At 42.4% G+C, this 121,218-nt stretch overlaps 1 protein-coding gene across 5 annotated transcripts; it reads right to left on the bottom strand.

Moving 5' to 3' along the window:
• Positions 1-44,358: 44,358 nt before the first annotated feature.
• tbc1d4 (TBC1 domain family, member 4) lies at positions 44,359-99,897 on the bottom strand. Of its 5 annotated transcripts, none has more exons than XM_049593576.1 (23): positions 98,821-99,897; positions 81,890-82,018; positions 81,563-81,800; positions 78,987-79,231; positions 78,062-78,151; positions 76,163-76,267; positions 75,921-76,053; positions 75,709-75,800; positions 75,434-75,544; positions 74,273-74,395; positions 73,701-73,760; positions 68,529-68,746; positions 67,948-68,100; positions 63,027-63,184; positions 62,373-62,585; positions 58,573-58,734; positions 58,139-58,297; positions 56,040-56,140; positions 55,796-55,939; positions 50,736-50,895; positions 50,464-50,633; positions 47,776-47,952; positions 44,359-47,111 (listed from the first exon to the last, which is right to left on the bottom strand). In XM_049593576.1, exons 1-23 carry the CDS (start codon positions 99,217-99,219, stop codon positions 46,881-46,883), a joined length of 3,771 nt encoding a protein of 1,256 aa, XP_049449533.1. In that variant the 5' UTR covers positions 99,220-99,897; the 3' UTR covers positions 44,359-46,880. The 5 variants fall into 5 exon arrangements, with proteins under 5 accessions (XP_049449533.1, XP_049449534.1, XP_049449535.1 ...); XM_049593577.1 differs by having other exon boundaries at positions 68,529-68,743; XM_049593578.1 differs by lacking the exon at positions 67,948-68,100 and having other exon boundaries at positions 98,821-99,896.
• Positions 99,898-121,218: the final 21,321 nt, after the last annotated feature.

The following is a 121,218-nucleotide window of genomic DNA, read 5'->3' as shown; positions in this document are numbered from 1 at the left end:
ATGACTCTCCTTGCACAGGTTTGCCAAAGCAGGGTACTACGGCAGTGCATAACACAATAATTTCTGACGTACGGCTCCATTCTGGCATTTTGTACAATTGCACTGACATTTGTGTGCTCGCTTGATTTTGCCAAAATTCTGCAGAACTCTTGTGTTTCAGTGCTGATTTAATTTTGAGAAACACTGAACCAAAGCTGCATCTCAGAGCTGCTATTTACAATTCACCTATGATTACATTTTACAAAATTTCTTGCAGCATATGTCCCCCAGAGTAGAACAAAAAAGTACGGTGATGCTGCATTCTGTATCATTGGCCCTCGTCTCTTGAACAGCCTTCCAGAGGACGTCAGACTGTCTGATTCAGTAGACAGCTTCAAACAAAATCTTAAAATCTGCCTTTTTAGCACTTTGCGTTGCACTTACTGTATGAACTGTACTATACAAATTAAGTTATTATTACTATCGTTATAACATTTAAAGGGACAATTCACCCTAAAATCAAAAAATCAGATTTTTCGTCTTACCTTTAGCACTATCAGTCTAGATTGTTCTGATAAGAGTTGCTGAATTTGGAGACATCAGCCATAGAGACGTCTGCCTTCTCTCGGATATAATGGAACTAGGTGGCACTCAGCTTGTGGTGCTGAAAGCACCAAAAGTTAATGTAGGAGCTATTTTCTTTCTACTGAACTACACCCACCAACCGTATCACAGTACAGAAAGAAGTGTGCATCTACTGCTACCTCACCAAGCACCACTGAGCTAGCTAACGTTACAGTTCAGCCGAGGAGGATACTACTGATGTTTACATCCCACACTGTCACAAACATGAGTAGATACACACTTCCTTCTGTGTGGTGATACAGTTGGTGGGTGTAGTTTGGTAGAAAGAAAATGGCTCCTACAGGAAACTGTTTACAACAAAGTCTGTGTATTGTTCTGGAAAGAAACATTGCTGTTGAGTTTTTCAAAAGTGCTCAAAGCACCAAATGAATATTTAGTTCCATTATATTTGAGAGTAGGCAGACAGCTCTACGGCAGCTTACACCAAAACAGTCTAGAACAATGAACTGCACTACAGGTAAGAGGAAAATATGCATTTTTCATTTTGGGATGAACTGTCCCTTTAAAAGTGTCACTCAAGGAAACCACATCAGGAGTTCAACAGCCTATGTTATTGTACGGACTTTGGCAACTAAATCAGCACAAGACCCAGCATCAGGGATCTGATTCCGGACGGCTCCGACTCCCTGCTAGCTCAGCAAACATTCTGTTGCTGCCATTACACAGGTTTGATTCAGTGCTGCTGCTGCTGCTGCTGCTGGCCACCAGCCCATTGTGACCCCTGGTGAGGCCTGGGAGGGACCACAGGGTGCATCAACAAGCTAATTCATGTGTCGCAGTAAATTCATCAAATTCAGTGCCCCATACTATAGCTGTCTTGTTTGAGTGTAGCCACAGACTTACAACAAAGAAGGCCCATCCCTCCTGGTTCCATGATTTGATAGTAAACATAATACATATAAAAGGAATCAGGCTGTTCTCATGCACTGTTCATGTATATACCTGCGAAAAGTAATGAATCACAATTCATATATAACACATGAAATCATGAGCCAGTAATTCGTGTAAAACCTACATAATCGGAAAGGCTGTAATCATGTGACCAATGCACTGACGGGAGAGGAAGTAGTATAAAGAGTGAGCAAGTCAGTGTAAGGAGGGAGGTTGGGGTGATGGATGGGTCAAACAAACACAGGACTTTTCCCAGGAGGCCAATGTTCACCATGTTTTTTTCCTCAATGTAACCTATGCAACTTTATGTTAAGTACATAATGTGACGCACCACTCATGGCCTGCTCATTTGTTTAACCCCATACAAACAGTTGTTTGAGGATAGATTGCAAGAATCATTTGTATATCAGTTACTCACCCTGTGTAACATGGACTTGGTTAGGAACACTTTGTTTTACTCGCATGCCTCCACGGTGAACAAAGAATCCAACTAGGTGAACATTCTTGATGAAATGAAGTCATAGACGTTAGGTTTTAGCAACAGCAAAACTATAAAAACATCCATTCACAAACTCTCACACAACTCATGCAGTATAATCCAAGTCTCATATAGCTAGCTGTGTTCTCATTACTTCCCAAACACATGAATCTTCTCTTAAACCTTAGCATTTACAACACATCTGCACATGAGTCGTGCACCTTGGCAGGCACATGCGTTGAACTCTGCTCATGCATTCCACTGAGTAGAATTTAAAGGCTTGTGCTTGCCCATGCAGGCGTGCAACTTGTTCATGCGTGAGATTCTTTATGCAGAAATGTTTTAAACAGTAGAGTTTAAGCATAAAATGGTAAATGGGCTGCACTAATATGCACTTTTTAGTCTTCCGACTTGTGCTTTTACACTGCATGTCACATTCACCCATTCACACACATTCACACACTGGTGGCCGAGGCTACCATACATGGTGCCACCTGCTGCTCAGTAACCATTCACATGTACTCACACATCGATGGAACAGCCATTGGGAGAAATTGGGGTTCAGTATCTTGCCCAAAGATACTTCAACATGTGGGCTGTTGGAGCCAGGGATTGAACCACAGATCTTCCGATTAGTGGATGACACGTTCTCAATGAGCCAAGGCTGCCCCAAAATGCATGTGATTGGGAAGCACTGGACACACAACTAGATAAATGAGACTTTCACTAAACTGCAAGAGTTGTATTAGAGTTTGTAAATGGATGTTTTGATATGTTGTTAAAGGTGGACCCCATTTACTGTAATTCATAAAAATTTTTCCAGAATGTTTTGGGATTCTTTGTTCACCATGGAGGCATGCAGGAAAAAGTTTTCTTCACAAATTCAACCTTGCACTTCGTATGTGGACGTGGAAAGTCCCTGACCATGTGTCAATATATGACGAGGTTGGAGTGAGACTGTGTTGGCTTCTCAGGAGGAAGCGTCAATCAGTACTTGTAAGCTTGTTTTGTACTCCTTGGATTGACACATAAAGTTGAGTTCAGTGTGAACTTTTCACCACAAACACATAGATGTGTGACTGCAGATCTTTTTTTATAACTTCAAACCTTTGTGCAAATTTCTTTTATTTGCAATTTTTTGTCATTTGTTCACAGGATGTCATGCCCAGCTGCAGACTCCCTCACCAATTCAAATATTCCATTTATTTGTTGAAATATTTTTGACACATTCAAACATCTGAATTCATTTGACCAAAAATAGATTTTTTTTTTTTTTTACACATTCACACATTTTAATGTATCCATACAAAATGGTTAAAAGCATTCAGACATGGTCATACACAGCTACAGTACTTCTGACCCTTTTTTTTATTCCCACACAAACCAGTGACAAAATCCACAAAAACGTCTACAACTCAGATTTAAAGTGAGGACAGGAACTTTTCCCCTTCAGTGAATGGATGTGAAAATTTTAGGGTCAAACTGTGCACACAGAAATCACTCTGCACAGTGAAGGTCAGACATTCAAGTGAAGTAACAATAAGCAAAATAGTTTTTTGAGCAGAGGGGGACCTGGACAAACTTTTTGGCGCAAGCCGGAGACTTCATCAACTTCATCAGGGAGTATAAGAATAAATAAAAACAGCTGGTGGATGTCTGTCTTTTGCTTCATATAATGTCTTAATCTTTTAATTTATTAATTAATTAATCATGCAATTATTGTTACCTGTGATACTTTCTTCTATACCTCCATTGTATTTTTGTTTCGTACAGATTTCCCATGACCTTACTTATTACTAATTCATACCTTGATGTCTTAACATACTTATACATACATTATACTTAATATTATTGAGAATGATTACTTATCGTTTTATTTGCTGATGAAGTCGTAAATTTAAAAAAATTGTCTGTGTTTTATTAGGTTGAACATAAGGAGTGATTATTCTTTTATTCCTTTAATATACATGTTGCAGCTGATTCAGAGGAGCCACTTATCATATGATGTAATGCCTCTGTGATTTTGAAGTAATTTGATGTAAATTTGATGATTATTTTCTAAACAATTTTCACAGTAAATTATGCCAGCTGAGGGTTCATATGAATATGAGAGTGGATGCAGTGCATACAGTATAACTTATCTGATCTTGTGTTTATACCTCCACTGGGACCTCCACCCTCCCAGTTGCATTGGCCTCTCTTAAAAAGTCATACAATATTCTGATACATGGATATTATAAAAATGAACACTGGTGGAGTAGAGCTATAGGGAGTAAATTATTGATTCATACATACATTTATACATCTATTTATTCATGTGCATCTGTCGTCAACTAATAGATTCCAAGCATGCGGCGCTGTACGGTCTGTGACATTGGCTGATTCATTAAACTGAAAAGACAGACAGAAAATAACTGGAATGATGTTGTACATACAAAACACAGTATTGGTTTGTAACACTGTACAAGTGTGATTAAGCCATCTTTCTACTGCCTTTGATTTTCCACTCAGCACCACTGCAGTGTGTATGAGGCAGCAAGTACAGTCAATAATACAGTAAGATAGTGACAAATGAAAAGGAAGCAGAAGAAGAGGAAGAAATTCAATGGCAGAAAAGTTTACAAAAGCATACACATCCAGACAATAAATACTAGGTGCTGGACAGGAGAACATGTGAGAAATGGAAAAGTAGAGTCTGCACACTGGGTAATGCAGCAAGGCTGTGGCCACGTGTGGCTAATTAACGGCAGGTAACTTGGCTATGGTAGCTAACATTTGATTGATTAGGCCGAGTGATTGCAAAATGGCCCATTTTCACCAAAAACATTTCTTTCCACTGCTGCAATTACTGACATTTTTTAGCAAAATATTATTTTTTTCCAGGTGTTAAAAGATTCAGCATGTGTCCCGGCCCTTATAGTCAGAGTTGAAAATGAGGTATTGACATTAATATTACCTTTTCATGCATGGCCTTTCCCATTAGCCACTGATGGGAACATTAGCGGATCCTAAAAGTGTATAATCTGTTCACTACTGCATGGAATGCATGCTAGCTAGCTAACGTTCTGACAGAAACACTGGGAGAAGATAACAATTCATAAGACTACAAAATTAGCACAATCAACAGTGATATACAGTAGTCTATATAATACTTATAATTTATTCCAGGTTTCCACTTTTAACTACATGAAATATACAGTACAGTGTGACAATGACTGTACGTACCCACAGCAGTCGAGCAACAGAGTCTACTAGGGTATGGCCAATCTAGTCTCACTCCGAAGTTGTCAAAAACCAGGTGGTTGGTCAGTGACTTCCGGCGCCAGACACCGATTAAATAGCCTTCCTTTCATGTCAGCATGATACACGGCTGATTGCCGTTATTGTTTAAGAGCATCCAACAGCATCAAGAGGAAACGCGGTGGCTCAGAGGTAGAGTGGGTTGTCCACCAATCGGAAGATCAGTGGTACAATCCCCGGCACCTCCTGCATGTCGAAGTATCCTTGAGCAAGATACTGAACCCCACATTGCTCCAGATGAAGCACTTTGAATGGTCAGATGAGTAGAAAGGTGCTTTACAAATGCAGGTCCATTTACCATTTACAGCAATGAGAGTTAAGGCGGTGAAAGTCCAAGTAGGGCAGATGGGATGAGTGGCAGATGGGCGCAACAACTATTGACTTTCACCTGGAGGCCAGTGTTTTGACCTAGCGTCGATAAGTGACGAGGTCAGAGTGAGAATGTGTTGATATGGCAACATCACTTGGACAGACCAGACACAGAACCCCAGTACATCCAGGCCCCCAGGATTTTTGTAGTGGCCAAACAGTGGAATTACAACTCCAGAGTCTGGCACATGATGCCATTGGACCCAAAAAGGCTTTTTCCCATAGACTTACATTGAGAAAGATTCATCTGTAAATCAATGGATGGATTTTTTTGAATGTCACAGCCCCTGTGAAATGACTTTCCTGATCAGGATTTAATCCATTTAACAAAATCATTTTATCGCCATTCAAGATAATGGAGCGCTAAACCAAAGCAGATGGTTTGACTGGCTTAAGTCTTTAGTGCGCTTGGTCTGTAGGCCCAGTGATGCGAAAGCAGTGCCGATCGTTGAGGTGATTTCATACTACATAAATAGAGCTTTTTTGACTTCATGCACTAATGAACAACTTTCTGGTTGGAATGATAATGGCAATTTGTCACATTGTCGTCATTTATCAATCATTATTTTGGACGGCATTACGTGGTTTTCTGATGTCATCAATATATTGGGGGGGGGACATTTTGAGCATATTTCAATATATAAATTATAATTACTGCCTTGTAATGCACCCATAAACATACATTTAGATACCACCAAGTCTCCTGAAGAAGAGCTTAATACTTGAAACGTCACCTCGGAGGTAATTAAATACGTTGATGGAAGCATTATCTAGTGTTTGGACTCTATTCTTCCGTCAAAAAAATTAAATTGACAATAAAATAGAGAGAAAAACGAGTGATCATAAGAAATCCAGAAGAAAGGTAACACAGAGAAATGGAGCGTTAGGACATCTGCTTGCTCAGGGGGCCTCCCCTGGTCTAGTGGCTGTGCATGCATGTGTGTATGTGTATGTGTGTGTGCATGTGTTTGTCCAGGCGTCAGTACACCTGCACAGACTGAGTGGGTTGGCTCAGTGGGTTGGCTCAGTGGGCTGGCGTGGAGCGCCGTGGATCCCCCTCCAGGCCAGCTCTCTGTCAGGCCCTGCCAAGGTCAGCCTCCTGCCAGGGGGGTAGCGGGGGTGGGGGCGGGGAGGGGGACGCTTCAGCATGACCACCGGGGCCTCAGCACGCTGTGTCTAATAGCAACCGCAGAGCTCTTGTGCACACACACATACACACACAAACACACACACACTCACACTCCTAGAATGAACTTTAACACCATTACAGAGACACACAAGAAAGTCGCAAAACAAGCAAGCGCTGATAGATGTAGGGACACATTCTAGGAAGGGGGTGCCTGTAGTCAGCCTCACATTTTTTACCTCTGCAAATAAGATAAGACAAACAAAAAAGAGACGGAAATAGTTTGGATTAGCTGACAAAGTAACTATAGCTCCTGAGCTTAAGAGGATGAAAGGGTAGCTTGGAAAGTAACAAGGAAGCCTGTGTTTTTTAAAACTGCTAGCTCCGTATTATGTCCATTCCATACCTATCCATTACCTGGATCGGCTTACTAGGTGGCTAGACCCAGGGTGGAGTCCGTGACACTGAAGCCACCCTGAAATACCTGAGTCACTCATGTACACATAAGAAGCGCTGCAAGTAATACCATGAAAAGCTTATAAATGAAATATCAGGCAAACTGCCGAGTCACCTATGTGGGGACAATTCAAGCACCGGAAAAATTGTTTCTGGAAATGACGAATATGTTACATTTACGCATTATTATGTAACATATATATTAAAACTTTACTTTTCAACAACACTGGGGTTTACATGTTGGTTTAAACACAAAAAAACACTTAGTTATGGCTTAAAATACCCAGTTTGGGGACACTATCCCTGAAAGAAAAGAGGCGATGTCTTGGTCAAGATCAACCCCATTTTCAGGTCACTATCCCAGGAGGAAAAGACAACCACTCTGCAAAAACAGTCGCTTTTCAGGCCACTATTCTGGCAGGAAAACAAGTGGCGTCTCTCTAAAAAAATACCTGTTTTTGGGCTACTATCCCTGCACAAAAAGCAGCAATGTCTCAGTAAAAAACAACCTCTTTTTGGGCTACTATCCTGTGAGGAAAAGAAGCAATGTCTCTGGAAAAAACAGCTTTTCAGACCTAAAATGCCGCTTGAAACACAGCAATGACTCGCTAAATCACAACCGGTTTTGTTGTTTTTTGGTCTCAAACAGTGGTTTGCATTGTCACGACATCCACCATTGCCAAGTCAGCTCATATATTAAGCCCCGTTTCCACCAAACACTTTTGGTACGGTACATCTGAAACCAAAAGTAACCCTTCAGACATGGTACCTAGACCCTAGTGTTTCCACCACAAACAGTCAACCACAAACAATGTGGGTGGGGCTGTTGTCACTCACTGTATTTCCTCATCAGCAGTGACACAGATGGAAGTCTGCACCTCGTTTATTGTCCACAGAATGGGGTCGCGAGGATTAGAAAACATGCAGTTCACATAATCCGGTGCTTTAAGATGCACTCATTACTAAAAAAGTATGTCATATACAGACAAATGAAATGGTCAAAGTTGTCCTATTGACATCTAAGGTGCGCTGATGTAACATTACAAGTTAACGATCCACCTTAAAAGTCGCCGGCAGTCGGCCCGGTAAAATTAAGTTTACAAGTGTTGCAAGAGGCAGCAAAACAACATTTCAATGTATAGTTAAAGTTTACTAATGTAAAACTCCACGGTATGAACAGTGGTTACATGAGCCTCAAAACCAGGCACAACTCAGCCCTGAGCAGAGTGACCGTCCTCTACTGACCAATCAGACTGCGGTGTTCACAGCTCCACCTTTTAGTACCAGATCTGTGTGCTAGGTACCCCAACAGAGGGGGGACCAAACATGGGGACGGTATGGAATGGTTCCATTGGTACCATCTACCATCTACCATAACTTTTCACAGTGGTAACGGAAAGAGAGCATACCGAACTGAGCTATACTGTACTGCTCAGTGGAAACAGGGCTTTACATCACCTTAGAAATGCTGATATGATACGTATGAGAAGTACAAAGGTAACCTATTCATGGTTTGGAGAAATATACAATGCCAATAGTTCTCTTGGTGACTGGACTGATGGGAAATGTTAACCATCGTCATCAGCGGCAGCAACTTGAATCAAACCTGTAATGTGTGATAATGAGAATATCAATCTCCTGCTTTACTCTGAGTTGTAACCAGAAGATACGGTGAGCAGTGGCTGAGAGATAAGCCGTCTCACATGGCAGTGGAGACACCTGAATTGTATGGCAGCATTGAAGCAATTATCCACTGCCACTCCTCCACATCCCCCCCTCTGCTGTCAAGCCTGTCATCAACACTGGTGTGTGTGTGTGCATGTGCGGACCAGAGGCTGATCAGCCACCAGAGCCCTCAGTGTTGCTCTTTTGTTGCTCCTTTCCCAGCCAGCAGCCCTTTGGTTTTGTTGCGGCGAGACCTCGTGTTGTTCCCCTTTGGCAGCTCGACCCCTCCCAGACTCCTTCCCCCTCCCTCCCTCCCTCCCTCCCTCCCTCACCTCCCTCTCCCTCTCCCTCACCTCCCTCCACTCCCTCCCAGGCGTTGGGTAGAGAGGGAACAGCCAGTGCTCTCCAAACACAAGGACAGAAGCTGCCAGCAGGTAGCCATGGCAACAGCTTCTCTCTCACCCGCCACTTCCCCGCTCAGTAAAAGGGAGTGTGGAAAATCGCAGGGCCCCTCTCTCCTCTCTACGCTCTCACACAGTCCAAATTAGACGGGTCACAGTGTTTTTCTGGCACCCGTTTAAATAATCATAGAGATGGATGTGCGTAGAGGGAGAAGGAGGAAGAAAGAGAGGTGAGGCGGGGGCACGCCAAGGAAGTAGAATGGGGGTGTTAATCAAAAAGACGCAGATTGCCGCACAACAAATGGTTTTTTCTTTCCAGACATAAGACTGTGGTGGGTGGAGACAAGGATGCTTGAGATATTTGTGAGCCGTGGTGCAGAACTTATCTCTCTAATGCAAGTGCAGGAGGGAAGGCTCAAGTCGTAATAATTTCAATTGCTTCGTCTCAGCGAGGGGATGTGAATGTCTGGGAGACAAATCAATTCCTTGTTCCAAGCTGAAGGTTCATTTCCAGATCCATCTCTGTGACTGTAGAAGAGTGTCTGAAACATCAGCACAAAGTACATGAACAGTAGTGCTTACCCAGACCTCTTCAACTCTCATTTGCTCATACATAGCCTCTGGCGGATATATTGTACAGCAGAGGTCTTGTGCACTTTTTACGGCGCACGTGTCTCTGTACTCTCCCACAACACGGCTGATGTAAAGCTCTTCTGAAAGTTTATGTATCTATGCAGAGGTGCTGATATTAAGAACAAGAAATTGTATGATGGAAAACCCAGAAATGTTTTCTTTTCATGAGCTGCTGCCACGGGCCTGCTCCGGCTTAATAGCACACTGGCTTTTGAAAATAATTCAACCCTGCTTATTTTCTACTTGATTTACTCTGTGCGAGCCTTCCCTCATCAGGCCGGGGTTTTGATATTAAGCCAAAATAAATCAGTTTCCCTTTTCAGCAATATGTCGAGCCTGCACCAGCAGCAGAAAGAAAACTTTAGAATACAGCCACGGGATTACATCACAGCCAAACAATGTCTATTTTTACCCCGGCTAAAGTTTTTCTTACTTCCAGGAATTTCCAAAACAGGAGAAATCTGAAAGATTGAGCCCAGCGCTGCAGAAATTAAATTAAACTGCAGTCATGAAAGCAGGGTCAAAACAGGGATTAAACATCGCACAGGGGTGTTTGGACTTGTAACCTATGGGGGTTAGAAATCTGTGTAAAGGTAATTAGTTCCAGGTTTCTGTCTCAGAGCCGAAATACACTGATATATACACTTTAACATTCTAACAATAGTCTAACCTGAAATACAGTATTGCATTAACAATGAACAGCCTTTTGTTCGGTCCTTTGTAATATGTAAAAGTACAAGAAAGCTTTCAATGACTGCTCCCCCTTCAACTTTTTTTTAAGTTTGACTGTTTTATGGTTTTAATAAGAAGACGATTCATGAATAGTTAAAGTACTTCACTGCTGGAGAGACAGTCTTCTCTTTTTTAAAACCGGGCTGTCTGTGCAGTAGAAGGAGGCAAAGACTTATAATTGTAAGCAGAATTGGTGCCACAGAAAACAGAAAAAAAGGGCTGTGGCATTTGCTTTTGCTAAAGAGGGTAGAAAAAAAGGTGCAAAAACATTAGAGGTGAGAATGAGGCAACACAGTAACAAAAGCTGTGTTCCTAATTTATCAACACTGCTTAGTTTACAGTTTGATCTCAGCTTTTCAGTAGTCTTTACAGTGCAGGAATCACTGTGGCGCTTCATGTCACAAATTCTCATATTACAGCCAAACGGTGCACTAAAATATGTTTTAGACCAGTGGTTCCCAATTTGTGGGTCGTGGTTCCAAAAGGGGGTCCGCAGATCCATTCTGAAAGGACCGCAAGTGACTCACATACATGTCAAGTTTGTTTAACACACTTTATTTTTAAGTAAAGTGAATTTCCGGCACAGAGTTTTTATTTTGAAGTGCTGTTCCCTGCTGTAGCACTCCGACCTCGTCACATATTGACGTGCTTGGTCATGGACTTTCCATGTCCAGATACGACGTACAAGGTACCCTGGGTGTGTTGGTTGTCATGTTCTGGGACACCATGTCAAGTTCTGCCTGTCACATGCCTTGTCTTCTTTCAAAATACACTTCCATTTTCACAGGAAATTTACCATTTACATACAGTCTCTTTCAAAATAAAGGCACTACGTTTTTCTTCCTTCATCAACAAACACACATGGATAGGTTTAGGAAAGAAGAACAGGGTGTGGTTTTAGAATCTTACGGGACGTGAATACCGCTCTCTTGGGTCAATGTTTGTTGGACCCGTCCACAATCCCTCCCGCCCGCCCACTTGGACCTTCGCTGCCTTAATTTTTGTCCTTGTCCCACCACATTTCCCCCTGACACGGCAGGGCACTGTTAAACTATAACGGCAATTGGCTGCAAATCATGCTTACATCAGAGGATGCCTTTTTCGTTGGTTTCTGACGCCACAAGTCACTGCCCAGGTGCCAGATTTCGATGATTTCGGAGTGAGATCAGGCTCGCTTTAGAGTAAGTAAATAATGGACAGCTACTTGAGAGACTAGCTCAACGACATGGCCAAACTTAAGTATGACACTGAATGTGTTAAACTGTGTGGACCTTGAACTAATGACAAAGAGGAAACCTTGATTCCGTGGCTGGACCAGTTGGGAACCTCTGGTTTAGACATTTATGGTAAGAAATAGTGACAGAATCTTGGTTTATATTTGATCAGCGCTGGCCAGTTTACAGTGTGATCTGAGTTGAGAGGAAGACAAGGGGATGGTAAGTCTCTTTCTTTTGATCTGCTACTACACTCGTGTCCACGGTGGCAAGGAAACTACAGAAGAAGAAGAAGAAAGGGTCATTACATCAGTGACAGCATTCAAATTTTGCATTGGAGCCAGACTGTGGTGCCAGTTCTATTGAAGTTAATGGGGCGGACATGCAAGTCCCACTGTTACCCATCATATCTGTGTTGTTTCACCTTTAACTGAATATGCTAGACAGGAAGCTGCGGTGTTGGTGAGTGATAGCAAATGTTACAGCCTCTCTAGGTTATGTGTTGTCATGATGCATTTTCTAGCTGATATAAGCTAAATGACTAATGTAAATCACCAAGGCAAACTGTAAGGCATTGTAGCAGTATGGTCAGTGATAATAGGTTTGATCTTTTTCTGTTTCAGTTTGTAGAAACCTTTTACAGTCAAAGGTGAAACAGTTACAGATATTCTGATGAAAGTGGGACTTGCCACGCCTGCCCTATTTACTTCAACCAAAGTGGCACCAAAGTCTGGCACCAACGAAAAATGTGAAGGCTGTCACCGATGTAATGACCCCTCCTTCTTTTAGAGGTTCCTTGGGTAGCTGACATACAAACATGCAGAAGTAAAATCTGTAGTTTGAGCAGCAGCCCGAGAGTCAGCAAATATCTGCTGGATGAGATGAGCAGGAAGATCTGAGCGCTGGTGAGATGGAGGGAAGTTTGCTACAGTTTATTTACACATACTTCCCACATTGTTATGATACAAAGCTGGTTGAAAATCGGCAAAGTATCCCTCTAACAAAGACGAGCAAATATGCAGAAGTAAATCCATTACAAGGAGCTTTTCATCCAGCAGCAGACAGCTGCATGCTCAGTGTATCTAAGTTAAAAGGTGTAAAAGGTGACAGAGTGTTTCACTGTTGGGAAGCAATTGAGGACTCTTAGTGTGAGGTCCATGACATGATGTTCAGGTGCTGTCCCGCATTTCTTAGAGACACAGAATCATGTCCGCTGTGTGTGGGTGTGAATGTGTGTGCTCTCACAAGCTTGCTTGACTTCCCCACATTGATACCAGATGGCCCTTCCCATCATGGCCAATGGAGGAATTCAGCTGGCAGGACCCCTTCTTGTTCATGGTCAGTGTGTCCGTGTGTGTGTCCGTGTGTGTGTGTGTGTGTGTGTGTGTGTGTGTGTGTCCCTCCCCGTGCTCCTCCTCTCCCACCACACACTGACCTATTTGTATTCTGGGCAGAGCAGATGAGGCTCCAGGCCCGCTGCCCTGCTCCCCTCTAGCCTGTCCCCCCGGGAGGGCATCTGTGGGTCTGCACTGGGCAGATAGGGCAGACCCATCATGGCAGCACTTTAAAGATCACCTCCCTGGTCCGCAGAGAGGGAATGTGTTTGGATTTGGGGTGTGTGGGCCTCTGTGTTGGCCTGCTGAGGTGTCCCTCCTTCCATTTCTTTGTCTCAAATGGTGTTGTTCCTTGTCCTGACCAGAATTGTGGAGACAAAAGAAATCACCTGACTCTGATGTCAAGCTGAAAAAAAATCTGAGTCAAGTGGTAACGACTGCTTGCTATCATCAGAAAATCAAGAATTAATTTAGTGGTAACCAAGCAGCAACCTCCAGGGCTGAAAAAATGAAGCTGAATCGAATGGCCACTTGAAGCTGGCTCCAAAAATGAGTCAATCACCACAGACTCCCATGTTGAAATACCAAACTTTACAGCAAAAATAAATGTTTACAGTCTGGTACAAAAATGGTTTTGGTCTCTGTAACTAATTTCCTCATTCAATACGACTTTAAACTGGCAGCGGAGGTAGTAACAGTGCTCAATAGACGTCTTCGTAAAAGGGACAGCCAACAGGACGGGACACTGGGTGGGACAGGTGTGACGTTTTGAAGACATGTTATGCGTGTGCCATAATGCCAGGAGTTTTTAAAAGCAGCTGGCAGCAGTTAGCAGCTAACTCAAAAAAAGAATGGCAGCTGAAACTGGGGAGACAATGAGGCCTGGGAGCTCCTTACCCTCCGATCAGGACAAGGACAAGATCAGCAGCCATATAACAGGGACGGCAAATGATTGCTTTTGCCATCTTATGACATTCAGTACTTTTACATGACATCATAGGAAATCGATTTATTGTTTAAAACCAGACTTTTAATGTACATGTTATCATAGAGAGCACGTGTATTGTGCTAATCGAATATCTCAAAGCCAGACTAACACACCCAGATAATGTGATTGAGATCTGAACAGCGACCTGTTCAAAACAGTGGTGGAACAGCAAGATGAGGCTCAATTGTTTGGTCTGTGACGTAATAGGTCCAATACTAACAAGCTGAAAGGAGGCATATCACCACCTATTGTAGAGGAGTCAGACATACTTCGGTCAATAAATTGATTCCCCTCCCATGCTTGTATCTTGGGACCGGGACAGTAGTCCAACTAAATGGCCTATTTGAGCTGTAACAGTAGCTCGACTTAACTGTGTATGTAAATGTAGTTATTGTTGTTGTTTAGAACAGTGGTTCCCAACTGGTGGGTCGCAGTCCAAAAGTGGGTCGTGGGTCCATTCTGAATGGACCATAAGTGACTCAAGTTTGTAAAAAACACACTTTATTTTTAAGTAAAGTGAATTTCCGGCACAGAGTTTTTATTTTTAGGTGCCATTTCCTGCTGTAGAGTGAGTGACTAACGGACAGCTACTTAACAGAGACAGCAAACTAACTTGTCAACATGGCCAAACACAAGTATGATGCTGAATGTATTAAACTGTGTGGACCTTGAACTAATGACTAAGGAGAAATCTGGACCCTGTGCATGGAGGAGTTGGGAACCACTGGTTTAGAAAGCGCTGCTGAAGAGTGTGTTAACCGTCACACCCAGGGGTGAAAATACTGATAGTATTACTGTATGCACATGAAAAGACCTATCTCTATCAAGGTTTTCCTTTTTTTTTTTTTGTAAAATGGTTAGTGGCAATCTATAACAAATTATATTCTTAATTTACACAAACTATAAAAACTATAATCATAGTTTGTAATCGTTGGTATTTTTGTCATTGACGTACAGATGATGATTGCTGGGTAATATCTATGTTGATTTTGTCTAAGTCTCTATTTGATCATGAGACAAGATGCCACCCTGTACGGTACATAGTTTAGGAGCAAAATTCATTATTACATCTGCAAGCTGAGCAAGCACTCATGCCATTCAAACATATAAGCCCGACATAACCAGTAACTAGCACTATGGCCTGTCTTAACTACCTTACGCCACACGCCACGACTGTCACACCTCTTTTGCATCTGGGACACTAGCATGCTATCGAAAATCCCACTCCAGCATTATGCTGCCGTTGTTTGGTTCAGTGTGAAAAAGCAAAGGTGGCGTGAAGATGGGACTTCGTAGCGGCCCTATCACACAATCTCTGTGTAAAATGGCTTATGAGTCTGATTCAACCTCGCTCCTCCACAGCTCCACCCTCCTGCCAAATGTGCTCACCTCGGGTCACTTCAGGCTCTGAATATCCAAGATGGCAGCAGCCAAAATGCCAAACTCAAGTCTTACCAATGGGTTACATCAGGTAACACATCTACTATAACTTTATTTTTTTTTTTAATAAAGGAGGATTTTAAAATGAACTGATAATTGAAAGCCAGTGGGAGTTGTTGAGACTTTCCATCTCGCACCGATTAGTCACTCAGAAGGGGCACGTCTCCATCCTCTCCGAGACGATGCGTGGTCAGCCCATATGTGTTGTGCGAGTGTGTATTTCAATTCAAACTTCGACGGCCTCATTTGAAATCACCCAAGCATCTCTGATAGACCCCCTATTTTTCAACCCCCCCACCTCCTCTCCACATCCATTCACCCCACAAACATTATTTGTTGATTTGCGGTAACACACACCCAGAAAACACACACGCTTGCACCGCAAAAGTGTGTAGAAGTCTTAACACACACACAGGCACGCGCACACGCAGACAGAGGGTGCCGAGCCATAAAGGAATGCAGAGCGGTATAATCACAGCATCATCAGCTCTGTCCTCTGAGAGAGCGGGCCAATAATGCCCCTCTAATTGAATAACTTATCCACAGCTATTTCCCAGGGGGCCGAGCTGCAAGGCACAGTCGCGGAGAGAGGGGGGCAGATGGCGCTGAGCAGAGCAGATCAGCATCCTCCGAGCACCACAATGAAAGGTGGAGTTAGACAAACACACATAATCACTCAGTATAGAGCATTCTCATTCACAGGCGGCAACTTTTTTTGTCCTTTTTAATGTTTTTTCTCAAACCACTGACAAATAAACCGCCATAAATCGCATACACGCGAGTCAGAACTACTGTATCTGATGAATAACCGAGCGCTGAAACTTCTCCTTCTATTAAAGCACATAGCTTAGTCTTTGTTTCCTTTTTCCTTTGCTGAATCTCGCTGTGTATGTGGATGGGAGCAGGGCTCCTCTCTTATGTGAGGCTGAAAAGCCTGCTATATCCCCGAGCCTGAGGGTGAGGATAATTCCCCTTAAGACCTCCCAAATTCTGGCTCCTTGTTCAGCCACCCTTGGGCTCACTACAGGGGGTAACTATACATTCTGTTTCCTTTTCTCCCATCAGACAGCATACCGCCCTGGGAGCTAGGAACACACACATGCTGTACATAATACTTTGCTGCATTTCGATCATTACATCTGTGGGAAGGAAATGTATCCTACAGACTGGAGGGAAATGTACTGGCCCCTCGTACAGTGCTACAACCTTGCAGTATGTACAGTAAAGCTGAGCTCAGTAGGAACTGTGCCACATGCCGACTCCTCGTGGTGCCAGTTTGATTGAGCAGAGATCTCCAGTCCTGATGATTCAGTATGTTTTTTGCCGGCTAACTAGCTATACTCCTCTCTGGTGAGCTGTACCTCATCAGCACGCATGATATCTACCCAGGTCGATACCTTTTATGCCCACAAGCATAGTTGAAGTCAATGGAATTTTTATTAGGAAACAATAATGGGAGGAGGGGGGTACGAGGTGGAGAAGGAGAGAAAGCGAGGTGTAGGGAGAGGTAGTACATTGATTTACCCTTCATAGTTCGTTGCACTACATTTACCCAGCAGAGTGCTCAAATTAGTGCCCTCCAGCTCTCTCCCAATTAGTTTCCACAGAGACGAGGTGTAAAGCCAGTCACTGGCCTCATTACCTCTCCTCTCTCCTCCTTGCGTCCCCGTCCCCCCCCCCCCCCCCACCGCACCCCCCTCGCGCTGAGTAAACCACCCTCCAATTCTCTCTGTTTTTTAGTTTTACCCTCTCTCCCTCCACTTCAGCCTCTCTCATCTCCTCCACTTTTTTCCATTTCACTCCTCCTCTCGCTAGCCTTTATTTGCGCTCTCTCCGTCTCTCTCTCTCTCCCTGTGTCTGTCTCTCCAGTTCAACATTTGTGTAATTCCCCGTGTTTAAAGTGCGGAGCAGACTGAGGCGAGTACATTCATCTCCAGGCACATGAAGTGGGGTGGGCTGCCGGAGAACTCAACTACCTGATGAAGAATAGATGATGTTTCTCTTTTGTCGCCGTGACTCTGTGGAGCTCTTTGGTTCAGCACAGTCAAGGATACTGTATGAAATTTCCTGCTAATACAACAGAGAAATCCTTTCAGCATTTTCTTTTAATAGCATTCAGACACTAACTGAAAGATGCACTTCACCGTACAAAAACTATTTGTGATCTGTGGTCAGTAATGAAGCATGTAAATGAATTCACAAAGTTTATAGATTTGTTTTTTGTTTGGCAGCCTCTTTTATCCCCGTGGCTTTTAGAGAGTTTTTTCCTGTTATCCAACTACTGAATACTTTTTATATTCCGGCAGTGTGTCAGTGAAGTCTTTAATCTCGATTTTCTCTCGGAGTTTGGATGTCTATGTGAGGCATTCTTCCTCTTGTCTGGGTTACAAGGCAGGTAGGCCTCTGCCCTGGGGCTCAGACCCTAAGGCACCCGACTTACGCAGATACACTGTCTGCCAATTATGTTCCAGTAATTTGACACATTTCAAATTTGTTTGGGAATATACACCGCTAAGGCACAAAACCAGCTGACATTATGGGTGATTTAGGACAGCTACTGTATTTTTACCTAATCAGGAGGCCTTGTTGTGTCATAATCTAGTTTTAAAGCTGTAGTTTGTAACTTTAAATAAAAACTTTTTGTCATATTTGCTGAAACTGTCACTACATCCACACACAAATTGTGAAAAATTATGTTCCCCTGCCTCCTCGTAGTGCTTCTAACATTTGCAAAAATCAACGACAACAGACAGAGCCGAGGAGTGTCTAACTCAGCTGTCAATCATGTCAATCACCGTGTATGGACTGCGGTCAAACTGTCAAACTAGACAGCGCTGATCAAATGTGAATCAAGATTCTGTTACTGCATTGCCTGTTTCTCACCTCAAATGTCTTCAGAGACATATTTTAGTGCACTGTTTAGCTGTAAAATAAGAACGTTTGCGCCAGTAGGTGGGCGGTGCTTGGTTTTGGCTCAGGAGTAAAGTATTGTAGCGTCCCTTAACAATGAGGCTGTCATGTGTCAGATCAGAGGAGGACCCAAATGCAGACCAACAGACAGTCTGAGTTTCTAACAAAAAGCAAGCTTTAATGTTACTGATTGAAAACATCCAGCACAGGGAGGCAACTCGAACGAAAGGAGAACAAAAACCAAACAGGAAAAACACAATGACAAGGGATGAGCACAGAATGCACCCAGGAGGAACACAGACACACTGACCAAAGAACAAAGGGAAACACACAGGTATATATATACACAGAAAACGAATCTAACTATTTCCCTCCTTTTGCCCATGTCTTCCTGCTCCAGCTGTGTCTCGTCCTTAGAGATTGGCTAACAACAAGGGTGGAGCAAACAATACCGAACAGCTGTGAAGGGAAGACTCAGGGAACAGGGAAGGACTAGAGACAGGTGTAACAGAAAACAAGCGGGAAAACACAGACAAGAAGTAAAACCAGACACGACACATGAGGAGAGAATCTACAAAATAAAACAGGAAGTAGTTTAAACATGAATGAATGAGTTGGAGCATCCTCAGCTCAGCGATAAGTTGATTGTCAATAAGTTGAGCAGTCGTCTTTTTCTAGGGATGCTTTGGTCCCCAGATTTTGCTGCAGAGTAGGCGCTCCTTGTTTTCTCGCTGCTCTTTGATGCAGCCGCCTTGAGGAGGAGAGGCTTTGCAGCGTAAGGCTCCAGAGTGATGTTATCATCTGCCTTCTGCCTAAAAGTGGTCAATCTACAGTACAGTGTCTGATTCTCATTTTAATGTCTGGTGTCGGCAAAAAATGTTTTTGCACATTTCCGACATTAGCTCAGTTAGCTTGTTCGATACATTACGTGAACATCGCTGTCATGCTGAACATTCGTTGAACCCCGTTCAGACAAACTCTGTGGGAAAAGGAACAAATGTACAGATATTCTTATTCAACAGCCAAGCCTGATTTGACTGATATAATTCAGAGTCAGTTACAGCCCTACTTTTTTGTTGTTTGTTTTTTAATTTAAAAAAAGTGCCAAGAGAGGATCCCGAGGTTCCCCTGCAACCTCCGACAGAGGTCCGGGCTCTAGGCTAAGCTCAACATGTCCTCAAATCCTAGAAACCCACCTGCATACACCCGACCTGTGCAGGACTGCTGCAACTTGATTTGCCTCTTGGCCAAGATGAGAGAGAGCAAAGCAAACGTCAAAAGGTTAAAACAGGCAATTCATTTATAATATATACTGATTAATTCATTTGGCTGAAACGTGTTGGTTCTTTTAATGATTTAGCCACTACAATAAAGGCTCCCTTCCTCGTTTTTCTGTATTTTTTCGGAGTGCCTGGATTACCTTCCTGTCGATGTATTGACTAATGTTTGTTTATTAAGTGGCCCCTGGGCTCTAGTTAAGGTGGCCCCTGGGCAAAGCAAGTTAAGTAATCCCTGACATATGTAATATACACTCAACTGTTAAGTGAGCAGTAAATTAAGAGTGTGGACACTCATGACAGGTGTCTGGTCACACAACAGTATTTTTTAAATTGATTCATTTCGCATTGTTAGCAGAAAATAGTGCACATGCCACGGACATTTTTTTCCTCATAACCTTACTTTGTTGTTGGTTGCATTCCCCTTCTGGTTTTGGAGTTAATAAGCAATCAACAATTTCTCTTTTGTTATCTTCTTTAATTCTCACCAATATACAGCAACCTGTGTGTGTTACACCATCACCAGTCCCCTGCAAAACAATGACAGGTAGGAACTAAAGCTACTCTTTCTCTAATTGAATAATTACTGAATGTACAAACAACTGAATTCTATAAGTCTAAAATAACAACAGGGAGCTATTCCTGCTAAAATATGCATCTTTCCACAGCATTCTGTGACAACATAAATTAGCACGGTGACTAAAGTAATTAAAATAACCCAAAAATATAGTGTGTGCAGAAACTGAGGTTACAGTTCTGCTGTGGGGATTTCTCAGAGCAAGATATAGTGTGTACAGTTCATGGTTGGTTTCTGGGCATGTGGGCAAAATAATCCTGAAGCTGCCGTGTCTGGTCTGCAGAGTGCACCGTACCTGATGGCTGCTTAAAGGCAACAAGATACATATAAAATACACAGAGTGGAGAGCTGGGAGCCAATAGGGGGCTGCAGCTCAATTTTGCCCTGGAGCCCCCTTGAAGGTTAATCCACCCCTGGTCTGTTCCACTATAAGGGCTATCGTTGTACCACTCCACTGACTCAACTTTTAAATTATGTGATTTTTTTTTTTTTTTTTAGCTTAGAAAGTTTGTCTTATTAAAGGGCTTGGTAATATTTTATTAAAATCTATAAATATCTTATAAATTAGTTTTTTAGCCACACAGAAGCAAAGATCAGGGATGGTGATGTCGGTCTGCTGGTCCATCACTTCAGACAGAAATACCTCGACTTCTGGACAAGTTTCTATTAAATCTTGTGCAGACTTTCACAGTCCACAGAGGACGAATCCAGATGACTTTGGTGATCCTCTAACATTTCCTCTAGTGTCATCAGGAGGATCACATTTTTGGATATAAGTGAAGTTTCTCAACAATGAGGATTGAAATGAAACTGGGTATATACTAATGCTAACACTCTACCTGACATTTTCTATCAGCCTCAGCTGCAATTTATTATTAGCGCTAATCAGTAAATGCTAGCATGCTAACAATGTAACCTAATGTCACCAAATCCAGCTTTCGTACTGTATTTGTTCATATTTTGTTGTTTCTTTTTTTATGTGTTCGTACTAGTTTCTGTATTTGTCTGGAGGAGCTTTTATTTTGGTAAATTCCATTTTTGTTGTGTGACCTCTGACATTTTGGTGTAGCTATCCTCCTCGCTCATATCTGGACCCCTTTAGGAGAGGTGTGTTCGTGGGAGACTGGTCATGAGAAGCTGTTGTACTGATTTCAATGTGTTTTGCATAGACAATAAATCCCCTGGTCAGCATGGAAGAAGCTGTCCTCGTCTTCTTTCTCATCATCCACGAACGCAACGCAGAGCTTGTAGCAAACCGAAGTGTCAGGCCAGACCGGTTACACAAGTAAAGTTACTTTGGTTAGGTTTAGGAATGGTTATGATGTAGCTTAAAATAAAGTCACTTGGTTTCACACAGTTACAAACACCAGCCTACTGGCGGAAAGGCATGACCCAAACTACTCTGTCTTACTCTGCCTCTGATTGGCTTACCCTGACATTCTTACTCAAACCATAACCAATCCCACTCCTCCTGACTAAACCCAACCAATCCAACCAACAAAGGCAACGAATACAAGCCAGTCAGAGGAGGAGTAGGTAGGGTCATGCCTTTCCTATCGTGGGATTGGCAAATTTGCCACCAAAGCCTCCCTCCTGATAATGACTGCTTCCTTGTTTACTCCCATCAGCGCACTGGTCACATGATCGTAGCCTTGCCAAATACGTGGGTTCTACATAAATATCTAGCTCATGATGTGGGATATGTATGAAATTTGGTGCATTATTTTTTGTAGGTATAGAGTGCCCTAGGAATGAGTCCTAAAATCCGGAAATGAGTTAGCATTTTAGCACTCCTGGTTCCCTCCTCTAAAAGTCAATGGGTTTTTCAAATTTTTCAAATAAGGTCTGAGGTTAACACAATCTTAAAAGATTTAAGACTTTCACATCTTGTTCTACGACATACAACAGTGGTTCCCAACTGGCACAGCCAAGTCGTCCAGATGTCTCCTTAGTCACTGATTCAAGGTCCACACAGTTAAATACTTTCAGCATCGTACTTGTGTTTGGCCATGTCGTCAAGGTACTTTGCTGTTTCTGTCAAGTATCTGTCTGTTAGTCACTCACTCTACAGCAGGAAACAGCACTTCAAAATGAAACCTCTGTGCTGGAAATTCACTGTATTTAAAATAAAGTGTGTTATTTACAAACTTGACAAACTTAGGGTCAATTCAGGATGGACCTGAGATTCACTTTTGGACTGTGACCCACCAGTTGGGAACCACTGACATAGAATACATCCGTAAATATCTCGCTTGCAGACTTGAAAGCTTTTATGTGTCTTCAACAAGGTGGTTGCTAAGACATGGGTTCATGAGATTACAGAGCATCATCACGCCGACATCGGCTTTACAGCCTTAATGTGATGGCGACGTACTGTAAGTCATGCAACTGTTGTAGTTTGTTGGTATGTTGGCTTTTGACTCTCAATTGCATGTACACTCCAAAAATCATACAAGAGGTGGTCATCTGTGAAGATTATCTTGCCGAACAAAACATATAAGTATCATAAACATTTGTTTGCCAAAGAGTTTGTTTCCTACAGTGATCAAAAATCAAATGGAAAAATCGCATGATGTTTTGAGAAGGTAACCGGGGTGACACTTCCTGGAGCACTCTATACATACAAACACAGCATTACAACAGCATGAACTAAGGTTGTGAACACGGTAAACAGTAAATCTGCTAAACACCGTGTTGGCATTGTCACTGCGAGCATGTTAGAATGCTGATTTTAGCATTTAGCTCAAAGCACTGCTGTGTCTAAACACAGTCTCGCTGCTAGCATGGCTGCAGACTCAAAAATAAAAGTATTCCCGTCTAAAAATAGATTAAATTTTCTTGCAAATACTATCATATGAGCACTGTTGGTAATATATCCTCAGCCTTGGAACAGGCAAATTTTGCCTGCAGAAAAGCAAACACCTTTCTCTGCCCGATTACACCCCTCAGCAATTTCTCCTCCCCTCCCCTCCCCTCCCTCGCTCTCCTCCCTCCCTTCCCTCCCCCCTGCGTACAAACCCGGAGAGAATCTGGGTGAGGTGTCAGGCCAATGTACTGCCTGCACAAAAAAACGCCGCCCTGACCACTCCAGACCCAGATGTTCCTTATTGATCCCCCTGTGGATTTGGCTGAATGTAACCGCTTTCTCTCTCTAACATGCTCACACTGCTGCTCACACTGTTTGCATATGTGTTACTCTCTGCTTATATGGATGGTCATGCGTGTCCAGACAAAGCTGGAAGTGCTGTCTCCCCACTGAAGTTTATAATGCAACAACCAGCAGTTTAGGACCACCACCCCCCTGTTTCTCTCTCCCTCTCACCCTCCCTCATGTCCACAATACCGTCCTTGACGGCCCCTCTTGGCTGTTTCTGGTTAATAATGTAGCATGCCTCGCCGTCTGATGTTGCATTGGGTTGCTGTGGCACCACAGAGAGGCTGTCTACCTTTCTGGGAGACGCTGCAACTGGTTGCCAAGGAGTTGGTTTCAGGGAGGAGGCGAGGGAGGAGGGGGAGTGTAAAGTAGAGGTCTGGCAGAGACAGCAAGAGAAAACGGCAAAGACAAAGAGAGTGAAAGGAAACAGACTGAGAGTGAGAGGGGGGAGAAAAAGAGTAAAAGAGAGAAAGCATATGAGTTTGTAAAAAAAAAAAGGCAGCCCAGCCCTTGCTGATACGAACCCGTTGTTCATCACGCTCGGCACAAATCTTGCTCATAATGATAAAAAACAGGCAAAGCAGGTGGGATACTTGTGAAGGCAGGTTTAGCGTAAGAGATACAACACAGGAATGCTGGTGGTGTTTGTCAAATGTCCTTTGGTGTAATGTGGGTGGTACTGTGGAGTTGATAGGTTCATTGTGTGGATAACACAGTCGCTAGGAAAAAAGAAAAAACGTGACTGAGCTCACCAGGTAGGATAAAATGCCCCTTGAATTCCCGAAAAAGAGATGTTCAGCTTTACGTTTTAGCTCTCTTTGTACATTCCCATATTTTCACATGAGAAAAGAAACACCATAAAGTATTGAGATGTGTAGTTTGCAGACTGCATTGTGGGTGGAACATGTCATTCACTGGCTCCACAGTGCATATTTATGGCATTACAAGCATAGACATGGTTCCTGAAGGAATTGATGGATTGAGCTGCTTGTCAATGTTTCACTTAAAGGTCTTTCCTCGCAACCACCAGGTTTATTGCCATGTACGCACACATATTCGCATACACAGATCCACCATAACTGCTTGATATGTATGTAAAAGCTGACTCTACGCCTTCAAGCCTTAGCACAATATTTTTGCGGTGGTTAATCTGATTCTGTAGCAAGGGTAACGCAAGCAGGGTTGTGTCAGAGATGTCTCTTTTTTAACAGTGAGCTGCTCCTACATCAATGAGATTGTCTTTATCTGCCTGCTTGCAGCTTGGGCTCAGATTCTGCCCTCTATATACGGGCGCTGGGTCGTGGGAGGCATGTGGGCGAAGGTGCGTGGCATCCGGCCTAATGCACAGCCTGGAGAGAAATACTAACACTTCATATTCACTGTGACTTCAACACTGCCACAGTTGAGGCTCTCACATTTGGATAGAGATTTTCAGTGAATGAGTCACAGGTTTGAAAGATATTCCATGGGACATGGTCTTCTAATTTAGTTGTGGTGTGAAATGAAAAGAGTCAAATGAAAACCGATTGCAGGCATCCATGTAGCGTTGTCAGCCGCACAAGAGAATGGTGTGCATGGTGTCACATCTATCTTAATTTAAAAATGCTGTTTATGAAAGTCTTGCCACAAAGTGCTCCTCCTCAGACCCCAGGACTGCCTTGTGTTTGACTCAGGATATTCCCCGCTGTACCACATTCCACTGTTGTTCCGTTATTCTGGACCGAGTCCCTGCCTCTTCCTGCCAAAACGCTCCCATAAACACACATCCAACCCCGAAGTCCTCGCTCTGTGGGGGGCATTCCAGAAGTGTTAGTTTTCTGAGCCTTTCTCCACATTCAAAGACACACACGTACACATACTGTACATGCACACACACTGTGCTCTCACCCTTGCCCTAAAAATACAAGCGTGTTTTTAAGACTGCAGCAGACCATGCACTGGGAAACATACACCATTACAACTCAGATATGGTTCATTTTATACACTTTTGGGTGTGTTATATCAGCCAGTAATTACACATTATTCTTTTGCTCTGGGACCACAGACTGTGGAAAAGAAGTGGTGGTAGACTGCGGGTCTGAGAAGTGGTGCCTTAAACCTGCATTCTCTCTAATGGCCAGTAGGGGGCGACTACACTGGTTACAAGTAGATGTCCGATTGTACCGAATTTTATGAGGAAATTACTACACTTGTCAATTGATTTATTACCTCAGTAAACATTTTTGTAAGGTGTTTATGATCTTAATCGCTAGGTTCAAGTCTTCTTCAATACAGCATGATGTTCCTTTTATAAATTACGGTCTCATTTTAGCGTAAAATAGACGATGTAGCACGCAATCCCTCCAAGATTTCTGGTTTTGGGATTGTTGCAGCCTGAAATGCTTGATTTCATGGCAGTGTTTCTAAAACTTGTGATCCATATTTCCATGTTTATGGGTGTTTTTTGCTGCTTTGACTGACCGACGGCTCTAAAGTAGCCCTGACAGATCATCTCCATTAGCCGCCCTCCTCTTGCTCCCTCTGGCTGGTTAGCACAAGCAGCTGCGGCTAACATCCAACACTGAGCCATTTAACAGTCTCAACATCTTACACCGACACCAAAAAAACTCGATTGACTCTGTCGTAAAAACCTAATGACAGTTAGCCCTGTCACTCCCAGTGTGATGGCTGTGCCCACAGCTACACAAAAGGTTGAATGATTCCCATACTCACCCACACCATTACCACATGTACAGTTAGCTCTGACTTGAAGTCACCTAAAATACACTCAGCAGTTTGTTTAGTTAAAATTTATCAGCACTTTGACAACAATTGTTTAGTTTACATTGTTTTTTTCATTTTGCTGTTTGTTTCTGTAAGTTATTAATTCATTTCTCTTTATCTTTTGGTGCGTTTGTTTTGTTCTCGGAGGTCGGAAGTCGGAAGTGGGAATGACGTCACCCCTGAGTTGACAACAGTTTTTGCATTTTAGTTGACAACGGTGGACAAGTCAGAAAAAAACATGGACGTTACTGTTCTATTGTTGGGCTAGCCGTAGCCACTGTTAGCAATATCAGTTGATAACAACGCTCTGTGTGGTATTTTGCACATACAGACAGCGTAGCAACATGCCCACGGATAAAAATTGAACAGTACTATGGGTATGGCTGAAAATTGCTATAAACAGTACTTTAGCAGAGTGTTTACTCACTATGTATGTGACCGGCAGCCATCTTGAATTCATAAGTCGGGGTTGATGCGGTTGCTCTGAGTTTCCGAGTTGGAAATCCGATCTCAGGGTGCATTCGAGTTTAAACTTCCGACTGAAAACTGTGAATTTCCGACCTCCGAGTACAAAACGAGCGCACCATTTGACTTACCTGAAGTCACTTCCTGGTTGGAGTTGGGCAAAAGATGTGCTGAGGGTGGAGCCTACTTTTATCCAGAAGGCCATCCCATGGGCCCCCAAGAGCTGTGACATCATGGGGGGCATTAGGAGTTTCTTTGTGTTGGTCTTCGTTATTGTCTATGTTAGTTCTCCCATTTGTGTTTAATTTGGTCAGATCAGCCAGTATATACATGTTGCCCCATTGTTTCATCCTGTTACGTCTGTTTGTTGAGTTAACATCTAGTTTTGTTTGCCTTGTTTTTTCAGTAGAGTTATGTTTTGTTGACCTCTGTTAAAGGCCCTATAACTCAAATTCTGTTGTCTTTAGTCATTTAATTTGTAGAACTTATTTTGGGGGGTAATAAATCCACCTTTTTTTTTTTTAAGTTTAAACCTGTGTTTTTTGTGTTTGGATTGCTTAGTCCACAACACCCAGGAACAGAGGTTACACTTCCGTGACAGTTGTCTCATGATAAACAGAAAGAGGAAGTAAGAGAGACATGCAAGGGGCAGCAGAGCAAATCAACACGCTGTGTGCATCTCTACAATGAAATGAGATTTTACCCATTTTAAGAATTCAAATTTGCAACACGGGGAAAGAAAAAAGAAAGAGGTAGTTCTGGCTTTTGCCTTTGACTTTCTATTTCTGAAATGCTCTCCACATACACTCCAGTCTAAGTCTTGGACACCTGTATCATTTTGTCAAATGGAGATCTACTATCAGTGTGTCCATGGTCCTTTTTAGCGCACAACATATTAAAAAAAAGTACCCATTCACATATTCATATCACATCACGCTTCCCAACAGCTGTTGCTTCACCTCTCACCTGACTCCATAACCGACCCATGTTTCCTCGACTCAGTTCAGCTACAGTTTACAGAACTTTTATTGAGAACATTTGTGAGATGGCTTTTGACCTTTTATAATCATAAAAGGGAGATATCGTGTTGAGACATTTCTTCACTTCATGTTACGGCCTCATGTTTCTTGGCTGTTTTACGCTGTCAACTCCCATTACCCATGAGGTAATGGGAGGTGCCCCAGCACTTGTTGCTTGGCCCTGTTAGTATTACACATTTGAGACGCTTGGGGTCTCTTATCAGTCTAGGCAGTGGGATGATTTCACCCCTTATCATGCTGTTTACATTAATTTACTGTTTACTAATCTCACGCCGGGGGCAATTGATATTTCGTAAGCAGTGACATTTTGTAATGAGCAAATCTCCACTTCATATATAAGGTGAGTAATTCTGGTAAATTCCTGCTACGCAAAAGTTTCGTACACCATCTTTCTCCTTCAAATCCGCACAGGAGCAAGAGCACATATGGTGGTCAGTGTGTTCAGACAAACTCTTGAGGTGTTCCCGAGTGAACTCTGCACATCAATTATTCAGTTCGATCACCTAGCCTCCTTGCTGTCTCTGTCTTCGTCTTCCTTCTTGCTGTAGAGGGACCTGCTCTGCTGTACAGGCAGGCGCAGACAGGGAGGATGGGGGGCAGCCCTGTAGATAGCCTGACTGGAGCCGGAAGAGGGCTGGAACAGGAGTATTCATTAAAGTCGCCCCCAGAGCATAGGCATAGGAGAGGATAACAAGACCCTAGGGTGGCTGGTGTGGGCCCTCACTCCTCAAAAACCATAAATGTATTCCCCTTCATCCAGACAAATCCACAGTCTACTGTGTCAGCAAAAATATACACATACACACACGTATCCACCTTTGTTGGAACATAGACTCCTCACTTTTTCTGTTCCCTTATACTTTGTTCATAACTTGAAATATAGGATGAGGAAATATTTTACAAGCTGGGTCTTATTTTTTTTAGTTTTGGCTCCTAGTCCGATACAGCAACATGTTTCTCTGGAAGTATTTTACAACTCCAAACTTTTGCAACCAAATAAGAAATGAGACACACTTTTAAGTCCATACTACCCCCAAAAAACATGTGTTTTTCCTGACCTCCAGTGGTTTAGCTTCTCACCTTACTGCAGTGATATAGAGGTGTACCCCAGGGTGTGTCAGTACTCTGCAACATTAGCCTACTATAACTGGTGTTTGGCGAGGTGGTTTAAAGGGACAGTTCTCCCCAAAATCAAAAATACATATTCTTTTCATGTACTCATGGACGAGAGGCTCATGCTTGTGACAGCAGAGATGTAAACATTAATTGCATCTTCCTCTGCTGACCTGGAACATCAGCTAGCACAGTGGTGCTAGGTGAGCTAGCAGTAGATGCACACTTCCTTCTGCACAGTGACACGGTTGGCGGATGTAGTTTGGTAGAAAGAAAATAGTTTCTACATCGCACTGCTCTCAGCAAGGTCTGTGGATTACCTTGAGTAACTGGGTCATGTTTCCTGGAAAGAGACATTGATGTTGAGTTTGTCAAATGTATTTTTTGGTTCTTTGAGCACCACAAGCTCATCTAGTGTCATCTAGTTCCATTATATTTGACAGAAGGCAAACATCTCTACAGCTGATATCTCCAACATTCCTCGACTCACACCACAAGAATCCTGGTAAAAGCACTACAGGTAAGAGGAAAATATGTTATTTTGATGTGGGTGAACTGTTCCTTTAAGGCGCCACAGAGCCAGCTTCTGACCTCACCCAACCACGCCCGTCATTAGAGGTGCAACAGATTTTCAACTTTTTGAGGGGAATGACGTACTGTCTTTCAGACTGGAATTAGTCGCTAAGCGTCCAGCAGAAGTTGCTGCTGTTGGCCAAGAAACCAAGGTACACAACCATGGGTGTATTTCATTTATTTTTTTAATATTTTTTTTAAGCTTTGGATAGAGGTGGGCTTGCTGTTTCCCCCCATTTCCAGTCTTTCTGCTAAGCTAAGCTAAGCAGCTGCTGATTTATTGCACAGACGTGGTACCAGTTTTCTTACCTAACTAGATAAGCATATTTCTCAAAATAATAAACTACTAGTGCACACCCATTGAGTGCACAGTTGCCCATGTACAATTTCACATGGTGTGTTTTTGGGATACAGGTCGTAGGAAATTGCAGATTAAATAGTCAACTGAACCCATTAAGAAGAGCAATGTATTCAGACAGAGATTTGGTGAATTTGATAGTACGATTGCAGCCACAGCAATCTGTTGCATTTTAGCCATTTTTCTGTTGTTATAGCGCCACCCAGTTGCCAATTAGAGTTAAATTTCTCCAGTCACCTTGAAGCGTTCTGTTCTACATATCTACCAAGTTTAGTAAAAATCCATATGGCGGTTAAGCCTAGATAAGAAATGAGCTCTCTAGCACCCCCATCTTGTTTGATGGGGTCAATAATGGAGGGGTCCCCTCAGATTATGTGTGGTCATATGCCTACAAAGTTGCGTGGTGATGGGTGAAACCCTTGAGATGTTATACACCTTTATGTGATGAGCCACGCCCTCCGCAATATTCATTGCCTTATAGAAGCTCAGTTTTAGTAAGTTTTCCAACTTTTGCCAAGAGGGAACTTTAGATATTGCTCCCTAGATTATGTTCACCCAGTTTCATGCAGATTGGTCAAACTTTCTAGGAAAAGATTGATTTTAAGTGTTTTTCAAAAAATTCAAATTGGCGGAAAATCTATATAACCGGAAGCTATGAGTTCTTGAGGCAAATTTATTCCTCATGAGGAGAGGCATCTCTGTGCAAAGTTTCATGTCTCTACGACATACAGGGCATGAGATATGCCCATTCAAAGTTTGCACTTTCAATCGGTTGCTATAGCGCCCCCCTTTGGCCAACTGATGTAATATTGCTTCATTCGCATCCTCCTATGACCCTCTACCACTGTGCCAAATATCACATGGATTGACCAAGTCAGTGAGGAGGAAAACGTGGAACAGACACACAGACACACCCACAGACAGACAGAGTTCTCGTCATTATATAGTAAGATTCCTTTATGTTACTCTTTAATTTTTAAGTGAAAACAACAATGAATGTCACTTTTTACTTACTTTACTTTTACTTTTAAGAAATAAAACTACAAATTTTAACAATGCAGTTTAGGATTACGATTGTGCAGTCACATTAGGTTTCAATTATTCTGTTAAAACCGGAGATTTGTTGCAAACCTATTTTTTAGAAAACTTGTGTGTTGCCTGAGTAATGCCAGATCAGGGTGGTCACCACATCCCCATGTCCATGCACTAAAATGTGGTGAGTAAAATGTTATCATAGAACGGGAATTATGGCCATCGCTAAGACAGAAGAAAACAGATCCAGGTCTTGTTTTCTTTCTTGTAAGAATTTTTTTTAACTGCAATACCACAGAACAGGGCAGCCAAAACTTGTCATGGGAAAAGAAAAATACAGCAGGCAATAGACTCAAAAGATGCTGCCTCTTAAAAGGTCCAGCGTAGGATTTAGTGGCATGTAGGGGTGAGGATGCAGAATTAAACTTCACCCATACAACAAACTATGGTGGCTGATTTGTCCGTTCTGGGCTACTGTAGAAAAACATGGTGGACTCTGTGTATGTAGTATGTACATATAACAGTTTATTCTTAAGTGGCTGAAACACAACCATTCTTATTTTCAGGTGATTACAGACTAATAAAAACATAATTATGAATGTCATATTCCATTTCTGACAATAGATGCCCCTAAATTCTACGCACTGGACCTTTAATATGTTTTTTTATGCAGCTGTTGACTGTTGGCTATCCAAAATCTCTCACCTCCACGTGCTGAGCAGAGGTGCAGAGAAGCATTTAAAAGAGCCATAACTAACTGAACGACTCCTGAGGGAGGCAGCTCTGACTGACGTATGTGTCTCTGGGGTCTCTGAGATCTGACTGCACAGGGCTGTTGTTCTCCCCCAGTCTGCCTGCCTGGCCTGTTGGGCCCCATACCACAGCTTTCCAGAAAGACCCCCAAGCGATGTTGCATTCAGCCAGACTGAGCAGTAAGCTGAAATTAAAGCTGTTTCACTGCGGTTAGTTAAATAGTTGGACAGTGAGAGCATGGGGTGGCCCCGAGTCAAGGCTAAGGCTGTCTGGGTTAGTGAGTGGAAATCTCAAAAAAAGGGCTAAGGGTTGGGGAGGAGAGAGGGGAACATGCAAAATAACGGATTAGCGGAAACTCTCATGGTGACCTGGTTAGAAGGTTTTGGGGGGATTTTGGTGAGGAGGCAAAGCTAGGAAATGGATGTGGGTATATTCTGTAGTACCGCAAATCTATTAAGTGTACTGTCACTGCTCCTGCTGCCTGTTTGTATAGCAGCACACTGTGAAGGAATGCATTACATAAGATGATAAGATATTCACTCAACAGGACGGACACAGAGTTAGTATAGCATGTTCAGTGGTCAGCTAAATGGAAACAGGGAGGCTGAAAGATATTTGATAACGTTTTAAAGGTCCAGTGTGAAGGATTTAGGGATATATATTGGCCTAAATGGAATATAATATAAGAAGTATGTTTACTTCAGTGAATAATCCAACACATTCTCACTCAGACCTTGTCACATATTGACATGCTTGATCATGGACTTCCCACGCCCACATACGATGTGCAAGGTACCCAGGGTGTGTTGGTTGTTGATGTTCTGGGATGCCGTGTCAAGTTCTGCCTGTTACATGCATTGTCTTCTTTCAAAATACACTTCTGTTTTCACAGGAAATTTAACGTTGACATACAGTCTCTTTCAAAATAAACGCACTACGTTGGTGCATAACCGTGAATTGACATTTTTCTCCTTCAACAACAAACACACACGGTTGGGTTTAGGCAACAAAAGGAAGTGGTCAGGTTTAGGAAAAAAGACCAGGGTTTAGCTTTGCAATCTTACGGGACAGGAACACCGCTCACCGCTCACCCCGTATAGACAAAAGCCGTAAATGGCGTGCCAAAAAATATTTGGCAATATCCACAATTGGGCTTTTCGCCTCACCATCTGCGTCATCAATTTCCCATCTCCAAAACATTCGTAAGCATGGGTCAAAGTTTCTCCCATCAAGTCTGGAAAGTGGCATACACCTCTTTTAGGCCGTGTTTTGTGTGTACACAGTGTTCATAAATGAGACCCCTGGTCTTTTTTTTTTTTTTTGGAGAGGAAGAGATCTCTGCGGATAACTCGTCTCTCGCTAAAATTCTCCTAAACGCTGGGATCTTAAGTTATCAGAGAAAATAGGTGAGCACACATTAGCAGTTGCTGGGCTAGCAGCCTGTCTCTGACATGCCAACCAGCAAAAGAGAAACATTGATTTGTAACATGAAAGTGCTTTATTTACCAGTTTTAATTGTCTGGTCCCTTTGTTTTAGAGAGGAAGAGACCTCTGCAGATGATTCAGCTCCTAGTAAAAACCTCCTGAACAACGAACACTGAAGGAATTCTAACCAGGAGAAGTTTCAGCTGGTCGCAATCTGCAATCCTCCTAGATGCCAGTAAATCCCCTTAAATCTAACACACTGCTCCTTTAATTTCTGTTATCCAGCTGCCAAATAAAAATAAACCAGCATCCATCATCCCAAATATGTAACGATTGCTTAATTTTTTCCAATAGTTCTATAATTAGTTGGTAGTAACACAAGTGAAAATGCTGATCATGTGGTTGTGTGAGGGTTAGGAGGCCTGTGGCTGGACCTTAGCCACAGAGTTGGAAGTGTTTATTGAATTATATAACTGCTTGGCATAAATCTGGGCTAAGGAGCAAGGGGTGGATCTACACGGTCCTTCTACCCCCCATGACTCTCTGGGTTTGACCACAAGTCCGGCCCCACATTCTTCAGGCTGTGCTCGCTGCAGTTTGAGGGGATCTGTGCGCTTTTTATGGGACATGCTCTAAAAAAGGGGCATAATAGAAAAAAAAATCAATCAAATCACTTCAAACTTGTCAGCAGCCAGTTTCCTTATAGATGATTTCATCGCTGGGCCTCTGGTCCCTCAACCAGAGCACACACTGAAAGCATCACGCGTGATTGTAATCACAACATCGCATTTGCTTTTATTTTCTATTTTTATGCATGTTGGATGCCGTACAAGAGAAACATTTTCCTAATGCTTCCAGACCACAGTGAATTGGCCATACATAATGACTGGAATGGAGGAGAGTAAATTCCTAAGCCAAGTTCCTTTAAATCCACAGGGGTTCACGCAACATATGGATCAGTCTTCCAAGAGGAACAGGAGCCAAGACATCTGTGTGACTAGCAGGGACTGATCCCCTCTACCAGAACACTGGGGGAAGGAAAACCAGGATTATCTGGTCACATTGCATATCACGGGCGTATATTCTCTGCACAATGGTACATGCCCTGCCTCGCTGCTATCTGTAAAGTGCTCCGTGTCAAATTTATAATGCAATTTGAATAATACATCCCAATTAGCATGTACTGTTAGATGCTCACACATATTTGTGAGGTGGAACTCTTCTGTGGACAAGCATTCCTAATCATATCTGAAATTGTGTGGCGAGGGAAACACTCAGCGAGAATGTATCTTCCCCTACACTAATCTACTCTGTGTGGAGGTTTTCATTATCCACTATCCACTGTTCTTGTTCAGTGGGGTCTCTGTGCCCAGTTAAGAGTCCCACTAGCCTCGGGGTAAAAGGATGGTAATGGGGATGACGGGAGAGCAGGGCTTAACTATTTCGTTGCATTATGTTTTACACTTGCAATAATGCAGTAAAAGTAGACGGTTATTTCATCACTGCGTGATTGTGATATCCAGGATGCTTGTAATTTGACTTTGTCGGGTGAGATTTTTGCAACGGTGGTGGCTACTGGGAGACACAGTGAATCCAGCCTGAAACTATGACATCAAGCAATGCGATGCTGTTCATTTAGAGCTTCCGTGAGGTTTGTCAGCAGACGTGGAGGTTTTAATTTGATGTTTTTTTGCATGCAAAGTATCCACAACATTGTGAAGTACATGCACACATGACAAGAGTCTGTGTTTATACGTGCAGGAGCGTACAGGAATGGAAGCTTGTGTTCTCACATATGTGACCTCCTGTGTCCTAGAATGTTGCCTCCACCCAACCACACCCCCCCGGTACACACACACACACACACACACACACACACACATGCTGCACACACAAACACACACGTATTCCACCCTAGACAGGCCAGGTTGCCAGAGCTACACAAACTCCCACCCATTAGCGGCAGGATTCCAGGATAACCATGGCAACCAGTCTCTCACCCCCGGGGAGACGAGCAGTAGAACTGAAAGGCTCCATTCAATTTCCACATCCCAGTACAGCACACACAAAAGGACACACATGCACACTTTTTTCACACACCAACACACACTCACTGGCAAGCACACACTCGCACGGATTCACACACACACACAGACATGGACACGTCCAACCCACTTGCTCTAACAGCCTCGCAGTCACTCCAGCCTTCCCTGCCTGCCTCCACCGGGGTGAGTGGGAGCTTGTTAGAGAGACCGCACACTACATCCTCTCACCCACGGTCCTGGACTGCACATACACAGCGCACCAGTGAAGCATTAATTACACCTCACTCATTGTGATTAGACACACTTTTAGAGGAAGTCGACAGACTCTTTTATTTCATGCACAAAGATTACCTTTCCCTCTCCCTGCAGGCATGAAGCATCTTATCACCAGCACAGCCCTGTACTGGGTCATATCATCTCACTGCATCCATGGTGACAATATGGCATGTGCATTCTTGTCTACCACGGGTGTTATGTCACATGGCAGACACAGGGAGGTGAGACTGCTATCATGTAGAGTAATTTTCTTTGACACCTCTACAGTATCTCTTCAGCGCACGGACGTAAAAACAAAGATTTGAGAGAAATTATGTAACATAGAGCAAGGCGGAAGGAAATATTGGTATATGATAATAAAGAAGAGGAGTGCCGTTACAGTATCAACTCAGAGGCTAATAAGGATGTAGTTATGATCGCTGGTGAAACCCCCATCCCACTTGAGTGAGCGCAGCATGCTCCCCAAGTCTCCTGCGCCTCAGACAGCTGAATGTACTCGCAGGGTTTAACCAAGAGGAGAGAGAAAAGGTTAATGACGCACAGTGGGAAATCAGCGGCTAAGTATCACAGATAGTATCACAAGAAATGGGATAGAGAGGTATAGGGGTGGAAGAGAATGGGTTATATGAGAAGGAGCAGATGATGAGATCCTGGGAGGAAAATAAAAGAGGTGCGGGCAGAAAGAGACAGTCATAGAACTATAAATGATTGACAAACAGAGCTCTGAAACGCAGGGTGTTGATTATCTCCTGTTCACATTAGAGCCCACACAGACCATTAGATGTGAGCCCAGCTTGAATCAATTTGGAAATTATCTATTCAAGAAAATCTTGAGTGGCAAGCACACAGCACTCAGCCTCTCACCAGCACAATGCTGCTTGTTTTTTTTTTGTTATCTTGGTGGCGGATAGAGGGGAGGTGAAGATGTGCGAGGGCGCAGCGTCTCGTTAGGATGGATGGACAGGTGGGGAAGGCTGGCATAAATTAGGTCAGCAAATGTTCTAAAAGGGCGTGGTGGTGTTTTGGAAACAATGTAGAGCGAGGGAGGGTAGGAGATGTGGGAACAAGGGAGGGATGGAGGAAGAGTGGAGAGAGGCTGGCACTAATGACGGGTGCGCCCAGGGCCACACAAGTACAGCTGTCTCCCCTCCCAACTTCAGCAATGTCAGATCAGCATAATAAAACCCAGTGTGTTAGTCTGTGCTTACAGGAACAGCTGGGTGGCTTGGCGAAAAAGGAAAAGAAAAAAAAGTGAACAAGGGAGAGGAGAATTGTGAATCACCAAATCCTATCGTGTCTGCCTCGAGCGCGTCGAGTTTCTCGAACAAAACCCAGCGATGCTCACGGAGAGGAGCTAGCGATGCTGGACACTTAAACCTCTGGCAGGCTCTGCTCGGACAAATCACTTTGCTTTCATCTGAGTTTCCAGAGGCTGACGTCAGACTGTGTCCACTGAGTCACACACTTGCAGGCTCTGCCCACCACCTCGTCTTTGTGTTTGTGCCCTTAGTGGCCTCGTGAAAAGGATGTGCGTACACGCATTGCATGATGTCAGGAGTGCTTCTCCAACCTCACCTCACCCCCAGGGGCCCCTATCGCTGATATCATACACCCAGGTCTTGTAGGGCTTAACCCTGAACACACAAACAGATAAAGTCAGCTCAAACACTGTCTGTACTTGACTTGATCTTTACATATTATTTGCACTTTTATTGGACGGACCTCCATGTAGGAGGATATCTGCCTGTCTGACTCACTCCTTGTCTGTCTGACCACCCCCTCCTTCCAGGCTGCCAGCACTCTCTTTGTGTCTCTCGCTGTCTCTTTCTCCTCCTCTCTCGCCTGTGTTTGTCTTAATCATTACTGAGGTGATGTGGGCCAGGCAGAGCCAGTGGATAATGTGATTAGAAGGGTCTCAGGCGCAAAGTCTCCACTCTGATTCTCCTGGGACTTCTGTCACAGTTGTCGGGGATCTCCAGGTGGAAAATGGCCCCAATAAGATCTCCTCGTTACTCACGGGGTTTGAGCCATACCTCTCAGTGTTAGTATGTGTGCACCAGCCCTGCCCGAGATGTCTGTGAGCACGGTCATGGAGCACAGAGGCCAGAGGGAATAGAAGGGTTTGGGCAGCACGTTTGTGGTGGGTTTAAAGTGCATGTGTGTGTTTGTAATCCCCATGTGTGTATGTGTGTGTGCGTCTAAGGATACCGAGTGTGTTTTTCAGGCCTCCAGAGGAAACACAGATGAATGAAGCATTGGATCAGGTAAGCCGGGCGATACTCCCCAGCATGTGCTGCAGCTGGCCCCGGGGGATTTTCAGCAGTGTGTCTGCCAGACCGCTGGGGGGGTTGTTGGGGCAAGGAGAGGCAGAGTGGCTTTCGTCAGGAGAAAGATGAAGAAGGTTTAGACATGACAGGCGTGTCATTAATCACAAGATTCTCCAGGCAGTGTTTCGTGGATCTACCTGTTCTCGATTGAGGGAACCAAAGGAACGGATGGGTCTAGTCATGGGAATAGGAGGAGAAGAGTGTGTGCGTGTGTGTCTTGTTCTGTGTTTCTTCTGTGGCTTCATTATTGCCAAATTCCCTATTCCTTCTGCCTTTCCTGGCTCTGGCCATTTACCATGAGCCCCTCTGGCAGCTACATCCATGACAGGTACAGAGAGAGAAAAGCACTCCGTAGGAAACAAATCTGTCACTGTGCTAACTAAAACATGTCAGTGTGGTGGTGCTGTGTGTTTCGGGCGCGCGCCTGTGCGTGCCTGTGCAGTGTGGATAGCTGATTGGAATCCAAGGCTGCTGCAGTGAAGAGTTTATTTCCTAGCTTTAGAGGAAGAAGAGAGACAAGGAGCTTTGAAAGAGCCGGAGCAGCCGGTGTATCTGCAAAGTCGGGGGGGAAAGATGGGGAGAGAAATCAAGGCAGAGCTAAACTGTGAGACGCAGGGAAATGTGTCTGTGAATGTGTGTGTGTGTGTGTGTGTTCCCGGCCTCTGGGGAGCCAACTCCTCTCTCTGGACTAGACTGAGCCCACCTGAGTCTCTCTCCCACCCCTCCAGCTGTTTCCCTCTCCACCTCCCAAACCTTCCCCCCCCAGCATCCTTATCTCCATCCTCCAAAATTCAGCCTGGTGCTGCTCAGATGAGCCCATTCACTGTACAGCGCTGATGTATTTCTGCAGTTGTGTAATGTTTGTGTTTTTTTCTGCCGTCTTCGAACCACATTATTGATTTGAATTGCGGATAAACCGTGCTGCAAAGTAAAAGTTGAGCTGTTGCATAGATATGCCGTGACCTGCAATACTTTGTACTGACGGCTGTAGCCCAGTGTTTTCTACTGAAACAACTCCAGCCTTTAGACTGCGCCACAAGCGGAGCAGTATGAATTCCCATATAAGGCAGGAGGACCCTTTCTAACCTTCTCCCTCCTCCTCCTCCTCCTCCTCCACTCTCCCTCTTCTACCCCTTCACTCCAGCAACCAGCTCACACTGTCAGCTCACTCTTCCCTCTCTGCTAAGACCGTGGTCTAATGCCCTTAAGACACACACATACACACAGATAGCCTAGACACACACACACATATAGACAAATATCCTATAGAGGGCTGCCTGAGAACAACAGTTCGATGTCAAACACTGGTGGTTCTTTGAGTCTGCGCGCTAATTCCTGTCATTTTGTGTTTTCACTCTGCCAATCATCCACTGAAATACCTGTCTGGACATCTGCATTGCTGCCTTTCTCTCCGTAAGCTCCACAATACAGTAAATATTATACCAAAGCTTCAGATGAAGCCTCGCAATTCCAATGGGAGGGATGAGGAGAGCGGGAAGCAGAGTGGGAGGCAGAGATGGACTGAAAGATGAAGACAGTGAAGACGCAGAGAGAGAGAGAAGAGAAAAAAAACACAAACAGAGCTGATAAGACCTTCGGCAGAGGAAGTGTCGTTCTCAGCCAATCCCCAGTGGACTCCCAGTATCCCACTCTTCCCCTGCTGCAGGATGTCTCCTCGTGTGGGAATACGCAAAGAATGTGGCCCCTTTTGTTTAGCGTGCGATAGGCTCCTGGTTGGCGGTCATTTGTGTGTCTTACTGTATGTGTGACAAGCTCCAGGCTTGGCAGAGGCTGATCAGAGCAACACTCAACAGACCTTTCTGGGTAAGACCCTCCTAGGAAAACAATGACTGGTCTTATGGCTGCTATCTTTCAAAGCCCCTCCTTGGCTGATGGAGCGCTCACTTGGCTCTCACTGTGGTTCATATTCACAGACCATAGATTAAACAAAGGGCCGAGAAGGCATCAGTGGCTCCCAGCCTTTCTAGTCCGATGTAGCCTAGCCTTAAAGCTAAATCTGTCAGATAAGGCTAGCTATTTTAACCATTTGCGCTTTGCTCTTTAGCTTGGAAAGACCATCATCATGGTGTACGGTCAACATCCTGTTTCGCTCTATCAGTCGGGCCTCAAACGCTTTGATTGGGTGGGAGTACACCCAAACTCACCCAGACTTAACAGACAAACTCCTTCAGCCAATCAGTATAACAAAACACCAAGGAACATCTTCATCACCAATAGAGCTAGCTGATAAATCAAGCTTTTGCCAAATCCAGCTGGAAGAACAGCGAAAAATGCATCTTGTTCTTTTTTGACTCTATTCTTCTAGGGACTGGGATTTGCCATTACTCTTCTGCAAACTGTGGCCTGCATGTTATGTCATCAACTACAACACAGTCTTTGATTGGCCGTTTATGTTGTCAAGTTCGTTGCAGATCCCCAGTTGGCCCCAATTGGATTTTTATTCCTAAAAAGTGTTTGGAGCAGCAGCATGGCCAGACTGATACAGAGAGTGAGACAGAATGTTAAGCTCAAGTCATTATCAGGCTAATTACTTTTGTCCTCTTCACCTTCAACCAATACTTTTAATGTTAGCTAACTATTTCAACTGTTTATCCATTACTTTTTGTTACACATGTAACAATCCATACATCACCTTTAGCTTTTTAACCGTTTATCCAACTGAATAAATGGTGAAAAAGCTAAAAGTAGGCTAATGAATAAAAGGCTAGATAGCAAAAACAGTTTTTAGCTAATGTAATTTAACATTTTATGAAACTTTATTCATCACTTTTTTCTTTTTAGCCATTTATCCAGCCTTGGCTAAATATATTAGATGTTTATCATTGGTTTTTTCTATATATCATAACAATTTTTCATCACTTTTAGCTTTTTCAACATTTATGTTAAGTGTTTGTCCACAGAAATGTATCCACTATGTCTAACTTTTCCACCATTTATCCAGTACGTCTAACATTTCTACTGTTTTCCCAACATTTTTTGCTACTTTTTAATAAATCATCTATTACTTTTAGCTAGTTCACCATTTATCCAGGCTTAGCTAACTATTTCAGCTGTTTATTTATTGCTGTTTGCTATATATTTTAACAATTTACTCATCACTTTTAGCTTTTTTACTCTTTATCCAAAACTTTTTAATATAAACTATGTTAAGTGTTTGTCCATAGACATGTATCCATTGCTTTTTAGCATTTTCACCATTTATCCGCTACTTTTAATCCTTGTACTGTTTAACCATTACTTTGATACTTTCTGATGGCCAATATTTTAACAATGTATTGATCACTTTTAGTGTTTTCACTATTTATGCTGTACTTTTAACATTAGCCAACTATTTCTGTTTATCCATTGCAGCACCATTTTAAAAAAACGACTGTAATCCATTGCTTTTTACAACTTAACAATTTATCCATTGCTTTTGGCTCTTCTATCATTTATCCTGCTTAGCTATTCCAGTTGTTTATCAATTGCTTTTGCTATATATTTAAACAATTTACTCATTTTCCACTATTTATTAAATATTTTTAACATTAACTAACTATAAAAAATGTTTTTCAATAGACAATACATTACTTTTACTGCTTTTTCCATTTATCAGTACATTTAATTTTTCAACTGTATATCATCACTTTTTCTGCTATATTTTAACAATTTATTCAAATTAAGCTTTTTCGTTGTTTATCTCGTACTATTTACACAAGCTACCTATGTTAACTGTTTATCAATTGAAGAGCAAATGAGCAAATGATACATTGCTTTTTTATCCAATATTTTTAAACATTTGCTAGCTATGTTAAATATTTGTCCATACACATTTATCCATTACACCATTTATCCAACCTGCTAACTATTTAAGCTGTTTAACCATTACTTACAACATATACAGTACAGGCCAAAAGTTTGGACACACCTTCTCATTCAATGCGTTTTCTTTATTTTCATGACTATTTACATTGTAGATTCTCACTGAAGGCATCAAAACTATGAATGAACACATGTGGAGTTATGTACTTAACAAAAAAGGTGAAATAACTGAAAACATGTTTTATATTCTAGTTTCTTCAAAATAGCCACCCTTTGCTCTGATTACTGCTTTGCACACTCTTGGCATTCTCTCCATGAGCTTCAAGAGGTAGTCACCTGAAATGGTTTTCCAACAGTCTTGAAGGAGTTCCCAGAGGTGTTTAGCACTTGTTGGCCCCTTTGCCTTCACTCTGCGGTCCAGCTCACCCCAAACCATCTCGATTGGGTTCAGGTCCGGTGACTGTGGAGGCCAGGTCATCTGCCGCAGCACTCCATCACTCTCCTTCTTGGTCAAATAGCCCTTACACAGCCTGGAGGTGTGTTTGGGGTCACTGTCCTGTTGAAAAATAAATGATCGTCCAACTAAACGCAAACCAGATGGGATGGCATGTCGCTGCAGGATGCTGTGGTAGCCATGCTGGTTCAGTGTGCCTTCAATTTTGAATAAATCCCCAACAGTGTCACCAGCAAAACACCCCCACACCATCACACCTCCTCCTCCATGCTTCACAGTGGGAACCAGGCATGTGGAATCCATCCGTTCACCTTTTCTGCGTCTCACAAAGACACAGCGTTTGGAACCAAAGATCTCAAATTTGGACTCATCAGACCAAAGCACAGATTTCCACTGGTCTAATGTCCATTCCTTGTGTTTCTTGGCCCAAACAAATCTCTTCTGCTTGTTGCCTCTCCTTAGCAGTGGTTTCCTAGCAGCTATTTGACCATGAAGGCCTGATTCACGCAGTCTCCTCTTAACAGTTGTTCTAGAGATGGGTCTGCTGCTAGAACTCTGTGTGGCATTCATCTGGTCTCTGATCTGAGCTGCTGTTAACTTGCGATTTCTGAGGCTGGTGACTCGGATGAACTTATCCTCAGAAGCAGAGGTGACTCTTGGTCTTCCTTTCCTGGGTCGGTCCTCATGTGTGCCAGTTTCGTTGTAGCGCTTGATGGTTTTTGCGACTCCACTTGGGGACACATTTAAAGTTTTTGCAATTTTCCGGACTGACTGACCTTCATTTCTTAAAGTAATGATGGCCACTCGTTTTTCTTTAGTTAGCTGATTGGTTCTTGCCATAATATGAATTTTAACAGTTGTCCAATAGGGCTGTCGGCTGTGTATTAACCTGACTTCTGCACAACACAACTGATGGTCCCAACCCCATTGATAAAGCAAGAAATTCCACTAATTAACCCTGATAAGGCACACCTGTGAAGTGGAAACCATTTCAGGTGACTACCTCTTGAAGCTCATGGAGAGAATGCCAAGAGTGTGCAAAGCAGTAATCAGAGCAAAGGGTGGCTATTTTGAAGAAACTAGAATATAAAACATGTTTTCAGTTATTTCACCTTTTTTTGTTAAGTACATAACTCCACATGTGTTCATTCATAGTTCTGATGCCTTCAGTGAGAATCTACAATGTAAATAGTCATGAAAATAAAGAAAACGCATTGAATGAGAAGGTGTGTCCAAACTTTTGGCCTGTACTGTATTTCAATAATAATATAATTATAATAATTATATAATTCAATAACTCATTGCTATTAACTTTTTTTTTTTTACTATATATCCAATACTTTTAAGAATTAGCTAATCGTATTTGTCCATAGACATTTATCAATTACTTTTAGCTTCATCATTCATCCAATACTTTTCATATTTCAACTGTTTATCAATTGGACCTACTTTTCTGCTATATTTCTACATTTATTCAATTGAAGCTATTTTACTATTTTTCACTATCCAGTACTTTTATTAGCTACCCATTTAAACTGTTTATCCATTGCAGCACCATTGAAAGAATAAATGATCCACTGCTTTTTGTTGTTTAACAGTTTATCCATGACAATTTGTTTACCCTTAACTGACAATTCCAACTTTTTACATTACTTTTAGCCATAGATTTTAAGAATTAATCCATTATTATAAGCTAACTATTTCATCAGTTTATCAAAAATACTTTGTGAATGAATTGTATTTCAATTTATTCATATAATTTTATCTATTTTCATTCATCCATTGTTTTTAGCTAAGTGTTATGACGTGCTAAATCCCTCGCTGACTTATTTCATGCACTCTTTAGAGCAATACAATACACAGTAGCTAAGTAGGGAACCCCTTGTTGAGAATACCTTGTCTATATCAAAGTGATCTCATCAAACAAGTGTCTTTATTTTATTCAACTAACACTGCACTTTTCATCAGAAGCCAAGCATGCAAGCAATATTTATTTAATTCACTACATTATGGCTAATTCAGAAATATAGCCTACAGTTGGTTGAATGTTTCAGATACTTTGTAAAGGTACAATTTCACAGAGGATTTTTTCCCCCACTGGAGACCTGTAGTTCTCTTTGCCCAAGGCGTTAACAAAAGTACAACTATTTGAAGGTCTTTAAATAGACTCTCTAAAACTGTCGAAGCCTTCCTTGGCCTTTTACGCAATAATACGTCTACACACAGAGACCATTTCAGCTGGAGGCTACGTCCTACACTTGAAGTGCTACCTTGTAGAGCAGGGAAAGGAACATGATTTCTTTATGAGAGGCTTACTGAGCAGGAAAGACATTCAGACATGAGTAGACAGAAAACAAGGCAAGGTGAAGTTTATTGAAGAATTCAAGACAGTGTCTTTGTTTATGTGTAGCCCTCATGTTGACAGAAAAACAATCCATCTATTGTTGAGCGTCTTTCCTTTCAACACAGTGTTACAAGCACTATTTAGTAGTCAGGAGTCGGAGCACCTGATGTAAAATTACGACCTTTTGCTGACCACTCGGATGTGCTTGATATTAGATATTGACAAAACGGTCTTGTATCTCCGATTAATGGAGAATAAAGGCCATTATTTATTTTGGCACAAAGGAATACGATGTGAACGACAAGTAAACAAGTCAACCAATGGTCTTTTCTTTTAAGTGTCAAGTTTTTTCTGCCAATATTTGGTGTTTTTTTTTTTCAAGCTTTTGTCTGAGTACAAACCTACAGAAAGCAGAAAAAGTGGAGTGACAAAAAAGTTAAAACATTTAACATATCATACACCACAGCCGTGTGGATGGATTCATTCACTTTGCATTCATTCGTTTTCGAAAAGCAACCACATCTTTGGTTCAAAGGTCAATTTATATGATGCACAAATACTGTATTAGAGCAAAAAAATACAGGCATAAAGAGGCAGGAAGCGGTGTAGGACTGTATCCTACGTGTCCTTCAACAGATTTCGATTTTGGTATGTTTAATTATCTGAACTGTTAAGAGTCCCTGTTGTTCAGAGGTGATGATTTAGGTATTACTAATGAGAAATTTGGAGCAAACCTTTGCAACTACCAAAAGAACATTTTACCATGATAGCAAACGTTAGGACGGATTTATCGAACTCGATGTGCATAACTGTAGCTCCTGTATCAAGTGCTCTGGGTATATGCAACCACACAGAATTGCTTCAACATAAAAACATTGTACGCCAAAAGATACGTCTGCCTGGACTTAAGTTTGAGAATAAAAACTTTACACTGAAACAGACAAATGTGTCTCCACATGTAACCAAGGACAGACAGGCTGATAGACACTGTTAGCAAGTGCTTTTCTCATGATAGACATCACCTTGATTTTAATGTAACAGTGTTTTATGAAAGCGGAGTCAAGCCCAAGACTGTTTTGCTTTCAATCAGTACTGGCGATGTTGAGTCAGACACGGAGGTGGGATAAAACAAAACTGAGGAGACAGCCAGGGACACGCTTTGAACTCATCCGAACCGTCTGCCCTTACAATCAGACGGTTCACTGTTTGCATGCGAATGTGTGTGTGTACATATACTGTATATATTAGCTTCAGGAGAGACTCTTTCCCCACTCAAAAGGAAACTGAATTAAGTCTTTTTTATTTCCTTTGCGGTCTCCCTACTCACCTAAACACTTGAGTTTCACTGCAAACATAAAATCGGATGTGTGACCAGCAGTATTGCAACTGCAGATATGCTGTGTTGAAAATCTTGAGCCAAACAACTCGAGGTGTTTGTAGACCCACCTTCGACAACTACAGGAAGAGAGGGTGTTGCTAGTTTTGTCAAACCTCCAGCAGACAAAAACAAAAAATGCCACACAGACTTTTTAAAACAGGATCATGTGATGTACATTCAGATCACTCCTCCGCATGTGTCTGTTTTTTTCAGTGCCTCCTGGGGTGCGTGAACTCTGCCTTAGTCGTCTGAACGTGGTGCGAAAACGAGGCGACACCGCGGTCAGTCACACAGGAAACTGAGAAGGCAGACAACCTCACATCCTGCCTGAGCTTTGGAAGAAACACTTCCTCCTTAGAAGCAGCAAGTGCACGTACTAAAGATGTCTCACGTGAAGGCAGTGGTGCGGCGCTGAGGGCTGAGCAACGAGCTGCCATATGTGTCTGCAGAAATTTAAAGCCTAATATGGCAGACGTGCGCTCGGATGTTATCATCGTGATCTTTGGAGGGAAATTACATTCACAAAATTCAAGTGAACACAAGGAAATGACAAAGCAATGTGATCACAGAACAACAAATAACACAGAGGCATCAAAGCTGAGATCATACACACTGGTAATGGCTATAAGTTGAACCTGAGGTCCAAAAGATTGTTTGTCGACTTCTGTTTACTGCCTCTGTGGTGCTACTGAGACTGGTAGTAAAATGCATCAAGGGAGTGCTCGAAGGGATTTGCAGAGGCAGACACATTTCTCACTTGTGTCAATCTAAAAAAAATCCCCCTGTGATTACCAAAAAAGATCTGAGCAGGCAAGGACGGATCTCACCTTCAAACTGGCAGTGAAACAGACCAGACAGAACAGCAGCTTTGATGCACTGACGGAGCAGCCTGTTTGCTAATATAACTGAAACCATCCTCCCACTGCTCTATTATATGCGGACAAACACCACGTACATATTTCCCATACAGTCTGCACGTCTCAAGTCCAGACATCACACATTTACAAAAACCTTGCTGCTCTTGTGCAGCAGTTCAACAATAGCCGTGGAGCTCAGCAGCCTTCCACTAAAAGCAAGTCTCCATTTGTTCACTTCAGTCTCTGCCTGTGCGTCTGCCCACAGCAGCCAGCCCCCTGGTTGCCATCAGGGCTTCTTGGCTGCAGTTTTGGCTTTCCCGTTGGGTCCTGTTTTGATCTGGGTCATCTCCACATCTGTCAGGGCGTCAGGGGGAAGGCATGAGCGCATGCGTTCAATGGTCTTCTGGTAAGCTGCCCTCTCCTGCTCCAGAGAGCGAATCATGTGCTTCATTTTGCTCTCCCGAGAAAGGAAGTTCTCCACGCTCGTCTCCAGTGTCTGGATCTTCTGCCGCGCAGCCTGGAGGACACAGAATGTACCTCAGTAAAGACAAGGCACAAAACAAAGACAGAGGGGGGAACAAAAAGCACAGATGCTTCACACCCTGAGAACTCCACTAGAATTTATGACTTTTACCAGAAATAAAGCACAAAATCTCAACAACAGTGCGAACAAATACGACTGTCATTCATACAGAAATCAGGCAATTCACTTGTTAAATGTACAAACAGTAACCTAACAGTCTGAGAGTCCACTAATCTTTCTTTGTCACATCAGACATGAGAGCAGCTCAATACCTCTTTGACCCTCATTAACATGAGGACTATCATGTGTGACTTTACCAGTCCTGCCTGACAGATTCACAAACTACTTATCAAAATGTTAAGAGCATTTGGAGAACATTCAGTGTCCAGTCCCTTTGTCTTGCTATCATTTTCACTGGGGTTTTAACTTGTGTTTTAGTGCCATCTGTGGGTAAAAAGAGGCACTGGCAGTGGCATCAGTGTGGAGCTTTAAAGCAGATATGAACAAGCTGCTCACGTCTGTCAAAGGTAGGAATAATAAATTAAATATCTCCCATAATAACACATCAATTCCCTAAATGATGCTGCTGCTGTTCCCTCAAATACTCCCCACAGACATGGATGAAGGGATACAGGGGTTTGATTCTTCTCCCTTTTACCTGAAGTTTTTCCAGCAGGTCCATGTTCTGTTTCTTCAACTGCACATTTGTCTTTTCTAGTTTGTCGAGCCGCTCCGAGTCATCAGACAACGGTCCAGACTCTAACAGCTCGTCCTGCAGGACGTGGTACTCCACCTCGTACGCATGCAGCTGCTTGGAGATGTCCATCTCCATCACCTGGCAAACAACAGGTTACACAGTGAGACAGATGCTGATAACTGACAAGGCATTATAGTATACTTACACTGGTACGAAAACCAACAGTAAGGCTGCGTTCACACCAAATCAGGCGATGCAGCAAGTTAGGTCGATGTCCAGTTTTGCCAGTCTGGTCTGGAGTACGAGCTTTAACAAGTTTGTCATTACGACACATCCTGGCATATTTAAAAGTAGCCCCCATCAGCAACCTGTGCTGCCGCTGCTAAATCCAACTTGTATTTAATTACTGCCTATTTGTTGGGAGTGGAGGGTGGACACGAGTTATGAAAACCTAATCTCCCCATCTCAGCAACTGAGTACTTGTTGACAGTGAGTTTGTTTATGTTGGCTACTGTAGTATCTTTACTGCCAAAAAGAGAGTGCTCTCTAGGATGGTACACACGAGCTGTTAAAACATACTTTGTTTCTTTTACTCACTGTGATATTTAACGAAAGAAGGAGACTGTGGGCGTATTACTCGTTCCTGCGGACTGCAAGGGTCCCGGTGGTGTTTCAACTTTTTGCTACAGGCCCCACCACCGCAGTGTAGACGCATGGCCGTATTCAAATAAATGGAATGACTGGTGTTTTCATATAGTACCTGACTGGTGTGAATGCAACCTAATGTCCAGCAAAGTCACTACATATAGAGAGTTTAAAGGATAAGTCAGTGATCTGAGATAATTACATCTTCAGTAGGAGCAAATAGAATTTGGTTTGAGTGCCACATACTGACTGGGAAAGTTGGAAAGTCCTGAAAGATGGGATAACACACTGTTGGTTCTGGTGTTTTCATTGGATTTGTTAACAAAACAAAAACATGCAATATCCCCAACATAATATTAGCACAGTTTACTCACAGTCACATCAAGAAAAGTGACAACCACAACTCTACTATTTTCAAAGAGAGAAAGTTTGGCTAAACACACAGCAACAGTACTTCTGCAGGGAGAGACTGTAACAGAGAACATGCAAGTGCAAGGTATTATCTTAAAGGTGCTGTATGCAAAATTCAGAGCATATCTAGGATTGGGAGTTGGTACTACCTGCACACGGCTTTTAACATGGAGGTTACAGAGCCGGCGGCTAGCGGCAAACAGTGCTAACGGCACAAATGTAACATAACTAATAGTCTAGGTTAAATACAGCTAAATTTAATAATAGTGCCGTTATGTGTGCACTTTTTCTATTCATTTTGTGTGTTTATCTATGCTGTTGAGATGCTTAAAGTTCAGAATATATTCAGTTTGAGGAAGCGACAGTGCCCCCTGCTGTCAAAACTCAATACCTGCGTGAGGTGGTAAATAGCGGAGGATTGCGGGTCATTTTCAGAGCAACAGAGGCTACATAACTGGCTTGTCGATGTCCGTGGACAACTTACTGGCTTTATCTGTTTGCATATTCATTGTTTGTTGTAAAGTCGCCATGTTTTTATAAAGATAAATATTCGTTTTATTATTTTTGCCGCCAGTAAACATCATTTGTGTGCTGTTAGCTAACACTAGCATGATGCCATCTCTCCAGGTAGAAAATGAGCAGGTTGTCCACACGAGGTCACTCAACACTGCTGTCCTTTGCCATTTATCCCAGACTTATGAAGGGTTTTCCATGAGGTGAATAACCCTGGCTGTTACCACCATCTACCAGCTCTAAGTGGTTCATTAAAGCAGAAGAGGTCACACACAGGTCACACTAACAGTGCTAGCAATGCAACAGGGATGACAGAGCTAATAGTGTTAACGTGGGGGGCGTTATGCTTCTGCAAAGACACTGTTTCGCCACTGCGGGTCAAGACGATGTAATTCAGCAGCTTTATGAGTGCAGATCGGCGGCAATTAGCCAGCAAGCAGGACACATGCACAGGGACTCACATGCACTTATATGCGTGTGCAGCCAGACCCTCAACCACAGCAACAAACAGAGAAGCTCAGATTACATCACACAGAGAAGTAGAGTGACTTCACTCTCCACTCAGGACGTCATTACTCTACTACATCTTTACATATCAAACAGTTGTTTGCTGCTAAATTAATGCTCTGAATGTTGCATACAGCTCTCTGAAAGACTGCAACAAAAACAATTCTTCCTCTATATAATGTAAATACACATTAAATAAAAAATTTACTGCTGCTTAGCAGTAAATCTGAAAATAAAAACTTCACTTTTTATATGCAATTTTGATTTGTTCTCCTCTCCAGATTTATCTAACACTGTATTTAAGCACGAGGTCTCACTGAGATTATGTCCTGCTTTCTGGTTAGTGTGATTACTGGCTCTCCAAGCCTACCGCCTCTCTAGCACAGAGTGGTCTGTTGCTATTCAGAAATAACAGACTGCTGTAATTAACCAATCAGAAACTAGCATTCAACAAAGCCCTGTAATAAAGCCGGGGTTAAGTGGCCACTAAGTTAAGTTTACATGCGTCACTGAGCTTAATTGTGTGGAAGCCGGGGACTGTATTTCATGCAGTGTCAACTTCCCACTGTTTACCTTTGCAATGGTCTGCTCCATCTGTGTCTGAGTGAGGGCGGGAAGTGTAGTTTTCAGGTAGTCCACGATGCTCTCAAAGCTGTCGCACTCCACTATCTCCCCCTCATGGCTGCTCAGCAGACAGAGGGCCACTTTGAAGATCACCCCGGTCCCTTGGACGAATACAAAATCTGAAGAGAAACAAACACAGCGAATAAAAGACAAACATTTAACTTAATTATTTTAAGGTGGTTTAAATGTCATTTGAAAAAAAGCATTCTGCTGGAATATACCAAAGATGCGAGACACAAAGTTGAGGGGGAACTGTGAGGCGAAGAGAGTGAGGAACCACGGCGCTGCGTAGAGACTGGGGCAGATCTCGTGCTCCTCCAGGTGATTGTACAACTCGCGGTGGTAGTCGTGTAAGAGCCTGGAGAGCTGGTACATCTGAACCTGAGACAGACACACACACACACACACACACACACGCATAGACAGAGTGCATAGGCATTAGCACACACATTCAAACAAATAATAAACACGCAGGACAAAACATGCTGTGCCCGAACAAACTGGTCTGTCTGGATCTGCAGGGGGCAGAGTACCACAGAGAAATCTGAGAATTATTAGCTGGCAAATGAACATTTACCCACACAGGGAGCTCCTTAAGTATCACCAGTGTTCTTGTCGAGACTCGCTCAGACACGCATCAAGGCCAAGCATTTGATGAGCTGTACTAACTCTTCGACAATGTAATGCAGTGATCCTGACAAGTGCTACGGTGAAAAGCACAGCAGACAGAAAAGAGAAGCAGAAGTTAGCTCAGGCTAAAATTAGACTGTTATCAGTCTTGCAGCTTCCTGACCGTTACAAAGAAGACAAGTGACACCTTTACCTCCTCGTTCTGAACTGCCGCACACAGAAAACGGCACAGATTCCTCCTCGCTTTGAAACCTTTGGGTTAGTCTTTAAAGCGCAGAGCTGCCATGTAGAGAGAGGCAAGAGGGAACTGCTCTGCTGAATGGTTACCTGATGTAGATTAAACATTACCACGTCTGCTGATGCTGTCACCCCCGTGAGGTCAGCTGATGTTTAACAGAGACTAACAGAGCAGGCATGCAGGTGTGGTTTAAATAAGAGGTGGAGACACTTGGCTACTGTTTGCTGTTGCTAACTAATTACCCACACGAGAGCTTTCACAGCAGGCGGATGACGATGGCTGAAACATGAATCTTAAAGTCCAACATGCTTGTTGTTGACATAATGTTTTATAATTTACATTTAAGGGAACTTTGTGTAGAGTTTTTTTGACACTGTTTCTCATTATATCTAATTATGAGTGTTACATGTTATCTTGGTGTTACATGTCATTCTGTCCTATTTCTGTGTGTGTGTGTGTGTGTGTGTGTGTGTGTGTGTGTGTGTGTCTCTGCTCTGTGTGCTCCAGGTGCAGCTCACTGATGACTGATTGAGGACACCTGTGTGAAGGTGTGGGCTGGGTCTTCATCAGTGGCTCCTAAAGGCTCATTTATTCTCAACAGTAAGGCGTCTGTTACACTATTCTTTGTGGTGTATCCCACACTGTCAGCCCTTGTTGGGTTTTTTTCAGTTCAGCTCAGTGCAGAAGAGAAAGAGAAGTGAAAAAAGTAGATAAATGGCGAGAGACAGCAGGGAGTGAGAGCAAAACAATTTGACAGATGAGGTAAGAGTTTTCTTTAGACATTAAGCTCACTAGCAGAAACATTGCGTGATGGTTTGTGTCATTGTTCACTGGCGCTCGGTAAATATACTCTGTTCTTTCAACACTGGATTGTGTTGTCAGTGTGCTAACTGGCTAACTAGCATCATGGCGGTCTTCTGGTTTCCCTCTTTGAATGACAGTTTCAGACCACTGCTGCCTGCTAGTACGTGGAGTTCTATCTTCTCACGCAGGCGCAGGGCGCACATGCTAGATGGCCGTCAGCTTTAGTCTTTGTGGTGTGTTTTCTTTTAGCCGAGACACACGTGACGTGAGGCGACACAACAGTCGGCTCTCTTTGTTTGATGTCGGTTTGGTGTGTCGGGCTTTTTTAGATGTGTAAATACAGATAGACAGAGCCTTCTGTTCATGGTCTGAGCTCATTTCATCCGTATTTGTGCACATTTTCCGGAAGCTTACTGATACAGACACAAACATAGGAGATGAAGAAGACATTTAAAAAATGGTTGAACGGAACAAATCAGTAATATAGCGAAGAGTTTTCCGTTCATGTCATGATGTATTTAATGTCCTCAGACAACCAGCATCTACAGTCGCCTCTTAAAAGGTACAATATTACGACCTCCTCACCGTCACCTCATTTGTTGTTGTCAGAAAGTTTTTACTCTGCCCTCTGGTGCCATCTGTTGGCTGTATCTGTGCCAACATAAGACGCATGGAAGTATGAGGGCAGTGGAGTTCACAGTGTTTGAAACGGATATCCAGTACAGGCCAGAAGTTTGGACACACCTTCTCATTCAATGCGTTTTCTTTATTTTCATGACTATTTACATTGTAGATTCTCACTGAAGGCATCAAAACTATGAATGAACACATGTGGAGTTATGTACTTAACAAAAAAAGGTGAAATAACTGAAAACATGTTTTATATTCTAGTTTCTTCAAAATAGCCACCCTTTGCTCTGATTACTGCTTTGCACACTCTTGGCATTCTCTCCATGAGCTTCAAGAGGTAGTCACCTGAAATGGTTTTCCAACAGTCTTGAAGGAGTTCCCAGAGGTGTTTAGCACTTGTTGGCCCCTTTGCCTTCACTCTGCGGTCCAGCTCACCCCAAACCATCTTGATTGGGTTCAGGTCCGGTGACTGTGGAGGCCAGGTCATCTGCCGCAGCACTCCATCACTCTCCTTCTTGGTCAAATAGCCCTTACACAGCCTGGAGGTGTGTTTGGGGTCATTGTCCTGTTGAAAAATAAATGATCGTCCAACTAAACCGGATGGGATGGCATGTCACTGCAGGATGCTGTGGTAGCCATGCTGGTTCAGTGTGCCTTCAGTTTTGAATAAATCCCCAACAGTGTCACCAGCAAAACACCCCCACACCATCACACCTCCTCCTCCATGCTTCACAGTGGGAACCAGGCATGTGGAATCCATCCGTTCACCTTTTCTGCGTCTCACAAAGACACGGCGGTTGGAACCAAAGATCTCAAATTTGGACTCATCAGACCAAAGCACAGATTTCCACTGGTCTAATGTCCATTCCTTGTGTTTCTTGGCCCAAACAAATCTCTTCTGCTTGTTGCCTCTCCTTAGCAGTGGTTTCCTAGCAGCTATTTGACCATGAAGGCCTGATTCGCGCAGTCTCCTCTTAACAGTTGTTCTAGAGATGGGTCTGCTGCTAGAACTCTGTGTGCCATTCATCTGGTCTCTGATCTGAGCTGCTGTTAACTTGCGATTTCTGAGGCTGGTGACTTGGATGAACTTATCCTCAGCAGCAGAGGTGACTCTTGGTCTTCCTTTCCTGGGTCGGTCCTCATGTGTGACAGTTTCGTTGTAGTGCTTGATGGTTTTTGCGACTCCACTTGGGGACACATTTAAAGTTTTTGCAATTTTCCAGACTGACTGACCTTCATTTCTTAAAGTAATGATGGCCACTCGTTTTTCTTTAGTTAGCTGATTGGTTCTTGCCATAATATGAATTTTAACAGTTGTCCAATAGGGCTGTCGGCTGTGTATTAACCTGACTTCTGCACAACACAACTGATGGTCCCAACCCCATTGATAACGCAAGAAATTCCACTAATTAACCCTGATAAGGCACACCTGTGAAGTGGAAACCATTTCAGGTGACTACCTCCTGAAGCTCATGGAGAGAATGCCAAGAGTGTGCAAAGCAGTAATCAGAGCAAAGGGTGGCTATTTTGAAGAAACTAGAATATAAAACATGTTTTCAGTTATTTCACCTTTTTTTGTTAAGTACATAACTCCACATGTGTTCATTCATAGTTTTGATGCCTTCAGTGAGAATCTACAATGTAAATAGTCATGAAAATAAAGAAAACGCATTGAATGAGAAGGTGTGTCCAAACTTTTGGCCTGTACTGTATCTATGTTTGTACGTAAAAGGAAGTATAAATGTGCCCTTACTAAATAAACACTGGTGATAACTGCAGCAGTCTGTGTGTTGGTGTACTATCTCAGTGTCCCTTGGTCAGATGTGTTAGGGGAGCTGCAGTGAGGTAGCCTGGGAAACTGATGAATCTGCGGACTTACCCTTTACATGTTCTGAAAGAAAAATCACATTTGCAATTTGGTCTGGCGACGTCAGGCTAGTAGGGAGATACTAGCTTGTATTACCATCTACCACAGCATCTTTTTTGATACGACTAGGCGGAAGCACCCGAATTTAAATATTCATAGCGGGACCTGTAATGCTCATTTTCAGGTTCATACTTGTATTGTGAGTTTCTACCAGAACATATTTACATGTTTTAATGTTCAAGAAACACTTTCTTTTCCTCAGACTGTCTGTGCTGGGACACCTGAATTCACCGTCTGTCTGAGACGCTCTGTTTTAGTACCTGTGTCTTTAAGTCCCCCTCTCAGAAAAGCCCAGTCTGCTCTGATTGGTCGTTGTTTCTGGGTGTTATGTATCTCGGCATTTGCACGGCCATTGTAAATAACGGGAAACAGTGGCACTTTCTAATGTAAGAAACTACAAGGAAAAGCTTCTAAACACAACTTGACATGGAGGAGAAACTAACAAGATAAACATCCAAGATAACAGGTTTGCCTGATGTTAGCATGTGGCTACATGTAGCAGTGTACTTGCAGCTGGGGGAATGACTGTTAAGGAGAATAGCGGCACTTTCTCCTGATAAAATCACCAATCAAAAGTGCTAAACACAACTGGTGCTGAAATCAGGGGAGAAATTAACATGAGCAACCAAGATGACGCGTTTCTTTGACGTTAGCGTGTAGCTTCATGTAGCACCATAGGCTACGTAATGCAAAGACCTGCAGTAGTGTGCCTGGAGCAGATGACCACAAAGAAATCTGTCTTAAGCTGACGGCAGCTCGTGTTGAAAGTAGAAAGAAACATTGAAAACTGAGTATGTATTCCAGAAAATAAGAAATGGCATGATAGGTCCCCTTTAACATCCAGAGGATTTTTTTCCCACAGTACTAAATCCAAAGCCGTAATATGGCTCTAATTGACCTTTATGAAACTGAATGTTGGTGCAACACGTAATCATGTCTGATGCTGAACCCTCAATGACCTTGCAGGAATTAAATGTACTGGATTCTGTAGCTAAATTGCTCATATACTTATACCATGTTCTAGTGGTTCATGCAGCCATCCGTGCACTGACCTGTAGAGAGACCATGTCAGGTCTGTACTGCTGCCTGATGCCGAGGTCATACATGAGGAACTTCAGCATGTCAAAGGCCTGTTCTTCACTCATGTGCAGCAGCAGCACTCCGGCCACGAAGCTGATACCCTGACAATAGCCGACCTGAGTGGCACAAAAAGAGAGCACACATTATACTGTACGTACCACCAGTGGCAGGACAGCGATGCACTGTGGGGAAAAGAACCAAGATAAGAGCACGTACCTCTGTATCCAGCAGAGAGTAGGCTTTCAGGAGGTTGTAGAGGGAAAGCTGCCCTGCGCCCAGCTGGGCTGAGAAGTACTGGTGGGTGGGGAAGGTCCGGCCTGAGCAGGGAGGGAGAAATGAAGTTACATCCAAATATTTACAGTTTCTGTTTTCCTGCTAAAGACAGCTACTACCACTTCCCATGCCTGAAATATAAAGCAGTCAAATTCAGTTACTTTTCTTTCTTCTCTGTAGAAATGGGAAACGAGAACTGAGGCCAACCACTGGAATCACATGCATCCCAGCTTATCAATTCCCTTTATCGATGCCCGCATGTTTTGACAGTTGCCTATTGCAAAACAATCGCATCAAACTCCTACGTCTACGCAGCTGGAAATTTATAGTGAGGGTCATGGCAGAGAGGAAGACACAGGGTGTTTCTCAAAGTCAAAGAAGGATCCTTAAATGGCTGAATCTCAAGGATGCTATGTCAACAAATCCAGACTGTTCCAATGTCAAGGATCCTTCAGGACAGAAGCCTTCATTCAGAGAATTTACAAGGGTGTTTGTGTGTATCCTCGGTGGGTATAAAGTACCCACAATTCTTTGTGCATGATTTACTGGAAGTGATGGCGAGGCCTCTTCAATGAAACCTGCGCCAGCAGAGCTCGGCAGGATTTGGATACATATGTCATTTATTAGTGTCCAGGCAGCTAAGCTGCCAGGACACTATTGTAATCCTAGGTATTCTTCTTCTTTCTTCTTCCAAGGAAATCATACTTCCCATGGGTGAAAACTCACCAAACTTTGCACAAAGGTCCAGTCTCATGCCAGATATCCTCAGCTGTAAACTCAAGCCAATAGTTCTGATGGTGGCGCTACAGCAAGCGTCTAAAGTTCAAAACTTTGAAAATTCATAACAAATCAACCATACGTGCTACAACTTCACAACTTTCATCAAACTGTAGCCCCAATACTGAAGAAACTGTTGTACCTATTAAAAATTATGAAGTTCATCACTGTTTTTTTCAAAAACTGTAAAACTTCTTAAACCTATCTCCTCCCACAATTTTTGCTCAATTGACACCAAACTTGCTACAGAGCATCTTCAGACTGTCCTACAGTGCATCAAAATGTTTGACTGTAAACGGTACTGTAAACATATACATGCAAATTCTTGCTAAATAAATCTTCAATGTTCATGAAAAAAAAAGACAAAATGCTAGAGTCATGGTAGATGATGTGTGGCAAATATCAGAATTTTATCTCAAAAACTGAATTTTTGACAGCATTTTGAATTTTGCTCTAATGTGAACAATTGGAGTCAATGTAAAAATGGCAATTTTAAACATCAGTTTTTCACTTATGGAGCAAATCTATCATTGTTAAAAATAAATTTCCAACATCTCTATGCTGTCTAGATGCAATATGTGTATTTTCAGATTTTTGTCTTAATAACTTTTTTACAGTGGTTTCAAATCTGCCTTTCCACGCATGGATGGCTGCTTTCCTACACACAACACTGAATGGCTTACTCAATTTGTGAAGCCACTGTTGAGTTGCTACTTGCCAATTAGCTCAGAGCGGTAGATGACCGTCTTGGGTTCCAGAGGTTGCTCAGAGTTGCCTAAAAATGCCCGGACCTGACCCATTGCTGCGCAGCAGCTATAATTTGGATTAATATCTCCAGGAGTTTTTATTTTACAAGCATATAAAATACTCATAATTTACACTTTCCAACGTGTCCACTGCCAAATAATGAGATTTTTTTTAAATATTGTGATTTAGATAAAACATTAAAGTGTTTAAATTAATCATTTACAGCAGTGATAGAGTGCTAAGTGCCACAAAAGTTTCATTTAGCCTACCTGCCTTTTTTTTTTTTTTTTTACAGTACAAGTACAATCCAGAAATATATTCTCCCTAAAAGTCATAGAGAGTGCCAAAATTACCACTGTACCCTGAAACCCCCTCAGTCTGCGGAGGGTTAATGACGTACTCGTTAGCCTGTTCCAATGTGTGTTCACTGAATGCTAGGAGAATCCGAGTCCACTTCGAGGGCTCAAAAGGACCAAGTGAACACACCCTCTCTGTGACTGTTACAACAGCGTGCTCACCTAGATCCACCAGGATAGAATGCTGCTGTGCGGTGAGCTGCTTGAGCAGGTCGTGGTAGTGGGTGTCCGGGGCTTGCTGACGCTGGGGCAGCCTGTGACGCAGCCGGTGCTGATGGGAGAGGAGCAACCAGACCTCCCCGCGCCTGCTCTTGGGAACACCTGCACACAGAAGATGGAGACTGCATGTGATCATGGTCACACTGTATGTTTACAGATACACAAATAGCCTTTGTGAGGATGTCTTCACAACCAGTTTCTCTGACTTTCTAACACACAAAAACACACACACACCTAGTAGACACCTGGAGCCCTTGCCCTCCCGACCTGCAGCCCTTCTGCTGCATGTCGTCCCCTTTCCTGTCACTTTCTAGCTACCTTATAATAAAGGCAATGAAAGCCTAACCTTAAAAATACCACACACACACATCTCTCACCTTGGCAGAGTGCACGATACATCTCCTCCTTGTCTTGTGGGACTGTCGTTCTGCCCGGGGCTGTCAGTTTTCTCTCCCACAATGCCTGCGCCTCTTTGGAGCACTGGCCCACTTCCTGGTAGTTCAGCTTCATCTTACGGATGTGCAGCTCGTCCCTGCTCGCTGTAATACAATCACCAGGATGAAAAGAGAACATGCTCGCCATCAGTTTGCCAGTTACGCTTCTCTTGTTGCATCAGAAAATCAAGAGCAAAGGCCAACAAAAGAGGGAATTTGAAAAAAGAAAAACCGTTCTGTCTTTTTGCCTTTGTGAAACAGGACGTAGCCGATTAAAAGACACCAGATGGGAGAGCAAGTGTGGCTACAGCGCCTCGCCTTTTGTCACCAGTTACCATTGAAAGCCTAAACACAAGCCACAATACCCACATTAACACTACAGATCCATCCTCATTGTGTCGGAGGCATAGAGAAGCTCCATCAAGATAGTGAGGAGAGGCACGACGGACAAAAGAAACAACACCACCATAAAAGTACGATCGTCCCTGAGCATGCAAACAAAGGGAGCTGAAGTGAATGAACATGATGATCAACACCCGCAGTCATGCAAAACATCCATCTGCCTTGATCCCAAGGGCTGCTTTTATATCTCTTACCTTCTATGGAAAAGGGTTATTCACAGTTAGGTCCTCAGACCAGCATTGGTGTCATAGCAAACAAAAGGAAAGAGATGTGTTGGTATAATGTAATGTGAAAGCTACAGTTTGCAGCATCCCAAAGCTGAAAAAAAAAATCTCTTCTCTTTTTCTCTGAGAGCAAATATTTGAGCTAGACGTGCATAAAACTGACACATATTACGATCTTCTTTAATGCCAATAGGAGGTTGAGTTTACTTCACTTTAAAGATGCATGTTTGATAATAAAGCTGCTAATTAAGTGTCTCAAATGGCCTCCACTTCCTCTCCACTCCATCCTCCTCCTGCCTGTTAACTTCCTGTTTGGAGACAAGTGGCTGTGAGGGGAGGAGAGGAGAAAAGGAGTGCTAAAATAAACTTTGCACACTTTATAACCTCGGCCATTAGAGGGCGACATTTCCAAACGCTACATCCTGTTATTTTAACTATTTACTGTTGTTGTTTGTCCCCTGATAACATGCACTTTAACCTACTGAGTGTTTGTTCAAGCGTGTTTGCAAATCTGCATGCGCTCACATGTGCATGTGTGCGCATGTGTGTGTGTGTGTGTGTGTGTGTGTGTGTATGCAACACCAAAACATTTTGCTCTAAATATAGCCGTGCTCTAGAATCTCAAGCCGAGATGGCAGCGCTTGACATCTCAAAATAAACAGCGTTCTCTGCCTGTCTCATAAAGCTTTGGTTAGGAACGACAAAATGTTAATTGTGAGAGTGTGCGGTGAGGACTCCTCAGTGTAGAGCTTTTAATGGTAGGTGAGTAAAAAGGGAGAGGAGTGGAAGTCACCACTGTGATAAATGGCTTCACAACCTTAAAGGGGAACTACACCCATTTTCAAAATTCATACACATTATTCCTGTGTTCTAAAGACAATCCAAATGTATTAGTTAACATGAACGACTCTCTCCCAAATCCAAAAACCAGAGTGTTGACACTCAGATTTGTGATGTCAAAGTATAAAGTCTGGAGCTGCTCCGTGGACAATGAATCAGAAAAGATGTTCTAGATCAGTGGTTCTCGACCTTTTTTCATGTTAAGGGCCCCTAAATTGATACACACTAGGTCATGGAAAATTAATTGGCAACTATTTTGATAACTGAATTGACACTTCGCTAAGTCCCGCCCCCTGACGCAGACTGGCCAATTATAGCGGTTAGCATCAGGCCAGCTCAGACCAGGGTCCGACAACAGCACAGCTGTGCTCCATTGACTCTAAAGCAGTCGTTTCAGATTTCCTTCATTTTCAGGCTGGTTTTGTGGATTTGGAGCTAAATGTTGTGCCTGGGGCACGTAGTGTATTAATGATACTTCTTACCTGGAGAGGTTGGAAAAAGATATACGTTTCTTCCCTGTTCCAAAACCAAAATCAGACCCTGAAAAGTGTAGGGTTAGCTAGCTAGCTACTGAAGATATAGCCTACTGAATGTATACACATGCTGCTTTTGCTTTTTAATGATTATAACAGTGAAACAAAGACCGACCCTGCTGTACAGGAACCAGTGAAGGGAAGCAGGGAAACTTTGCTCATATTCAACCAACAGTGTGTCATCGCAGTGTGGGCAGATGAGCGTTGTTTCAGTGGAGGTCCAGGTGCTGGCAGAGGCACGGGGGTGAAGCCAAACACTGTTCATCTGCACACACTGTGATGCCACACAGCTGGTTCAATATCAGCAAAGTTTCCCTTTATATTCATTGTGTTCTGTGGCGATCAGCAGTGATGTGGTGGTTCACTTTTACACTGTGATCTGTAGCCTATAGTTCAGCTTTAGCTTATAACTATCTTTGTCTTTTTAACTTGTTGTTGCTGCTGAGTCAGTTTGACATCCTGGATATATCCTTCAAACACAGACTGTAGACCCCTCTGTCTGCTTCTCTCTGGAATCACTCTTTCATTTTTCCAAAAATATGATAATATTTCTTCAGGGAGTGCAGTTAGTTACAGTGTGGGCTCCATGCTGACTCTGTCAGCTTGTTGGACCATCACAAAGGGGCGGGGCTTAGCAAAGGTCAATTATCTCTAGTCATTTTTTAAGCAAATACGCTTAACATTTTCTAGTTTTATGCTTCTTAAACATGAGAATTCGATGTTTTTCATTGTCATACAGGATAACAAACTGACTTACTTTGGAGTTTTGAACTGTTAGCTGGATAAAATATACCATTTGAAGACAGCGACACACCTTCTCCGTCAGCCTATCATCTTACTGCTCCTCATTTTAAATCTGGTTCTTTTCTGCCTACAGTCCCTTAATACTGCAGCTGTGCGCACCCTCCACCCCCCAGTCACCACCCAGTCTTCTCAGATGCAGCCTCAAAGTCATCAGCCACCACCTCCACCAGTGTCTTGGTGGGGATTTATGTTGCTGTCTCTCAGATGTCCCACAATCACAAATAATCTCCCTCTGGTGTCTAAGCACTTAAGACTTCTGTTAAATCTTAATCAGCACAAATCATCTGTTAATCTGTACACTCATATTCTGTATTAAACGTCATCTTTATTTCATTCTTCTGTCTCTCCTGATTGAAATAATTGTTAGCTGCCCTGTTATCAACAACTGAGGAGATAAAACCTCCATCTGAATAGTCACATTTATGACTCTTATTTGGTTCACTTCTGTAGTTAAAACAGTGAAAATGGACTATTCCCCATTTTTCCGGGACCCCTGGAACTCCCTTAATGACACCTGGTTGAGAACCACTGTTCTAGATGACGCTGAAAGCAAGCAGGGGACTTTTACAGAGAACACTACAGGCTCCCGTTCATTGTCTATGGAGCTGCTTGAGACTTCTACTTCATGACATCACGAGACCAGATTTACTCTTCTGGTTTCAGGCTTTGGGAGAGAGAGTAGCTCACGTTCACAAATATCGACTGAACTTTCCTAGGTCATGGAAATGACTAGTTTAGGTGCTGTTGCCCTTTAACAGTGGAACCCACTGTGTGCTGATTTCAATAAGAACATTCCCGTGACTAATTATTAATACCACCAGTGTCTGCAAGGAAACAAACACACTAAACATTCCTCATCTGTGTCATTCATGTGACCGATGGAAGAATGGCTTCAGGGTGTGTATTGTAGTTTATGTGCACAGTAGTAACTGAAACTCACCCTCCAGCCTCTGGTTCTCCTTTTCCATGCGCAGCAGTAGTATCTGCTGGTGGATGGCAGTCTTCCAGAGGGCCCGGTAGTCAGCCCCCGTCTTTTTGGGCCTCTCCCCAGACAGGGGGTCACCTGCCTTTGGCAACAGAAGCCCCAGGGGATCCAGACTTGAGTCCAAGCCACGAGGGGAGAGAGGCAACAGCTCCCTGCCATCAGAGCCGTCTGGAACACAGCATCCAAAACATCAGCAGGAAGTACGTGAAGAAATATGTCACAGTATTCTATATGAGCAATAAATCTAATGACTACATGTGCTATCAGAGTTCTTGGTGCTTGTTGGTGAAGATATTATCAACCCCCTGGATGTGGAAATAATCTGATGACTACATTTTAAAGCTAGGACCATGCTGTGTAGGAGGATCATTTACACAAGTTTCATTATCAGTGTTTATCTGACAAAGATGAAGTGGCTAAATTCCTCTTTCCTTTTCACCCTTGCTCCTTTCCCCATATATGCACACAATCTGAGAGTCTCTCCACAAGAATCAAATGTCCTCCCTGCCTTCGACTCATTTTCTATGCACTTGTGGATTATTCAGAGCGTATTCACTGTGCATCGTGTTGTTCCTTGCCCCAACAGCTTGAGGGATTATGTTACCAGACCTGTGTGCTGCATGGATGCAGATGGCTTCATCATGGGCGAGGCGACCCTCAGGAAGATCTTCTGTCTCCAGGAGACCCTGCGTGGGGTCGGGGGGAGACCTCCACTCACTGAGTCGCTGCTGCAGCCAGACAGGGTCCTCTTCCTGCCTTCCCCATTGCTGCGAGAGAAGACGGCAGCGTCACAGACACCCGATTAATGAGTCAGGTTTCATCTTGCACCGGCATTCTTTCAGCAGCTTTTAAAGAACGCAGGCACACACACAGACATCCGCCAATACACGACCGCACAAACATGTAACCTCTTCAATCTGAAACTCAACACAAGCCTCTCATCATCACACTGGGAGGTGATGAGAAATGGTTAAGGTGAGCTTTAAACACAGTGATGAAAAACATGTACCAGGCATCGACTGGTCCCCAGTGTCCATGTTAATAAGGCAGAGGGTAGTGTTGTGTTAATGACAACAAACATCAGCCACAGCTGAGGGGCATGCGTGCTTCATTTTCTGGAAAAGAAGTTTTTTAGTGGAGGAGAAAACTTAGTTACTGAGCTGCTGCAGGTACCAAAAAAACTTAAAGGGGAACTACACCCATTTTCCTATGGTATAACACAGTCCAGACAACATAAGCAATTCTTTCCATAAACAAAAATGAGAGGGATAAACCTCAAATTTATGACGCCGTCAAGTACAAAGTCTGGAGCTGCTCCATAGAGAATGAATTGGGAAAGCTGTTAGAGATGACATTAAGAGCACCCGGGGGAATTTTCTAAGTACATGGTAACATTTTCTGTTCCATAATATCCAGGCCTTGAAATCCTCAACTGCCAACACAACAATGCAGACAGTTTTGCGAACTTGGCAGGTGCTTAACCAAGTCCTATAAGGTGCAATTGCAACAACCAAAATAAAGGGTTTCATCATATGAGGCAAAGTTCACATATGAGAACGGGATGTGAAATGGAGAAAAGACAGCAGCCCAGCTTCTCTGAGAGCCTCTCCAAGTAGGAAATTGGTCTCAATATATCAGTTCTCTTTCTTCTCTTTACATGCATAATGATGATGCAGCATGCAGTTACCAACTACGCACCACAACATTAGTACTAAAGTAGCAGCAGAATTCAAGTAAATGTTCCGGCACAAAGCTTTTAATTTGAAGCGTCGTTTCCTGCTGTAGAGTGAGGTAATGGACATCTACTTGAGACAGCAAACTAGCTCGACGTCATGGCCAAACACAAGTATGACGCTGAATATATTAAACTATGTGGACCTTGGACTGATGACTGAGAATAAATCTGGACCCAATGGCTGTTGGGAACAGCCATTGGGAACCATTGTGCTAAACCATTTTTACGGTTTTCCGTCTCTCTTGCAGTTCTCTGTCTTGTTATTCATTAGGATTATTTCACTTTAGTGCATTCTGCCTGCAGTTTACATGTCATGCATTTAGTATATGATGCATTTGTACAAATAATCCTGGCACCAATAATTTCTTTTTTATCTTTATTGTTTGTTCGTTTGTTTTTAAAGGCAACAGTTTTGCAAATGAAAATTCAGAGTGAATAGTAAATCCATTCACAAATTATTGTTTGATAATTTTATTTTAATTTTTTTAAAGATATTTTTTGGGGCATTTTTTGCCTTCAATCGATAGGACAGTCAAGCGTGAAAGGGGGAGAGAGAGGTAATGACATGCAGCGAAGGGCAATAGGCGGCAACAGTCTTGTACATGGGGCACCTGCTCTATCCACTAAGCCACCAACACCCCATTGTTTGATAATTTAACTTTTAAACTGGATTATGTCTGAAAATACAAATGTAGTATGAATCCACATTTTTTACCTTTTGCAACAACTTGAGTTTGTGGAAGTGGATTTTCCTTCGTCACCTACCTAAAAAAAACAGGTCAAGACTGCAGCCTGAGGCTAATATAGCCCTCTGCCTGACACCCACCATTCACCCCAGGATATGCAAGTTATGTGCTGCTCACCAGAGTCAGATATAAGGATGTTCCTAACAACTAGTCTCTGTGACATTTAAAGTAGGGCTGCCCCCTTAATATTCGACCAAACGTTAGTCGACCAGAAAGGTCATTAGTCAGCAAGATTTCATTAGTCGCTTAGCTGCAGAAAAAAACAAAACATACAACTCCATTAGGAGCTGCGCCTTGTCAAAATAAATCAAAACCTATATGACTGGACCATGTGGGAGTTTAACTTGAAAGGACAGACACAGGAAGTGTCCACGCTCAGCAGTCAGACAGGAGTCAGGTTAATTCCCAGGGCTGGTACCTGCGGTTATTCCACAGGCTAGTTAATAACATGTCGGGCAGGAAATCCAAAGTGTGGGATCATTTTGAGAAGGTGAAGGACGAACCCAAGGTGATATGTAAACTCATCTTCATTGGTCGACTACAAACATGACGTATCATCTGAAACATGGAAGTAGCTACATGCCCATTAGCCCACAGCGTCATTAACAGGCGGCTCGCTCAGTGTGTGACGTGCACTTGTAGATAAAATATAGGCCTCTATTAATGAAGGTTCATTAGTACGGTTTTGTATTTCTCTGTAATGTAGCACAGTGTTAACAATGTTACTGGTACTATTCTTTCTCAAACCATTACTAAGGAGGAAGCCGTCCACAAATACAGTAAAGCTTAAGGATTCACTGTGCCTTCCACGTGTATCTTTAACATTCAAATATGATGATTAAATATATGACTCTGTTCATAAATATTATTTTAATAGCTTGGTACTGTATGCATCATAAAAAGCATGTTTAATCACAGCACTTTCCGCCGCCCAACACATTACTGTAGGCCCAGTTTAATATGCAGCTTAGTTTATACAGTACATGTCGTTGGAGGTACCTGCTCCATCTGTCTTTCAGCTAAGAGGTCCTTGGCCTGCAAACCATTGAACACCCCTGTATAAACCAAAGCTGCTGAAAGTGAAAATCTCAAGATGAAAGAGATTTCATAAAGGACAAACTCAAATTAACTTTTTCATTCAGTCAAAAAAAACAAGCTTTTTAGGTTTCTCTTGGAGGATCACTTGATAGCTACAGTAAGCTTGGTCAGCACACAAGCGCCTGTCTGAACATGTGGACAGTGCAAAACAGGAAGTGACCTTTACTGAGACAAATGTTACGGAGGCCATGGCTTCACTCTGACAGCTCTTCTGCACATCACTTTTTTCACAGGCTAAAATTCCTCACTTGACAGATTCCCTCTTATTATGATGATTCTCTGCCAGTAAAAGTCATAAAGAAAGTCACATAAAAGGCAGCGAGGGGGTTAAATTATCTCACACTGGAGCAGATAAAGCAAACCTGGCTGGGAACATGAGGGCACATTCAGATTTAAATACCTGGCAGTTCAAGGCTTTTCAACAAGTTGTCTTTTAACCTGCTCTTATTCATCATCAGGGGCAATGTGCTGCTTTTGCTGTGTTATTAACTAAAATGCTCGAAGGATTCAGCTGCTGTCAGAGAACTGCATCCTGTGGAAATGCTGCTGAATCTCATTCATAATGGAAATGTTAACCTTTGCTTTCTGCACTGAGTAGACCCTGACAAGGCAGTACAGAGAGAGGAGACTCTCAGGCACACAGCGGTATGTCCTTGAACACACCATAATAGCTGATTGATCAGTGCAGCAACCTTTCAAAATAGATACAACACTGATCACATGATGCTTAGAGCATTAAAGGGATTTCTGACCAGCTCGGCAGCTTTTCTGACTATGTAAAATCTCCGTGTCATTTACCATGATATTTGACTCCACCTTTAAGTTGTTGTTTTTTTAAACAAGGTTTTTTTTTTTTTGATTATTCAACGAGATGCACAAGGCATCAACAAGGACAAAACTTAACCCCATCCACCAACCCAAAAACAGAGAAAGCCAGACCAGCAAAAGGACATTAAAGACAAAAAAAATAAAAATGAAAATAATAATAATAATAATAAAAAATATATATAAATATTTCAAAAAATTTATTAAAAAAAGGGAAAATAATTTTAAGAATAAAAAAAAAAATAAATAAAAAAAATAAAAACTAAGTAAATGAATTGGAAAAAAACCCAAACATGTGTGACATAAGTAGGGGACTGTTGTGCTCATTACAATTTTTCAGCTTCCATATTTGCTACAAAAGTTAAAAATGGTTGCCAGGTGGCAAAGAAGTTTGTAGTTGATCCTTTAATGAAACCACAGATTTTCTCCAACTGTAAATGTTACATAACATCCTTGATCCAATGTCCATATGTTGGAGGTGAAGATTCCTTAACTCTGCCTTTAAGTTTGACAAATAAATAAATCATAAATAAATGCAGTAGTAAAAGCCATTTCCATTTTTCACCCACGCTTTCATCTCCCTCTGTTTAGACTACTGTAACTATATGCATCTATAATGCATGTATGCATTTTATTCCTGTTTAACTGCACTTTGGTTAACACAAGTTGTTTTTAAATGTGCTTTGCAAATAAATTTGAGTTGAGCTCCTAAGGCATCATGGATAGTGTGAAGGGAGGTTAATAAAAGCTGTACATCCAAGTTAAATACAGTTGTGCCGTGCAAAAAAAAGCATCAAATTCACATGCAAATACAAGAGAGGGATGTATCAGCATCCCCTTCTACTTCTGAGAGAAACAGAAAGGGGGTGGGTCCAGCTGAAGACACAATGGGCTGGAAATTGTTTTTACCATTAAAGAGGTTGCCTTGGACAGACAGGGAGAAGGTATGAAGATACAGGGACAAAGAAAGCTGGGTGTTAAAAGGTTTGGACAGCCAACAAGTACGCGGCTACTGCCATCCCAGCAAAGAGCACTCTATCCCTCCCACCCATTTCATCCTCTCTGTCCCTGGCTGATGCATTTGGATCTAAGTACAGGGGGGGGTTGCCTTAGCACCCCCTCTCACCTCTTGAGGCTCCCACTGTCTGCCAGGGAGCTCAGGGAGCCCAGTGAGCCCTGGTAAATGCTTTTCAGGAAAGTGGGGGCGGAGAAAGAGGAGGGGAGGCTGAAGGTGGACTCGCTCTCCGAAACGCTGCGCGTTCTCGAGACAACCACGGGACTGGACGAAGCCAAACATGAAATGCCCATGAATTAAAAAACAAAACAAACACGTTACACAAAAGAAAAGAGCGTCTGGTCAGAGCAAAGAAAAGAGGAACACATGAGGGATCAAAACAGTAACAGGAAACTGCTGAAGCTATTGTTCAAGGATAGTGGAGCAGGAGGTGGAGAGATTCAGGACTGATCAAAGCGCCGGAAATAGATTACAGTGTCTGTGTGTACAGCAAAGGTTAACTAAATATTTAGTTAGTGTTACAACGATTAAAAAAAGAGCAACAGGTTCTGATTTTCTAAGCGAGAAACAAACGCTAACTCCTATTGAAACATTTCAGTACAACTCTGTGCAATATATCCACTCCTGCAACATTACTTAAGAGATGCAAGAGGTTTAAATTAAGAGGGCAGTGACTGATGAGTGTAGGTTACCTGCTCTGCAGCAGCTCAGGGTTAACAGACTGTTGTCTGCGCAGTGGAGGCTGTCTGTGTTGGGTGGACGGCTGCCCTTCAAAGGAGATGCGTTTCTTCACAGGTGGATGGCTGAAGGTGTGGGCACGCCGACGGAACTGCATGCCAGCTTCCGGGTCATCATCAGAGAAAGCAGGAGGCGATCCAGGAGGGGAGTGACCGGGAGATTCCTCATCCTGCTGAAGAGGACAGAATGTGAAAGGAGAAAAGATGTCAGTGCACACGTGAAAACCTTTAGCAGTAGTGTACATTCAAGAGCTTTGAGAGATATATCTAGATTTCAACCCCTTCACTAAAAGAAGATAAGAATTCTTGATTTATGGCCAAAAACATGTTTTGTGAGGTCACAGTGACTTTGACCTTTGACCACCAGCTTCTAATCAGTTCGTTCTTGATTCCGAGGGGATGTTTGTGACAAATTTGAGTAGACTCCCTCAAGGCCTTTGTGAGATGTTGCATTCACAAAAATGAGACAGATGCAAGGCCACAGTGATACACAGTGATATTGACCTTGACTCTTATCAGTTGGGTCCAAAAGGACATTTGTGCCAATTTTAAGGCCTAAGATATTACGAAAATGGGAGAGATGGACGGATGGACAACCCAATAAAACCATGCCTCCCGCCAGGGCTGTCGCCAGCGTGGAGGAATAAGAACTAATGTTGTTTGCATCCTGTTTAAACTCATCTAAAATACATACCACAACAGTCAGAACATTCTTTCTATTTGTACCAAAGAGCTAAGGCTTCGGTCTTCTGTAATCACATCATTACCTTACGTTACCTTACCTTATGTGTGGCGCAAACGTGGTATTTTGCCATAATTACATTGGTATTTCCCCTTAATGTCCGCAAGAATTGTTGTTTGCATAATCCTGTTTATATCGATCTAATATAAAAGCCATGATAGCTAGAACATTCAGTCTTTTTGCAGCAGAAAGCTAAGGTTTCTGTGTTCCGTGTCTTCATGTGTTTAGCTCGTGATGACATCACACACTGCGTTAAATGTGGTGCAACACCACGCAAAAGTGTGCAGAGGTGCCAGAGGAATGAACGATCACAATGACTTTGCAGAAAAATTATTTAAGAATAAAAAAAAAATAAGAATAAGCATTTAAGAAAAAAGATTTAAGCATACTTTAAAAGTAACTAAAGTACATAGTTAAAATAATCTATGGAGTTCTAAAAAAAACTACATTTCCACATTCATTGGATCAATATATTTTGTGGGTTTATTTATTTATTTATTTTTACACTATGAAAACATGTCAGATTCTTGTATTTATTTAATGACAATTTCAATACTTTAATAAATTATTATTAACTGACATAACCTTTTAACTTAGGTTGTACAGATTTTAGGGATATGAAGCACTTGAATATTTTCCAAGAAATGAAACGATAATCAAAACTACCAATGCCATACCAAAGGCACTGGCAGAATTCAAAGGGTTAAACATGGCTGGATTTTCTGATGTATCTGACTGTTCAACTGAGTGAAACACTGAGAGATTGGTGAATGATGACAAGATAAACACAATAGCCAATAATCTCTATGTTGCACACGTCAATAGGTACAAGCAGGCTAAAATCAAACGGTATTAATCACATTAAATGTCTTTGGAAGTCAACACTCACACAGCTCGTAACCAAAGCCAAATAAAACACCACCTCAGTTACTCAAGTTACAGGTCTGCACTCACCTAGCCAACGTAACCCAACAGCAAGACTCACTCCAGGTTTAACTTTCCACTCAACACTCCTGGACTCAGCGTTGTCTCACGCCTGGCAGCACAACTCCCACATCTATTGTATTCTAATGGACGATGTCCTGTGACTCACGGCATCACACACTATTGGTGGGGAGGAACCTCAGCGCCTCAACTCCACATGAAAACGCTCCAATCTCCTCCCTCCGTGCTTTACACAGACCTCCCTCTCTAAGATGTGACATGAAATGAGAAATCTCAAAAGTCCTCGTGCTGCTGATCAAACTGCAGTTTGCAAAATGTCTGTTTGTCTGCTGCACATGTGCAAATCGCTGAACGTCACAGTCAGCTGAAACGCTTAATTGTGATTTGTAGTTTTTAGGAAACACTGATAAGATAAAGTGACTCTGTGGATCCAACACTTGTGTGGTGCTGTGTCCCATGACAGGGCTACGCAGGAGGAAGCCAGGGCAGGCATGGCTCAGCAGACCCACAACTGGACATCCTGACTTGAATTTCCTGCTCCACATCGGCATCCTGACATAATCCCCAGATGACTACTTATTCACTGAACCACATGGCAAACAACATTCTTTTGACCGTTACTGATATAACAGACGGGCACAGGTGAGCCTTGAGAGAGAAGACATGCAGAATATACACATGGTGACTAAGGACTGATATGACAGGGAATGTGAGCTGCTGTCCTGTTCCTGCTGTGGATCGCTGATATACTCCATCAAAGTTTGTTGGTGGATTGGGTGAAGTAAAAGATAAGTATAGCAGCTTAATAAAATCCCATCACTCTGAGCTGCAACTTCAAGGCAGATGTGAATAATTTACCTCACTTGACATTTCATATTTCCAGTAAATCTATCGTGCCATGATTGATGCAACAAGTGAGTCATACGACAGCTGCACTGAGCATCTATTTAATGTCTCTGAGTGTTAAACACTATGAGCAACACATCCTAAAAGCAGAACTCCACTGATTTTACACATCATGTCTGTTTGTCAAAGTCTTGGGAAGTAGTGCTGCCTATGTGAAAAAAGTTGTGTACAGCCTTTGTAGCTCCAGAGAGAGCTTTGTGAAATCTGATAGAATTCCTCAATTGGTGTCACTAGAGTCAGAGCTGGTCAAGTCCGAAGTTAAACAGAAGGGAGATTATCAGAACTCTTGAGACCACTCATCATCCCTGCTTCAGGCTAGCAGCTCAAGGTGCTACTAACATAAAACACTTGACTGAACTGTTGGTGGTTAAGTTGATTTCTGGGTAATGTAGGCGGCAGATTTTGACAAGGAAAAAGAATGCAATGAATACAAACACAATGGCCCGATCTCAATACACCCAGTGCCTCTACAACTTAGCCCTTTGCCCTCCTTTGCGCGTTCATGTCTAAGGGCATCCTGATTCTTGTTGGGATGGAGGGGTATGGTGAAGTGTAAAGGCTGCATCATGGCCCTCCAAATGGAGGTTTTTCAGAGGCACACTTCAATCATTGACAAGATAGCTGCACAAGCCAAAAAAAATAAAACAAAAAAATTCCTTCATTTTCAAAAGATTTAAACATTTACGATAAACATTGTCTTGGGCGGCATGATGGTGCAGTGGTTAGCATTGTCACAGCAAGAGGCTTCCTGGTTTGAGCCCCAGGGTGGGGGAGCCCTTCTGTGCGGAGTTTGCATGTTCTCCCTGTGTCAGCGTGGGTTTTCTCCAGGTGCTCCAGCTTCCCCCCAGGTTAACTGGTGACTCTAAATTGTCCATAGGTGTGAATGTGAGTGTGAATGGTTGTCTGTCTCTATGTGTCAGCCCTGTGATAGTCTGGTGACCTGTCCAGGGTGTACCCTGCCTCTCACCCAATGTCAGCTGGGATAGGTTCCAGGCCCCCCAAGACCCCCAGCAGGATAGTGGTTTTGGAAAATGAATGAATGAATTAATTGTATTAGCTTGTTTCAAGATAGTATGGACCTTTTCTTATAACAAGCATAAGAAAAGAAATCGCTAGCATGCTGATGTCTCGGTAGCTAACTAACTAGCTAACGCTACATTGTTATTGCTAATTTAAGCCTGACTGTCCTGCATCTGGACACATTTCAACATGGCATTCTCCCCGGTTTGATGGTACATGACGCCCAAAATTTAATTAAAGCCCAGTACAAATGTAGGAGCACAGGTTGCTAATGTTAGCCTTCAGAGCACCGCAAGTAGCCTGGTAATGTAGCGGTTTTCTTTTTCATTTGATGACTTGTTTGATCCATTGATGGCGTTCAATTTAAGCTGTCCTCACAATGACTGTCGGGTAACAGACTTAGGGCAGCCAAGGGTTGTCCATTGATCACAAGATCAGCGGTTCGATTCCCGGCTCCTACAGCCATGTTGAAGCGTCCTTGGGCAAGACATTGAACCCCAAAGTGCTGCATCGGCGTGTGTGTGATTGCGTATGAATGGTTACAGAGAAGCAGGTAGCACCATGTGTGGTAGCCTCGGCCAACTGTGGGTGAGTGCATGAACGAGACATGTAGTGTAAAAAATGCTTTGAGTGGTCAGAAGACTAGAAAAGTACATTTACCATTTAACTGCAAAAGGCTGCCTGTAGCCCACACGAGAAATCACCACTGCAGAAGACAGCATAGCCACACTGTAGGGAAACACTCATCGCACCTGTTTATGTAGATCAGCATATGATATATCAGGGTCTTAAAGGGTTGACCCATTTCATAGAGGAAGTTTTCAACCACTACAGCTTGTAACTTTGTTCTGATGAGCATGGTTGCACTCAAAATGAGGCGTAGGGGTAAAAATATGAAATAGGACTGGGCCGATATCTGTGGTTCTGCTGCATCAGTTTTGTTTACTGTTTAATGTTGTGGTGTCTAGCTATTCTTTTTCTGTGCTCTTGTATTCTTGCTCTATGAAGCACTTTGGGCTGCACGATTGTATGAAAAGTGCTCTATCAATAAAGTTTGATTTGAATTGATCCTTTGCTTTTAAACTGTCCACCCTGAGCCCAGCAATGTTCTAGGAATCTCTTAACCTTCTGACTGATAGGGAGTCAGGGGGACTACATCACACACTGACTCCACATTCTGCACAGCAGTGACACAGTGAAGCCAGCAACAACCCCAAATGGTTCTCTGGCAGCTCTGTTAATGCTGTCCTGTTGTCTTTTGGCCAATGCAGCTGCATCATGAAATGATGTTGGAATAATACAGTGCAGAAACATGACTCCATGTGAGAAGTGTCAGCAGCCTCCAGCGACTGACCCTGATGAACGTGAAAGCATGCCTGTCACGCTCGTCCTTTTCCGAGGACAGAGATTGAATATAACGTGCTTTTAAAAGCCTCTGGGTAAAAAGTGAGAATTCCCAGAGTCCCTCCGCTGAAGTTCTGGGAATTCTCGTGTTCCCCCTCAAGGACACTTACCCTTTCAAAACCGCCGATGCTTCCCATGCTTCCCAGACGGCCCCGCATCCGGCTGGCACCCTGGTGACAGAGGTGATTATACAAAATGAAATAAAACAACAAATAAAATTCAGTAAAACATATTTACACAGTCCTTTTTCAAAAAGTGTACCAGCTGCTCGAGACAAAAAGACGAGCAATGAATCAGAAACAGGCCTGATATTTCCTGACTCGATAACATTAACAGTGTCATTGTTCAGCTGAGGCTCTGAGACAATAACAGATGGCAGCAGAGGTCTCAGATTGCCTGGATCGCTCTACTAAGGAATTATTCTGCCGTCTCACTGGCAGATATGGGTCAATCCAAATCCCCTGGATGACAATGACACAGAAACAGCAACTGATACAAAGACCGCACAGAGAGACACACATAAAGGTACACAACATAGTGGCTGTGTCTGGGGAAGAGAAATAAGAGACAGCGACAGGGATTAAACTTAGAGAAAGTGATAAAATAACAGCGTTATCAGATAGAGGAGGGGGCAGAAAATAAAATATGTTATAAGAAAAAAACAACCTTTCTCGTGACCCACCCTTGCAAAGATGTTCTCCAGGGAGTTGGTGAGGGATGTGCGTGCTTTATTCTTAAGAACATCGAGTTTGAAGCGGCTGCTGGTGGCGGCGCCGTCTCCTGCTGATGGGCTGTTCGCCGCATTCTGTCAGATGATAACAATGGGCAGAGGAAAATAAAGAAAAAAAACACAGAAATAATGAGTAAACTGTGACTTTCACTGTGAGCCATCAGCACACAAACACTGTAAACAAGCCGCATGGCCAAGAATAATACTGGGTCTGTTGTTGTTGTGCCATTTGAGTGATAATATTCAACACACAATCCCTAAGGCTAGATCATGCTACAGTAATAATCCTCTGCGCATTCATACTTAATGTCAGGCTGTTCCTGCAGCAACTTATGGAATATAACAGTGATTCAATTGATAAGTTTTTTCTAGAAACATTTGCAGATGGGAGGGAATGAATTTTACATTTCAGACGGCAGCAAAGAGCTGAAAAACTGAGCTTTTAGCATCGTTAGCGACTAAAATCCTAAAGCATTCTCTGCAACCTTACAAACACTCACACAAACGTTGCATCACCAACAGAAAACCAGTTTGACTTTTTGCAGAATTCAAGGATTGTTTTGAGGAAAACAATCTTTATTTTTTCTGTCTATTCAAAACTGCTGCTGCATCAACTCAAAATCCGATAGAGAACCCTGAGCAGAGTGACCGTCCTCTATTGACCAATCAGACTGCAGTGTTCACAGCTCCACCTTTTAGTGCCAGATCTGTGTGCTAGGTACCCCAACAAAGTGGGGACCAAAAATGGGAACGGTACGGTTCCACTGGTACCATCCACAACTTTTCACAGTGGAAACAGAAAAAATGCATACCGTACTGAACCGTACCGTACTGCTCGGAGGAAACAGGGATTTTACTCTTTAACAAAAAGGGTGTATCTCTGTAGGGACACTTTCCATAATGTTGTCAGAGATTTATAATAACAATTTGATCCTGTCAGTGGCAAAAAAAAAATCATAAATCTTTGTCTCCATTGGTCACTTAGACACAAAAACATGAGAAAATGGGGGCCAGGTTGAAAAATACTGATGTGACCCTTTAAAGTAAAATCTCAGGAATCAAATCTCTCACTGACTGTGACTTTTTTCAGCGTGTTTAAGATTAAGTACTCACCTGCGGGGCCTCTCCGATGTGGAGGTGGGACTTCTGTTTGGTTCCACAGAGCTGCCTCAGCTGGAGAATCACCAGCTCATTTTCCTCTTGGTCTGACCCAGGCTTCAATCTCTGCGGACACATGGACACACAAACACTCAAAACTGTTTTCTAACAGATGCAGCATCTGTAAAAAATTAAACTGTCTCTAAAAATCAATCACAGAGAAACTGTCAATATGTGACTCATTTTTCAGTTAATAAAGTCTACTGTCTCACAGCAGAGGCAAACCTCACCTGAACTCGCTCGAAAATCTCAGCCTGCTCATTGTCACTCAGCTGGGAGAGATATTTTTGGATGGCCAGCTTTGCTCTCGGTGGGTAGAGACCTGGAAACCAAAGCGGAAATAAGAATGCTCTTTCATGTTGTGTTAACTCTGAGAAACACAGCATGCATCAATATATTTATGAGTCAAGCTACAGAGAGGGACTGAGTGTACGTGGCTTACCTTCAATCCGCTCACAGAGCTTGTGCAGGTCATGCATGGGGCAGGCTTCACATAGCTGGATCTGGGTCTTGTTGCTCTGTAAGGCTGCTGCTGTGGTGAAGGCCTGCTTCAGGGTCAGCATCACCTCATCCACCTGCGAGGGGACAAGACAAGAATACACACAGAGAGACAACACAGGTCAAAATAAAGGAGTCTAAGAGCAAAAGCTGACGTCATGTGAATGCACATCTTGTGTGACTCACCAGGGACTCACTGGCACACTGGAAAACGAAGCACACATACTGACCAGGACCAGACTCTGATTGGTCCCGACAGATGAATCCAAAATGGTCGGACTGCTTGACACCCTGCATCAAATTCAAGACAAACAGGAAACTAGAGTAAATAACAGCAAGTGAGGACCGTACTTTGGATTCAGTCCAGCAATATAAACTTAGGATACTTTAACAACTGCCCTGATTGGTTCACTTCAGTTGAACTCAAGTTTGTCTGCACCCTAAGTGCGGTTTGTTTGGGCAGGTGTGAACACAGCAATCACGTTCAGGGTGCACCAAAACAACCAGACCGAGACCTTCTTGAAAAGGTGGTCTCAATCCGTTATAAATAAACTCTGGTGCGGTTCGTTTGTGGTGACAACGTGTTCCGACCTGGATCTGAACCAACTGCAGTCACATGACACATTGTTTGGGTTAAACATGAGCATGTTACAGTCCTGGAGGATTATTAATGTGCACCTCCTCCTGTACTGCCTTAATATGCACATTCAGCACATCCAATGCATCAAAACATTGTTTTCTAGTTGGAGCCGCGCCTCGTTTTCAAACTGTATGGTTTGACTAAAATGAACAATGACAGCAATATAGTCCACGATGAGCAGCGCTAAAATCAACCTGCGTAGTTGTCCCTCCATTGTGACATTAGAAAGTGTCACATTTATCTTGCAAGTGTACTCTTCTTCAACGCTTTGTTTACTTCCTGGATTTTTCCCACATGGAAATTCTGACCAATCAAGAGCAGCTTTCTCACACAAGGCATTTGTTCTGGTCAGCTTGTAATGATGATTGATTCAGACCAAAGCAAGACAACTCTAGGTCTGAAAGCACCCTGCACAACAGCACAAGTCATTGAAACCATAACAGCTCTTGACTTTCTCCATTTCCATTTTTTCAATTAGCAATATGACCACTTTACTCACACTAAACAGACCATTAAAAGAGAAATTTGACCCCTTTTCCCCATGTTTTTACATCTAATTGACTCAATTTCCATCCACTAAAAGTGCTAGTTTTTTCCACTGCCACAATTATTCTAAACGTCTGGCAACATCATGGAAAGGATCCCTACAGAGATAGACTTTTTTGTTAAAGAGTAAGATCCTATTTATTTAACCAGAAAGGGCCCACCAGACTCCATTAAAATAAACAGTAATTTTAACACCATGAAACACACTTAATTCAAAGCTGACAGAAACAAAATAAAACTCACAAAAACCATCTAGATAAGTCTTTTCACTACTCCAACAATCACCAACTCTGGTTTGGTTGAAATAAAGCCCTAATTCACACAGTTACATGTGAAAATGCACTGGCTCTATACATGCTAAAATTACTGTTTATTTAAATGGAGTCTGGTGGAATGGTGATGGTGATTCCTGGGCTGTATCGGTTAAATGAAAAGGATCTTACCCTTTAACAAAAATCTATTCCTATCTCTGTAGGAATCCTTTCTATAATATTGTCAGGCACTTATAATAACAATCTGAGCCTGTCAGTGGCAAAAACACTTTGGTGGACGTAAATTGACAGTGCACACATGCCCTCTTGACCAGTATCGAAAATTGAAGTCTCCATTAGTCACTTAGAAACAAAAACATGGGAAAATAGAGTCCAGGTTGAAAAATACTAAAATTACCATTTAATGCAGGATGTCTATGTACAGAAACTGGACTGCATGAGGCAATATAAAAGAACATATTCCATCATTTGCCATCAAATTAAGGATTGAAAATAATAAAAGGCCTTTGATGTATTCAATATCTAGAAAAGAAATGCATAAATTAGTCTGAGTTTGTTGCTCAGACTGCAGCAGAGACAGAGAAGAGAGGCTTTTAGTGTTAATACAGTAGGTAAAAATAAACCAACCTGACAGCAGGATGAGATATCTTTGAAGTTCTTCTCCAGCACCACTGTTTTCGTGTCTGGACTTATGAGATTTACTTCAAAACGCCCGACCTGTGAAACACAGACATGTATTATGGTCACGGATTAATGCAAGAACATATACAAAAAGTACTCACACAATGTAACTTAAGGTAAAGACAATCTTAGTGTCAAGTATCTCATGACAAGGACTCTGATTATTGACACACAGAAACACACTCGCCCACTCTCAAAATCAAGGTCAACATGTCTGCCCCAATGATTTTTCCCATAATCGACTGCTATGTGGTGTATCATATTGAGCGTTGTGCTCTAGTTTTTAAAATTAGCCTCATGAGGAAATGGGCCTGGCGTGCGAGGAGTGGCAGCTGGCTCACTCTGCAGCCCCGCATGTTTTTTTCACAAAACGGCTGCCTCACGTTTTCATGAGAGTAGCGCCGCGCTCACAAATACTCCTCAGGAGTTACAGCCTCTTTAACTGAAGCGGCAACATGGGCCGAGTCGGTCTGCGCGCTGTAACTGCCAGGCACACGCACATAAAAATGATTTGCAGGAGCAAGGAGCTCAGGACTAAATGCAGAGAGGGTGTCAGTGACAAACGGTGTGAGGCAAGGAAGTATTTGGTTTTCTTGTGTGACAGGTGGAGTCAAGAGAAAGAAAAACATCTATCCATCTCATTGACAAAGGGAGAATATGTAGAGATCTGTCCATGCACCTAACAGAACAATGCTGGTATAATAAAGCTACTCAGCGCTGTGTTCCACCAACAGACTGAGCGTCTGCACTCAGAGCACAGAGATAAGAAACCACTAAGCTGCTACACTCATTCTGAAACCAAGACATCAGCAAAAGTGCAGCTCATGATTACTTTTCCCGGAAGTCATCAGCGTTATTAAACGTCCTCTACCTGGAAGAGCATGGTGCGGTTCTTGTCTGAATCAGATGGCTGAACGTGGTTCGGTGCGCTCGAGTGTCTGCGACGTGTGGGACCTATGATGACTCCCTCCCCCGGCTTTCTCTGCAGACTCCCCGCCAGGCTGCTGCAGCGCGTCCGAAACTCCTGAGGCTCCTCGAAGCCAGAATCCTCCAGGATGCACTCGGGGAACGTTCCTCGCAGGCTGCTCTGACTGGTACTGCTGCACAGGCCTTTACCTGAAACACAGACAGCAAAGATACAGTCAGCTGATAAGCATACCTGGTACTTATAGCCACTGGTGTACAGTTTGACTTTGTATTTCCTGAATTACCTTTATTTCAAAATATATTATAATAGTTTCACATGAATAAAATGGCCCAAAATGATCCCTTTAAACCTGCTGCCTCACCAAATTATTCAAACAGTGCTTGGCATTATAGGATTTGCAGTTTCGGGTCATGCCACAGACCTTGTGTCCACGGGTCGGGTTGTGAAACTGATCATGTGTTTGGGTGCCGGGGTGGGTGCAGTATTGCACATTGCGTGTCGGGGCAGTTGGGTCTTGAAATCAAACCTGTGCAGGACTCTGGCATCATCTAATCTTCTACTTTGCCTTATCATACTTAAAATATTAAATTATACAAGGTGATAATAATAAAATCATAATATATACTAACTGCATCTAAACTGCAATACAAGAACAGTGCTGCTTCTTTATTTAGCATGAATGATCACATGATGGGGATGCTGACTGCCTGGAAAATGTAGCTTCAGCTTTACTCTTGGAACACAACATCACATATAGGTCAGCTGGAGAGATTAAAATGCACACGGAGACAATGTTGTAAACCAACTCAGTGAACAGCCAGTGTCAACTGTCTAACATTTGACTGCCTTCTCAAAACACATAGTTTGGTTGTTTGACATGATACAGGAAAATAAAACTACACTTAAGGACCAATGACTGATGGACATTGCTGGCCACACATGCTTATATGACAGTCAGAGCTCACAGCATCTCAGAGATGACGCTAAACTGGTTGTGTTTAAATGAATTCAAACAAGGTACATCAAAGTCAGGGTTCCCACACCTTCTTAGGGTGCTTTCAGACCTAGAGTTGTCTTGCTTTGGTCTGAATCAGGGAGTAATTTTGTTACAAAGCTGTATAATTGCCTAGAGTTGGTTCATGTTCTCACGGCAGCATTTACAAACAGACATGATCAAATGCCTTGTGTGAGAAAGCTGCTCTTGATTGGTCAGAATTTCCATGTGGGAAAAATCCAGGAAGTAAAGCAAACGTTGAAGAAGAGTACACTTGCAAGATAAATGTGACACTTTCTAATGTCACAATGGAGGGACAACTACGCAGGTTGATTTTAGCGCTGCTCATCGTGGACTATATTGCTGTCATTGTTCATTTTAGTCAAAGCATACAGTTTGAAAACGAGGCGCGGCTCCAACTAGAAAACAATGTTTTGATGCATTGGATGTGCTGAATGTGCATATTAAGGCAGTACAGGAGGAGGTGCACATTAATAATCCTCCAGGACTGTAACATGCTCATGTTTAACCCAAACAATGTGTCATGTGACTGCAGTTGGTTCAGATCCAGGTCGGAACACGTTCTCACCACAAATGAACCGCACCAGAGTTCATTTGTAACCAGACCGAGACCACCTCTTCAAGAAGGTCTCAGTCTGGTTGATTTGGTGCGCATCCGAGTGTGATTACTGTGTTCACACCTGCCCAAACAAACCGCACTTAGGGGGCAAACGAACTTGAGTCCAATCAACCAAATCAATCAGGGCAGGTGTGACAGCAGCCTTAACCATCAAATCTGAGTACTTTTCTAGGACTTTCCTGGGCCCCATTCCCTCAAATTCAAGGACCCACCACAGCAGAACATGAGACATGGATCAATGTCAAAACACTGATACATTTTATAATGACAACTAGCAGGCTTTACAGAAACTCACACACTTCTCAACTGTGCTGTGTTCCAGTGATGGCAGACTATGTGGTCTCCTGCCTTCTATAATGGAGCACAGCGAGTTGAGCGATAAACAGAGAGAATTTCTGTTCTGGCACAAAACACATAAATAAAGGCACGTTCAATGACCCATGTCTATTTACGTCTACTTGAAAAAGCTTTCAAGACGTTGATTTTTATCACCGCAAATTCACAAACTTGAGGGATTTCAAGAATCTGTGGGAACCCTGGTCAGTTCACATTAGAATTTTTGGGATAAATGAGAGCTGTTTTTTGCTAACTTGCTACAGACGGCATGAAATGATATGCCTGCTTTTGTCTGCTGCTGTTCAAACTGAAGGAGAGAGTTTCAAGAGATAAATCTGCAGCTGTCATATGTGCCGTGCAAGTACAGAAAGCCAAACATGTGTAACAACAGCTATAAAAGGGTGCGAATGGTCAACTGTGTGCTTTAAAAATCTGAGCAAAGCTACTTGCAGATTCAGCTTTGACCTTTTATTCGTTCTGACTGTGTTTACTCACATTATTTCATTAAAACAGCTAATGCTAATCCTCAATCTGCACACGGGCTCTTACCTATAGCTCCAGCTAATTCCTCCAATACGAGACCTTCAGGCTCTTCTATACTCTCATTCAGAGCGGAGGACAGTGGGTCTCCCTCTCCTTCAAGGAGAAACTCCACAGGAGCACTCTCTGTGGACCCTCTCTGGCCGTTGAGCAGTCGCAGGCGCTTGCGCTCGACCTCATGCTGACGAAACTTGTCGATGCAGTCGTCGATGAGGGTGACTGGAGCCTTTTTGTGCAGAACCGTCACCTGGAGTTTTTTTTAATTCAGCAGAATTAATTGTGAGACAATTGTTTAATGAAATAAAAACACTTTTTCAGAGGCACGTTCAATCCTACCTTGCCACAGTAAAGCACTTCAAACTTCTGGGAGTTGTAGAAGGCCTCGTCAGCTTCCTGTTTTGGCTTGGCGTCTTCCTTCAGGGCTGATTTGGACACCTGGCGAATGCTGCTGATCACCTCAGGGACCTGTGAGAAAGGAGAGTGAATAAAGGAATGTGATGAATAGGAGGAGGGAAACCGCGACAAAAGAGAAAGGGAGGTCGACTGGAAACAAACAGCAGCTTTTCTATGCAGCACTTCCTGCAACATGAGAATAACACAACTGAAACAGAAGCAAGGAATCTCTGTCTGTCTGTATGTCTGTATGTGTGTGTGTGCCCCTAACACATCTCAGGGGCGGCTCATCCGACCTACTTCACACTTGTTGGGTGTAATGCTTGGGACTGAAGGACATACAGAGCTCTGTTGGTGCATGCAGCAGCAGGGGCAGGACCTCAGGGGTCTGCAGGGAGTCCAGCGTGTCTCACTAAGTGTATTTCACCATTGTTTCTAAAATAAGCAGCCATACTTTGTTATTTAAATCCATGCTCTACTTAGAACAGAATAGTGTATGTCAAAGCAAGCAACTAATACACCTGTTTGGACACTGACACATCTGCTAAGTGTTATTTCACCCATGTTTCTGACCATAAGTAGCCATGACAGGTGTCTTATTCAGGGGTGAATTTAGTAATTTGGAGGCCCCAGGCAAATGCCACTTTGCTTTAGCTCTCACCTGTGCTCTAACTGGAAATGTTATTTTTGGCAGTGGTAGCAGAAATGCTCAAAACTTTTTTTCTGCAGTAAAATTATTAACTATTAACACTAACTATTAATACCGCACAGTTAAAGTCCTGCATTCAACTTTTATTTGAAGTAAGGATTGAATTGTTTGTTTCTGTTTTTTATTTTGTACTGTAATGTGTTTTTGTTGCACAACAGGAATCTGCTCAAAACCGGTTCTTAAATGAGTCAGGACAGTTTTAACTGTAAATTAAATTAAATTAAACAGTGAGTAAGTAAAATAAAATAAAATAAAAAAATATTTCTAAAAAGCAACTAGCAATAAATTTGGCGACTTATTCAGACCATTGGTAAAACTAAGACAGAAATATATTATAATTCATTCCCAAGCATGCTGCTCAGAGTAGTAACAGTCCACGGTTCTTCTGCCATCACTGCGGGTACACCTCTCCCCCTTGCAGTAGGTGTGGGACAGGCAGGAGGAAAGCATGCGGCGCTCGCCCTGGGAGTTCAGTTGTAGTGAGTTTCTATGGTTACCTTGACGCTCTTGCTCTCTGGATTGAAAGTGTGACAAAGCGCTGCACGATAGTATAAGCGCCATAGCTCTCACTTTATTCAAACATTGTGATGAGGATGTTTGAAATGAATCTAAGTCAGTAAATGCGTGATGATGCCACCAACATGCAAATGAGTGTGTGACATTATCTGGCGACTTTAAGTGACTTCAGAGCTAATGCTAGCTTCTTTCATTGGAGAAGAGTTGGCAACACTGGCATTATCAGCACAACGTCTTTACATTTACTTAAAGAAGCAACAGATCTGATTCGTTTTCTTTCGCTAGGCCATTTTTCACTTGTTTCCAAACTTTGTCCGTCTGCCATTGTGCTTGTGACTCAACTATCTCATGCCCAGCTCCTCATAAGGACTCACTCCAGTCCCTGATTGGCTGACTGACCAATTTCGCAATACATGACGTGTTTCCTGCCGTAAAGCAGATTCTTTCCGCGAAATTTTGGCACCGGTGGCAGAAGCTTATTGCAAAGATCGCAAAGCCACTAAGTAACCTATGTAAACGCTGATAGTCTGATTTTACTGTGGCCACTACCCTGTGCAACCTACGTTATTTTCATGATGATATATTTAGGAAAAGATGCTATCTGTTGCCTCTTTAATGTCTGTTTAAGGTGAAGCTTTCAGTTTTGATATAATGCTGGACAGTTAAATAAATAACAATGCATCATAGTCTGTTATATTTTGTGATTCAAATCTGAATCTGCACAGTAACCATTAAAATGCCTTTGTCTGGTATATCAAGCAGTATAATGTTTTCATCTGAAGTGAAAGTACGTGTACACAGCTGCTGAGTTGCATATTTTAAAATGATTTGGGGCCTATTGTATGTATTTTGGGTCAATGAGTTAGAATAGCAACATAATTTATTCATTCAATTTCCATAGCTGCTTATCCTGTTAGGGGTCCCAGCTGACACTGGGCGAGTAGTCTCGCCACCAGACAATCAGAGATCTCCGCCTTCTGATAGTCTGGGGACACTCCCTTCTAAAGTGTGTTTAACACACCGGCGAAAACGGCCGGCAACAAAGCAACGCCTCTTGCGTTTTTGAAAAGGGCACGCCTTCTCGGAAATGTGCGCTCCTCCTTTTCTCGTCCACAAGGAAACAAACACACAGAGAGCTTGAAAATGGATGCCGAGAGATTTAACTCCGTTTTATCAAACGTGTGCTCATCCGTGAGGAAAATATTTTTTTCCAGCGGATGTCTTAGTTACAACATGATTGAGCTAATTGGAGTAGTTTCATGGGAGGGGAGGCTTTTAACAGATGACGTCCTGATGTTAGCTTTGCTGCTGCTGTTAGCTGTCCCTGTCAGCTGCAGCCACTGATGCTTTCTAGACATCGTGATTTCCCAAAACTGAATAAATACCACACATAGCAACACAAAACTGCTTTGCTAGCTCAATCATGTTGTAACTAAGATATCCGCTGGAAAAAATATTTTTTCACGGACCGTTTAATGAGTTATTACCTATTACAGACACTGCTAACAGCTAAGAAATAGTAATGTTTGTTCAATCATTGTGTTTATAGACTTTACAAACATCGGATTAGTCTCAACGGTGATACAGTGATGTGAAAAATGTGATTATATATATGTATATGTATATTTATATATATCTATATATCTATATACAGTACAGGCCAAAAGTTTGGACACACCTTCTCATTCAATGCGTTTTCTTTATTTTCATGACTATTTACATTGTAGATTCTCACTGAAGGCATCAAAACTATGAATGAACACATGTGGAGTTATGTACTTAACAAAAAAAGGTGAAATAACTGAAAACATGTTTTATATTCTAGTTTCTTCAAAATAGCCACCCTTTGCTCTGATTACTGCTTTGCACACTCTTGGCATTCTCTCCATGAGCTTCAAGAGGTAGTCACCTGAAATGGGTTTCCAACAGTCTTGAAGGAGTTCCCAGAGGTGTTTAGCACTTGTTGGCCCCTTTGCCTTCACTCTGCGGTCCAGCTCACCCCAAACCATCTCGATTGGGTTCAGGTGAGACGCAGAAAAGGTGAACGGATGGATTCCACATGCCTGGTTCCCACTGTGAAGCATGGAGGAGGAGGTGTGATGGTGTGGGGGTGTTTTGCTGCTGACACTGTTGGGGATTTATTCAAAATTGAAGGCACACTGAACCAGCATGGCTACCACAGCATCCTGCAGCGACATGCCATCCCATCCGGTTTGCGTTTAGTTGGAGGATCATTTATTTTTCAACAGGACAATGACCCCAAACACACCTCCAGGCTGTGTAAGGGCTATTTGACCAAGAAGGAGAGTGATGGAGTGCTGCGGCAGATGACCTGGCCTCCACAGTCACCGGACCTGAACCCAATCGAGATGGTTTGGGGTGAGCTGGACCGCAGAGTGAAGGCAAAGGGGCCAACAAGTGCTAAACACCTCTGGGAACTCCTTCAAGACTGTTGGAAAACCATTTCAGGTGACTACCTCTTGAAGCTCATGGAGAGAATGCCAAGAGTGTGCAAAGCAGTAATCAGAGCAAAGGGTGGCTATTTTGAAGAAACTAGAATATAAAACATGTTTTCAGTTATTTCACCTTTTTTGTTAAGTACATAACTCCACATGTGTTCATTCATAGTTTTGATGCCTTCAGTGAGAATCTACAATGTAAATAGTCATGAAAATAAAGAAAACGCATTGAATGAGAAGGTGTGTCCAAACTTTTGGCCTGTACTGTATATATATATAGAAAACGGCGTTTTCAGCGAGCACGGCTGAGCCATTTTGTACCGCTACACGTGTTTCTAGTCGGACTATGTTTACAAGCACAAGAGTTCAGCGAACCACTGAAGAACCGCCCTGTGAATTTACTATTGGTTCTGCAACGTAGGGAGTTTGTTTAAACTCTGAAATTGTATCCGCCCATCTAAACACAAAATCAGGGAGAAAGTCATCAGTCTTTAGTTAAGCAAAGCGTCTAAAGACTGACTTGTGAGTCTACTGGGCGAGAGGCAGGGTACACCTTGGACAGGTCACCACATTATCACAGGGCTGACACATAGAGACACACAACTATTCATGCTCACATTCACACTTTGTCCTGGAGGGAGCCAGGGTAACCAGAGGGGGCCCACGATGATGCAGGGGGGCTCCCCCACCCTGGGTTCGAACACCTTGCTTTCAATTCTTAACATAACATTCATAACATCACCTTTATTTTTGTTTGCGGTCCTTTATACGAGTGGTTTTTGAGAACGCTGCGAGCAGCACTACCACAGGCCCACTGCACACAGGCATGTTTTGAATGGACACTGCATCAGCAATATGAACTGCAATAACCCTCAAAAGACACTATTTGTATATGCAGATATACAAATATGCAGATATATGCACTGCCCTGAAAGTTGCAGTCCACACAAGAACTCGTTTTGATTAACAAATAATGTGACCTGACTGCATGCTGCGACTTTAAATAACTCAAGGCTAAAAAAAAAAAAGAAAAAAGACTTGCACCAGTAAGGCCAGACAACAACAGACACACCAAACACTACACTGGTCACAAAAGTAGAGGAGGGAACAGGAAACACCCACACTCTATCGGACAGAAGACACAACAACAACAGGCCTGGAGGAAATCAGAGACTTGAAGGTCGTTGAGCCTGTTCCTGCTCCACTGTGCTTGGCACGTGCACCTTGTTCAACTCCCGCAGGAATGGCTTGTGCCATCCGAGCAGGAAGTCTGTCTTGGTAACTTGTATCCAGGAAAAAACCCAAACAAGTCAAGACAGAAAATGTAACTCTTTCCGAGCGTGCTCTTACACAGTACTTGGGAATTTAAAGCCAACGCATCACTCTTTCATGAGACACTTTTACAGTTGAGAATACAATCATTTTGGCAGACACACTGGGACAAGAGTTGCAGCTCTGAAAACCAGGTCTGCAGCCAAGGTCGGCCAAATACCGCGTTTAAGAAAACACTGAGCGCTAAAACAAACAGCGGCTCCACACACTGCATACAAATCCAATTGTATCTGATAAGAGTTGCCTGCTGACTGTTGAGCAAATATATGTATTATGCAGACTAGGGGAGAGAAATGATGCAACATAACGCATCAGTCTGACTTCAGAGGCGTGACCAGAACAACAGGACAGGAGCAGGAGGGCGGGCAAACAGGAAAGCAATGATTGTGAATAAAACAAAACATCCTGAGAAAGCGTGTCCCTGCTTTCACTGGAGGCCAGTTTTATGTATGAGACGCAGAGATCAAAATACTTCTCTGCCATATTGCTCCTGTGGCTACATGAGCTATTTTAAAAGTCCCATTTTCCAAGCGCCTGCCTTCCCAAGGGTTGACGGTGACTGAGGGCTGCATTGAAATGAGAAAGAAGGCAGGTGGTGGGTGTTTGGTCGTATATACTCAGCCATCTGTTCACACCAACAAACCTGACCTGTGGCATTGATTTTCTAGCTGGTTAGCTGGTTTGTTTTTATGGAATAAAACTTCCAAAGGATCTTTGAAGTGGGGCTGCAACTAACAATATTTATAGTCGATTAATCTGTTGATTATTTTCTTGACTAATCTATTAATTGTTTGGTCTATGAAATGTTAGAAAAAGGTGACATAAGTCCATCAGTGTTTCTCAAAGTCCAAGATTGCTCTGCCCACAACCCAAAGATATTCAGTTTACTGTTGTTTGCCCCTTTTACACTGCCTGTTTAAGGCTGCTGTGCCGTTACTGCACCTCAGTGTTCTTTATAAAGGCTATGACTGCGGAACTGAGAGACAGAGTTGTGTAAAAGGGTCATTGTTTTCCTAATTTGTGGACATCGTCAGCTGCTTTTCCTCTTTGAGTTAGCTGTTAACTGCTACTAGCTGCTTTTTAAATCTCCCAGTGGCAGGTCGTCACAATCATCCCCTCCATAGTCCCGTGCTGTCGGCTGTCCCCTCTTCACAAACATCCATTCAGCACTGCTACTACCTCAGCTGCCGTCTTCAAGGTGAGACAACTCTGTCCCCCTGTTTCTCAACTGTATCTTTAAAGACGGCGAGGCTAATGCATACATAATGGGAGACACTAAAAGGTTAGTTCAGAGATTGGACAGCAGTATTCAAATTTCAAAGAATCATTCTACAAAATATATTAAACAAAAATGGGAGAAAGAATCAGACATACACAGAACAGAGGAGGACTTGACAGAGATATTTGAGTTTCCTACTGCAAACTCAAGGTCCCTGATGGAGTTCGATTGGAAACCTTGTGTGTTTCTTTATCACTAGACTGACAGGACTGGGAACAGGCCTACAGAGCCAGGGCTTTTGTTGGAGGCAATGTTGAGTTGAGTCTACTCATGTGTCATGTTATACTAAGGAAAAATACCTGAAACTGTCCCAAACAAAGATAAACATTTATCAAAGGTACTTTTGGCAAGTTGCAGGAAAGCTATAACTCGCAAATGGTTGCAAGTTGATCCTCCAACATTGGCCTGATGGCTGGGGATTATAAATGAAATACACTGTATGGAAAGACTTACTTTAATCTAAGACCTGACATGGAAAAATTTACGAAATATGAGAATTGGATTGTGTATATACGCCGTTGAGAAAAGTGTGACACTGTATGCCAGGATGTAAGTGAAACATGTACTATGATCTACCCATGACGACCTCTTGTTGTGTGTTTCTTAATTAACAAAAAGAGTTACAAAAAATAAAAGATGGTGAGGCAGAATAATGGCGCAACATCCCTGCCTTGAACAGGCTGTGTAAAAGGGGCAAGCAGGGTCGTGGAGCTTCAACCTCTGAGGAGAGGGTGAGATCAACCACCACATGCCAGGGGCAGTAGATGACTGTTATTGCCAAGTTATGCCATTGTTATGAGACATGTGTAGCTGCAGCCACATTCCATTTGAAGCCTACAGAACACGCCCCTACAGCTAGCTAAATGCTAACTTAGCATTTTCTTTAGGGCTTCCGCTTCCTGACCATGGAGCTGATCAGGTAGGTACGTGGGCGAGTCATGAAGCTAGTGGGTGGATCACACAGATGCTGTTGTGTTAAGGCCCTGACACACCAAGGGACGGTCAGCCGTCAGTCAGTGTTGGGCCGTTAGTGAGCATCTGCCGCCCTAGTGCATCCCTCATCATTGGCTCTCGTTGGCTTTTTTTTTTTTTTTTTTTTTTGCTGATTCAGCGTGTTGAATTGACATCAGAGACAGCAGAGTTTGTTGGTAAATGAAATCACTGATTGGTAGTTCAGCTCAGCGCACAAGATGAGAAACTGAAGCGAGGAAAGTAAACAAATAGCTAAAGTAAAGGTAAGATTATATTTCTTTACCCATGAGCTCTTTATCAAAACCGAGCACAATAAATATGCTCTGTCCTTTCAACATTGGATTGTGTGGTTAATGTGCTAACTGGCTAACTAGCATCATGACGGTCTCCAAGTTTCCCTGTTGACGGGTACAGACTACCGCCATCTGCTAGTATGGAGAGTTATTTCCTCTCACACAGGTGCAGAACGTACACGCTGGTTGGCCGTCGGCTGTAGTCTTTGCAGTGTTCATGTGTAACTTTTTGGCTGAGACTCAGGCGACCAAACAGTTTGCTTTCATCACAGCTAGATGTCAGTTTGGTGTGTCGGGCCTTTATGTCACACTTGTCGTGGCTCTTTTGCTTCTGGGACGCCAGCATGCTATGTAAAATCATACACCTGTACAGCATGTTGTTACTTTAGTGTGGTTCTGTGTAAAAATGCAAAGGCGGTGTATTGAAGGGCAATTAATTTAATGGTTGACAGCACAGCGATTAATCAATTCAACGCTGCAGCTCTACTTTTGAGATAAAAACTTGAAGCTGGAGAGACCAGTGTCTAAACATAGCCTGACACATGTCACCTTAATTTATCAAGCGTGGCAAGAACAGCACATGACAACAACCTTGCCTTCGTGGGAAAAGAGAACTGGCAAAAGCAGTGCTGACGCCACGAGGTCAGGGTAATTCAAACGACTCGGTGGCTGAGAATCAGAGCTGTGCTGTCTGATCTGTCATGCAACCAGGCCTGCGTAGGAAAAAAATGACAGTGCCGTCTTAACATTTAAAGACACTGCTGGATTATACATGAGTAAGATGACCCCACAGCACCATTTGATCTGATTAATTATTTGTAGTCAACCCAATAGTGCTGGTAAAGGTGCTCATTCCTTGGGTGGAGACAGACATGGACAGGCAAAAAGCTGCGAGGGAACAGAGGAAAGCTCTGGTGTTTTCCACAGAAAATCCATTAAAATATTTCCTCCCACTGTGACGGTCCTTCAACTGGTTGTTACATCTAACCTTCACCCATCATTGCCTGGCTTTATCAAACAATATCAGTGACACTGGCTGTGATCCAAAGCCTGCCTACATAAACGCCAGCAGCTTTAGAGCTTAGGAGAATACAAACAGGAGGATTGTCTCCTCTGAGCTGGTGGAGTCCTGAACACTCTCAGTGCATGGCTCGTGTAATGTCGAACCTCCCTGCAACAGGCCCCAGTAATATATCATCAAACAGTAGCTGGCACACGGTTTTGTTGCCCTTATCGGCACCATTAAGCCAAACCAACACACTTCCCCGCACCATCAGCAATTAGGCCTAATTAGGCTTCTTTTAGAGACACACAGGTTATCATTGTGTCAATACAAGATAAGGATGAAAGCAGACAAAGACATGGAGGATCGATTCCCATGTCAGAACACAAGCAATCCAAGATTATCTTTTAAAAAGCAATCAATGTCAGTGCTTCAAAAATGACTCAAAATAAATACAAGACAAGAAAATCCTTCAAATATCGACTAAAAAACTGCTCAACCCAACAAGCCACATAAGACTGCTGCTTGTTAATATAACTTCAAACCCATATAAACACTGTTGCTTGAAACATATCTGTCTTTGTGTGGCTGCAGCTCTGCGAGAGTTAGCTCTAAAGGCACCTTACTGTTCTCACTGCAGCTATGACGTGCCCAGTGCTTTTCCATCTGCCTGAGGACAAACTGGGCACCGTACAAAGTTCATGTCCCAACTCAAAACAAAGCAACACAAAGGCTCCTATGTCACCTTCACCTGGACTGAGAAGCTCATATTATAGGTCACCGACTTTTCCTTTACTTCGCACCCTCTTGTGCACTTGTTTGTCTTTAGTGTGTCATTACAGTACAATTCAGTCAGTACAAGACTGATTATCATTAATCTAATTCATATAATTCAGTTATGAAATAATCAGAGGCAGTCAGTTCTCTATTCATACAAGTTTACTCTCACATCATGCCTACAATTAAACAGATACATCACAATTTGCACTGCAAAACTAGGCTTGAGAGGTATCGGAGGTATTGCAGTATAGCAGGGTACTTTGAAATCCCGAAGGAAATGCTCCTCTTTCTATTAACTGATAAGGAGATGCTGTATTGAGGCGATGTGTTGTAGTGCACATTACACGCCACTAGAGGTCAGGCAGCTGAACTGAGAAAGATGGCGACTGTGAGTGGTGGGGATAACATTATAGGACAAGTAAAACAGAAAAATACCTCTGTCCATGTTTTGAAGTATTGCCTAGGGCCGCCCCCTAATAGTCAACCAAATGTTAGTTGACCAGAAAGGTCACTGGTCGGCAAGATTTCATTGGTCACTTTGTTGTTGGAAAAAAAAGACCCAAACAGCTGCACCTTGTCAAAATAAATGACCTATATGACTGGACCATGTGGGAATTTAATTTGAAAGGACAGACACAGGAAGTGGCCACGCTCAGCAGTCAGACAGGAGTCAGGTTACAAACCAGTCACAGCCAACAGATATCTTTCCCTTCTTCTGTAAATATTCAGTCTGATAAATATGGAAAAGTTGATCATGTTAGTGCAGGGCTACCCAGAGCTTTACATCTGTCCCACCGACGATAGGCCTACACACTTAACAGCGTCTGAAAGAAGATCAGCTCTGCGCTCTGGATTTCAGGTACACAGGCTACGATGCTTGTTAAGGTTGCTTAGCAACCTCAGATGCAACTTGCTGCTGTGCTCTTGAAAGCTGGCACAAAAAAGTCACAAGAGTAGCGCCCAGCGCTGGACCTCGCATTTTCCAGGTGACTAAAGATGCAGCATGTGTACGGCCCCTTGTTTCCAGTGCTGCTAGTTAATAACATGTCGGGCAGGAAATCCAAAGTGTGGGATCATTTTGAGAAGGTGAAGGACGAACCCAAGGTGATATGTAAACTCATCTTCATTGGCTGACTACAAACATGACGTATCATCTGAAACATGGAAGTAGCTACATGCCCATTAGCCCACAGCATCATTAACAGGCGGCTCGCTCCATGGGTGCAGATCCCGGGGGGGACGGGGGGGACATGTCCCCCCCAAATTCTGAAAAACACAAGTTGTCCCCCCCAATTCTAAATAGCTTAAATGATTGAAATTGAACAAATGTATACAGTAGTCCTATATACTGGGAGAAAGGGAAGATGATGAGGAGAAATGGGAATCCGTGAGAGGCGAGAGATGAGAACGTGAGTGGACATAACGTGCCTGAGACCCTGAAACTAGAAGTAGCATTAACTAACAACGAAGCAGTGAAAAGGAGGGTGATGGCTGGTTCCATGTACTACTGGCTGTTTAAGAGAAATAAACAGTAAAGGTAAGCATATGATTCTCTTTGGATTACTTTTGGAATGACTTGGTGATGGTGATGAGCCTCTATGAAATCGTGAAATATGCTGGCAATCTCAAGCGTTCTGTGGGCATGATTTGCACGCGTGCAATAAAAAAAAAAAATCACAACTGATTGTGTCCCCCCCAAACTTGTCATCAGATCTGCACCCATGGCTCGCTCAGTGTGTGACGTGCACTTGTAGATAAAATATAGGTCTATATTAATGAAGGTTCATTAGTATGGTTTTGTATTTCTCTGTAATGTAGCACAGTGTTAACAATGTTACTGATACTATTCTTTCTCACACCTTCAACTCAAACCATTGTGTTGCCCCACCCAAAATATATCATTTAATAATTACATTAATATCGTAAACATGTGGGCAACTAGTCGACAAATGGCCCTAAATGACAACTATTGGTGGACTAGGAAATTCTAAGATGGGGGCAGCCCTAGTATTGCTACATATACCTTTATCTTAAGAGGACTTTTTTCATCTACCATGACACTTTATTAGCCACATGATTTGATTCAACACATAAAAAAGTGTCATCGGGTCCTCTGGCACCCAGCAAGACTTCTGTAAGCTGGCTAAATACTTATTAGGAAACACGGCATTGTAGGAGAGACAATGACACACATGCAACAATGGCTTCTGTCATCACTTGCTCAGCTTTTATGTGTTTTGTTTACTTACACAAATATCTCCATTTACCATTTACACCCAAGTGAAATGTCAAGAGGGTATGAAAGTATGACTAAATAGATACTGCCAAAGCCTGTGTCTAACCAGTGTGTTGTACAACTAAAGTGGATCAACTGCAAATGACAGAAACAGTTGACTGTGAGTGTTTAGGGTTCATATCGAGCTAATGGCAGGTGATATGTTCAAGCATGCAAACCTACTTTAACAATGTACTGCATCCTCTCTTGGATGTAAGATGTGTCAACAACAGACCACATTAAACACACTATCATGTCTCATGACAATAACAATCAAGGATATCTGGTTTCTAATTTGGTAAAAGGTATTATCATGTTCAAGGTCACCTCACCTGCCCTGGAAAATCAAAGCTGGCACAGGTGTGACTCTGCAGGCTTGTAAACATCTCTCAGTAGCAGCGATTGGAAAAAGTCATGCCTGTTTTTTTAGTCTGATACACCATGATATAAATGGAAATACAAACTGTTGACATTAAAAATGAAAGGTGAAGTGAGTAAGGCCATTATTATCTAACAAAATGCTATGTTGCTGTGTTATGTTTTATCTTTTTCAGATTTTTACTGTAATGTTTCTATTCTATATTTATGTTCTTGGCTGTTGCAGTACTTTTCTTTTATTTTTTTTCTCTTAATGTGTTAATTGTATGTTTACTGTATGCACCACAGACCAACTTAAATTCCTTCTAAGTGAAAACCTACTTGGTCATAAATCTTATTCTGTTTTCTGAATGCTGATTTAGACTTTTACAGCACAGTGAAGTACGTCACTCTTGTCCCGACGTGGCTCCCGAATGTGTATCACTGTCACTACACGTCACTGATAATGACCGGCGTTTACATGACAGCAGAGTGTCACCCGGTGAGAGATTCCCCTGTAGTCCAGATCCAAGTGAGAGCAGAGGTGGGGTAAACACACAGGCCTGAGGTTTACACTGTGCATGCTCCGACTGTCTGTTGATGGTTTGATAATGGCCCGACAGAGATGGGTTGAGTCAGGGTTAAATTTGTAAATGCTGTTATGAGAGTAAATGAGTATCACAGACTCTGAGCCAAGTAAACTGTAACAGTTAAACTCTAAGTGACAGCGTCTGGCAAAATATTAGAGCACATTGTCATGGACACACCAATCACGAGTCTTAAGATGACTCAGTGAGCCTTAAAGGAACAGTTCACATATTTTTCCTCTTGTCTGTAGAGCTATTTGTCAATCTGGATTGTTTTGGTGTGAGTTGCCGAGTCTTGGAGATATCGGCCATAGAGATGTCTGCCTTTTCTTGAATATAATGCAACTAGATGGCACTCAGCTTGTGGAACTCAAAGCACCAAAAAAAAAAAAAAAACATTTGAAAAACTCAACAGGAATGTCTCTTTCCAGAAATCATGACGCAGTTACTCAAGATAATCCACAGACCTTGTTGTGAGCAGTTTCATGTAGGAACTATTTTCTTTCTACTGGACAACACTCTCGAACTGTATCACTGGGCAGAAGGAAGTGTGCATCTACTGCTAGCTCACCTAGCACCAACAAGTTAGCTAACGTTACAGCTCAGCTGAGGAAGATGCCATAAATGTTTACATCTCACGCTGTCACGAGCACGAGCATCTTATGCGTGAGTAGATGCACGCTTCCTTCTGCACAGTGATCTGGTTGGCAGGTGTAGAAATAAAATAGTTCCTACATGAAACTGCTCACAACAGGGTTTGTGGATTATCTTGAGTAACTGCGTCATGATTTCTGGAAAGGGACAATGATGTTGAGTTTTTTAAATGTATTTGTGACATCTTGTTCCATCACGTACAAGAAAAGAGGCAGCCGATATCTCCTGCCCTCAGCAAGTCATACTGACACAACCTTGACTGATAAATATTACTACAGCTAAGAGAAAAAACCTTTGAACTGTCCCTTTAAATGCCATAATGGCTGCACCACCTTATGCAAACCAATTACAGCTGGATCAAAACCTTTAACATGCAATGAGGACAGAAGTTGTATTTCGAGTTGAGGAAGTCAAACTTGATTTTAAGTACTCAACCTTTCCAGCAACAGGAATGCACACAGTGAGACATACTATCTTCATGTACAGATTCTGCTTCGTTAGCATTTCTTCATACTCAACTGTTTTCCACGCATACAAACTCTAATAAACTGCACTTGAAGCTTCCTGATTTTTCAAGAAATCATGAGTGTCATTTTGACCTTTTACACCATACTAGTAGATGCCAGGTTTCTTTTCTCAGCCTTTGCACAATGTCCTTGTGTCATGTCTACAGCTAAGAATAGTTTTTAAAAGCATGCCTGTCACTGAAAAACAAAGCAAAGACTCATCATGTCTTCAAACATAACTGGGAAAAATAGAAAATCCACAGCAGCACAAGAGGCATGCCTGTATAACCAACAGGAAATACCTGACAAATATTCAGATCATTAACTATGACTGCAGCGGAGTGGTATATACAGCAGCAGTGTACTGATAGAGTAACCCAGGCATTCCACATGGTCCACCTTGCACATGTTGCTAGCACGCTGGCTGCCAAACCAGTTTTTCCTTGCGCAATAATGCTGAATGAGCTATGTTCAAGATGCTTTAGTGACTGCTGCAAACATTTGGATGCCAGCAGAGAGGCCAGACACCTCGAAAGTGAGGAAAGTGTTTCTCGAACGTGTTGCTTCTTTGGCTCTCGGCTTTCAGCAGCAGACAAACAGCCTGCACATACCACAGGAAACATGATACAATGCAGAGATCAATGCCGAACGTGAGCATAACTGGATATCTGTGTGTGGACATTGTTTGCTAGGTTTCCTTGTTTGTTGTGGAAACAGGAATAAAACGGACGAGTATAAAACTTGTGTTTGTCCTACAGCAGGTGAAGAACTGTGTTAACACAACCCAAAGCCACGTGATTCATATATAAACACAAAAAATGATGTATCAAGCACTTCTTATCCACTACCGCAAACTCTCGCTCACACGCATGAGTGCTGATGGAGTGAGCCCCTGAGCACAGTGCCTTACACATGCACTATGACCTAAACTGTATTTCAGCAACAACCAGAAAACACGATTGCGTGTTCATTGTCAAACGGACTACCACGTTCCTGATTTTGGACTGTTTACCACATTTCGGTTTGTTACTCAAGAGTGGCATGCTGATCAGCATGTAAATGTGCTGACTCGATACTGTGCCTATTCAGTTGTTGTCACACTACAGTCGCCAGAGAGATGTCTGATCCCCTAAAGAGGAAAAGTACAGAGATGGATTAACTTTACCAAAAATCCATGGTGCACTGCTCCGTTTATCATTCCCACCGAGCGCTGGCCTAAATACTTAATACCAAAGCGAACATGTTTGGGCCATTGACTAATCTACTGTGTGAGATTAAATGACATAGCTGTCACCTAAAGGAGATTCCAGTTCAGGCTCTGCAGGACATTCCTTTGTCTCGTGTTTACACAGAGCGAGATCATAAATTTGAACAGGTGGGCCTCACTGTAAATGACATCAGAGCAGATTTACAGTTACAGGAACCTCAGGGCGTTCACATTATATTCCCTGTGAAATATAGTGAAAGCATTACAGATTAAAATTGACTTTTGAGCAGAATGAGGCCAATGAAAAATCACTTCTGAAGCAGCTATAGCAACACTCCAGAGATAATATTTAGTATTTCAGTGATTACATTACTTATTATCTTTAGATCTGCATTTTCTCAACCTCTTTTCTTTACAATGTTTTTAGGTGTATTTCTCTGCTTCTGTTGTGTGATGTGTGAAGGCATAGATGTTGGAGGGCACGTAGAGGACATTTCCCCCTCAATATGTAGAACACCTTCATATGTCTTCCACATTAAAAACAATCAAAGTAATAGAGGACTTTTATTTTGACAAACTGAGACGACGCAAACACACGCCACAATGCCTCCAGTATAATAGGTGGTTGCAATCTGCCGTAAGACAGAGGGAAGATGAGGCAACTCTGCACAGTTCAATCAGAAAATACTCAACGCATTCTCACCCCAACTTGTCAAACACTGCTGCTCTGTCAGTGGCCTTTCACACCTAAATATTATGCACAAGGTAACCTCCTGCATCTCTTGTTGACATTCCAGGGTGGCGTGTCAGTTTACGCTTGTTACATTCAGTGTCTTTTCAAAACACACTTCTGATTTCACAGGAAATGTGGAAGGCTATGCTTGTTAGATGCAGTGTTTTTCAAAACGAAGAGTTGTTTATCTTCCTGTGCAACAACGGCATGTGATTTGGTTTAAAAAAAAAACAAAAAAAAAACAACAATATGGTTTGGCTTAAAACTCACACGGTAACGAACAGCGGGCGCTCGAGCGGGCACTCAATGAAAGTCCGGGGTTTGTCGGACCAATCCACCTCCCCCTCTGCCTTCCCTGCTGGGACTTAACACCGCCTTATATTTCATTGCTACGGGCAGCGTTTCGAACTAATGCAATTCGCCAGCATTACACACTGATGCCACACGGTGGCGTAGTATGCTGCCCAACAGTGTATTACACAGCCGTGAAAGGCGCCTTTATGGTGTCAGCCACTGACGCATAAAGGCGCCTTTCAAATGGTGAAAACAGACCTACGCCCATGAGTAAAGGTATGTTTGATGCCGTATTATGCCGCCCGCCGTGTCTGACACCGAAATCACTGACAAAGTAGCGGAATTTGATGTGTTTGGAGTGAGAATGTGCAGGAATATCATGACAGTTCCATGACATGTCTGATAAAATATCTTCAGGGAGACCGCACCCTTAAATATGTGTCCCCCTAAATGTTGAAAACAAACCTACGGCCATGTGTAAAGGTATGTTTGACACTTAGCGGCGTATTTTACCATTGTGACTGGTGCCTTTGTGCGTCAGTTTTTGACACCGAAATCACCGACAAAGTGGCGGAAATTGATGAGTTCGGAATGAGAACATTTTGGTGTCAGACACTGACGCACAAAGGCAACTATCAAATGTTGAAAACAAACCTACACCCATGTGTTAATGTATGTTTGACACGTGGCGGCGTATTATACCGCTGTGAAAGGTGCCTTTGTTCGTCAGTGTCTGACACCAAAATCACCCGCAAAGTGTTCAGAATGAGAACGTGCTGAAATACCACAACATTTCAATATGATGTGTCTGAAACTCAAAATTTCTTCAAGGGGAACCCCCCACCCCTAATATGTGTCCACCCAAAAACAAGCCTACGCCCATGTGTAAGGTGTGTCTGACACTTGGCACGTGCCTACCTGGTTGGGGTCTGAGGCCCTGAAGACGTGACAGGACATCTCAGACTCGGGGTTGTCGGGCTGTCCCCGCAGCAGATAGGCAAAGTAGCTGAGGTCATTGCTGTTGTGGATGAAGCGGGAGATGAGCTGTGCTTTGTGCTCGAAGATAAAGACTGAGGAGTTGTTGCTGTTGGACGGGACGCAGCGGATGAAGGGGGGGTTGAGGGCCAGCTGAACTTCTCTCGGCTGCGCCACGGGGCCGCAGTCGCCCTTCTCACTCTTCCTGCGGATCTCCGCCACCAGCCACGGCAGCATGGGCAGGGTGGTGCGCCTGTCGAGCGAGGACCAGCCGATGTAAGTCAGGGCAAACCTCCTGTCTGACTTGGGAGGGCTGCTCTCCCTCTCCTCCTGGCTCTCCATGTTTACCCAGCAGCACACTGTCGGCCGGAGCTCGTTGACAGCGATGTGAAACTAAAGACTACTTTGAGAAATGATGCCGATGTACCATCCCCTGCAGCCGAGGCCAGGCGTAGTTGTTGTTAGTTTGCAACAGTTTCCCGGTCCACAGCCATAGTGAAAGTTCAAACAACGAATCGATCAGCTACATGCACAACATGTGCTCGATCAGCTGCAACACTCCATGATATCAAAAGCTCTCCGATGCAGTTTTTCTCCTGTGATCTCAGATAAATCCACTTATATGGTCACGTATTGCTGCTCTGCTGCTCCACTATTTGCATGGGCACTGACTCAAATGCTAAACAAGCCTGTACTGTACTGTCCCAAATAGGCTTACTTGCTAAAACGTGGCTTTGGATGGCTCCTGTGTAAACACAAGTCGCCCAGAGAAATCTGATTTCTTTGACGTGTTGTACGTGTCTCCGGAGCGCATAACGGGGCGGCGCGTAAACACAGCTCCAACCCTACAGTCCTCTTCCATGTAAGCTGAGCCGGCGCGGTCGCATTTTTTTTCCTAAAGTACATACATTGATGCTTGTTTATCGCCCTTTAATGCAGCCTCCTGACTGGGATCCTTTCTTCCACAACGCCTTGGAGGCGGAGCGGGTTGTGCGCGTCGACGACCCGCCCAGCCAGCCCATGTGCTGGAGGAGTGGGCAGGGCAGAGCCGCTGTGTGAAACGTGACAGGACGAGGCTCCACCTTTCTTCACAGTGCATAATAACTGTAGGGGTTTCTTCCATGGTTGTGTGGAAACTGTTTGTCTGTGTGTTTGTTGGAATCCATCCTACTAACTGCTTTCACCTGCTAAATGAAGGGTTGAGAAAACCAGACTTGGCCAAACACCATATGTTGTCAGCACAATATGCAATACTTCACTGAGACAGTTCCAAGCAGGTGGAGCTAAAACACAGTCTTGGAAAGCTGTAATCACATCTGATGTGCTTTGTGCACAAGAGGAGTTCCCAACCACCATATGCCATAATTCCAAGCACTCCACCTCTCCCAGAAATAGTTGCTGTGCCATTTTTAACCTCATCACTGACTGAAGCAGTAGAGCTCTGCAGACCAGCAACTCCACACCGCTGGTGAGCATGAAGGATTACTGAACAGGCCTACTGGGCTCAGGTCTAAAGTGTAAAGAGGGCCCCCTGGCTCTCACATGCAAAATGTCACTCAAATTAATAACAGGAAGAGATTCAAAATGACAACAAACAGATGCAGAAGAACTGCAGAGAGATGCAAAACGACCACAGAGAAACACAAAACAAGCAAATAAGACGCTGATTTATCTCAGAGACACAAAATTACATCAAAGAGACACAAAATGACCAAGTAAGACATTGATTTACTTCAAAGAGACACAAAGTTATGTCAAAGAGACACAAAATGACCAATTATGAAACAGATTTACCTCAAAGAGCTACAAAAGTATGTCAACGAGACAGAAAATGACCAAATAAGACATTGATTTACTTCAAAGAGACACAAAGTTATGTCAAAGAGACACAAAATGACCAAATAAGACACTGATTTATCTCAAAGTAATGCAAAATAACCTCAAAGACACAAAAAAAATTACCAAATTAGACACTGACTTACCTCAAAGAGACACAAAATTACCTCAAAGACACAGAAAACAAACAAATAAAACACTGACTTACCTCAAAGAGACACAAAATTACCAAATAAAACACTGACTTACTTCAAAGAGACAAAATTACCTCAAAGAGACAGCAAACAACTACAAAGAGACACATTATCACAAAGATATGCAAAACAATGACACAAAAAGAGGCTAAACAACTATAAAGTGTGTGTGTCTTGCTCAAACAGCAACCTCTGGGGCTTTCGACACAAAGGTGCCAAAAATTGCTGTTCTTTCAATTGCCATTTGAGGCCAGTCAGTCCTTACAGACCTCCATATAAACCCCCATATTTTGTTCTCTATACTGTACCTTGATGATAACTGTAGAAGGGGTGAATTTTTATATGAGTCATCCATTTACATTTTATCAAGGTTTAAAGTTACTTTGGTGATATCGGTTAAAAATAATTACCCTAGTCACATGTAGTGTCTTATGTTTGGTCTAAATGTGTATGGAATTTTACAATATATATCTTAAAGGCCATTTTCTCAAAATGAATTTTTCTCATACTCACCACTTCAGTAGTGCTTCCATACACCAGACTTTCCACTTTCTATATTCTGAAGTTGTTTTCCAGAGACGTTTGTTCATATATAATTCATAGCCTGATTTATATAACATTTCATTCTTAAAACATGGTGAAAATAGATTCTTTAGTAATGGCTGTTGACAAGAGATATCCAACATTCCATCTGTAAAAAACTTTAACTCTAATATAGTTCAACAAAATGAAACATGAATGTATCCAATATTCATGTTCCTGTTTGGAAATGTATGCAAATTAAAGCACATTTAATTAGATTTATCATTTAAATAAAATAAGAAATAAATAAATAATGACTTTATTAAGGACACAGAGAGAGGTCCATAGCGTACCACAAAAATAGACAATTGTCTATGTACAAAAATATGATATAATAGATACTATGATAATACTAGTAACAATACATTGGGCTTATATAGCACTTTTTAGGATACTCAAAGATGCTTTATAAAGAACAACAACAGCAATGAAAATTTAAAAAAAAAAGATTAACTAATCCATAGGGAAGTAGAGAGGGCAGCTCTGAAAAGGTGAGTTTTGAGGGGGTTTTTTAATGGTGAGGAGTCTAGTGAGTTCCACAGGGTGGGAGCAGCAATGGAAAAGGCCCAGTATATATAAAATTTGTTCATATAAAAAGACAAAATTCAACAAACTGCCCCCACAGACAAGCTGGAGAGCCAGTGGCCCCACAGTCTCAATAATGAAAACATTACTGAGCTCAGATCAGGGTCAGCCAAGGCCTGGATGATACCATTTTCTGAGACAGGGAGCCTGCACATATAACCATATATACGATTTTGTATCAAAGCAGGGCACGTAGGCACACCAACATTTACACTTTGTCATCGTGGAAGTTTAAGAAGCAGTCTGGTTCCATCATTACAGGCCACAAAACTACCCAAAAGCAGGCCAGAATTATGTCTCTGTGTATTCTATGCAGAGTAGTTAGAAGGGAAACACTGCCACCAACTTTGACTACTTTTACTTTGATTTGCTCGTGGAAGCTGTGAAGTTGGGATCAAATAACCAAGCAATGAAGGTTTACATTTAATAACTGTTTATTGCATCACTTTTCTGTGGCATCAAAGAGAGGACAGACCAAAGCAGAAGAAAGGCAAAGGCCTCCTCGGAGCCACACAGAGTGCCCTCAGCATCACCAGGAAAAACATGAACAGCAAAAGTCTTCATAACTTTGATTTTAATAAAATGCACGAGGACTGTAAAAGTCCATGAGGACCATTCCACTTCACAAGCTTCTCAAACTGAAACCGTACCTCAAAATTGATATGACATTTCAGTCGCTAAATGAAGCTACATGGTGTACAGGATGTTTGTGGGCTGATCACAGTCTCTTAGATAAAGATACAGCAATATCAGCAGCTGCTTTGCTCTTTGTAGAGATGTATTATCGTTTGGTATAGTCTCAAAGTACAACACCAGAGGGAAACTGAAGTTTAGAACAAACTGGGCTTAATCTCAATGCCACTGTTAGACATTCTGTAACAATTGAGCCACACTGTGTGTTCCAGTACCCATAATGCCATACCATTTAGTATGTCAGAAAAACATTTACCCCATGTTCTGAGTTGCATACTTTTTCTTTTTACATTCAGTACATACTGCAGCCACCCTTACAAAATATGTACTGCTGCATGGAGTGTGCTACTTTGTCATACTGCTGCCCCATGACCTCATATCCATCGCAATTTGGAACGCAGCAACACTCCTAATATTAGTCATGGTTTTGCATTTTTAGCAGTGTAGATACAGCACATACAGTTGCCAGTTTATTAGGTACACCTAGCTAAATCTAATGCAGTCTAACACAGCAGCTCTGCAATAAATCCTCCCTTAATACTCAGGTGTGCTTGCAGCCATCATACCGTCTCCATAACAGCTGCCATTTCCTTGAATTGCTTGCGAAAGTTCTGCAGAGGACTAAGAGAAATCATTAAATCAAGACCATGAATAACATCAGCAGCACCACATTAACATCAGCAAATACAGACCTGGAACTGTGGAATGGTCATCTCAAAAGACCTCTGACAAATCCTGGACTAATGCACCATGTTCAGTCCACAACCTGTGCAACACCTGAAGGGAAGCTTTGGGCCACTTGTTACTGCCTTCTTTGTTGTATGGATCCTACACATTGTTTTTTAAATGACACCCCAGGGGTCTCATTTGAGACCATTTGAGACCCTTGGGACCCCAGGTTCAGGCCCTGAAAGTGTTGTACTCCACTTCCCATGCAAAACAAACTTGGTGAGGTGAGGTGTTGAATTTAAGTCAGATTGTAGGAATTGAATATGAGACGAACAACTGTAAGTATTAATACCTCACACACATTTAATTTCACTCCATATCATACGTTACATCCACATTATCATTAACATTAAAGTCAGCAGTGTTATTTGCGTTTATAGGGAGTGATTGCTGTTTCATTCAGATTCAGATTCAGATTCAGAATACTTTATTAATCCCCAGGGGGAAATTGTTTTTGTTCCAATGCTCCGTGCAAAGTAGAAATAGAAATACAGTATGAATAAACACCCTCATGTCTCACCAACACACTGTCCACTCCCAGAGCGCAGGAGGAGTTGACCTGACTGCATGAAATACAAGATAACATCAAGTTACCTACCATTAATAATTGCAGAATACAGTGTAGATATTTTTTAAATATTAGCATTAAATACTGTGCATATATCATGAAATATAAGTTAGTTTTCAGACAGTTGTGTGTGTGTGTGTAAAAGTATTGCACTGGAGCAGAGAAGCCACACACACACACACACACACACACACACACACACACACACACTGCTTTCTCAAGTTACCTCATCTGGCACATCTTCACTACCTGCACATATGGATAATGTGAAATTTAATAGTCTGGAAATTCAGCCATGGATCTCTTGCACAATAGTTACTCACTATTTTTCAATGAGTACTAACCAGGATTTCTGCGTTGGTCTCTAGCTGAAAACTGGTTAATGTTTGGGCTAAATGTCTAAGACCTCTTTTCACCCAGTTTTCAGGCAGCTAGAATACTGTTACATCATCAATGTGTCAAAATTTCAGATTTGTTGAATTATTTTGTGGGTTTTTTCAGTTGCAGGTCAAAACAGAGGCGATACTGATTAGTGTGTAAGGTATTTCTCCAAGGTCATCATAGGTGAAATGTGGTCTACACTAAGACGTAATTTGAATGTATTTAATGTGTAATATAAAATGTCATAAATATGGAATTATATAGTTTATAGCTAGTAACTATATATAGTAGCTTTCAGGACATTTATAGAGATTCTACATCACTCATGGAAAATAACCCATTTGCGCTTACTGCTGCAATGCGCATGCGCAAGTACTTGTCTACCGTTACAGCTTCGTCTAGTTCAGATGTACAGACGTTTGCGGCCCTCCGGGACTCTCGGACCAAGGAGAAGAAGCTGACGGAATAAATGCGAGCCTTCACGCTTCCTACATACTTTGTAAGTACTCATGTTGCTGTATTTCACAAAACAAACCAGAAATTAGCATTATATGTTTTATTTTATGCCGCTCACGATGCAGGCTAGGCTGCCGTTGTGCCAAGCTAGCTTGTTGTTAGCATGCTACAAGCTAGCATGCTAACAACAAGCTAGCTTTGATATGATGTGATGTGCAAGCAAGAGGCCTTTGGCTTACAGCAATAAATAATATAGAGAATAGTACTGTGTCATAAAATGTGTTTTATCCTTAGTCGTGTCGTTCATACTTTAATTACAGAAATTACAGTTAAGCTCAAAGATACATATCAAACTCTTGATAGACCCTAGTGAAAATATATTTCTTTTTAATACTTGTTGTATTTACGGGTTTACACCATATCAGACTTCTTCCTCTAACCAGAGCGACCTTGCATCGATTATGTATTTTTCAATTTCATTGTAATTTTATTTCAAAGAGCATTTTTTATGTTGTATGTAAATTGTTGCATGATAAATACAAATGTGTCGTAGCATGTGTTATAAGGTCTTCTTTATCCTGTAGCTGTAAATGTGTTAATATGACTAAGCATGTAACTTGTATGCTGGTTGTTGTCATCCTAAAGCCAGAACCTCTTTTACAGTTTTATACTATAGTGAGCATTTTGAGGTTTAAAAGACGTTCAGAATTGTCAAAAGTGAAATTTTTTTTCACTGACTATAGACCATATTTCACCAGAATTTGCGATATTGACTTTCAACTTTGAAATTTGAATGTGACTTCTTAGTAAGATCCTCTACAGTGTATCTTTCGCACTGTAGAGGATGAAAAATCTCACTAATGCAAATCCTGGTGAAATGTCTGAATGTTCATCAATCAATCAACGTCTACAAATAGCCGGTGAAAAAACTTTTTAAACGTCTTTTCAAAGGAAAAATGTTCACTGGGTGCATTCATGTTGCTATAAATGCTCCACATGAAAACAAATTTGTTTAGATTAATAGAAAGCATGTGCATCCTGTTAATGTCCAAGTTGTGTGTGACCCTAAAATGGTCCTAACAGACGACATCAACACATGATTTCTTTATCTTGACGCATAGGAAACAGACAATAGGCAGGTGCAGTACGTGATGGCTGGCTTCTTGTTGAGTTAAACAACTTTTAGAAATTGTTACCATTTCGACCTAATGTATAAGTATTATTTTTTCTTATAAACTGCAGGTGGCAGTGGCTGCCCCCTCAGGTGCTGGCTCCTCACCCCAGCTCATAACTTGCAGAGTGCAGAGGAAATGCACTTTTAAGAGGTCCACGCTCGTGCACGCTCAGCTGTGGAGTGTGCCATCGGCCTTCTTAAATGCAGATGGCGTGCTATGGATGCCTCAGATGGTAGGAGTGGATGATGGTGTGCCACTGGTGGTTCAGTTCAGCGGCACAGGTCAGTCCCTAGAGTGGTAAGCAGCGAGTGTTCTACTGGCAGATGCAGCTTAAAAGAAATGAGCAATTTTGTTGGACTAATGCACATACAAAAATAAATACACGAGTTTGTTTTACAACAACTGTTTTTGCTTCTGTCTTTATTGACAATGAAGTGCAACATAGCACCATAAATAAAGGAATGTATCATTTTCTGTCTTCCATCTTGTTGTTGGGATATGTTAAATGGTTTTAAATGACAGTAAATGAACTTTACAGAGTCTGTCAAAGTCCATGCGATGTGCCCAATGCTAGTATTAAAGCTATCCTCAGCTAACTTAGCCCTGTCACTATAGCCAGTCTGATTAATCCATAACAGAAATATAGAGAGAAGTGAATAATGGGCTACTGGTATTATTTGTGGCATGTTTAGTTTATGAGGAGAACATGATCAAACTTGACATAAAATTTAAATCCTTCAGATGGCCTGAAATGACCATGTGTGTATGTGTTTATTAGACCTGTAGTTTTACTGTACATTCCAGCGTTGGCTTCTGTCTGCAGAAACAGATTCCTTTATCAGCCAGGAGAGGGCACTATAGGCCTATAGACATTCAGTAACTTGTCCTACTGCAGGGATCTAGTATTAGGTTCCTGGGGTCTTATTAAGTAATGTGATTGGAAACAGTAAGTACACCTTCAAAGGGGAACCATGCCCATTTTCAGAATTCATACATATTATTCCTGTAGTCTGGGACAGTCCAAAAATATAAGTAAACATTAACAATTCTCTCCCAAATCCAAAAACCAGAGTGCTAAAGCTCAAATTTGTGATGTCATCAAGTATAAGGTGTGGAGCTGCTCCATAGACAATGATGTTGCAGATGACACTGAGGCAGAAAGTTGTCATCTTTAATACCCATAGTGCTGCCTGAGCCTGTCATGTGACATGCTGCATTACCAACACAAACTGATGTTGAAAGAACAGAGTATATTTACCAGGCACCAGTGAACAATAACAGGCAACAGGAAATCATTCTGCCATAATCTTATCTCATATGACAAGTTTGTATTGATCTCACATCTCTTGAACTTAGCTGTTCAAAAAAATAAATCAAAAATATATATATATGTGCCTGTGTACCCCAATATCATACCAAAGCTACTGTTGAACAATAAAAGTCATATAAAAAGTTGATAGCAGATATGTAACACCAGTTAGAAGGACATGAAACGACAATATATATTTATGCTGTTAGCCAAACTGACAAGTGTGAGGGGGAACCACGTAGCTCAAAACGTCACTCTGCATTAAAATTATTCTACACAGGAGCTACTTAGTGTGCGCACTTATTTGTTTTTTATTTTGCCAGATGTGTCTTTGGTCCAGCACCCACTAAATTGGACGCTGGGTCTTTAGCACTGTTGCAGATGACACTGAGAGCACCCAGGATAATGTTCTGAGTATTACATTATTTGCTCCAGAACTGAGAAAACTACAAAAGAATAAAACTCATCTGGGTATAAAAAATAAAACAAACATTATGTGGGTCCATAGTGTCAGGCTCCCATTCACTGTCTGTAGAGCAGCTACAGACTTAATACTTACTATGACATCACAAGTCTGATTCTTACTTCTCTACTGTGTGGCTTTCAGAGACGGTAGCTCACAAATATTGATTGAACTTTCCCAGGCCATGAAAATAACATTATATTATGTAACTGACGTGATGTTCCCCATTAAGTACGGATCTAGAGCCTGGTGATTAGCTTAGAATAAACACTGAAAGCAGGGAAAACAGCTCGCCTGGCTCTTCCCAAAGTTTAACGCAGTAATGTGTAAACAACTTGTGGTTTTAGAACAGTCGCCAACCTTCACTATCAAAAGAGCCATTTTTCACCGATTTTTTTTGTTTTGTTTTTTTGAAAAAGTCTATCTGGAGCCTAAAGACATATTAAGTCTTATAATGAAGGTAACACAGCTTATTAAATCTAAATTAGCCTGTCTTCATTACAGACAAAGCAGCGTTCATTAATATGTTTTACCACCAGGTGGCACTGCAGTGTGCCATTTATGATTATCTGGAACTTAACTTTGCAGAGCTGGTGGTGAAAGCAAACTGCTGTAATCTCTTCACACACAATTAAATTCTGTTTTCTTCCTAACCTTGGAATCCAGAGTAGAGTAGTAGGCAAAATGTAGAGGGACAGGCGCTGGACTGAAGACGACTGACGCATATATTAGTCGCCAAAATGTTAAAACTTTTTTAACTTTTTTTTAATTTGATGTATAGGCTACACATTTTTACATTTGGAGAATGTCAGAATCACTTTAGGCCCAAAGCACTGTTAAACGAAAGTTAAAATATTAAAAACAATAGCTGTTATTAATTTCCATATGAGTTTTTTTTTTTGTTGTTGTTTCCCTCCCCCAAAGCCAAAGGAGCCATGTGGAGAGGGTCTCCAGAGCTGCAGGTTGCCTCCCTCTGTTTTAGAAGAAGGTACATGTTGTAACTATTTCTTGATGAGCTCCAGTTTATCCTTCTCGCAGTGCTTCTGTGGCAAATGACTCATCAACTTTTAACTTTTGTTTATTCTCAGAGGTAAAATTTCACAACATATTTAATCACCCAGCACTGAATCATCTTGTTAAAATTATTAGATGTTCAGTTTCACTGAGTCACTGATGAGTTTCTGAGGCTCATATATAATATTGCATATACAAGACAAGGACTGTGGAATGATAACGGGCATGTCAGTGTGGAGACATTATCACATATCACCACTGTGTTCCCCCACATACAGTCACACACTAGATTCCTCTACCCCCACCTAGTGGCTCCACGCTGTAAAGTGCCATCCAGTCTGATTTTGCCACGCTGAGGTCAGGCTGAACATGAGCACTGTGTTGCGAGGCCACTCAGCATCATGAGGACACAGAGACAGAGTCTAAGTGCCTGCTACTCTGAGCTCTCTAACAGATGGGATGGGACTGCACAGCTTTATGGGTTTCCCAGTTTGTAGATTTCGTTCATTTTAAACTGAATATCACGCCAAATTAATCAAAGTTTGACACTGTATCATGTCTTTCTACTTAATGGACTGAGGCAGATGAAATATCACTTGCCCCACTGTTAGTGTTTTATTTCAATTGAAAAAAAAAAGAAGCAAACGAAGCAGAAAATATCTGCAAATACACTCACAGCTGTTTAATGTAATAGTGCACGCATCAAGCGTACTCCGCCATGTGTGGCAGCCTAATTTGTGTAGACTGATTGTTCATGATTGAAACATTCTCTGAAATGTCTTAAAATGCAACTGGACTTGTCTGTGAGTGCAAGTCGTGTGTGTGTGTGTGTGTGTGTGTGTGTGTGTCATTGACTGAATCAGCAAGTGTTTTCCATGCGTGCACCTCTGTTTGTGTGCATTTATCTGAGTATATACACAAGAGAATGTGAGTTATGTGTCATCCTCCATCCATCATCACAGAGGTTCGGCAGAGGAACAGTACAGTTTAAGTATCTGAGGGTCTGTGGTTGTCTGTGGTTTCAGCGATGTGGAAGGAAACGTGGTTTTCCAGCTACCGGTTTGTTCCATATTTTTGTTCTGTTAAATAAACGCGTGTGACTTGATGAGTCATTCTCAGTATCCTGCCTGTGGCCTTATGGGAGATCGTGGCTGGTGGTCTACCGCCGTGTAACCATTAACCGCAGTGTCTGTCCACACCACAGCACCCTCCAGTGGGACAGTCGACATATGTACATACATCACACACCCGGCTTCCTACATACCTCCCCACACAAATAGACAGTTTAAGGAAGACATTCAGCAGTGATCAGAGCACAGATGGCTGTCCTTTCACTTGGAGAATCCACTGTAGTTTTTAATGGGAGCTTTGGGAATAAGCTCTTTTTATCTGAAGACTAAATAATCAGCAGCAGACCCTCCAAACCAGGGGTGACTGTAAATGATGGGTGTCATTTTGCCTCAACTGGGAATCCCATCGTCACTGGGAATACACACTAATAAACACGTGAACAAGGAGCTCGTTTATCATTATCTGTGCACACAAACATACATAAACATGAAGAAGACATTACAGATTGATAAATTAACTTGTGCAAGTAAAAAACTGGAAAGAAAAAATGTTAAAAACTAAAATATACCAGGTCTCCTGTTAGGGCATAATTTGACATGTTAGAAATTATAGCAACACCAATTTACATTAAATATTTTCAGTTATTTTCCGCTCTCTGGCATCACTTTTCAACCCAGTGGCCAGAATACTTGTTGGCATTGTTTGTTTCTGCAAACCACAGGTATTTTACATTTGTACATTTTATATATTGATAGACGTTTATTTACTTCTCAGTCATTTTAATTTTGTGTTGTGACAACAATGTGGTTAAATTGTGGTTAGTTTCAGGCACATAAACCACTTAAGAATTAGGAAAACATCCTATTTTGGTTTAAATTGCTCAGTTTGGTTGTTACAAACAGTTGAAAATGTCCTGAACTCTCGCAAAATAATAGCCGCTTTTATTGCTACAAAAATAGCCAGAAATGTCCCTACCTCTAGCTAAAGAATACCTGGTTTAATAAACAAGGCAGGTAATGGAAACTCTCACTGAAAAATACCTGGTTGGGTTGCTGCAAACATGGGTGGAAATGTCCCAAACTCTTGCTAAAAAATACCCACTTTGTTCACTCCAAATACAACTGGAAATGTCCCAACAACTCCTTAAATAATACCTGTCTCTCTCATCACAAACATGGCTGAAAATGTCCTGAACTCTTGCAAAAAAAAAAAGGATCTCAGCCTGTGAGCCTTTTTTGTGGCTGTTCAGCTCAGTTGAATTGTTGTGCGGGTATTTCCTCTGCCATCCTCTCTTGATTGTCCATTGTACCGATGCACCCAAGATAAACTTTTTTGTTGCCTTATGTAGGCGCAGTTTCACAGCAGCACTAAGACTTGGAAATGTCCCAACCTCTCGATACAAAATACCCAGTTTTGTTGCTACAAACACTGCTAGAAATGTCCTGAACTCTTGCAAAAAAAAAAATATGATTCGGTCATGAGAAACATGATTTGAAATGTCCCGAACTCTTGCTAAAATGACCGAGAATATCCCAAACTACAAACACGGCTCAAAATGTCCCAAACTCTCACACAGAAACCCCTGGTTTTGTTGCCACAAACAAAACATACTCTATAGAAATGCATGTACCCTGAGATGCAACCAACAGTCCGGCGATGGATACATCTTGTATGAAGCTTATTTTATGTTTATATTTTTGTTAGTTTAACTTTGGTAATCTCTGAAACTGTAGTTTGTGTTGTTGATGCATTACATTTTTTGGTCACCCAGTGTACAGTAATGATTTACTGTATGTGATTGAGGTATTGGTTGTACAGGCTGTGGTTTTGGTTTGGATTTGGGACAACAGTTGAGTTTGAAGCTTCTCAAACTGGTGTAGATTTTTTAATCGGTGGTTTTTCTACCTTTCTAAGTGTTCTTTAATATCTAGTCTTGGTTCAAGGAGCTTGAGATACTTGGACCTGAGCTGAGATGACTCTGACTTCATAGCTTTCTGGACACATTCCTTGTCCAGGTGCTGTGTATTTTCTTTTTCATTCTGCATGAGCACCCCACGTAAACCTTTCCAGGCTAAATTCATTCATTATTCACACACACAATAAAAGGTTTCATCTCCCTGGCAAACAGCTGAGTACTTCATTTTTGAAAAAAGATATTCTGGTCTAACCTTTAACTCCATTTAACCAGACTCAGAAGAAGACTAGAGTACAACAGCTGAGTTCAGGGAGAAATTTATTTATTAACTCAAGAAATAAAACCTCTTTTTCCAGTGACAAAGGCAGCAGGTCATACTTCATTCACAGTCAAACACAGGGAACATTTTCAGGTTGTATTATTTGTTCTGGTCCCAGTTTTCAATGGGGGAAGAGAAGCATATTTTATGAGTGTTTCATCTTCCAAGACAGAGCAAATAAACTGCTATATCTGTACTTCTCTGAGGTTCAAAGGTCAACTAGTAGGAGGTCTGTCTGGCCACACTCAACTCCCTTGTACTGTATATGGAACATGTATGCACGCATGTGTGTGAGTGTGTGTGTGGTCTAATTTTTGCTTATGTGTTTCACAAAAGCTCCACTACACATTGTTTACAAGGCAGGTTTTGTTGTAAAGTCTCCAAAATAGCAACCATCGTTCCAAGAATTTATAAGTGATTGATAGAAAACTAAGCGGTGACAGAAAGTCAAACAGTACCCTGTTGCTCCTGTTATAGTGGTATATTTCCCTGAGGGATCAATAAAGTTTATCTAATCTATAGTATCACATTATAATTTATTTGTTACATATATTTTACGTTATTAATCGGGACATGCAAACTAATTAATGTTATCAGGTAAATGCAGTGAAGTAAAATGCAGGTGACGACATTTGCCTCCAATTGCAGTGAGTATTAGTACGAAGTAGTAGAAAATGGAAAGTAAAGTACAAGTACCTCAAAAGTACAGTACTGGAGTAAAGGTATTTAGTAATTTTCAACCACAGCTGTCCATCTGTTCTAGCCTGGTTTCTCCAGTCTAAAATGTTTATAGAGAATAAATCATGTTGTCCATGTTAATCTGTCCATGGTGTTTCTGTAACTGGTGCTGTATTGTGGTTTACCACTGTATGTATAAATGTAGTGGTTCATCTGTTGTTACTTCCCCGTGAGAAGCAGAGTCAAACCGTAGAGGTAGTTTAGTTTTGGTGGTGAGATCGCACTCTAACTGAGAAGAGGACAGTTACAACTGTTTACAGAACCTGGGAACTAAAGAGACTTTTTGGCATAAACATCGGCACAGTTGTGCATCTTTTGGGTTTCCCCAAACCTCTTTTTGTTCATTGTGTTCTTAACACTTGAGAAAGATTTTTAAACTGATGCACATGTACTAAAAAGCCTGAGGTGTTTGGGAAGGAGACCTGATTCAGTGGTCTATGTACTCAACAACTAATTCATCTGAGTGACATATTATTATTAGTTCATTGCAGTTGTTGCCACCCTGTTTCAGATCTAGTACAATGAAGCCAAACAAATGTCATTTGTATATGTATACAGAACTTGTAGGAAGCAGTACAAGATTTTGGTGGGTTATCGGAAGCATTCTGGTTCTTTGCTAAGTCCCGCCCCTGGACGCAGACTGGCTAGTTATAGCGTAGCATCAGGCCAGCTCAGACCAGGGTCCGACAACAACACAGCTGTGCTCCATTGACTCTAATGCAGTCGTTTCAGATTTCCTTCATTTTCAGGCTGGTGTTGTGGATTTGGAGCTAAATGTTGTGCCTGGGGCACGTCGTGTATTAATGATACTCATTACCTGGAGAGGTTGGAAAAAGATATACGTTTCTTCCCTGTTCCAAAACCAAAATCAAACCCTGAAAAGTGTAGGGTTAGCTAGCTAGCTACTGAAGATATAGCCTACTGAATGTATACGCATGCTGCTTTTGCTTTTTAATGATTACAGCAGTGAAAAAAAATGCTGACCCTGCTGTACAGGAACCAGTGAAGGGAAGCAGGGATGAAGGCTGTTTGACTTCCGCCTGTCCAGTGGTGGAGGTCTGGGTGCTGGCAGCAGCATGAGGGTGAAGCCAAACACTGTTCATCTGCACACACTGTGATGCCACACAGCTGGTTCAATATCAGCAAAGTTTCCCTTTATATTCATTGTCTTGTGTGGCGATCAGCAGTGATGTGGTGGTTCACTTTTACACTGTGATCTGTAGCCTATAGTTCGGCTTTAGCTTCTAACTATCTTTGTCTTTTTAACCTGTTGTTGCTGCTGAGTCAGTTTGACATCCTGGATATATCCTTCAAACACAGACTGTAGACCCCTCTGTCTGCTTCTCTCTGGAATCACTCTTTCATTTCTCCAAAAATATAATATTTCTTCAGGGAGTGCAGTTAGTTACAGTGTGGGCTCCATGCTGACTCCGACAGCTTGTTGGACCATCACAAAGGGGCGGGGCTTGGCAAAAGGTCAACTGACACACCATCCCTGAATGTCCAAAGCTGATGCTGATAAGTACAGCGCCACAGTTTGACATGAAAGGCTTCTGACCAAGTGTCGGTATTTTACCAGTTGGGAGTGAGAATGTGTTGCAACAACAGTGTTCACAGCTCAGGGTCCTGTTCATTTAAATTTGTTCAGGGATGATGATCACAGAGGAAATAAAAGTTTTTTGTAGATGTTTGAAGCGTCGACCTGATGGCAGTGACTTTATCTTTAAACTCAATGGACATCCTTTACCTTGCATCTTTAGAAACTCTGTCTTGAAATCCATTTCATGTAAAGTTTGTGTGCATAAAATGTGAACAAATAAATTGGCACAAACTAATTGTCACAGAAACATTTGTGCCATTTCACAGTTTTGGAAATACATTTTTTTAGCTGCATTTCTTTCCTGCATATTATCCCTGGCATGTGTTGCCTGCCATGTCCCCTCGGTTTGACATTTAATGATGGCAGCAGTGTGTGTGGAGTGGAATAAAAGCAGGTAGTGCGGTGGACTGCCTAATATATATTTGCCATTTGGGACCATGCACTGTACATTAACTGTTCTCCCATGCTACCAGGAGTGCCAACATTTACAGTCATTATACAGATTATTTCAGTGTGCTCTCAGTCACAAGGCAGACATTAAATAGTGCTTTTGTGCAGTTGACAGAAACCATGATGGGTGGGTTTGGTTTCAAAGTATGAAATTAATTAAATAAAGTGAAGCAGACTGTAAATTCTTATTCACTTGTGTGCAGTTTGGTTGTATTGTCAGCATGTGGCTCTCGGTCTGACTCGGTACATTGGCAGAGTCAAAGTAAACAGTGGAATCATTTTTGTTTTTTGAGAACAGAGCTCGCTTTATCTTCATTTTTCTTGGCTGTGTCATCCAGATTAAGTCATTTGTCATCAAGTTGTCATTTTGCATTAAAAGTATGATCGATGTTAGGGCAGACATATTTGTTTTTTCTTTATATGGTGACATAACTCTCTTTAAATACCGAATAATGTCTGTCTTAAATTTATTGGTGAGTTCCACATATGAGACAAACTGCAGATGCCAGAGCTGTCCTGTCCCCATATGCTGCATCCCAGCGTGCTATCTGTTTGTCCCAGGTCAACACTGAGTCCTATGAGCATTCCACACATACTAACACCTCACTGCAGAATACCCTACCCACAATGCCTTTCAGCAAGCACCTGTGTTTATAGCCCAATACCTTACCCTTTCAGCCAGTGGGGAATACAGCTTTTTTCTGATTAAAAGGGTCAGTATCATAGGAAAAGCTTGTATACTAGGACCAAACTGAATCAGCATGTGTGCGAGACCTGAACATGCATGAGGTGATGTACATATTCTGTGTGCAGCTCCATCTCTAACATCTGTTATACTGCAAGTCAAAATTGCCTTTTAACCTACGACCTTTCAGCACCTAAATTCTGCTGTGCTATGTGTTTGCTGTGTGCTCTGACAGCTTGCATTCACCCTGACCTTCCTGTTCTCCCCAGAACTCATTGTCACGATTGATATCAGGCAGTGGAATTAGCTAAAATCAGGGGCCATGATAGTAAATCATTAAAAACACAGTGAAAGTTGAGTGTTAGACTTGCAGAGCCTCGTCATTAGTGTAAAAGGTCCAGTGTGTAGGATTTAGGCGGATATATTGGCAGGAATGCTATATATATGATGAGTATATTTTCTTGAGTGTATAATCACCTGATAATGAAAATCCAATTCCTGAAATGGATTTGTCAGTTTGTTGGGCACAGAGAAACAGAGATATGTGTGGGTACATGAGACCCTAAAAAAGAGGGTGGATCATGGGGAGTACCACCAGTTGGTCCAGGAGCTTCACCTTGATGGTGGCCATTTCCAGGCATATTTTAGGATGACTTGGGGGCAGTTTGACAGCCTGCTGTCTGTCATGTGGCCATGTGCTGTTAAATGGCATTGACTAGACAATCAGCACCATCAACTGCTTATCTCAAAGCACCCAACTCTTCATATTCCCATAACAGTAATGGATGTAAATGTGCATTATTCCACATTTTCTTTTTCCAGTTTTCTGGAAATTCCATTAATATAATGACTTAATACAGTTTTATTTCATCAGGAAAACGGCTTCAATTTTCATCTATTTACAATAAAAACATGACAGATTTCAGGTGTGATGGTTACCGTTCCATGGCTTTCCTACACTTTTACATCACTGATCACTAATTAAAAGAGATATATCGCTCCTCATAGAAAGTAAATGTGAGATGGCAGCTCTGCCTTGCTCTCTGTGTTCAGTTTGGCTCTCGATCAGTACCACGGTTGGGGATAGGAAGCGTCGGTTATTCCCACAGTAGCAGAGGAGGTGGGATTTGTACACAGCATGACAGGAAGTGTTGCCTGGGAGGCTCATCTCCACCATGGAGCATCCTTTTGCCTTTATATTCCCCTGCGACAGGGCAGGAGACACACCAAGGCAAACAGTTCATAAATCAAACGTATAGATTGTTAGATCATCTGCACACAGTGTGCCAGATTTGGAACAAAGCTATGAAAAGTAATGATCACACCAAGGCCACGTTTTTGTGCTCAAGCCTGATTGCAGCGTTGCTTTGATTTTTTTTTCTTTGAGTAGAAAATTGTAGAGTTCTGATGAGCCCAAATCAAAGAAAATTACCTATGATTTACAATATTTACTGCACATTTTTTCTGTGTCAAAGGTCAGGTTAGTGAGTGAGTGACTCAAACTAACTATAATCTATAAGTATTAGATACAGAAAATCAGTTAATTACAAACAAACAAGCAGCGAATAAAAGAGTGAAACAGGACAGGCCTTAAACACACATCTTTTACTTTTCTGTCCATGCATGACCTTATTCTGTACAGCTATAAATATGTTTATCTATCACTCAGGTGTTTCTCCCACACACCTAAAATCTGACCATTAAATCAGATGTGACAGACGTTTACAGACTGTTTGTCTCCCCCGACATGTCTCACAGTATATTACACATATGAGTCTGTCTGCTGTGAATGCAGATGTATAGGAAAAAGGTGGTAGTACCACAGTGTGATGAGGGAGTACAGGGGGTTCTATACATATGTGTGACTGCGGGTGTTTGGGATTATCCAGCAGGTGTGACTTTACATTCCCATAAAGATTTCTTCCAATAATAAAACCTGTGCACAGGAGGTCACGGCAGCTAAAACACAATGGATGCTTTTGTCAGCTGATATCAATGTCCCACCCGTACATTAATGCTACAGTGATGGAAGATAGCAATGACAAAGAATCCAATGTCAAATGTGTCTGTATGTGTCAGCCCTGTGATAGTCTGGTGACCTGTCCAGAGTGTACCCTGCCTCTCACCCAGTGTCAGCTGGGATAGGCTCCAACAGCATTAGTCAACTTTAGAGGTGTTACTTCCTGCCTCCATTCTTGATGCTAAGCTAGTCCAGCTCTGAATCTCAAAAGAAAACAAATAAGTGTATTTCAACAAAATGTGAACCATTGCTCCATCACTCATGTTCCCATCAGACAACGACACATTCCTTTAAGAAACATATGACAAATTAATTCTGTTTGTTTTCAATGTCCTGTTAAATATTTCCATTTGGATAAACTGGTGTTTTTATGTGAGCCCATGAGAGAAGAGAGCCTTTTGAATCCGGCTTGACCCACCGAGCCACCTCATACCTTGTAAACGGCGTCCCCATCTCTCCCGGTAGAGTGATGTCATTGTCGGACAGCCCCGGGTGAGAGACAGGAATGTTACAGCCTGTTGATTGAGGCGAAGGATTGTGCTGTGTATGTGTGTTTTCTTAAGTGTGGAATGAAGAGACTATGGGCACATGTTTGTGCACATATACGCCTGTGTGCATGTATGGGGGGCTTTGCTGCAACACTGCTGTGTGAAGTCTCAGGACAGGCCAGCTGTGAGCGGGGGAGTGTGTGGACCTCCTGTACATTCACAGCAAACACACAAGCCCACAACTCACTGAGGGGTACAGAGACATGTACAGTAGAGTGAAGTGTACCCAGAGGGTCTGTGCTGCTTGCACCATTAGATCAATTCCCTGGGTAGACTGAGAGGAGACTGTGGTGTTTGGGGTCACATGGCTGGCCATGGTGGTTGGTCCTGAACCATGGGGGCCTCCAGTGAGGGATTCGTTACAAATTTAGCTCCACTTTGGGAGAGAATTAGCCCAAATATGTGATCAAGTAGTTTGTCTTGTCCTTAATTCAAATTGTGTATGTACCCAAATACTGTAGATATGACAGATGGCTGATAATTTTGAGATAAAGTAAAGGTTGTGGGATTGTGACCTCACTGGAAGGCCTCACGCCTCAACCCCACAGTGTGCATTTGTTTCATAGGGTGGAGGTCCGTGAGAGAGGGAGGTGGTGGTACAAGTCCTGGGAGCCCCACTGTGTGAGCAACGAGCTTGTTTTCTTTAAAAACTGAATAACAAGCCTCTGGCCTTGTTGGTGGTGAGAGGGGCATTTTTGAAGTGAAACAGGGGACTCTTAAACCCTGTGATTTATTACTGGACCCGTGGTAGGGGGCAAAGAACGAGAGGTACTCACCCTGAGTGTAGCAGGTGTGGGCTGAAGGCTGCGACAGTATCGTCATCATAACCTATGATGAAGAGGGCAGGACTGAGCTAACTAACAACTGTAGCCCTACAGAAAGTCTGTTAGCAATCCAGCTGTGAGGCCAAAGAACAATCATACTGCCGAGATGCCTGGACCACATATGCTGGAGTTACAAACTACTTCCTGTTTTATGGTGAAACACGCAAGTTTGACTGCTCGCCATGGTCACACAGATTGACCAAAACTCAAGCCTTTAACACACCAAACATGAAGTCGATCAGATTAAATATATAGGAGGAGTTCGTTTAAGTACGACCACTGGAAGTGGCCACAGTATATTCAAAATGGCCAACTTCACCCGCGAATATTCATTTCATTAACATCTTTTTGATAGGGATAGATTGTCACAGTGTGCACTTCTGACCTGCCATACATGCCATCCTCTCAGAGGCCGTTTACATGTACACGGTGATTTTGATAAACGGAGACATCTTCCGGCCAGAGTGGAGATTTTGGAAAACTCCGTTTGCGCGTTTGCATGTAAACTGAGATAAACGGAGATAAACAGAGTTATAGGCAGCCGACGTCACAGTATGCGCCAGTGTGCGATGTGCGACCTATGTTGCTATGGTGACAATGGATACATGGAAGGCTTGAGCTTCTCGTTACACTGCCACCTACAGGTTTGGCATGCTCTTGTGTGTATATACACGGGTAAGTGTAAACGAAGATCTTTTTGAAAACGGAGACGGTGAAATGTCCGTTTATGAAAATAGCCGGCCAAGTGTGAACGGCCTCTCAGCTCACACAGTAGTTTTCCACTGACCTCGCCTCTCCACCACACCTACCAGCCAGCCTGTCCACACACTTCCAGCTCCTGTCGGTCCACCACGCCCACCTCATCAAGCTAATGCCGCTCATCTGTGGATCATTACTCCCTGCCTCTATAAAGACTCCAGCTTTACAGACTGTTGTTTCCAGATTGTTCCTTGCCGTTTCCATGCAAAACTTTCTGGCGCTTATCTATGGACTGCTTCCCCATTGCCAACCTCTCCTGCTTTGTCTGCTCCCCAGTAAACCACTCAGCCCTCTGTCCCCGACCAAAGGCTCTATACAGTATCAGTTATGTTGCTTGGTACACGTCCTGCGTCCCTGATGTATTAAAATCCGATAGGACTCACTGTTATATTTTCTCTGATAATGCTTTATTGTGCTAATGTGATTGTGCCACTGGTCGATGCTTTATTCACTCATATCGACGATGCTTTAAAATCCAGGGGACGCGCCATATTGAAAAAATATTTTCACCAGCAGGTGTCCTTTCTCTTACTGTCTATATCATATATCTCGTGCAAAACAAGATCCTGTTTTCTTCATACTCCCTGAGTTCAGGAAACGCCATATCCAATTCTATTTATCCATCCATGGTGGTGATGGAGACAAAAGTCAAAGGATCACTAAAGTAATTTGGATACATGTTTTTTGGGTGCCTTGAATTCCTAAATCAAATTTCATGGCAATAGAACAGTTGTTGAGATATTTCAGTCTGGACCAATGTGATGATATGACATTGCATTAGCATGTCTAAAAATGACTTGATGAAAGTGAGATTTACACAGTGTGCTGTGGTGGCAGTGTCAGTGAAAGCATGATTTATGCAGTCTTGATATTATTCTTGACATAGTTTGGAGTTTGTTGGTTTACTTCCCCCCATTGTTCACGTGTGGAGTTAGTTCAGTGTGACCTGTAGGGTCAGAGAAGGAAGGTCAAGGTTCACCGTTCTGGGCACTGGGGCAAAAGTTCAGAATAGTAAAAGTCTAAAAGAAAGAAGCTGATCACACACTTGTTGAAAAGTGTTGTAGGTATAACCCTGATTTACTCTGCTGAAAGAATCCCCCGGCAGCTGAAGACCTGTTGGTGACATCATGAAGAAGTAAATATTGACTCAGTGTGAGATCACAATCTGGCAAGAGGGACATAAATATTTTCTATATTCAGGTATTTATGCAGTATTGGGTTTCTCTTTTAAAAACAGAAATCACTGGTTCCATTGCTGACATGGTGTGTGTAAGTAGCCTGTCGTGCTCGTGCTGGTGACAGTGATTTTCTTAATACATCACTGGTATCTTTGGATGCTTTCTGGCAGGTCTAAATTCCACAGCTCTCTGTCCCTGCGGACGAGGTGACACGGACACTTTCAGATGTTAACTCCTGTTTGCACTGCA

Source organism: Epinephelus fuscoguttatus, linkage group LG13 (genome assembly GCF_011397635.1).
Source record: "Epinephelus fuscoguttatus linkage group LG13, E.fuscoguttatus.final_Chr_v1".
Classification (NCBI taxonomy): Eukaryota; Metazoa; Chordata; class Actinopteri; order Perciformes; family Serranidae; genus Epinephelus; species Epinephelus fuscoguttatus.
The sequence above is the reverse complement of the archived record's forward strand: the minus strand, read 5'-3'. Positions and strand labels throughout refer to the sequence as shown.

Coding starts and splice junctions, on each gene's coding strand:
- tbc1d4 (XM_049593576.1), bottom strand. CDS start 99,219: ATGGAGAGCCAGGAGGAGAGGGAGAGCAGCCCTCCCAAGTCAGACAGG. Junction 79,232..81,562: donor GGAATTAGCTGGAGCTATAG/GTAAGAGCCCGT, acceptor TCTGTGTTTCAG/GTAAAGGCCTGTGCAGCAGT. Junction 68,101..68,528: donor CCTGAGCTGCTGCAGAGCAG/GTAACCTACACT, acceptor GGCTTCGTCCAG/TCCCGTGGTTGTCTCGAGAA.